The 144,179-nt window shown below is 41.6% G+C and overlaps 1 protein-coding gene across 6 annotated transcripts; it reads right to left on the reverse strand.

The window, feature by feature from the left end:
* Positions 1 to 16,428: 16,428 nt before the first annotated feature.
* On the reverse strand, positions 16,429 to 99,652 carry Tnc (tenascin C). 6 transcript variants are annotated; one of them, XM_090330495.1, is made up of 28 exons: positions 99,447 to 99,652; positions 77,084 to 77,668; positions 72,734 to 74,143; positions 71,873 to 72,136; positions 70,535 to 70,650; positions 69,691 to 69,847; positions 66,451 to 66,720; positions 65,339 to 65,524; positions 64,988 to 65,077; positions 63,593 to 63,856; positions 56,845 to 57,117; positions 56,025 to 56,297; positions 55,165 to 55,437; positions 52,138 to 52,410; positions 49,716 to 49,988; positions 41,852 to 42,124; positions 40,106 to 40,378; positions 35,200 to 35,322; positions 33,935 to 34,078; positions 31,394 to 31,513; positions 29,805 to 29,948; positions 28,864 to 28,994; positions 25,401 to 25,533; positions 23,210 to 23,361; positions 22,483 to 22,579; positions 21,499 to 21,660; positions 18,880 to 19,043; positions 16,429 to 17,174 (listed from the first exon to the last, which is right to left on the reverse strand). In XM_090330495.1, the coding sequence occupies exons 2-28, from the start codon at positions 77,538 to 77,540 to the stop codon at positions 17,064 to 17,066; spliced, it is 6,606 nt and encodes a 2,201-aa protein (XP_090186621.1). In that variant the 5' UTR covers positions 77,541 to 77,668; positions 99,447 to 99,652; the 3' UTR covers positions 16,429 to 17,063. The 6 variants fall into 6 exon arrangements, with proteins under 6 accessions (XP_090186621.1, XP_090186622.1, XP_090186623.1 ...); XM_090330496.1 differs by lacking the exon at positions 55,165 to 55,437 and having other exon boundaries at positions 99,447 to 99,651; XM_090330497.1 differs by lacking the exon at positions 41,852 to 42,124 and having other exon boundaries at positions 99,447 to 99,651.
* Positions 99,653 to 144,179: the final 44,527 nt, after the last annotated feature.

Here is a 144,179-nt window from a genome sequence, read left to right on the forward strand (position 1 = left end):
TCAATTACTACCTCTTCTAACTTCTCACCTGTCACCACCAGGTGACACCTAGATGATATGTAGCAAGAGTCACCCTGGTAGTATGGTTGGTAGAAGATGGCATTTGAAGTACGTTTCTAATGCTTACTGGCCTCATTTTCTCCATCTACAAAAATGGGAAGAATAACGTATAAGATTGTTTTGAGGTCTAAATGAGCTCATTGTGAAAGCTGCTTAGCAGACTTGATGATCTAACAGGTAGCATGCAGGAAAGCTGTGGTCGTTTTCATGCCATATCCAATGAGCTAGAGATGAGTTTGGGGCTCCTACATAATGGTTTAGTCAGACCTTCATTCTGTGGCTTCCCTGTTGGCCTTATTTCTCAGAGCAGTGTGCCCTTTTCCTGCTTGTCTCAGTTTTTGTCCTGATCTTTCATTAGCTTAACTGAGGCCTGAAGGCTCCATCTCTCCTTGGTCCAGAGGGATCCTACGCCCCCTTCTCCACATCCCTTACTACCACCACATCTGGAGTCCCCAGGCACCAAGGGGAAAGTCTGAAATCTACAACTCTTTCCCAGGCTCGGGGAATCTACAACTGCTTCATTAGCATTACTGATAGGATCTTGAGTCTCATATTCTTCAACCACAATGAGCTTTCTCTTTAGCTTGCCAGGGTAAAGCAGTGTCTAGAATCCAGGCGTGGGGAGTGGTCCCAAAACACAGGGTTGAGAGAGAGAAGGCATGATGAGACAGCGGAGGAAGAAATGCTGACAGGTGCCACTGCACTGGGTTGATTCTTCCTCTGGGCAGCCATGGCTCAGTCCTGGGGCTGGAGGCATGTGGACCTTGAATTTTCCTGATACAGGGCAAGAGTGTGGGACATTTATCTTTTGCTGCCTTTACCCACTGTTGATGGGCCTCAGCTCTGTTACACATGGAAAAATTACCCAGGTTCAGATCAGATCTGAGTGAGTTCCCAGGCCCTCAAGAAAGCCCTGAGACAGGGAAGTAGGAGGAATGTAAAGACAAATGCTTGAAGGAGAATGTGCCCATGTATGATATGATGTGGACACAAAATATGCCTTTAGAAGTATATTAACAAGCTGATCCCCCTCACCCCCCAGAAGGCTTTGGTGAACTGTGCTCTGGGTAACACTGCAGGTATGGATTCAGAGACAGTTTTCTTGACTATTCTAAAGCACCTGACTATGACTCCTTCAAACCACGCTAATTTTCTTCCTATGACCCTTTTGTGGCATCCTAATTAGAATGATTTGAAATCTGACAGACAGCTCCAGACTATCCTGGGTGTGCAACAGGTTCAAACAAGGCTCATGCTAGGTTTGGCCTGGTCATTATGGAAGGGCCCCGTTGCCAATGCCAGGTTGTGAAGCAAGCACAAAGGGAATTTGAGGGCTTCAATTGACTGTCATAGGTTAGAGTAAAAGAAAAGGCATCAGGAGATGAGGAGAAAAACATTCTATGGTCAGTCAGAACAGATAGCAAGAGAGGAGCCACTAAAAATAACTCACTGAGCAGCTGACTTGGCCCTTCAGGCAGAGACCAGAGTCAGGTAGTGACAGGCTGACAGGAGGATGTTTTTCACTGGGGCTTGAAATCTGGGCCTGGGCTTCTTTTGCTCAAGGCCAGTGTTCCACCACTTGAGCTGCAGCAGTACTTCTTGCTTTTTCTGAGTAGCTTATTGGAGATAAGACTCTCATGGGCTTTTCTGACCCAGCTGGCTTTGAACGGCGACTCTCAGATCTCAGCCGCCCAAGTGGCTAGGATTATAGATGTGAGCCAGTGGCGCCTGGCTAAAGATCTTTGTGATGGACAAGATACTTCTTGTGGTCCTTCTTTAGGCTGATAATCCAACACTTCTCTGTGCCTGGGTCCCATTCCGTGGGTGTGACCACACGGATGAGGCTATCACATGGGTGGAAACATGACCACTTCCTTTTCCCCCTTGCTGACTATGAGTATGGACTGCTGTCTGATTGCATTCCATCCTCAGACACTAAAGGCTATGGGAACCTGGGAGCTGGAAAGATGTTTGATTTATTGTTGTTTAGTCTTGGCCTGAAGTAAACTGATTCTGGAGATGCTTTCTAAGGGGCCTGCAGTACCTGACCCCCAGGGCCTCTGGCATCTTCCATTAACCCATTAACCCTGGCTTTCTGAGCAATGTGGGTAGAGAGGTGCCATGGCACCAGTTTCTCTCTGAACACAAGGTAAGAGGCTGTGGGCAACCCCTGACAACGACCTCACCTTCCCTGTTAAGTTCTCTGTGCTATAGGGAACCAGATATCTCCATTCTGCAGGGGCATCTATACAATGGCTCACCTGCCTCGCAGGCAGAGAAATCATTAGAGGGCCTCATATTTTGCCTTATGGGATATTTTGCTTCTCCGGATAGAGTTACAGCAATAAATCCTCTTTGTTGGTGCTGCACTGAGCTGCCGCAGTAGAAGAGAATTTGGACTGGACTCTATGGTAATCAGTGTCTACATTGTCTACCCACAGTGTCATCAGCCATGTATTAATTATGCTTCTAGTCATCTTCCCAGTTCCCAGGTGAGAAGATGTGACCTTAAAGTCTCCCGTTTTAATCCTAATGCCATGCAGGGGAGGACTTCCTCAGTGGTCTTGTTCTGGAGTTACCTAATTTCCCTGCTCTGACAGTGATGCTCTCCTATGATAGTATTCACCTCACAGGATCTTTAGCAAGGATTAAATAAGTTTTCATGTATCAATGATTAGTAGATTAGATTGGGTATAGTTATGTGTTTGAGGGTGGTACTGGGGTTTGAAATCAGGGCTTTAAACTTGCTAGGGCAGGCACTCTATGCCATTTGAGATATCCCTCCATCCCCTTTTTGCTTCAGTTATTTATGAAATAGAGTCTCACCTTATACCTGACCAGCCAGGACTTTGATCCTCTTATTTATGCTTGTCTGTGTTGCTAGGCTGGCAAGGGCACGCCAGTGTATCCAGCCATTGTGTTTTTCCTACGGCATAGGGTGACAGGTGCGTGTAAAATGCCCAGCCATTGATTGTGATGGATTCTCATGAACTTCTTTTTGCCTAGGCTGGCCTTGAACATCCATTTCCTCTTCTCCTCCTCCTAAGACACTTAGGATTACAGGCTTGAGCCGCTGCTCCCTCCTTTAATGTTCTCTTTTACCCTTATCACTTCATAAGGGTGAATCTGAGGAAGAGGGGTTTGATCCTTATTTCTTGTATACAGTGTTATGATTTATTATTTTTAAAATTTTTACTTCTTGGCAAGTCCTGGGGACTGAACTCGGAGCCTGAGCACTGTCCTTGAGCTTTCCTCAAGGCTAGTGCTCTACCACTTGAGCCATAGCACCACTTCTGGCTTTGCTATGTATGTGGTACTGAGGAATCGAACCGGGGTCTTTGTGCATGCTACTGTACCACCGGGCCAAAGTCCTGTCCCCAACAGGGTCATGATTTTAATATTCTTCTTCCTCCCTAACATTTTTGCAGGAAGATTTACCTTTTTTCTATATAAATGGAAAGCAAAACTGATTTATTGTGAATAAAAGGAGAGCAGAGACCACAGTGAAGGAATTAGACTGAAGAGATTATACCAAAAACTGAGCCATGATGATTGAGAGTTGCTCTTACTGGCCTTTGTGGCTAGGGATAGTGGGAAACATTGGATGGCATATATTTCACTTCCTTCTCACAGCATCAAATGTACTCTCATTTTCAGAAATCATCTGTTTGGAGGCAGGGTAGGAAGGAGCAGATGAAGTAGGGATCTATTGTGCAACTCCCTTAAGCACATATGACATTGAGGACAGTTTATTGTGTCTGTATATTCAGCTTTATTATGACAGGCCAATAAAGGTGTGAACTTTATGTGCTGTCTGTAAGATCCGGCATGCTTCATGAAACTCAAGGATCAAAATAAAAGGCATAATGTAAGTGAAAGACAAATACAATTGTTGGTTGTATCTCCCACTCAACTTACATTGGCCTCTCTCTGTCTCTCTCTTCTCTTCTCTTCTCTTCTCTCGCTCTCTCTCTCCCCTTCATAAAGCAGCCTTATGACCTAAAACATTTGACCTGACTTGTCTGTGCTTCCTCCTAAAATAACTAATAATGTGCATATTTGTGACCAGCCAGTCAAATGGCTAGTGACCCAGTCAGCTAGATACTTTGTATGAAAGATGGTTGTAGAGAATAAGAAGCTGTACAGTTTATGGAGTTCAGACAATATGGCAGACACTGTCTGTTACACTATAAATTATTGCAAATCATAGGAAGGAGTTATTACTATTTCTGATTTTTAGATGGAAAAATTATAACTCAGAGAAGTTGTGAAGCTCAGTCAAGCTCATGGCTATTCTATAATGGAACCAGGGCTAGAAACAACCACATGCTTAGCTTGTTGCCATTTCTCTTGCCAGGGTTGCTGGAAACTGGTTCCTGACTACAATCCATTCACTGTTTGATGGGGGAGGCAATTTCCTGATTCCTTGTCCAGGGATCTTGTTAAATGCAAATTCCAGCCACAGAACTCAAAACATGTGTTATGAGCTATACACCAGGCTATTGAAATTCCCCTGCAGTGCCCTTGACAATTTACTGGAGAAGGAAAAGTGCTAAGGAATGAGTGAAATTAGAGCTGGCTGGTAGCATTTTATGCTAAAGATCTTTATGGAGAGGGAGGCTGTCTTTGAGCAAAATTCTTGGCACTGCTTAGCTTCTAGGCAGTTATGCTAAGTAGATTTCTAGTTTTCTCTTCTCCTCCTCCTACTCCTCTGCCTCTTCCCTCTTTCTTCTTCCTTTTCATTTTTTCTCTTCTTTTTCTTTTTCTTTTTTTTTTTACTTATTTTCCTTCTCTTTCTCTTAAGTTTTTAAAATAACTTTTTAGTTGAGTTTCAATTCAATAAATCTGTTTAGAGATACAGTGCCTCTTGATGGATGCCACTCTTCTCACGGTTATTATCCTTCTTCCTCCTCCTTTCTTTTCTTCTCTTCCCCACCCCTCTCCCTCTTGTAGAATGAACCCAGGACTGTGAGTTTGCCCCTTGAGCTATATATCCCTGTTTACCTCCTTACATCTTAATAATGATGTATTAATGTGTGAATCCTAGGTGGAGCACTCTGTAGCCACAGACAGTTGCATTTTTCCGGGGAATGCAGTGCCAAACACAACAGAGCAATCTACATCCTCATGAATGTACAGCCTGCTCTGGTGCTGTTCAAAGAGTAGTAGTGAGTAGAAGGTGCATGTATTCCCAAGACCTGGGCCTTAGGGTGAGATCCTTGTTCAAACCTGACTGATGCACACTCCAGGGTGTCTGGGTGATCATGGGTTCTCAGTCTATGTTGTATTGGGTCTACTGTGAATCTTTTTCCATCTTAAGCTTTGTTTTTCACGTTCCCGAGGCTTGCTCGTCTTCTCCTCTGCTAGTTCCTTAGAAAGCCTTGATGGTGTGTGAAATACTGTGAAAATGCCTATGGGGACAATTAGACTGGGATTTGACTTTGGGGAACAGAAGTTCTCACTGGGCATTGGTGAGCTGGGGTTTGGTTTGGCTTGCTCCTCCCATGCCAAGCAGACCCCCTTCCCCATGTAACTTTCCTAATATAGATGAAAGGCTTGAAAGGTCAGTGAGTTTTGCCTACTTCTCTATTGGTTCTTGGGAACTGGTGGTTCTCAGTGTGCCTGGATAGTAGGGCGTCTGAGGAGATTTTGTGCAGGGCAAGTTCTTGGATATGCTTCTCCAGTTAGATGAGAACATGCTGTTTTTGAGAAGCCTAATATTCATGTCATTTCTTTCTCCAAGTATCCTGCTGGTTCTGTCCACTGGAGGTCAATCTGATTCTCGGTGGGTGAGGCTGTCTCTTGGAGGTTTTGATAGAGCAATTACTCTACTGTTTCTTCAAACCACATTCTTTGGTTCCTCCTGTTAGGTAATGGTGTGGGTGAGTGGGAGTGAATTCCAATCTATCTTGGTCTCTGTTTAGCAAAATGAGGATCTAGTATAATCAAAATAGAGTTAGCACTCAACAAATGGAGAAGATACTAAGTGAGACCAATAGGGCTTTTACATCCCATTCCCCATCCTGCTTGTGTTCATGAATTTAGTTCACAGGGGAATGGCAGGGAAGAGACAGAATGGAATCTGTTCTACGTTATGGAGATAGAGCAGAGGAAAATGGAAGGATGTCTTTGTGGTTGTGGGCTTGGTTTCCAGAAAGCACAGCCATCATATGCACTGTGGAGAAAATAAAGAAGGGTGCTTGGGATGGAAGGGGGTGGATGTGTGTGCTGAGATGATGAGAGACCATCTCACAGAGATGACACTGGCAGATGCTTGAAGGATGTGAGTGAATGCATTTGGGGAAGGGACTGCTAAGCCAGGCAGGCTGTGGCTGTACTTGTTGGGTTGGAGGGCAGAGTGGAGTAGACAGGGAGCAGTGTGCCAAATCATCATGAGTTCAGGTTGAATTAAGTTTCCAGAGGCAACTTAGAGGGTGTGAGCAGCAGAGTGGATTGAAGCAGAGTTGACCCTGTCTGGCACTTATTGATGTCAGCTGGCTCTGAGAGGCAGGCACTGAGAATTCCGAGCACTTGACTTCATTTCTCCGTGCGGCTCAAAATGCTCAAAGTAATCCACAGGGATTGACATAGAAACCAGGCTTTCCAGATGCAGAGAAAGTAAACAGCCAAAGGAAGAGTGAGGGTATAGGAATCAGTCCACATTTCCCTCTGTGTCTCATTCCACTGCAAGCTAAGGGCAGGGGAAGGGGGAAGTCCTATGGCTGAGGGCTAAGAGGCAAATGCCAAAGGAAAAAGCACAGGATAATAGAAATAGGTAAGCTTCACTGAACTTCACCACCAAGAAGGGATTAGCAGACCAAAGTAAACTGCAGTGAAACCTGGCTATAGAAAGAGCCTTCGACAGGTTGAAGGATGGAGCTTTGCTGAACTGGAATCAAGATTGGATATTGGACCAAAAACACTTCTTCTCCTTGTTTCATTCTTGTCCCCTGTCACAGATTACATGTGCACGAAGTGGCAGCAGGGGCTGGGAGTTTGGCCTAGTGGTAGAATGTTTGCCTAGCATGCACAAAGATCCAAGTTCAATTCCTTAGTGCCACATATATAGAAAAAGCTGGAAGTGGTGCTGTGGCTCACAGGGTAGAGTGCTAACCTTGAGGAAAGCCCAAGGGTCAGTGCTCAGACCCTGAGTTCAAGCCCCAGGACTGGCAAAAAAAAAATGGTAAAATAAATAAAAAATTTAAAAAGTGATAGCAGGAGGGTTTAGGGTTGTTTACAGGAGGTTTGGCACAGCAGAAAAGGAAACAAGAGCAGAGTAGTGGCCTGCCATATTGCTAATTTCCAAGGTGGAGAAGACAAGTGTGAATGTGAAGAACATGTCTGCGAGTCCTGAGCTAGATGGGTAAGAATAGGTTCCTCAACACAGGAACATCCTGCAGCCAGTGGCCTTCTATGATGGGGGCAGGCTGCCACCTACTGGCGATAAGTCATTTACCTAGGCCATTAACTGAGGTGCTCAGCTTGTCTTCAAATACTTGTGGATCCATCCATACAAGTATTTGGGAAGCCACTATTTGGAAAGCTATTTCGGGGAAAACTATTGGGGAAGCATTTTCTCCAGACCAAATACTGTCCATTTGCTGCTTTCAGTCACCACAGACTCTCATGAAGGTAAACAGATTTCATTCTCACTTTTAGGGATACTCAGAAAAATGAAAGGACCAGTAAAAATGACTGAATAATAGATAAAAATTGAGGTGTATGCTGGACTCAGAAGAGAGATAAAAAGGAGGCTATGATGCTAGCTTGCACTTGCTTTACAAACTATGAAGTACTGTGAGGGAACCTGTAAATGGCAAGGGGATGAGAGGATCCACAATGGAAGAGTAAACTAGGGGAACCCTATGCCATGGACGCTTCTCAAGGGACCTATGCCTAAGGTGCAGAGCTCTGGCATTTTCAGGCTAGGTAAGCTTCAGGGAGGTTGTTTCACTGTTCAGAAACCCAGTTTCTTAATCTGTAGTTGGGAATGTTTTGGGAAAATACAGAGGCTACTTATTTTTGGGGTGTGTGTGTGTGTGTGTGTGTGTGTGTGTGTGTGTGTGTGTGTGTGTGTGTGTGTGTGTGGTGTTTACTGTAAAATATTGATCTCTGTTTCTCTGACCTGTTGGGATTGAATTGCATCTCAACAGTGCCTCTCTCAGCTTCCAGAGAGTTTATCCTCCCTTGGAGGTTATTTGGAGGAGCAGGAAGTGCAGGAGAGAGAGCCCCCTGCTGGCCACTAATAGAAAACACCCGTTCAAACTTGCTGTGTTTCCCAGGAGCAGAAGGCAGGTGGGTGGCCCCCACCCTTGACTTTCTACTAACCAATGCTGATTGTGCTAGATAATCTCAGACTCTCCTGAAATTCTCAGTTGCTTTTAGCAAACACAGAGCCTTTAAGGCCAAGTCCTCTCTCTCCATCCTCCATCATCCTTTTCCTGCTCCCAGAGTCACTGCAGCTCCTCTGGGGTTCCCACATCCCTAATTAAGGCAGACTTAATGAAAATAAGGACCTATTTCTGGAGTCGGGGGATGAGCCCTGGTAGGAATTGAGAGAAGCCAAGAAACGGGATAGCCACTGAGAAGCAGTCTGGGTTCCCAGTTCTGTGAGATTTGCCTTCTCCATATCTCTCAGAACCATATGGCCCATTATCATATTGCATTTAGCCAAACTCCATCACCTTTTACCTGGACCCCATGCAATCTTCTCTTGAGTCTCCCTACATTGTGTTAGCCCAAATCCAAACTGCAGTCAAAAAGTGGTTTCGAATCAGTTGCAATCATAATGTTTCCCTCCTTAAAATTCCTTAGCAGCTTTCCAGTGCATTTAGGAAGAGACGGATTCTAGCCATTCACACAGTGAAGGAGGATATTCTTAGAAGAGGGTCATAAAGAGGCAATAGCTATCTATGTACAAATGATCATATAAAATAATATTTTTCAAAATGAACTCCAAAAATGGAAATAAGATGTTTTCATTTTCCTTTGTTGCTGTTTTTGTTTTCTTTACCTTTTGTTTTGGTTGTTAGTGTATCTGTCTTTTGGAGGGAGGGGAGGGCACAGAAAGAGGGGAACAAAGGGTGAATAAATTCAGCAGAGGTACTCACTAGACACTGTCTTTTTCTCTGGTTGGTTATGGAGCTTGAACTTGGCCTGGGTGCTGTCCCTAAGCTCTTTAGCTTAAGGCTAGCACTCTACCACTTGAGCCACAGCACCACTTCCAGTTTTCTGGTGGTTAATTGGAGATAAGAGTCTCATGGACTTTCGAACCTGGGCTGGCATTGCATTGTGATTCTCAGATCTCAGCCTCTGAGTAGCTAGGGTTACAGGCGTGAACCACTGTTGCCTGGTTAGACACTATCTTGAAAATGATCTATACAACTTGTGGATGGGGATGGGAGGAAAATATTGGGAGAGAGCAAGGGATGGGGTACCATTGTCCTAAAAGAAATGTACTCTTTACCCGACTTATGTAAGTGTAGCCCCGCTGTACATCACATTTACAATTATATAATATATACTATATAGTATATAGTATATATAGTATATATTATATATAGTATACATATAATTATATAATTATAATATATACTATATATAATATGCACATTTAGAAGATACCAACATCCTTATTTTGGGCCAGATAGCCCTGTGTGAGCTGGGCTTCCTGCTGCTATGATAATCCCCTTTTTCCCTAGTGGAGGGTACTTTCTTACACCCATACTTTCGGCTTTCTGTCTACTCACCCTGGGCATCCTTGGACAGAGCTGCTCTGCCCATGACTGTCATCATCCCCTCTATTATCTTCTACTGTTAGATCTCAGTGCAAATGCCTTTCTTCAGGGAGCCTTTTGGATTAGGTCCCTGTTAGCATTTTGCATTTTCTCCCAAGGCATCTTACAGTCTTAAGCTGTAGTGATGTATTTGCGGGCCTCATCCTGTAGCCATTCCCAGCCTCTCCCTGCGTGGATGCTTCATGAAGTACTACGGCCATCTTGACTTACCACTGGTCCTTATGAGAGGGTTGCCCAACATTGAGTTTTAAATAAAAAAAGAAATGAGAATCTTAGGCAATGAGGACCACCTATTCCAAGAAACCCCTGAAGATTCTTTGTGTTGGTGTGAGTCAGGGGAGGGGGAAGCATTGCCTTAAAGGACTTGATCCTTTAGGGAGATGCTTTATAGCATCCAGGCCACAGGAGGAAGGGAGCTGGAACCTGCAAAGTTCCACTTCTCTGGGAGGAAAGACAGCTGTACCACTCAAGATGGGGAGCAGAGCAACTGAGGTTCTTATGTGACTCAGTTGGCAACTTGCTATCCCCATTCCTCTCTGTCTCCTCATCTTTAAAATGAGAGGAATGATTATTCAGCTTAGTGCATTGAACATATACATTTTCCCCTCAAGTTTTTGTCCATAACATGTATCCTTTCTGACTACCCCATCTTAATACTGCAATCTATCTCCTGCCCTGTGTTCCTGCCCTTATCCTAGGCTCCTTGCTCCCTTTCTTGTGGCATTCCTAAGTGCCTTTCAATATAATATTCCATATGCGCCTGTTTTATTTCTCTTTTATAACTCAAGGATTCCATCCTTAGAGGAGGTGCTTAGCAAATATTTGTTACACAAATCAAGCAAATTTCTCCATTTAGTAAGGTTATTAATGGTGAAATGAATAATATAGCCTCATTGCAGTAGACTTAGAATTTAGCTGCAGGCAACTTGGCTGTAAATCTTGGTCTGATATCACCTATGCTATGTCACCTGATTCCTTTGAACCTCATTTTCTCCTGGGAATGGAATTATCTTTCCTGTCTTTGGGTAATTATGATAATCAAATGAGTTCAAGTATTCAAAATTCCAGGCACAGTGCAAGTTTGGGAGAGTCAGTAAGAGGGAAGGTTTTTACATATGTAGAAAATTAAAATTCGATCCTTATATATCACCCAGCACCAGAATCAACTCCAAATGGATCAAAGACCTCAATGTAAAATCAGATACCCTGAAAATATTACAGGAAGGAATAGGGAAAACACTAGGACTCCTTGACACAAGTCAAAACTTTCTCAATAAAGAGCCAGCAGCTCAACAAAGAAAGGCTAGATAAACGGGATTGCATTAAACTGCAGAACGTCTACATGGTGAATAGCATACCTAGCAAGATAAACAGAAAGCCCACAGATTGGGAGGTGATCTAGTTATACAACAGACAATGGCCTCAAATCTAAAATATACTTAGAGCTCAAAAATTAAACCCCCCTAAAACAACTCCTAAAAGAAACAACCACCACATTAATAAGTGGAATAAAGACTAAAAGAGAGACTTCTTTGAAGAAATAAGACAGTTCAATAGACATATATCCCGTAGTTCAGTATCTCTGGCCATAAATTCAAGTCAAAATAACATTGAGATTTCACAAAACAAAACAACCATACTGGAGCCAGGAACCAATGACTCATGCCTATAATCCTAGCTACTCAGGAGGCTGAGAACTGAGGATTAAAGTCTGAAGCCAGCTAGGGCAGGAAAGTCTGTGAAACTCTTATCTCCAGTGAACTATCAAGAGCTGGAAGTGATGCTGTGGCTTATGTGGTAGAGCACTTGAGCAAAAAGGCTCAGGGACAATGCCAAGGCCCTGAGTTTAAATCCAATGACTGGCATATCAAACCAACAACACTGGGCACCTCATCTTTTCCCCCCTCCCCTTGCTCCCATTATCCTAGAAAAAGAATTTTCTCTCAGAACGCTCATAAAATTGACTGGAATGTTGGAGTAGGAGGCTTGAAAACTTTCAGGAAGCAAAAGAGGCCAAGCGGCAGGAGCCATCTTCTAGTATGTCTTCATACCTGGTGAGCGGGGCCATCTCTCACAGTGGATGTCTGTGGTTTGTAGCTGCTTTTGAGATCTCAAAGTCACTTTGGATTTCACCTTCATCTCAGCAAAGTGGATTGAGTCCTTCCAGTGGAATGCCCTGCCATAGATGGGGTCACCGAACTCTCTAGTAGGTAAGGTAATCTCATTGCTAGACACTGTTGGGAAGCCAGTCTAAGAAACTCTTGTCTTGCATTCCTTTTTGTAAGTCCCTCCATGGCTGTCCAATTGGAAAAGCCCAAGTTACAGGCCCTACCCTGGCCACTGTGGGAAAGAGGAAAGAGTATTTTCCCCCATTGCTTCCATGGTGGAAGGTAGTATTTTCATCTACTGGGAAAGGAGATTCTGGGAAGGCATTGAAAATAGACCAATGGACGGCCACTAGATGGAGAGAGACAGGAGTGTGGAGAACGGAAGGGCGCACAAAGGACAAGTAAGAAAGAAGCGACATACCCTGGAGATTTTTTGACTGTTTGATGGAGCATGGTGGAGCCTGCACTTGAACAGATGTTTTTTTCAGATAAAGGCATTGACCTAAAAAAAAATCCAGAGTCAAAGACTGACGAATGTTTTGAGAAGACCTCAGCATTAAGTACTGAGGTCTCAAGCCCTTCTCAGATCCTCATTCAAGGACATCCATGACTACCCCAAGGTCATAGCTGGTTAAAGATTCTTGTCTGATTGGCTTCCTTACTAATGAGAATTTGATTCTTGTGTGGCTTCTCAGGAATGCATGAAGGTTAGATAAATCCATAGCTTTGGAGAGAAAGGGGGTTTGTGCCTAGACATCATCTGCCAGTAGAGTGTTAAGCCTCCGACTTAAAGCTTGGTTGTTAGGGAAAGCCAGTTTGTTTGGTTTTGCACAGCCAGGAGAGCGTTGCTATGCCTGAATCACAGGCATCAGGCCTTGTGATCTGGAACAGCAAATTGTGTATATAACATGACAGCATTTATTAAAGCAAGATAAACTTAGTGGGGAAGGATCTGGCTGGAGCCATAAATTCCTTTGATCCTAGCTTCTGAGCCATCACATTCCATTTGAATGAGACGGATCTGCTCCCATGTTTCTTTTAAATAAGTCAATTTGCTGAAAATCTCTTAGGACAATGAATAGGGAATTCCCCTTCTCCCTTGCTTTAAGAGGAATGCTGTATACTCCTGGACTTAGAGTCACCCTATTGCTGAATACCCACAGACCTGCTGGGCTGAGCAGAATTGTCCAAACTGAGGCTCCCTTGAATTTAGAGGACTTTGGTTAAGGGGAGGAACAGATATTCTAAACTGTTTCTAGAATCTAAGAATTTAGGACTATAGGAACCTGACATGGATTAATAATGATCTAATTGAGAGTTCCTTTCTCACCTCCACTATGAAAATTCCATCCTCTTGCTATGAGCCCCGGAAGTTTTTCATTGAGTACCTAGAACAGAGCAGGATCAATGGTACCAGAAGATGTAGATTGAAATCTGAGTTCTATTATTGCTTTGGTCAATAGCCACAGTCCATCCCATATCAAGTAATTTTAGAGAATGCTGAAGCTTATTAGCCCTTTGCATATGTAAAGCCTCATTCTGGGGGTCTTTTAAGAATGACTAAATATAGAGCTGGGCATAGTGGCTTAGTGTGTAATCCTAGCTACTCAGGGGGCTGAGATCTGAGGACTGAGGTTCAAAGCCAGCCCCAGCACTAAAATTTGTGAGAGTCTTATCTCCAATTAATCACTAGAAAAGGGGAAGTGGGGCTGTGGCTCAAGTGGTAGGGCTGTAACCTTGAGCTGAAGCACTCAGGGACAGGGCGCAGGCCCAGAGTTCAAACCCCATTACCCACAAAAAAAAGGACATAATATATCTTCACAGAATATATTTCGGGAAATACGTATAGAATAAATACTGGGTAATAAAATGTTTGTATGTTCTTAATTTACAGAAGAGTAAACAGAACTAATGGAAGAGTAGCTCTCACAGACTTTCTGCCTCTGGTGATTTTAATTTTGGTCTGACAACCACCTCCATTTCATCTTTGTCACATAATTTTCAGATTTCACTAGGAAATGAATGTCACGGCACATTTTAAATCCTCAGGTATTAATCTTAGAGTGCTGAGCAAAAGGCTGATTTTGTTGGTTTATTCATTTATTTATTTTAGAGACAAGGTTTTGAGATTGGTGTTGCTGGGTGGAATATTGAGTAGATGTCTGTTAGGTCTAGTTGGTCTATGCAGTTGTTCAGTTCATATAAAAGGAGGTTCTGGAATTATTAGGTATATGCCACCAGTCTCAGATAAGAAGCTGAATTTTGAGTTGTAAAATTTCCCAACTTGTATTTTTCCTCTTTCTCTGCCCTTTTTCCTTCTGTAATCAATAATTTAGTAACATTTTGCTGAAAAGCACCAATTCTTCTCTGAGAACCCCAAATTTAAGTAAGAGCAAGGGAAAGCCTGGCATCTTTGCATCCCTTTGTATCTGTCTTAACTCCGAGCCTTTTTCTTTGCGATCACTTTGTAATAACCTTGGAATCCTGGATATACAAGACTGATGATAATAGGGACCCTTATGACAAGGGACCAAAACTACCCCTAAGAAACTGCGAAATCTCTGCAGTATTGACCACTCACATGGCAGCAATGCTGGTTCCAAAATTATTCCCCTCAAGTGATGACAGTGATAACTTCTCAGGGACCCCTCCATAGCGACCATACTTTCGGGACTCTTTCTCTTCCCCTGCTCAGTTCTTTGTCTATTTAAACCTAATGCTCATGACTACGTTCCAAAGAGGATGGAAGTATTTATTTTACCTCTTCCCATGGGAGTCTAATAAATCTTTCTGCCCTTTGCCATTGTCTGTCTTTTTAGTTGGCCTATTTGGGCAAGTAGCTGAGGACTTTCCAGAACTGGTCCTCTTTCAGCTTTGAAAAGCTGTGCCAGGAGAACACACACCTTTTTGGTATTAACCACTTATAGATGTTCAATTTGGAATGGATTAGGAAGGCTGAACTGGACCAGCATATGCTGGATTGTCTTGTCTTTTCAGCCAGCAGCAAATGTTGAGGTAGAGAAACAAACCTTTACACTCAAGAGACTCTGAGATCTGACCTTGATTTCCCCTTGATCGGTGCATCTCAGGTCTTCCCTTCACTTTTTCCCTTCTGGTACTTCATATGATCTCTTTGGACTTTTGTCATTTCTCTGACAAGGAAATTTAAATAGCTGGGTTTGAGGATCTTCTGAGGATCTTCTGAGTTTTGGGGTTCATTTGAAGCAATTGGGGGTTTTGCCCTTTGTGACTGGGAAGTTTAATCTCTGTGTTGGCAATTAGCAGGGAAAGGCTGTAAAATGCACACACAAAAATATGAGATGTTTATGTTGGAGATTTCCTGTTGTGACTTGTGTAAGAATGATAAGTGCTGTCTATTTTTGTTGCCTGCAAAGAATCCTAGCTGACTAGTCTACTTAAAAAGAAAAGGAAAGAAGAAAAAGGGCAAAGGGATGGCTTAAAAGTGCACTCTGAATTAATGCCATTGTTTTTGTGTGTCCCTATTAGTCTGTGTCTGTGGGTGAGCATTCTGATGGCTGTTGCCATATTCCTATTGGACACTGACCAAAAACACTTCTCAGTGACTCTTGCTTTGGCTAAGAAGATGGGCTTCTAACCAAGTGAGTCCTGAAAGAATAGCACAAGTCAATTTGTGTCTAAAATTCCTAGAAGTAACTGATGGATGTAATTATAGCCACTGACTTAGATTTTTGCATTTTCTTGAACTCATTTGTGTGTGTGTGTGTGTGTGTGTGTGTATGTGTGTGTGTTTCAGCTTAGGCAAGCCTAATTTAAAACTTCTGCATATTTGTGTGTGTATAGAATGATTCTTACTTTGAAAAAAACCTTTCATTAGCATTAATTGTAGAAAGAGGTTTAACTGTGATATTTACAACTTTAATATGATATACACTGATAAATGTACCCCCTCTATATTATTTTTTGTTAATAGACTTCCCTTCTCTGTACATTTTAAAAGTTTTTGGTACACTTTAATATATTATTGTTATTATTATTATTATTGTAATTATTTGTGTGTGTGTTGATACTGGGCTTGATTCAATGCTTCCTGCCTGCTCTTACTCAATGTTTTTTTTTCCCTTACATCTGGCACTCTACCACTTGAGCCAAGCCTCTAATTTATTTGTTAATTGGAGTTGAGAATGTTATGGATTTGTCTGACTGGGATGGGGCTGAAAGGTGATTCTCAGATCCCAACCTCCTGAGTAGCTAGAATTATATGTGTGGGCCACTAGTGTTAGGCTCAATGCATTTTTAAAATGCATACATATGACATATTATAGAGTGAATGTAGAGGAGTTTTTTCCTCTTGTTAGTTTAATGCTCCAGCTATACATCCCTTGTACCTCCTTTCCTATCGTTGCCAAGGTTCCTCTTTTTGTTCTACTACATTGACTTTGGTGGAATTCAGACGCACGATGAAAAGCAAAATACTACTAAACTCAAAAGTACTTGTGCTTTTATTAAAAAAAATACAATCAGGTACTGTTCAGATGCGGTTGGGGGAAGAAACATTTCTTTAAAAAATCCTTAGTTTTGATCATTATCATAATCATTATTATTATAATTATTATATTAATAACATTAATCATCTCCTTGCAATGGAAACAGTATTGCTTTTCTGAATTTGACTGTATGAACTGTAAAAAAATGGGGATGGGAGAATAACTTCCGATGACACGTTTTATCTTTACTACCCAAAATAATGATAATTAATTATACAGCTTTGTGTAAAATATGGCTGCTTCTAAAACAAACTACCACTGTAACCTACCCCTTCCCCATTCCCAGAGCCACCCAAGAGAAGTAGAAAACATTATGTTGGAATCACTGGAAGATTTTCTTTTTCTGTAATCGAACAACAAAATAGAAACCTATTGCGGACTGTAGTCTTTGGTGTGAAGGAATTTAACCGCAGAGTGGCTGATGCCAGTGTCTTGATGATCCGAGGCCAGTTTTTGACTCTTGCCAATGCCCAGGTGTAGCTTGGTGATTGGACTGGCTGTGTGGATGCTTTGGTAAAATCCTTTTCATTTCTCTGGGCCCCACTCCTCTCTCACTCAGTTGTCCCTGGAATTTAGGCCCGTTTACGCCTGCCTTCAAGATTTCGGAAGTTGCTAGGTCTCAGCTTCATCTCAGCAAACTGGATTGAGTATTCATGTCCCTTCCAGTGGAACCAGTTAACACCCTGAAAAATAGAGAAGGCCTTTCATCGATCCTTGTCACTCAGTTCAAACAAACAAACAAAAAAAGAGTTTTGTTTCATTGTGACTGTTGTGACATCATGTGGCATATGACAATAAACTACTTCTTGTCAGTTTCTCTATTTGGTCTGTTGTGAGGACTTCTAAAATGTCTGGCTCCATCTATTTTTAATTCATATTTTGTTTAATTGTAACCAATAATCAGAACCACTTGTTTCACTGAACCTTCACCTGCCATCCTGAAACAAAATAGCTGCTGATAAAAATGGCCATTTTCCCCTAAGGAACCTCATGATTGGAGACTAAGGAACTGAAAAACTAGGTACACTGTGTGTGTGTGTGTGTGTGTGTGTGTGTGTGTGTGTGTGTGTGTGTGTGTGTGTGTGTGTTGTGATTATAAGTCCATAGGATTCATACTGGGTATTTCAGTAGCAGTTGGAATAGAATAGCAGAAAGAACAACTCTGAAAGGTACCATGAAGATTGAGTTTTAAACGTGTTATCACAGTGTTGTTTAATTGGTAGTAGACTTGGCAAATCTCAAGGAGAAAGAAATATGTTTAATGTTTTGAGCAAACCTTTTATGTAGGAAAAGACTACATTTGTGTCTGGGTTTCCTGGTTCTAGGTGACTCTTCACTGGAGTTCACAGACGTGGAAGTCTGCCCTCCAGTACCCGAGGCCCCTCATCTTGCTCTGATAGCAGGGAGGGTCAGGACGGAGTAACCTAAGCTTCAGGCAGTGCTCCTTAGGCAACCAGCCTCTTCCCCAAATTCTTAGGCATAGAAATATGAATAAGCACAAACCCTTGGAATACTGAATCCATACTCTTGGGTTTGGGATAGGTAACTGTGGCTGCTGAATTGTTTTTACAAATCCCCTGGGATCCTGAGGAGCAGACCTAGAGAGAACCCTGTGTATTCTAGAAATAGGGAGGAACATGTGGTTTGTGAGCACATCCATCCCTCCTTCCCCAGCTGCCCCAAGAGTCCAGAGCAGGGTTGGTTGTGACTAAGTAGCTGGTTCCACGTGATCCCATTCACCTTTCACCCATGCACTGCAGGAAGGTCTCAATGCAAGTTAGATTCTGGAGTTGGGTTTGTTTACTTGTTTCTCAGGGAGATCTCAAAAAAATGTTTCAATGACTACAGGTTCTAGTTGGCTATGGTACAGGAGGAAAAAAATCAAGAGATCAGAAGTGGGGAGATTTGAGTCTGTCTACAAACGTGACTCTTCAACTTCAGGCAAGTCACCTATCTTTGGGCCTCCATCCTTCTATCAAGTGAGAGGATTTAATGTCTGTGGACTTCATTTAGGCATTCTTGGGGCTCTGACTGTATTTTGGCTAGGGGTCTGCTCGGGTCTGCATTGCTCCTGCTTCCTTTGAATATCTTCTACTTTTATCGGCTGTACTTTGGGAAGTTTGGAATTCATTTGACCACTGGTTCTCTTAGGGATTTGCAAGGGTTAATGTGTAGTATTTTACTGTTAGCGGACATTGAATGTCATGAATGTCGCTAAATGTCATTCCATTCAGATTTCTTGTTGAAGAAATCTCAACAAGATGATGGTAGATTGTCTAACAGGAAGATGGTAAATTGTCTATCTCTGAGCTAACTGTCTTATTCTGTAGTCCAGGAACCCTTCACTCCACCATGCTCTGCCTGTTCTGAGCATCACAGTCCACTCACCTGACTATGGTTGTTGTCTCCATATCTTCCCATCAGGTTGACACGGTGACAGTTCTTATACCAGAAAGCTCCTTTGTAGGACAGGGCACAGTTGGTGATGGCAGAGTCAGTATCCTTGTCGAAGGTGGAGAAGGATCTGCCATTGTGGTATGCCATGGAGTCCCCTGAGAGAGAAAAGAAGGCAGGGTCAGGAGGAAAATAAGGACCTGAGGAGCTCCAGCTTCTGCCTGGGCTGGGAAAGGCAGAAGAACCCAGAGAGGAAAGCTGAAAACTCCATTTTAGGGTAGGCTGGTCTTGGATTTCAGACAGGGTCAAGATAGAAGGTGAGCATGGGTGGGACAATCTCACAGCAGGATTCATGGCATCATAACAAGGTAGAAAAAAGGCTGGAGGTCCAGCTTTGTGTCCTATCTCCTTTCTCCAGCTGTAACCTCACCCAATTCTAGCCTCTTGCTGACCCCCAGTTTCTCCTCTGTGAAACAGAGCCAGCATACTAAGTCTGTGTACCTCACAGGCTGTTGTGAGAGTGGGTACAAAGGTGTATCCTAAACAGGTAGAAGTATATGTAAATAGTTAATTATTGTTATCCCTTTCTACATTAGAAAGGAGATTTCTTTTGAAGTTCATCAGAGCATAAGCTAAAGAATTTGTCTTTTAGAATGATTTACAAGTTGGGGATTGTGTTGCACACCTGCAATCCCAGTAATTAGGAGGCTAAGGTACAAAGAACTTGAGTTCCAGATCAGCCGGAGCACATAAGGCCTCATATAAAAACCAACAAATGAAATAAAAACATTATAGACCATATGTGCCTCCTTCACGAGTAGTTAGTGACTTTCTTATAATCAAGTCCTTTCAGATATTAGGTGTCATCAAATAGTGTAATTATTTGTAAATATCACAATTATTTTATAGTATCACAAAGTTCTTATAAAAATGCTTACTAGAAAAGTATTTGCTGATTCATGGACAAGACTGTCATTTGCAGATAATGCTGTATTTGGAAAGATAGTATGCAATTTCATATGATGGATATTGGAAGCCTTTTAATGTCATTTCTTTTTGAATTCCTATAGTCTCAACCCTGGCCAGGTACTGTGCGCAAGTAGTCAAAGAATCTCAAGTATCCCCTACTGATATTTTGGAGCCAAGTTCTTGGAGAGACTCAGATGTCTTTTTAGACCAATAGAGCTCCCTGGTATATGAGATGGCAGAAGATACTGAGGAGACAGAATTCTCTCCGAGGGGTTGGCAGTGGCTGGTTGCCATTAATGCACACAGCACTATGCCAACTAACCACAGTTATCTTAGTACCAGTGCATTATCTCCCTGGAAATACGGAGAGTGGATAGGGGCCACATTCCTGTTGCTTGGCAGATTTGTGTGCCATGAAACAGTATCCTCCTTCCTGGAAGCCGCCTCCACCAAACAGGTATTTATTATTAAGTAATAAAATATCAGAGTGCATTGAAGCATGCAGGAACAAATTTCCACTCCTAGCTCTTTCTCTTCTGTTATCACCAAAACTACTCTGCCTCCCTAGATGGTACCTTGATATGGACACCCATAGCTGGAGAATTTTTCTTTTCTAGAAGTTTCCTTTTGCAGCTCTGAAGGGTTTGGGGAATCCGTCTTCTGTGTTCATAAGCACAAAAGGATTCTTAAGGAGGGCATATGGCTTTCACGAGTTTATACACTCAGATCTCACCTTTCCTTGTTGCCAGGACAACCATGATCATGCATCATCTATAAGCTGGTTCTCTTTGTGCAAAGCATTGAGATTTCCTGTCCTACCCTTGATACCAACATCTCACTGAAAGATTTCAGTGAGTATTACATGGGAGTAACACAAAAAGAATGCTTTCTTGTAGGCCTTATGTTCTCCCTTGCTTCTCCTATGATGTGGAGCCAGAAAATGGCACAAAGGCCATTTCAAGTCAGAGAAATCTTCAGCACTAGAATTAGAGTTCTGAACCAGGTAAGGAATAAAAGAGCTGGCTGAAAAGCAGTCTCCAGACTAGCAACACAAGCAACATTTGAACCTCTAGGGAACTTCAAAGAAGGGCTACATCTCTCTCAGGTTCACCCAGACACCTGGAATCAGCAGCATCTCTACACAGCAGGAACTCCAGAGAGCAGAAGCCCAGAGTAGGAAAGCAGGCACTGTGTTACATGCAGTTAAGGGTATGGGAGACTATTTTTTTATACGTATGTAACATTTTTTAAAGGGGGAATAAAAATAGGTTTTTTTTTTGAGTGAGAATAGTTACAATTCAGTCCTGTTAGCTGTTTCCCAAAGTAGGTGACCAAAGTAGTCACCTAATTTCTATTTAAAATGTATTGAAAGACTTGCGGGTTGCTAACTGGATGGATGGATTACTATGAATGAAGGGAAGAAGGAAAGGAAGAGGGGCATGAAAGAAGAAAGGAAGGAAAGAAGGAAGAAAAGGAAAGGAACAGAAAGAAGGAAGGAAGGAAAGAAAGGAAAAGAAGAAGGAAAAGAGGGAAAGAAAGAAGAAGAGGAAGGAAGGAAAGAATGGAGAAAGTAAGGAAAAGAATGGAGAAGAGAAGGAAAGAAAGAAGGAATCCCATGGCTTAGAGGTGTGGGTGCCCCCTCACCTGCTGTCCCGCTGTAGCCTTCTACCCTCAGCTTGTAACGTGTCTTGGCATCTCCCACGCTGAACTTGTCATAGACGGCATAGGCTGCATCTCCATGGTCTTTCAGGTCCACACGCAGTTCATACTGTCCTTGGGCTGTAATTTTACTCAGGTTATCCAGCCCTGTGGATGACAGGCAAAGGGTTGCTTAAGGGGCACAAATGACTGATACCATTATTTCTATTTTCTCCTGTAGAGATGCAGCTGGAACACTGAACAGAGTGTCACAAAGACTTGTCCTTGAGATGTGTCCTGTTCTCTCATAGCACACCAGGAAAAACTCACGATGCTTCTTAAGACTCAGATAAAATTGGCTTGAAATCTTTGCTCTTTGTATATCCTAATATATTGCTAAGACCAAAGGCAGTAAGACAGAGAATTATCTTTCTCCTTCTAAAGCCCCTTATAAAGAGAAGGCATGGGTGATCTTAGGATATACTTTTTTAGCAGTGCATAGACTATAGTTCTGTGCAGCGAGATTGCTGAAAAACAAGAGTGGTGCAGGTAGATGGATTGATGGATGGACTGATGGAGGATGGATAAATGGACAGCATTGTAGTGCTGACTCAGAAGATTTTAAACTGCTTATTGGCTAAATTACCAAGAACAAGGCATGCCAGCTATCTGAGGAACAGTTTCCTCATGGACAAGAGGGAATTCTGCACTTTGTAAGGGTGTTCTAGATAAGAAGTTATGGGCATAAAGGACACAGTCAAGTGCTTGACACATAGGAGGAAAGCAGACAAGTTACCAGTGAGGACAAGCTTATGAATGGTTAAGCCTCATTCATAAAGTTCCTTCTTGATTAAAGCTTAGTTAAAGCCCTTGGTCTTGGGAATGGGAGGTTCTGTGCTGTGTCACAGACTTCCTTTCTTTCATTATAATCTTTTTCTCTCCCCTCTTGCTAGGGCAAATAAAATGGAGGGCTGAAATGGGCTACATTACCAAGCCAGAATTCTTCTCTGCGGTCCCCGAATCCAGCAGCATATGCCTTCCAGTTGCGATAGAAGTCTTCCCGTCCATTTTTGCGTCTCAGGAACACCTACAAACAAAGTCGGTGAATCTGAGCATACTTAGGGTACTGAAGTAAATAGAGGGGATTGTGTTTCTCCCTGAGTGCATAGTATTGGGCTGTGACTTCGAGCAGGTCACTTGCCCTCTCTGAGCACATATCCTCTCCTGAAAATGCAGCTCAGCTTTAGGGACTCACGATGTGTAAGATCCTGATAATGATGGAGACCCTGTGTTGTAGCAGGAAGTAGATGGAGACTGGATTTCCTGATCAATTTTGCAGTGAACCTCTAAATTGCCCTTAAAGTTTACTGAATAAAAAATATGCAACTCAGCGCCTATGATAAGGGAGTTGAAAGAATTCCAGTAAAACTCTTAGCACAGTTGATAGTAAGTGCTTGGTTACTGCTAGTTAATACATTTCTAGTGGATTTCATGATTACTGTCATTTACTTATCAGAGTTTGAGGAGGCTCAGATGAGGTAATTCTTCTTTAATCCTAAGCCTCTTTGCATTCCTTTGTTTAAATTGAATATTTCCAAGTATGAGCCATTGTTTTTGTAAACACTTTTGCTGGAGGAGTATATACCCTAACCCTCCTCCGTTTGTCCCTCCTCTCCCTCCCATGGCTGAGGGCTCTGGAATCCACTTTAATACTCACAATCCATCCACCTCCATCAGAAGTCATGTCACAGTAGACTTCCAGTGCCTGGGCCTTGTCACCATTCAGATAAATGGTGTAGAGACCAGAGGTTGTGTCTCCATTCAGCATGGCTTGGGAGCAGTCTCTGGGGAATGGGTACAGGAGTCCAACTGCAAGACGAGGGGAAATAATACTCTCAGAGCAGAAGGACTAGGGTAGATCTTTCGGACTGCAGCTTTGAAGTGTGGATAGGCAAGCAACAGAAGCACTCTCTATTCCCTCCTGCACAAGATGAAAGTCTGCCTTGTGGTGTAGGGGTTACAGATAAGGTCTCCCATACTAATGGAAACTGTTGGGTTGCTGTGAGGAATATGGTGCGAAGTTAACCTGGTTCCACCCGGTACATCAACTAGCACCTGATGAATTCCCAGGTACTGGCTACAGTGTCTGGGTTCTAGCAATCCGAGGATGGCTCAGTGTAGACTGGGGCATCCTATTAGGGTGCTGGCTTCTTTGTGAGTCTCATGCAAACTTGGGAGCTTTGAGCTCTTCACACGAATACATCTGGGTTCACACTAGGAATACATCGTCAGCTTCTTCAGAGGATTGTGGGTAAAGAACCCAAATCTTGAACCTACTACTTGCTATTTTTGTATATGTGTGCCAGTCCTGGGGCTTGAACTCAGGGCCTGGACACTGTCCTTTAGCTTTTTTATTCAAGGCTAGTACTCAATCACTTGAGCCACATCTCTACTTCCCCTCCCTCCCTCCCTTCCTCCCCCCTGTCTTCCTCTCCTTCTTTCTCATCTTTCTTTCCCTCCTTTTTGATTCTACTTCTTCTTTTACCTCCTCTTCTTCTTTCCCTCCTCCCCCTCTCTCTTTTTTACTTTGGTAATTAATTGGAGATAAAAGTTTCACAATCTTCCCTGCCTGGGCTGGCTTTGAGCCCAGGATTCTCAGTTTCCAGCCTCCTGCATAGCTAAGATTGTAAGCATGATCTACTGGTGCCTAGCTTGCTACTTGCTTTCTGTATGATACTAGAGCTAGAGAATCTGATTCCAGAAATCCTGGATAAAATAATGATATCTGGGGGATTTTCAAGGAAAATACTCTCTCTCTCTGTGTGTGCCTGTCTCTCTCTGTCTCTGTTTCTCTCTGTCTCTCTGTCTTCCACACACACGCACTCACACAAGATATGATGGATAATCCTGGCACTCTGCTTAGCAGGTGATCAGAAAAGTGATGGTCTTAGGAATTCTTTTTCTCTGACCTCACAGCCTCTCTTTGACATATCCACCTCCACGTGGGATTGTAGCATAAACTGTCTTCTTGTTTATTTCATAGCCCTAGTCTGAGAGCATCCTTAGGGCACACTGATGCCCTTGTGTTCTCAGCCTTGCATCTACGGAAGGGAAGATCCTTCCTCAGCACAACTGTCCAGGGACGAGCAAAGGCAGGGGTGCTTTAGAGGCCAGTTCTTCTCTTCCTTGTGAATAGATTTGCTCACTCCACTCGCTAGTAGACAACTCACCGGCCTGCTATCATCAGATGACCAGTGCTAAGTGCAAGGGGAGCACAGGAACTCTCTGGTTCTGGAACATCGGAACTCAACTTTGACCCTTAGATGGTTGCCCTGATCAGGTCATAAAGTCTTGGGAAGCCTCCATTTCCCAACCAGGAAACTGAGACATAAGGATCTTGACCCATCATGCCAGCTTAGTCATAAGACTGTGATTTTGTGTATGGCATAAGTCTTATAAACATTGAATTCCAAAAGAGAAGGAGGCTTAAATTGGGCTTAGATTGAACTTGGCAATATAAAGACCACGCAGGGAGCTAGAGATTCAAACCCAAGAGCTGATTCACCCTCACAAGGTCCTGGTGCAGGTGTCCTTGTTAATCCATCACATATAGATGAAGGAACTGAGGTCGTTAGAAAAGAAGGAAGCTACCCGGCTGAGACATGCACAGTAAGGGGCAGAGGGTGAGTAAGTCCAGAGGCACTCAGCCTATTCTTCTTCCTTTTCTTGCATGGGAACCTGTAACCATTTGGATGCTCATTTCCTGGGCTTCCAGACAGCACTAGCAGATTGATAGTTTTCAGAAATGCGTCTGAAACATTTAAAGCAGAACCCAAAAGGGAAGTGGAGGGTTGGTTCAATGTCGCAAATGTTGACCTCAAGATCCAGTCACGTCCTGTGCATCTTACTTGTAGTAAAGATGGTCTCAATCAGCTTGCTCCTCAGGGATCCATTCAGTGCCTGGATCCTGGCTGTATAGTGGGTAGATGGGCTCAGGTCTGCCAGGCTATAGGAGGTGGTGTCTGGCCCCACAATGACTTCCTAAGGACAGAGGAACATAGCACTTTGGTCACAGATATTCTCAGAGAATGGACATAACATTCATGCACTACACCATGCACTCAGTAATTTAGTTAACAAGATCCATGCCTAACTCTTTAAGTGCCCAACTGGAATATCAGAGATATGGAAATGGCTGCATAAGCAAAGGCCCTGGGGCAAGAGGGGTCAAGGAAAGTTAAAATAAGACAAAGAGGCAATAATCTATCCCAGTTGTACTTGCTTTGGGGATTATGTGGGAAAGAGAGATGGAAAAGGTAGGGAATAGTAAGATCACAGAGTTTTAAATGCCAAGCTATAGCAAGGTAGGGAAGGTCTCTATGGTTTCTTAGACAAATGAGTGACATAAATTCAATTGTGCTTTAAAAAATTTTTAAAATGATGCCAAAATGAATTGTACTAGAGGCAAGAGGCTTAGAAACCTGTGAGGTTATCTGTCTCTGTGTATGAGCTGTAACAACAGAATAATGTTCCATCCTAGACTTGACTAAATTATCAGAGAGAGAAGGAGGAGGCCTGGTCAGTACATATTTAGCAAGCTTCCCTCTTGAGTGGAAAGATGACCATAATAGCTCCACAGGTGGGCAGGAGGAGGCTTAAGATGATCCAAAGTATCGTCTCTTCCAGAACAAAGATATTCAGGAGAGACATATGTGTGACTCATAGCCACTGTTTTGTGGCGGTCTCTGGGGTACTATCCAGATGGATGATCCTTTCAGTTCAGAAGAGATTTTCTTTATTTTCAAATCCTCTCAGTAATGGCCAATGCTTTTGGCGTCTGAGATTGGAACTGAAGTTACGTTCAGGTAAACCAAATACAACATTGCTCTGTGCAACACTCAGACAAGGCCCGCTGGGTTTAGGCAGGACAGTGATGGATTAGTACAGAGGTGCATGGAAGTTTCTCTGTGACCTGGGAGCTTTCCCAGTGGGGAATTACATTTCCAAGAGCCTAAGGAATTTGCTCCCCCTTAATTGTTTGTGGCAGAGGGTGATCTTGTAACCAGGTTTCCTAACATTCTGGCCAGAATTCTTTATGTATACTAAGTTTATTCATTTATCTAGTTACTTTTGAGCAAGATACATAAAACTGAATATTGAATGTGTTAGGAAACAAGCCAGGTTGCTAGTGGCCTAGAGACTTTTGTGTCGCCCTCAGTGATCAACTATCAGGTATAAAACCAGGGTTATTGAATTACTCAGGGCTAAAATTCCCTGCCATCTCTCTAGGTTGCTGGGCAAAGTTGCCTTCTAAGCAATTAGAGTAGCTTGACATGAGAATCAGAATTCAAGATAAACACAATCCTAAGAATTCCAGCTGGGAGGGGACCTAGACAGCCATGAGTGTGATGTAGTCATGTCACAGATGTGGGCATGGACACGTGGAAGAGATACAGGATTTGTTTCAGCTCACACAGTGAGTTTGTTCTTTATCTCCCAATTCCAGGAAGGTCATAGGAATAATTGGAAATGTGCCGAGCGCTGGTGGATCCCGCCTGTAATCCTAGGTACGCAGGAGGCTGAGATCTGACAATCACGGTTCAAAGCCAGCCCAGGCACTAAACATCAGTGAGACTCTGATCTCCAATTAACCACCAGAAAACCAGAAGTGGCATTGTGGCTCAGGTGGTAGAGCACTAGTCTTGAGCTGAAGAGCTCAGGGATAGCACACAGGCCCAGAGTTCAAGCCCCATGACTGACCAAAAAAGAAAATGTTATTTACTAGCCAGAAATGTATGTCTTCTTGTAGTTACATGTAACAGATTGGAAATGCCTACTTAACTCTATTTTCTTATGATATCCACTAAAGTGAGAGTAAAGAAATATAAGCTGGGTGCAGTGGCTTATACCTGTAATCCTAGCTTACTCAGGAGATTGAGATCTGAGGATCATGGTTCAAAACTAGCCTGGGCACTGAAGTCTGTGAGACTCTTATCTCCAGATAACCACTAGAAAACTGGAAGTGGCTCTGTGGTTCAAGGGGTAGGGCGGTAGCCTTAAGCTGAAGAGCTCAGGGACAGCGCCCAGACCCAGAGTTCAAGCCCCACAACTGAAAAAAAAAAAGTATAGATCCACAGAGATGAGAAGAATGGGAGAGGATACAGCACCAGGCATAGCATGCCAACAGAGTCATGGTGTACAGAAAGTGGTGAGAGGGCAGAATGGCCAGAGCTGGGACTATGAAAAGCGGGCAGTGTGATTTGTACTGAAACAGTTTAGCTCCTCAGATCTCCTCATTCCCTTCTAGTCTAGATGGAAGGCTACAGAGAATGAGCTAACACAGAGGCTCCACACTCAAGTTTGCCAGAATTGGTTGTTGAGGAGGTTGAAATACCAAGTTGAAAGCAGGAGATAAAGTAAAACTTTACACATATGAGAGCCCAAAGTCTGCCCTAGACCAAAATAAAACATATTTCTGGATGATTACCCAAACACTCTAGTAATCCCCCAGAGCTGATAAACCCTGCTGGACAGGTCCTAATTAACTCTTTTCATTCTCTACTCAAGGACAAAATGATACACCATTGCAACAAACACTGCCTAGGAGTGTTCTACATGAAGACAATCCCAATGAAATGAAATGAATGGAAAGCCAGAACAGCAAGAAAAGAAACTTGGAAGAAATGACCTGTAGGTTGCAGAATGAAACACCTATCCCATGTATCGTAGCAAAACAATTGATAACCCAAAACACCAAAAAGCTGATCAAAAAAAAAGTACAGAAGTTAAAGAACTCAAAGTAGGGATAACTGAAATGAAAAAAAATTCAAGAACAAGTTTGAAAGGAAAAGTTCAGAGAATCCCTTTCATTGGTCTGAAGTTCTAAAGTTATTGCAAAGTGAAAAGTAAAAGGAAGAAGTTCATGGGGGCAAGAGTAGACTTGAATTCACAGGGTCTGTGAATGCTATTAACAGTTCTATCACAGGGGCATAGTGAAATATACTTCAATGAGTCTGTGACGATGCCATCTGTGATAAAACACCTAGGACAAAAATGCAGGAGAAACCATCTTCTTCAGAGAAACTATTAGATGGTTAAGAGTCCAGCTCCTAAAATGTCAAGGCTTTGGATCTTGGCTGACTCTCAAAACTAGGGTCTGGTTAAAATGAGAGAGGCTGGAGAGTATGACTCAGAAGGTCTGTAACTGTGTCCTGTCCCTACTAAGTTTTTTTTCTTTTTCTTCTTTTTAGTCCTTAAATGTACTGGAGTGGAGAAACAGCATCAGCTAATTATCCCTCACTTTTAAGAGCCCACACATTCCCACCCCCACCCCACCCCAGCAATGAGGAATGAGTTTACGCTTAAAGCTACCTTGATTGTACCATCTGTGGATTCATAGACTAGGAGGTAACCAGTAACCGATGCTCGGGGAGGTTTCCAGGTAAGGAGGGCAGTTTCCGACTGAATGTCAGTAGCAATCAAGTCTCTTGGAGAATCGAGGTCTGGAGGAGATGAGTAACATTAAGTAAGTCAGCAATTCTAGGACACAGGATATCAAGAGGACCGGATTCTTAGTACAAACCATTGAGATGTTGGGCAAGAAACTTCCCACTTGTAGACGAGAAGGTTGAAGCCCCTGACGACCAAAGACAAATAGTCTAAGCATTAGCTCATTTGAAGAGTCAGGTCTCCTGAGAGCTTAGCAGGGTACTAGTTGGCTTTGGTTTGACTTGGGGAGAAAAATATAGCTGTAAATATCATTACTTAGCCCCTTGTTTCTAAGTAAGAGGACACATGAAGGCTGATATATCTTATCAACCCTTGCCAGGCAAAGAGGCAATCTTCCATTTCCCCGATGGCTGATGTTTGTTTAAAAAAAATAAAAGGCCAGCAACTAGTGGTTCACATTTGTATATCTAGCTACTCAAGAGGCTGAGATCTGAGGATCATGGTTTATGCCAGCCTGGGCTGGAAAGTCTGTGAGACTCTTCTCTCCAATTAACCACCAGAAAACCAGAGGTGGTGCTGTAGTTCAAGTGGTAGAGCTCAGGGACAGTGCCCATGCCCCATGACTGACAAAATATAATAATAATTTCAATGCATATAACCCAGTAGACATCTAGAAAAGCTTGCCTTGAAGATGTATTATTAAATGGCTGGGAGCAAAAGGTCATTTCTGTTTGAAAGGAAATGGTATCTCAGGTCTCTGCATAGTATGACCCTCTGTTTACTTCATCACATTACATGAGGTTGATTTAAGGGGAAAGAGCTGGTGAGGGCTTGGCGTTTAAGATAACTTGGTAACGTGGTACCTGTGGTGAACTTGGTAGTGATGGTGAGGCTCTTCTGGGGCCCTTTCTCCGCAAAGATTCTCAGGGTATATTCAGTGGCTGGCTCAAGATCAGCCAGAGCATACTCCACTGTGTTCCCGGATACCGTGCGTGTGATTTCTGGCACTGAACATGAAATACACATAACCAGGTAGTTACTTCTCGCTCTGTGAACCACAACCAACAGTGTACACTCCTTCTTCTACCCCAGAATTTTTCCATGACTTGCCAAGAGTCTGGTTTGAGTTCTGACATGATTCATCCTACCTCTCTTCTCATAGGAGAAGTGGGTAGATCAGATGGAGACTGGATTTTTATAGGTACCAAATCAGAAGGAAGGGAGCTGTGGTTCAGGGGCTATCTGTCTACATGGTATATTGGTTGTAGCACTGTGCTGTTGACACATAGGACTGAGCTATAGGGGAATCAGGTCCATTCTGAAGCTCTGGGTTATCCAAGATGAATGTGTCCCATGGCTTTCTCTCTTTTCTGGTCCCCCCACTCACATATCTTTTTGTGCTACCAAATACTGTCAAATCAAGAATCACAAAACTCTGAAGGTTGAGAAGTCCCTGACCTCTCAGACCCCTGAGTCACTTTTGTCCAATAGTGAAAACCAATGGGTGACTGTGACTATCTCAAAATCATAGGAGACCTTATTTCTTGGTCCTCTTCTAGGAGTTCCCAAGGGTGAAATTTTTAGTCCTACAACTTGATCGTTTCCCCTCATCATCCATGAACCCCACTCCCCATTCGCCTCCTCTTTTGTTAACCCTGAATCCATAATTTCCATGTTCACACCAATAGCACCCTGATTTATTTTACATGAAGCAAAATCATCTCCCCTTTCTCAGAAAAATCTGCTCACAGGGAATCAGAATTAAAGAATAAAGTGAGTAAACCCAAATTCCTCTCCCCACCTTTGTTCTGTGCTCACAAGGGACTTGCTGCAGAGGTTGTTGCCAGGGTGGAATTAAACTTTTTGGAGTCCCCAGGGATAGATTATGATTCCATCTCTTATTGTCACTGAAAGCAAAGCAATACTGAACCCATATGGGTTTATTGAAAAGGAGACTCTCTTTTCCCTCTGTCTTATTTGAATTTGGCTTTTACTTTCAGGTGGCCATGCTGGGTGGTATTGTAACCAATTCTTTAATGTAAATTAACACATATGCTTATGAAAATATATTCAATCAACTAGTCTCTTCTGTCTTTTGTAAAGCTCAGGAATCCCAGGATTCTGGACCTCTTCTTTGTAAAAGATGAGAGATGCTTCCTGGGATCTTGCATGGATTGGTAGGAGAGCTAGCGGGAGAGGAGGAGTGGGCTAGGAAATTATGAGAAGGCTGAGATGTACTATTTCTTTCTTAAGCTTTAAATGACCTACCATACTGTCTTGAGAAGGTTGCAGCTGAGAGCTACACAGACAATATTGGCTTTTCCCACCTATTTATGCATTCTTTTTTTTTTTAGTCACCATATAACAAATGTAGTACAGAATGCGAAAATGGGAAGAGTCTGCAAGAAGACAGACATGCGTCAGGAGAGGAGAGTCTTGAAGAAGACCTTACCTCTTTCCCCTGTGTAGGAGATGACATAGCTGTCTACTGTGGCAATGGCTGGCTGCCACATGGCTAAGGCTTCCGAGTCAGTGATGTTGGCTGTTACCAGGCCAGATGGACCATCCAGAGCTGCAAACAGAGATGATGGGAAGGAGCTGGTCAGGATGGTGGAAGATCTCAGGCCATCGATGACCTGACCTCTACACTGCTATGAGTCTTGCTGTTAGTTCAGTCCCAGGAACATGGAGCCTGAGCCTGGTGCCAGGCTGACCTGGCTTTGAGTCATGATTCTTTTCCTTATTAGCTGAGTATTTTCTCACTTGTTCACTGGGGATAAAATAATTCTGGCTGGCATGGTTTCCACGTGATATTATGGATGGGAAGGTACTGAGCACTTCTAGCACGTGACAAGGGTTATCATTAGAGATTATATCCCTTTACCTAGGGAAGAAACTAACACAGACAGGAGAACCTGCTCCAAGCTGCTGAAGGTTTTCTGGGCATTGGCTAATGTCTCTAGTTATCAGAATGACAGGCAATATGGAACCAGGATTTGGAGGCTACTAGTCTTGCATTCATATTTGTTGTTGTTTCTAGTCTAGGGGCTTGAATTTAGGACTTGGGCATTGTCTTTGAGCGTTCTCAAGGGCTAGCACTGTATCCCTTGAGCTACAGCCCCACTTCCAGCTTTTTCTGTGTATGTGTTACCAAAGAATCAAAGCCAGGGCTTCATGCATCCTAGGCAAGCACTCTATCTTTAGGACACACTCCTGGCCTAGTCTTACATTCTATTGAGGCAATTTGGATTCTGTCTCTGAGCACATGGGATGGTCATTTTCCTTCCCCACTCCACCCTTCCTTCCACACAATGTAAGGCCTGAGTAGATGAGGCATGTAAAACATGCTAGACAAATTGCAGTCATTATCAGTATTTCTGTTCACATTCCTTAGCTTCTAATCCCAGTGCTTTCAAAACTGAGGTGGGCCTGGACCACTTAGAGGGACCCCATCTTAAATAGAAATCTTACATATGATGTTCAAGTGACTTGTCCTGAGAAAGGATATTCAGAAGACATTCATATCTAGCTCTTTTTAAAACTATTTTTAAAGTGGTACTAGAGTTTGAACTCAGGCCCTCATACTTACTAGGCAAGAACTCTATCATTCAAGCCACCCTCTCATCTTTAGCTATATTTTATTGAGCATTTTTTTTCTCCCCAGTATCCTTTCCTTGGAAACCAACCTGAAGGTGATCATTTCCTTCTCACTCTCTCCCTTGCTAGTCCACTCCTCATGACAGCCAGGATGATGTGGGCTATTGTTATCTACTCATTTAACAAATGGCCTCAGCAGTGGCCACAGAGTTAGTGAGGAGCAGAGCATTTTTGGTATCCCACGTGGTCCCTTCTTAGTCCCATCCCATTTCATTGTGCATGCACAGAATTTTCTTTAACTAGCAATGACAGCGGGACCTCAGGAAGAAACACACCCAGCTTCTGTGATCCACTGTGGAGAGTGATTTCTTTGGGAAAACAGAGGCCCGTAGAGTAGAGTGAATGGGACTCTGGTTTCAGATGGGATGTTGCAATTGTATATTCACAACCATTTTTCAGCAATTAGGATATTTTTGAAATTTCCTATGAGGTCCATTCTTTAGATTTCTTAGTGGGCTGGCCTGGAAAATTGTTCAGAGCTCAAAGGATAAATTGTTTATAGAGACAGAGCTGTCTGAAGGAAATTTTCCACCTCATTCTTCCTCAATATAATTCATTATTCGTCCACTCATTTAGAGCAAACTGTACAAATCAGCCCTTTACTAGGAAAAGGATCTTTTGATTTTAAAAGAATACAGGGCTTTCAGTCAGACTGACCTAGGTTCAAGCTTGGTCCCAACATTTTACGGATTCTATGGTCCTATCATTTCCTGGTGTCTCAGGTGTCTTGTCTGTGAGCTGGGGATAGAAGCCTAGCTGGGAATTTCTATAGTGTTCAGCATTAATGCTTGGAATGCAGTGGCTGCCAAGCAGACAGTAGCTACTTTGAGATTACTTATTTATACATTTCCATCACATTTCTCCATGAAGCACTTGTTATAAGAATCCTGACAACTACTGGTAAGTAGGAAGGAGGAGATAGGAGAACTTGCACAGTTACACTTAGAGAGCCTTATCCTACTCCATGAGGGAAGCAGGATTCTGCCCAGTTTCCAGAGAATGGATTTGGAGCCCAGAGATGTTAACTGACAGGTACACCAAGACAGCCAATAGTGTCATTAGGATTTCAACTCAGTATGATTCCCAAACATGGGCTATTTCTTCCAGAATATTCCAGGAAGTGGGGGCCTGAGATAGTTAAGGAGGTTCCAAAGGTTATACAGCTCAAAAGAGACCAGAGGGGAGCCACAAATTAACTTCTTGGCACTGGGACTCTAGGATTTCACAAATAACCTCTTTCCTCACAAGCTGGTGAGTCATCAGACAACACTGGAGGTGAGGAATAAGGAGCCTATAAAAGTGAATTTGGTAAAACCAGAAGCAAAGGCCAACACACCTGTGGTGAGTGATCCCGAGACGGGGTCACTTTCCTCGAAGCCCTTCATGGCAATGACACTAACATGATACTCCATTCCTGGTATGAGCTTCACCAGCTGTGCCTCAGTCTTGCTTCCATCCACCGTCACCATGGAGGGGGAACCTGGAGAGAGCAGGAGCAGGACTGAGGAGATGGCCAACTCACTGACGTATATGCACTGCAGCTCCAAGAGTGGGCAGACACGATTTGGAAATGGATTTATATCTTTGTGCACTGCCATTTTCTTGACTTCCTCTCACTTTCTCCCACCCTTTGGCTTCAGGGGAAAAGATCTTACTTTGTGCATAATGCTTTTTCCGTTGGCACAGATGCCAAAAATCAAGCCAGAAAAAGGAAAAGGCATGAAGTCACAACCGCCAAAAATGGCAAGTTTCCATTCAGTAGAGAGCTGGCATGTTGTAAAAACTTTTTTTTCTTTTTTCCTTCCCCCCCATAAAGTGTATGTGTATATATATATATATATATATATATATATATATATATAGTAAGTAGTATATATTGAAACGATTAACAGTGACTTGGATAAGGATGATACAGATTCCCTTGTTAGCAGGAATCCTATTTATGACAAAAAGGATGGTAATAGTCAAGTGTGAGCTCTTATATTTATTAGGATATTTGGAAGTTGTATTTCTGGGAATGTTAGAACCACTGAACAGCTTGAAAACGAGCTTATCACACTCCTCATGGGGCTATTACAACATTCTTGTAACCAGCTATTCTCTCTCCTCACTGTAAGCTTGTTACATGACAGGAGGACTCTGACAGATTTTTCATTCTGCTTCACCCATTGTAGCCCCTATGGTCTGAATTAGAATTTACAACTCTCTGCAGTGTAGCTAGATTTTTGGCACCATGGGCAAAATCTCACTTGTACCCAAGACCGGTTTTTCAGATGAATGTGCTCAGGAATAAAAAAAAATCCAGTGTATATAAAAACATGTCATTGTTGTGTTGTACAATATCAGGGATCTATTTCTCATAGAATTTTAGAGTTTCAAGGTAAGAAAGGATCTTAATAAAATGATCCTTCTCAACACAGTTCTTCATATTCTTATCCCAAAGAATCTTATCGTCTCTATGGATTGTAGTTTTTAATTTTGTAGCAAGTAGTTTTCAATGTCTATGCATTTAGGGGAATGGGAGGTTAATAGGATATCTTTTATTATGCCACTCAACCCCTCCAAATCCCTCCTGCCTCAGTCCTTTTCTGAATCCCCTACCTCCTGTCATGGGCACATAGGTAATCCGGAAGCTTTCCACCTGGGCAGTGGGTGCCATCCAGCTGACAGTGGCTGAATTTTCAGTGATGTCTGAGAACGTGATTTCCTTTGGAGAACCCATGGCTGTCAAGGAGAAAGCAGAAGAGAAATCCAGAAATGTTATCTATCTTTTCCATCAATAGTTTCTCCTGGATTTTTTGTTTGTTAGTTTTTGTTTACCCAGGAAAACATAATGCCTAGAGCTGACGTGGGAGCAAAGCGTTTATAGGGTAGAGAATCTGTGATCTGTGGTCATGCTGTGATATTATTAACCATCTTTCACTGAGGGTGAGAGGAGGAGAGGGTGTAGGACTGACTATGCCACTGTCGTCCATCCTTTCACTTCACTGAAGAAAAGGGTAACACCGGAGCAGACTCCCTGCAAGGTGAGGGAGAGTGGCTTTGTAGAATAGAATATGTTCCCCCCTCTTCTATTTTTGGCACTTTTCAAATCTTTGCTTCTTCATTCCTTTTATTAATGAATGCTAGCACATCAGGAGTATAGAGTTCTTTGTAATTTATAAGGCGTAATCGTCACCTAGAAACCTGAGAATAAAGTTATAGATGCCATACAAAGGACTAAAGTAAGCCTTCATCCTCCAGCTACCATTCCAGCTACCAGGCCAGGATTCTGGAAATAATATTCACTTGGTTATTGACCTTGACATGTCCACGCCTAGAACTGGAAAGAGATCGGGAGCCAAGAGAACAACATTGGGCCAAATACCCAGTGGATATGGGGTCTGTCTGCTGGGAAACTGAACTCCACAGAGAGTTTCTGCCCCTAAATCCCTCCGCCATTAAGACACTTTCTGTTGGCTCTTGTGATTTTTGGCTTAGGTTTCTGCCCAGTCCAGATGACCATGAAATACTTTTCAGGCTTAAGGGACTTTACTTCCTTGTCCTTTCCCCTCTTCAGCCCACGTTGATCATTAAGTTTGAAAACCCACAGAAATTTAGGGAGAGGTTATTTTTCCTACTTATTTCTGATTTTTTTCTTTTAGATCTCATCCAAAAAAAAAGTCATTTTTATTTCTTGCTTCCTATAACGTTTTTTTTCTGTGACCTGGGAACCACTCCTAGATTCCGTGGCTGCTTCGTTTTTGTCCTGTCTGTAGAACATTTCAGAAACCACAAGGTCTAGAGAACTGGTAAATTCTCGATTGTCCAAATACCACCAGGAGGCTGGGCTACCTGGGGCAAGTCTCTTCAGTGCTGTGAACTTCAGTTGCTCCATCTGTCTGTCCAGTGGGGAAAGAGCCACTTACCCACAGGAATGTACCAAGGATTAGCAGTCACAATGGGTAGAGAATCCTAACACCAGCATCTCTCTGGTATTCGATGAGCATTCAATCACAAGAAAAAAAAAATGTGACTATCTCTGTTTTCTTACCCATGTGGCCTTTTTCTCCATGGGCCACTTGGCTTTTTAAGATTATCTACTTGGGAAAGATCTAGATTAATCCAGTTGAAAGCAAACCTATGTGAGACTCGGGTCTGGAGAACCTCCTCCCCTCTGCTCGCCTGGTTCACTCCATCCTTTGTGCTGGCTGAAAATATCACTGGTTGGCGTGGGTTATTTTGGGAAGCTGTGTCTCAGAACCAAAATTTTCTTCCCTCAACGCCAGTGTTCTCACTACAGAATAGTAGTGATACATGCTTTGTCTTAATAATGATCTCATCTGTTACAAGTCGCACAGAATAGGTATGGTAGAGGTAGGAGGATAGCCATGCATAACTTGAAAGAGCAGCAGGACAGTGGTGGCACTCTGGGACAGTGGTCATGGTAATTTTCTAGGTGTTGAGACCCTTGTTAATCCATCTCCTTCATGAATAAAGCTACCAGCTCTCCACCCCGGCAACAGAGGGCTATCTGTAGGACTCCTGAATGATGGCTACCAGTTGGGGAGACACTGGAAATGGTAGTACTCAATTTACTCTTTAAGGGAAAAAATCCAATTAAAGAAATAGTTCAGTTTTTAAAAAAACTCCAAGGAAGCTGGCGGGGGGGCTTATGTTTGCTCTCTGCATAAAAATTTGCCTCCCTCAGGACTGGGAGTTTGGCCTAGTGGTAGAGTGCTTGTCTAGCGTGCACAAAGACCAGGGTTCGATTCCTTGGTACCAAATACATACAAAAGAGCTGGAAGTGGTGCTGAGGCTCAAGTGGTAGAGCTCTAGCGGTGACAAAGTCCAAGGACAATGCTCAGGTCCTGAGCTCAAGCCCACGACTGGCAAAAAAAAAATTGCCTCCCTCAAAGGTGCAACAAATATCTTTCACTGTGTGACAATTGACATAACTTAACATTCCATACGAATGCATTAGTTCCTAAGGTTTCCGTTTGTTAGTGTTTTGTTTTTGGTAAGTTGAGGGGTTTGAATTCTAGGCCTGAGTGCTGTCTCTGAACTCTTTTGCTCAAGGCTAGCACTCTACCACTTTCAGCTATAGTACCACTTCTGGTTGTCTGGTGGTTAATTGGAGATAAGATTCTCATGGTTTTTCCTGCTCTGGCTGGCTTTGAAACTGTGATCTTCAGATCTCAGTTTCTTGATGAGCTAGGATTACAGGTATGAGCTGCCCGTGCCCAGCTAAGGTCTCAGTTTTCATAGTTGTGGAATGGGCTGAGGGTTTTCTGAATGTGGCTATACCTTGGTCTGCTTTTGTCTTGGAGAGTCCATGAGGCATTTGCCTGGGAGGACAAGAAAGTGGTGATATTGGAATATCAGTTGCTTCTCAATAGAGCCACCAGTTAGAAGAACACAGTCGAATAGACTCTAATGTGTATCTTTTCTAACTATTAATTGGCCCATTAAAATACTATTTAATGGGGTAAGTGTGGTGGTACACATCTGTAATCTCAGAAATAGATTGTGGTCTGAGGCCAGCCTGGGAGAAGAGTAAGAGATCCTATCTAAAAAGCTGAACATGTGGCTCAAGTGGTGGAGCACCTGCCTAGCACAATGGAAAGTTTTGACTTCTATCCTGAATCCTGCCCAAAAAAAAAACATTAGATCACTGAGCATAATAATACTTAGTATTGTCACTATGTTAATGCAACTACAGCTGTGTTTACACTCAGCATTCATTATCTTAATTAAACTTTATATTGATCCTGAGATAAATTCTACTGTCCAAGGTGAGGCAGGAAACCTGCCCTAGGTTACACCATGGGAAACCATGATTAGATTCTAAGAAAGTGCCTGGAGATCACTGGTTAAACTCTGGGCTGTGTTGCTTTTTCTGCAACTCCAGGAACTCAAGATGAGCAGCTGATGCCCCAGGGAGAGAGGTCTGATGTCTGCAGGCAGAGAAGTCACAACAGCTCCTTATCAGGAGGAAAGAGGGACAGCACCTCACAGAAGGGGGTTCACAGTGGTGGAGGGGGGGTCAGAGCCAGAGGTGAGGGGGTGAACAAGCCAAATGGAAGTTTATAAAGCTGGTAATGCCAGGCTTTAGCTCTGTTGGGCATACTCAGAGCCACAGCCCTTCCCTTTTCCCCTTTCTCTTCCTATTTTACTATGAACTCCAAGACCTCCAGGCAGAGAGATCTTAGGGAGATTCTTCCCCAAGAATATGCTCCTCTTTTCTTTTGGCCTTAATAAAAATAAAAGGCAGTCTATCGTTATTCATTCTCTTTTTTGCTTTAAAACTGCAAGACTCCCCCATCCCTCACCTCTACTCCCCACAAAAAAAAAGAGCAGCAGAGAAAAACAAAATCAGAAGTAAACTTGGATGAGCCTTGTTTATAAAGCAAGGGTCAAAATCAGGCTCATGCTCTCATCCAAGTGCGAGGAGTAGAGAGCTCCCTCCTGCTGAGTTGCTGCCTGAGCTCTAGCATTTTCTCTCTGTCTACAAATCCTGGTTATGGTTTTTATGGGTAGATTCCTGGAGTTTGTTAGGTCTGAAACTTGACATTAATAATAAAACTGGCTTTATATGAAAAGGAGCCAGTTCTAGTGAATGCAAGTCTCTGTGCCTGTTGGAGACGGGTGAGAATGTATGTTCCTTGGTTATCTGTCATCCCATCTGCTTGGAATAAGCTAGTTGTTTGGCTCTATTCCAGATCTTGCTGTGTGACCTCTCCTTTCTCAGCTCAGATTCTTTATTATACAACCTGAAGAGGCAGAGCCAGGTTTATCCTGGGACTTGGTGATTCTTTCATCTGCTTTCTTTGAAATAGTTCTCTAGACTTGAACTCTGGGCCTGAGCTCTTCACCTCAAGACTACCACTCTACCACAGCACCACGTCTTGCTTTTCTTCCTCCAGATGTCTTTCAGAGTTGTTTAAAAAAGTAACTCTACAAGTTAGTGAGCCTTGTGAAGATCTGTTAGTCTTGTCAGCTCCTTCCATCTTCCTTGATGATTAGTTTCTACTATTCCCATGCAATGTTTTTTGAATAAACTTAGAAGAGGAAGTGTGATTTCTCCCTTGTTTCTACCTAGTACAATTAGAGCAAGGAATAGCAGATGATATTGCTGGAGAAAATCTGATAGGCAGGAGGAATAGTTCTCTGTGGCATTTCAACATGTGCTAATTGCCAAGAAAAGAATGCTACAAAAGACAATGAGACTGGTTCTCCTTGGGCTGAGTTCTTGCTACAAGCCAGACTCTGCAGAGGATTTTACATGAATTACCTCACGGAATCCTTGCAACCCTATTAGGTAAATGGCACCGTACTCTCTTTGCTAGAGACTTAGCACATTGTCTGGGGAGGGGTTGGAGGAGGATAACACAGCCTGTAATTGAAGGAGCCGGTTTGAATGCCAGCTTGTCTGCCTGCCTCTAAAGCTCTTATAATTACCCAACCCTGTAGAAAAAGCACCTAGAGTCATGACTTTGCTCTGCTCTCTCCTGTTTGTTTACAGTACCTGTTGTTGCTATGGCACTGACTGGCTGCGATTGCTTTCCTTTGCTTATTCCATAGAGTTCAATCTCGTATTCAGTGGCCTCTCTGAGCCCTGTCACATCCCTGGTACGTTCAGGGGAAGGGATGGTTATTTCCAGTGGTTCAGACTGCTTTTTTGTATCTCTGATTTTTAGTACAAAACTGTCGAATATTCCTTCATCAGCTGTCCAGGATAGGCGGAAACCATCTGGGGTGGCATCTGAAACTAGAAGGTTGTCAACTTCTGGTTCAGCTTCTAGAGGGACAGAAAATGATGGAAGAAAGGAGGAAAAAGATCATCATTGTAGCAACCTATGCACTCTTCTTTCTGGTGGGGCATCTGTTTGCAGCGATACCCTGGCTTGCAAAGGCAGAGGTGACCTGAGATGGTGAAAACAAAAAATCATGTGACATTAATGAGACTGGTAGGGTCAGGACAGGAGAAGGACGGAGTGAACATACTCGACACAAACCAACCATACGCTTGCGACTGTGAGTTTTGTCTAAATGCAATCTATAAATCCACATCTGGACTCAGCCTTGACCCCTCCCACATATTATTAAACAAGTTCAAAGCCAGTAACTTGTTTACATTTGCTCTCTGTCTTCCAGTGGCTGAGTGCCCATCTACTACAAGGCTTATTTCTTCCTTTTTTTGAAAAGACAAATAAACCAGCGTTAATGATCTGTAGAGCTGCCTGTGATGGTTCTGCTGATTATATTTTCCTGGAGTCCAAGCAAAACGGCTTTGCAAATGTTATGGTCTTTTTGCTTTGTTCTCCAAGCTGATTTATGAAAGACGGTTCTTATTCTTGCCTTTCTTACTTAGTTTTCTTTTCTTGTTATTCTAACCACTAGTATTTAGATAGTAGTACTGAAGCTTGAAACTGCTAAGTGATAAATACTTTGGAACCAGAGATTCATCTTTTTGACCTTCACCAGACAAAAACTCAAGGTCAAGGTAGATTTGAAATGGAATTTCCCAGAGTGTACTCAAGGTAATTCTGCTTGTTGGATGTTCTTCCTTAAAAGGGGTTCCTTGTCAGAGAAGTTTGGAAAATACTGCTCTGGGAGGAGAATGTTCTGAATAGTTGTGTAGTCAAGGATCAGGTTCCCAAACTTGTTTGAACATGGAACTTCTTTACCAAGACCTTTGAATCATCTATGGAGCTAGGAGTCTTTTGGAAGACTCAGGGAAACTCAGGCTCACATTGCCTTTCTCCAGGAACTTGAGAAAATGATGAATTTAGTCTGTCTCAGATACCAGTGTTTGACGATTAGTTATAGTTTAGTTTTCTAGTCACAAGACCACTGAGTAAGTTTGTTAAGGTTGTGGGATAGACTTCAAGATGGAGACACTTACAAAATATACTCACTGGTATATTTCTTTTGAGAAGGTTGAAATGTCGCTGGAGGACCAGCAAGGATGAAGATGAAGACAAAGGGAAGGTGAAGGGAACAGGCATACAAGGTCTATGGCTAAGACGTAGGCTACGGAATTTGGGAAACCAACAGAAAACATTTCACCTTCTCGATTATGGGATGGGTAGTGGGGAGTTCGCTCATTAGACACACAAGTATGGAGAGCACAGGGATGAATGCATCAGATCCACAGAGTAAGTGGGAGAAGATGGACAATGATATTAAAATCACGATGCTACCATAGACAAGACCACACAGAAGGGGAGGGACTAGAGGAGGAAAGAATGGTTCACTTGAATTGAAATACCTGTAACAATCTCAGCCCTCAATGGCTTGGTTTGGTGCCCCTGGGTGAAGCCAGAGACCATAACCTCATAGCCAATGCCAGTTATAAGGCCTCTAAGCTCCAGCTTCCTCTGAGTTCCTGAAAGTATGAACTCCTGGGGGTCCAGCAGCTGCCCAGAATCCACCATGGTTACTACAAAGCTGTCAAAGGCATTCTCCGATGCCATCCAGGAAACTGTGAACCCGTAGGGATTAATGTCGGAAATGGTTAGGTTTTCCAGAAGGGGCAAGGCCTCTGAAAGAAGGGAAGGGTGAAAAGAACTCAGGTTACCAGCAATGATTCTGCTAGAACAGTGTACATCACAAGAATACCCATAGGTACCCAATCAATCACCCCGTTGTGTGACATGTTTAGAAAAAATGAATCTTTAGGACAAACTTTTCTGGTGACAGATAGTGTCACCTAGAATAATTCTCTTTTAAGATGATGATGAAGTAGATATTATTTCCACTTCTGGGTGACCAAACAATTTCAGAAAAGTCACAAGGATAGTATGAAAGAGAGCCAAATCTGATTCTAAAGACTTTTATTTAGAAATAGGATGTCTTGTGTGTTGGGTTTGGACCTCTTGCCTATTCTGTTCTTGAAGGAGATCTGTTTTGTTTTGTTTTTGTATACTTTACATGTTTCTATTCTACTTCTAGTTCACATTCTGAATTGGGTCAATTAGGCCAATTAGTGACGCATCCTCCTAAGCTAAGATAAAGACAGTACAGTTATTTTTATCTAGACAGATTAACAATTTATGTTTACAGCCCAGGAAGCCACTATAAGATCTTCCAGTTCTTTGGCTGCTTATTTTTCTGGATAAATTTAGAAAATAAAGATATATCTGGACCTTCAGTAAATTGTTATCATTTCTTTGTTCACTCATTCACCAAATAGCTGGGTATCAGTCATTCTTATTCCTCAGATGCCAATGGCTTTTGTCACATAATGGGATTCCCAAAGCAGGAGCTTGTATCAGCTGTATATCTCTCAGTACTTAGTTGTGGAGGAGGCATCACATTTGTTTTCTTATTTAATTATCACAATGATGTTGAAAGGTCTGTATTGTTACCAGGCCCCAACCTCTATGTCATCTAAGGAGATGGAAAAAAACCATGAGCTGTCCAAAATGATTTATCTGTTTGTATGGCTAAGCTGGTGTCCAAAAGTGTCTTCCAATTCTCAAGTTTTATGTTCTTTCCACATCCTAAGCCAATGTCTAATTAGTAAGTGGTGCTGAGTCCTGAGACACAAGGCAGGATGAGTGGAGAAGGCTCAGTAAGTCCCACCTCTCCACCAAAACAACACTTACTTACTAGTGATGAATGTGTTTATGTTTTATTAGAGAGGAAAAAGGTGGGAATTCCATGGCCAAGTTCCTTAGCAGCCTCTAGTTCAGAACCTTCTTTTCCATTGCAGCTAAGTAGGAATTTTCAAAGAGATAAATGACCTTGCACTAATGCTCAGGGTCATGTCCATGGGATATAAAGAAAAATGTTTAAGAGGAAGCTTTTGGTGATGGAATGAATAACAGACTGAATGCCCTCAACTCTAAGCAAAGGCGTAAATGTTGCAATAGCTTGGGTTTCCTGTATTTATTTGGAAACAGTTGAAGTTTATTTTGAGGCATTTTTTCATGTAAAGATTTCCAATGAAGTATAAACTCTATCAATGGTAAAGATAAAATCCCATATACTGTGCAAACAGTCCTGTTGGTCTGTGAAATAAAGATCTTCAATTCTGTGGGTGGTTTGGTTTAGATAAGTGTCTTTTAGTCCTTCAAAAGTATCAATTTCCAATGAAAACAAATGCTTTCAGGCTAATTAGTAATCCAGGGCTTTTTTTCTCCCTCCTATAGTCCTTCCTGTTCATACATTCTTTTTCTTTTTAAATATGCTACTTTCAGGATTTAGTCTTTTCACAACAAGAAGTAGTAGAGATAATACTGTAACTAGATTTAGAATTCCCCTCTCTCTCTCTCTCTCTCTCCCTCCCTCCCTCCCTCCCTCCCTCCCTCCCTCCCTCCCTCCCTCCCTCCCTCCCTCCCTCTCTCTCTCTCTCTCTCTCTCTCTCTCTCTCTCTCTCTCTCTCTCTCTCTCTCTCTCTTTTGTGGCCCTTTTCTCTTCTATATTCAGTGGGAGGTCCTGCAGGAGGCTACAAGCAAGGGTCTAAAGGGATCAGATTAATAGGCTTTTCCTCCCCTTCCCCCACCCCTTATTTCTGTCCTACCTAAGTGAATCCACATTTAATAATTTGTCAGATAAAAGAGCCACATTTTAATATTAGATTGTGTGTGTGTGTGTGTGTGTGTGTGTGTGTGTGTGTGTATGTGTGTGTGTATGATTGACTCTTACAAATGCTAGGGGTTTGTGATTGTAGAACTCTAATTTTGTGTGTGTATGTCGGGGGCGGGGGTCACGGGGCTTGAACTTGGCCTGGGCGCTGTCCCTGAGCTCTTCAGCTCAAGGCTACTGCCCTACGCCTGGGTTTGGGCATTGTCCCTGAACTCCTTAGCTTAAGGCTACTGCTTTACCCTTGAGCCAAGCCCCACTTCCACTTTTCTAATTGGAGATGAGTCTTAGGCCCTTTTGGGCCCAGGCTGGCTTTGAACCTTGATCCTTAGATCTTAACCCCCTGAATAGCTAGGATACAGGTGTGAGGCACCATGTCCGGAAGAGCTCTACTATTTTTATTTGGGTTTATTGGTTATTATTATTATTTTTTGCAATGCTGGGGATCTAACCCTAGGATTCTTGCATGCTATGTATATATTCTGCTACCTAGCCTTACTGTGTTAAGTCTCTATTTTCCTTTCCTGTCTGTCTTCCTTTCTTTCCTTTTACTGGGGTTTGAACTCAGGGCCTTGACCTTGCTAGACAAATACTCTACCACTTGAGCCACATCTCCAATCCTTTAGGAGACTCTGTTTACAGAGTCTGGATTCTCTTCTTCTTGAGGCATTTGTGAGCTTTTGTTGTTGTTATTGTTAGGGATTGAACCTAGGGCCTTACACATGGTAGGTAAGTATTCTGCGGGCAAGCTATGTGCCTAGCTATTTGGCTATTTTAGAGAAAATGATTTTTCACATACTATTAGGATGCAACATTGGTCACTAGATACTACCCAGTCACATTTCTACATCTACTTAAGAACTGGAAGGCCAAGTTCTTTTCCTTGAAGCTAATCAGGTAGAGATTTGGATTGCTGACCCTAACTTGCAGGCTTTGTCACTGAATTAGGACAGACAATAGAAATAGAAAATACAAAATTATTTCTTCAAGCAATTCAAGGAAAAGTTTAGAAGTTAGCTTAGTAAGTAGTTATGCTTTAATTAACTTTTGGATTTATATCCTTCATCTCAGGTTGAAAGGTCATTGTTGAAAGGTCTATTGTACTTGGAAAATTTCAGAATAAATATTTTTAAGGAAAAATGATAGATTATTATATTCCCAAAACAACTGATTTATCAACTATCCCATCCATCAGTATTTACAGACGAATCCTCAACTTTTTGAACTTAAAATTTATTCTTTAGTCAGAATCTCCAGGTCTGAATAAGACCACCTATAAAACTGGCACAAAGATTCCCTGAGAGTATTAGGCACTGGAGGTCCACTCTTGTAATTCTAGCTACTCAGGTGGTTGAGGGCTGAGGACTCAGATTTGAAGCCAGCTTGGGCCAGAGTAGTTTGAGACTCTTATCTCTAGATAACCAGAAAAAAGCTGATCTAATAGTATGGCTCAAATGGTAGAGTACCAGCCTTGAATGGAAAATCTAAGGGACAGCACCGGGCTCTGAGTTCAAGCCTCAGTACTGACACAGAAACATTCACAAATACAAATAAACCCACTGAATGTTTTAAACAACTATGGAGAATTCTGTGTCTGTTTTCCATGAGGGGCCGTGAAGAACTTCACCTGTCCCAGAAATCAGTGCTCCTTTAAGTTTACCTTCAGTATTTGGGCAATTGTGATTAAAACCTACATGTCTATCAGTGGAAAGGAAATACAGTAACTATATGTAGATGAATACTATACAGCTTCAAAATAGAAGGTAAGTCTGTTATTTGTAAATTCCACACATGAACTTGGAAGACATTACAGTAATTGAAAAACACATTAATTGTTAAGCACAGAGCTTAACTTTTATGAGGAATCTATAAGAAGTGGAATTCCTAGAACTGGAGGAGAATGGCAGTTATCAAAAGCTGAGGCTGGGGCAGGGAGTTTGGCCTAGTGGTAGAGTGCTTGACTAGCATGCATGAAGACCCAGTTTGATTCCTCAGTACCACATACATGGAAAAAAACCAGAAGTGGTGCTAAGGCTCAAGTGGTAGAGCTCTAGCCTTGAGAAAGTCCAAAGACAGTGCTCAGGCACTGAGCTCAAGCTCAGGACTGGCCAAAAAAAAAAAAAAGGAAAAAAGAAAAGCTGAGGCTGTGGGCCTGGGAAAAGAGAGAAGTTTGTCAAATAATACAAAGTTCAGTGAGTTGAGAGGAGTAAGTTTTAGTGAGCTATTACAGTTTGTTCACAACTGTTAATTATGATATGTATATTTCAAAATTATTGGAAGTCAATTTTAAATATTCTCATCACAAAAATGGTGAGGTGGTTGATATGACAACTAACCTAACTCTTCTATGACATACATATATTAATATATCACTTTGTACCTGTCACAAATACCTATCAGTTAAAAAGAAAAAAAAATAAAGCCTTTGCATTTAGAGGGAAGATTGTGTTTTGGATTGACTTACTCACACCTGTAATCCTAGCTACCTCAGGAGGCTGAGAGCTGAGAATCCTAGCTTGAAGCCAGCCTAGTCAGGAAAGTTCCTGAGACTCATGTTTCTGGTTAACAAAAACCCAGAAGTGGAGCTGAGGCTCAAGTAGTAGAATGCTATCTTTGAACAAAAAGACTGAGTCAGCATCCAGGCTCAGAGTTCAACCAGTTCCAGTACCAGTACCAGTATCAGTAAAATACTGATACTAAAGTGAGTTCAACCCAGATAGTATTTTAGACAGAGGCTATTCTTCTGAATGACTAAGGTATTAGTAATAGAATTTGGGTCAAGAAGAGAAAGTTTCCCGAAGGGTTTTTGAAATGGTTTGTTTCAGCTCTACTAACTAGAGAAAAGAAGGGACTCATTTGGGCAAACCTTAACCACACAACTGCATAACTTGATGCCCTAAGATCTTTCAGACTAAAGACTCTGGTTCAAAAGCAGTATAGAACTAAAAGCAGTGACATGAAATTGCTTATCAATTAGTTTGAGAAGCTAATGTTGTAATGTTCGGTTACAGCATTTGCAAATTCCTTCAACCAAACCAAACATAATGTCCTCCAAGTGACCTTGATCCTTTCCCTATATTTAACTGTGAAATCAGTCTGTTGATTAAGCACATATGCTGAGATTCTTTTCTCTCATGCCACCAAAGAATGGCATTGTTGACACATTTACTCTGCAGAACAAGACTTAGATTCTTAGTTTTACCTTTCCTTCAACTCCCTTCCACCAATTCACAGAACATACAAACAAGCTGGAATGATAAGATGCAGGGGAAAGATTCAGAAAGAGGATGCTAGTTAGGTTAGGCTGAGAGGTTCTGTGCAAGCAAGGGGCATTTTTTTCTTTCCTCACTTCTAATTCTTTGAAATAATTTCTTAATAGGCTTTCAACTTCCAGGAAAGACAGACATATTCAAAAGTTTAATGTTCTAAATATTGACCACATGCACCAAGATTTTCACAAAATAATGGATAAAAGACACATGCTGACCTTTTAGAACAGAGATCAGTGGGTGACAACACATACTTGATAGAGTCAAGTCAATGTCAAAAAGGAATTATCTGTTGGTCTGTCTATTGGAAATCTAGCCAAATGAAAAAAAAATTAAAAGAACACCATATGACCATGAGGAATTCTGTGGTTCTTGGGCAGTGATTTGAGGCCTGTTCTCAGCATGCTGGGGTCACTATTATTTAAAATTCAAGTAGAAAGGAGACTGAAAACCATTTGGCATGCACACATCTCTTTGAATGTGACCCAGGCAAACTTTGATTAGAAGGACCACAGAGAGATGATAATGGTGGGTACTGGAAAAGATTATTCCAGATCAGATGAAAGGATAGTTTAGAAATTCAAACAAAGCACATCATGTTAACTCCAAACAAACAGAGCAAATCCAGATGGAAGTGGATATTTAGGAGGAAAAAAAGAGGTCAGACACCGAAGTTCCTTAATTTGGGATGAGAGAATGCTTTAAGACTCTGATGTTGTTGGCTCTATCAAATTTAAGAATTAGAAGGATGGAAAGTAGGTAGTGGTGGTTTTTAGCTAGTTATTCAGAGAAGACAATGGAGAATGGAGTCCATTATAGTGTGGTTGCTTAGACCATAAGGGTCTGAGCATACTACCTGCCAATCAACGCATGAAGGTGGGCAATAAAACTGGAAGAGGCTTTGGTGATGATGGAACTTTGGCTTGCCTCAGGCATAGAATGTACCACCATCACCTGGGGTTGATCAGAAAGACTAAGTTCTAAAAGAAAGCTATCAAAGGCAGACTCCTAACCTTTCTATGAGATGGACATACTTCTCGAGGTCACATTGGAGACATTGAATTGACTAAGGGGGGGTTCTGTTACTAAAGCAAGAAGAAAATGTATGAAAGCATTTCAAGTTACATCACCATTGCAGTTCCAACATCAAAACATGTAAGACTAAATCCATAATGGTTCCTGGAAAGGAACTTGTCCTTTGTTGAAAACTAACGTGGCTAATTTTCTCCCCTCAGTTTTTGTTAGACTTTGGCTAGGCTGGGAATCAGATATTGCTGACTCTCGTCCTTCTAGAAACCACTTGAATACAACTTGTGGTCTCAACTTGTAGAATGAAGATAGATTCTTCCTCTGCCTTGGTGATTTAACTGATAATGTTGATGCTGGAGTGTTGATCTTTTTATTAGATTCCTAAGAAGGTAGGAAATTCTAAGGAAAACTTCATTTTCTTCTACTGATATGTGTATTATTCAATTTGTGATGTTAGTTTATCTGTTAGGAGAAGACACTGTGTGTAAGTGCTATTTTGACTAGTCTACTCTCTCTAAGTTCATCTGGGGATTTCTTCAGAGAGCATGTGTACATACCACATACAATACACATTTCAAGTGAGAGTACTTTGTAACTGTGTAAACTGAAATCCTTGCTTAAACTGGACTATTCACTTTTAGCCATGTAGCGTTCATTGTTCCCAGAACAGATGCCAGCTAGAGATGATGTTAAAGTCCAGGTTGGCTACCTCATGCCCTCATCTGGTGACTGACCCTTGTTCTTTCTCTTCATCTTTTCCATTTGAAACAGAAATCAATGCTATCAATGATTTTCTTAAGGCATTAGAATATCCTGGAATGAGGATACTCAATACTTCAGGAAGATAAAGATACAGGGATTACACAAAAATAGAACCTTCCAGATCTCTTTGATTAGTGACAAAATTGTTCCAAGCTAAGAGCAACGGTCACAATGGCTTTTCAGTGGCCCCAAAGGGAGAATTCTTTTCTCCAGACTCTATACGGAAAGCTAGACCAAAATACATTTTATGAAGCAAATGTTCTGCTCAGTGACAAGCCAGGCAGGATGCTTCATTCAAATGCACCATGTGGGCTGCTGTTGGAAGAGAGTTACTGTTAAATAGTCCTGCAGCCTCTTGTCATGAAAGACTTAAGAACATGGTTGTCTCTGTGTCTTATATTTTGATGGACGAGGAGAAGTAGTAGCTTCAGCCTGCAAAGAATCCTGTGGAGAGAGAGTGTCAGAGAGGAAAGCATGCTCATGTACCTGTAGTTGCTGTGGCGGTGATGGTTTTGGTCCGGAGGCTGTGAGCAAGCCCAGAAAGGTAGATAATGAAATCAGTACTAGGGGAGAGCCCTGAGATATGAGCACTTCGTTCAGCACCAGATATATTATATTCTACCATCTGCAGCAACCTATTAGAATCAATAATTTCAATGATAAAAATCTGGAAGATTTCATCAGTAGCTGTCCAGGAAAGATTGAAGCTCTCAGGAGTTACGTCGGAAACATTTAAGTTTCCAATTTCAGGTTCTTTGGCTGAAAAAGAAGGGGGGAGGGTAGGAGAGAAGAAACAATTTGCATTATTGATTTGTTGGCGTCTTATGAATGAAGCAGTTAATAGGACCATTTCTGGGGAGAAAGATGGGATAGTTCGAAGTGAGGATGAAATGAAGTAATGCTATCATTCAGTGCCAATGAGAGAGAAAAGGGGTTTTGTTAAGGGAAACATTCAGAAAGGAAGCTATAACAATTAGATTTCCAGGCTTTGCACTTGCCACATATGATCAGACTTTGCTAGATGCATTGAGAGAGAAGACATGGTGGATGGCTTGAGTCAGAGCTGCTTTGTCCTAGTAGTCCCTGGCTCTGAGAGCCCTGCCTCAGGTTCACTGGATGTGGGTCAAAAGACATGAGAGCTGGCAGCATCCAGTCTGGAGGAGGTGGACCTCGTTTGCTTTGAATGGGCACCCATCGATTTAAATGATGGCTAAATCATTCTGGCCCATTGTTCTCCCAAAGTGGTACCTTTGGGCTTCTGATTTGGCCAATTTCTCAATGTCATTGTTTTTATTTGTTTTCTGCCATTCAATCAGAGCTACTCAACCATTCTCATATTTCACTAAAATAGCTTGTCCGTCTGTGTCTCTGTGGGCCAAGAAGGCTTAGCACTATATTGCCAACCAAAGGAGGTAAGCCAAGACAAGGCAGTTCAGACAAACCTTTCCCAGCCAAGAAATCGTATTTTGTCTTTGAGATATTCTGCCAATGCTTTTCTGAGCAACAGGAATGAAACATGCATAAGCCAAGTTTGGAAAAGAACTTAAAAGTCTAGTCCTATTTCTTAAGAAAAGAAGACCTTGCAGCTCTGAAACCATCCCAACTAACATGTTGAGGCACAGATCAGATGAATTATGGACCTTCCTTCCTGTCAATCAACTCATCAGAAGCAAGGTTGCTATCATAATAAAAGAAACACACACACACACACACACACACACACGCACACGCACACACGCATGAACAAATAATATTGATGACATCCAAGCCACAAGATCTGCAGGAAAGATCAGAAGTAGGTGATCATTCTGCCTTTTGGGGAAAAGATGGTTTATAGATATCAGATTTAAAAAATACAAATCCCAGGGCACATTCAAGGAAGCCTCAGCTGCAATTTCTAGGCATTTTGAGCTTTCTCTTACTGCAGTAGTTGCCTGTATAATGGACCATCTCAGTGAGCTTATACTGAAATGACAGAAGCTAACTCATTCAACTGTACTTCTGAGCCAAAAAGGATGTACAGGTTTACTGTTGAGATATTTGGTGAAATAATTCTATATTATCATGCAAACCAAAGTAGCACTGTTTCTACTGAGCTTCAAGCCAACTGAGGTCCATCATAATGATAAGCAATGGAACACAGCAATGGGAAAGGAGAAGACTCTTACTTTAGCAGCTCTAGAGGAAGCATAGAATACCTTGCCACCAGAATTCAGTGATAAATAAAATACAATGCTTCCTCCCTGGGCCGGGATTGGGGGTTTGCCAGACAGTAGCCAACACCCCAGAGGACAACTCTTGATTCACACAGTTAAATAAGTATAAGTGCTTTCATATTTATAGCCTTGCTCAAAAGGCTGTTGTGTGTGTGTGTGTGTGTGTGTGTGTGTGTTTACTTTTTGTCTAAAACTATTTCTTTTGCTCAGTGCATTAAAAGAAACATGTCTTAAATGCAAAAATCACAGGACTCATACCCCTAAGGGATGGGGAGACTGTAAATCATCGTAAGTGAATAAACTGTGCTCCACTAGAATTAACATGTCAGAAAGGTATGCTTTAGTTATATGTCAACAGTGGAGAAGGGAATTTCAACCTTCAGGCTGATGTTTGAAACAAAAGAAAAACTATCATTCCAAGGAGATGCCATTTGGCTAGGTAAACTATGAGGGGGGAGGGTGGTAGAGGTAGGAAAGGATAAGGTCTACATAGTTCATCTTTGTCATGGTCAAAGCATTTGGAAGAAGACACAGTCTGCATGGAGGGCTGTGAGCATGCATGGCCAGCAGCCACAGGGCACATGAAAAGGGTTCAGCCATGGAGAGAAGCAGAGTTCCCCACCATTCCTTGGAAAGGGAGCAGGAACAAGGGACCTTGGGAGAAGAGCATGAGCAAGTGAATAAGGAGATACCTGTGGAGGCCTCAGTAGAGAGCATTGATGTCCTATGGCCCCGAATCACCCCATAGATGGACAGTCTATAAGGAGTGGACGCCTTGAGGCCTGGAATGTCCACAGCCCGGAGGCTGCCGTCCACTGTGAGGTTCTGAGTGGCCTCCACCTTGTTGGCCTCCTGCACCTGAATGACAAAATGCTCATAGGCCTGGTCAGCTGCAGTCCAGTTGAGGGTGAGGCCATCCCAGCCAACCTCAGTCACAGCTAAGTCTCCCAACTGGGGGAGATCCTCTAAAGAAGGACAGAGAGGTGTTTGTCAGTGGTGCAAACCAAAAGCAAGGAACCAAATACCCCACAGCCCAGCGAGAAAGATCTTTCCTTCCTTCCTTCCTTCCTTCCTTCCTTCCTTCCTTCCTTCCTTCCTTCCTTCCTTCCTTCCTTCCTCCCTTCTTCCCTCTCTCTCCCTTCTTCCTTCCTTCCTTCCTTCCATATGTGGTAATTACTGGTCTTTGGGCACTAGTGAGAGATCAAGGAAACTTTCAGAATGAATTTAAATTTGTTATTCTGGCCTCAGTTTTCTTTAGGAACTGAGAATAGTCACAGCCCAGTGGGAAGTCTCCGAGTATGTGTCGCAAAGGCCATAGGATGACAATAGGATTGTGGGGCCGTTAAGGAAAGTGGTTTAAAAGTGCACACTCTGGCTGGTAGCTCATGCCTGTAATCCTAGCTCTTCAGGAAGGTGAGATCTGGGGATCTCAGTTTGAAGGCAGCCTCAGCTGAATAGTCTATGAAACTCTTATTTCCAATTAAATACCAAAAAAGCTGGAAATGGAGCTGTGACTCAAGTGGTAGAGCCTTAGCCTGGAATAAAAAATTCTCAGGGGCAGCATAGACGCGCACACACACACACACACACACACACACACACACACACACACACACACACACAGAGTTGTTGGACATAGTTCCAACACTGCTATTTGCCAGCTGTGTATTTGCTGACTCTGCCTGTCTTTTTCTCCACCTTTTAGTTGAGTTGACAGTACCATTTCATTGGATTACGCGATGCAGACTTTACTTATCAGCTTCTTCATATTATTTTATCTGATACATAGTGTGTGCTTGAAACGTGGTAGCTTAAGAAAATTCCCTCTGTAGGTGTTTCCCCTTGGAATTTAGTCATATGGAAGGAATTGATCTTGTCTCACTGTTGACCATGTATAACCGCCTGGTTTTCTAAAACATATGCTGTTTCAAGTTTGGACAAGCATGATAGTTTATCGCCGGGCTTTTCTTGGCTTTCAGGGATCCAGGGTTATGTACTTGATTCTTGGCATGCTTTTTGCCCTCCCACTGTCATCAGCTAGGACTTTAAGTGAACACTGATCATGAACAGGAAGGCTGTGTGTGTGTGTGTGTGTGTGTGTGTGTGTGTGTGTGTGTGTGTGTGTCTATGTGTGTGTATGTTTCATTTTGCTCAGAAAATGGTACAGAGCAGGGGCCACTTATTGTTTTCTACAATTCTGGGAGGAAACCTACTGTAGCTATTATAGTTGTTATCGCTGATCAAGATGGTTTGAATTTAGACTATGGAAAAACTCACGGTATTGAGAAATGCTTCTCAAGATTAAGTGCAACCTCTCAAGTCCCTCTTCTTCAAGCTGCAGTGGTTATGGATGAGAAGTCAGAGAAGTATTTTTTAGCAATTTCAACCTTCACAAAAGGTAGGGGGACTTTTTTTTTCCCATTCCTGAGGCTTGAACTCAGGGCCTTGGTACTATCCCTAAGCTCCTTTTGCTCTAGGCTAGGGCTCTAACACTTGAGCCACAGCACCACTTCCAGTGTTTTCTGTGTGTATGGTACTGAGGAATGGAACCTGGGGTTTCAGGCATGCTAGGCAAGTACTCTACCACTAAGCCACATGCCCAGTCCTAGGTGGAGAGTTTTATTCTGTTAGCCCAGAACTTAGTGAGCTAAGAAACCTTGAGTAACTTCTCCATTTTAGAGGTCTGTTTTCAAACTCTGTTCCACATAGACGTGGCATTTTTCTGGAAGAAGCATGATAGACACATCAGTCGAGATATCCCTCATTTCTTCCCCAGATCACTAAGAACTGCAGTTTATCTGTCATGAGACAATAATAATTTGGCCACATAGTACATGATAACATCATGTTCCTTAATTATGGAATTATATATGGTATCAAAGAATGGCCACATTTATTTGGTACATAGGAGCAAGAATTAGATATTTTTGTTGCCTTTTCAAAATCTAAAACTATATGGAAAAGGGCATGAGCTTAGGGACAAGCATAAAAAACAAAACAACTTCTCACAAGAAATCTGGCCCAGAGTCCCTTTGGAAGCTGTTTCTAGACAACTCACGGCTAGCACAGTTTTCCATGATAGATGGAATACCATATTTTCAGGAGACAAATTGAGATCAATTGTTTTGTCTCCCTAAATCAAGTGCACAACACTGTACTCATTTATGCTGTCCTTTCTTGCAAATGTCCTAGCCTTGAATACCTGTTAACGTGAAGGACTAAAACAATTTCAGCAGAAGACTGACCAGATCATTTCCCAGAATTACTTTGTAGAGACCTGACTAGGAATTTTGTGCATGTTAGTGACTTCAAGACTAGTAATGATATGGTTTCTCTAGAAGGCTCTGATCTTTCCTACTCTTTTGTGCTATTTTCTGAAACTAGGACTCTACCTTCAGCTATTTACTATTCATGGTTACTCCTTCCACAGTGGGCACTGTGCAAAACGTTTGCGTTCATTATTAGTTCAGGAATTGTTCATATCAGTGAACCATAGGGATAGCATCTCTGATTTGAACATGAGAAGGGCCTGAGATATAAAGTGATAGACCCAACATTATTTAGTCACTTAGTTGGAATTTCCACCCAGGGCTTTCTGAGCTAGAGAACTCTGTTATCTGCCAACTACATCTGAGGCAGGATCTCCTGATACGTGGGGATTTTTTTTCCCCATTCCAGAGACAGGCTGGCTCAAATCACATGTCTGGTGTGGAAGGTACCTGTGATGATCTCCATGGAAAGAGGTTGAGTGGTGTGGCCCCTGATCACTCCATGTAGAGTGATTATGTAGGAACTGCCAGCCTTGAGGCCTGGGATTTCCACTGAGCGCAGGCTGCCAGGAATGGTGAGATTATGAGCCTCCTCCACCTGCTCAGACTCCCGGACCTGAATGATAAACTGATCATAGGTCTCATCTGGTGTGGTCCAATTGAGTCTGAGGGCATTCCAGCCCAGTCCGGTCACTGTGAGGTTTCCCAGACCTGGAACCTCCTCTGCATAAGGACATAGAATGGCTGAGTTAATAATAAAAAAAAAGCCCATTGCATTCTGGGGTTCAGGTGAGATAGTGTTTTGGCTTAGACTAAGATGGACTGTCTGGTTAGTGTTGACAACAGATGAATGATTGAGGGTGATGTTGAAACACAGTCTGATAGTTGGCACTAAAGCTGGGTTTTTTCTGCTCATCCTGTGGGAGTGAACAGTGGTTTTAGGGATTGTTCACAACTTCCATTCTTGACACACAAATAGGGCTTTGGGGAATCCTTTAGTATTTTTAAAATGAGCTCAGAACTATTTTTCTTTTTCACTTGCAGATTGGTCTTTCCAGCTCCTTAGTTATTAGGGCTGGAATTCACTTTGCAAGAAAAATCACCTCTCACTTTTGTTTAAAAAAAAAAAAAAGGAGAGGTGGAATTTCCATAGAACTAGCCAAATAAGGTTAGGCCATCTGGGAAGAAGAGGCAAAGATGATTCATCAGCATTGCCCTGATATAGCAGGTACTAAAACCCAGCTTAGAGCTTTGATCCCACTCGTAGAGACAAGGAAGATGGTGTAAAGGTGTGCACTAGTCTGGAATACCTGTCAAGACCTCAACAGAGAGAGGGGCTGTGCTGAAGTCCTGAGTGACACCACGGATGGTGGCTCTATAGCGAGTGGCAGCTTTGAGCCCAGGCAGGTCTGTGGACCTCAGTCCTCCGGGAACTGTGAGGTTCTGGGCTGCCTCTAACATATCAGCCTCTTGCACCTGAATGAAAAAGTGCTCATAGATCCCTTCAGGAGCTGTCCAGTTGAGTGTTAGGGCATCGTAGCCCACCTTGGCCACCATGACCTCTCCCAACGTGGGAATTTCCCCTGGAGAAGGAGAGAGAGCTCATTGAAATCACATACAAGATCTAGGGAATCTTAAATACACGAATGTCACTTAACAAATGTGGCTTCCTTTAGATAAGCATGCAGCATGCAACCTTCCATTTTAGAACGGAGGAGGGGAAGTCTATGTTTTCTTAGCTTACAAAGGAATTGCTGTAAACCATAACAGATGAGCAGAGTTATTGTGTTGTGAGCTTTTTTCCCCTTCTTTTTTCTACTCTTGAAATGTAGTGTTCACAAATAGTTGCCTGTTTTTTTTTTTTTATAGTTAACAGTCCTCCCCGCTGAGGCGCTATGGCTCTGTGGATCTTTCCACAGGAGGGACTCTTTACCCATGCAAAGACCGTTGCTTATATGTGGTGAAGTGTTAAGTTGCCTTGGCATTGGCCTGGCTGTGGATCATCAGATCCCGTAGCACTATGGCTCATGGTAGAACCAGGCCCATTCCAAAGCCCTTATATCTGATATTATTCTTGGGAAGTGTCCTGTTGGAAGAAACAGAAGCTTTAGGTAGAAAGGAAGAAGGTACCTGTGGAAGCCTCAACAGAGAGCACGGGTGTCCTATGGCCCCGGATCACCCCATAGATGGACAGTCTATAAGGAGTGGACGCCTTGAGGCCTGGAATGTCCACAGCCCGGAGGCTGCCGTCCACTGTGAAGTTCTGAGTGGCCTCCACCTTGTTGGCCTCCTGCAGCTGAATGACAAAATGCTCATAGGCCTGGTCAGCTGCAGTCCAGTTGAGGGTGAGGCCATCCCAGCCAACCTCAGTCACAGTGAGATTTTCCAGGTCAGGGATTTGTTCTGAATAATAAAGAGATGGCGTCAATGATGAAACTATTCCTCCAGACACTTTCCTTCCTCGAGTCAGCAAGGACAACCCCACTGCCAGGGCTAGAAGGACCCAGGAATCTGTCTTCTCAACGCAACTCCCCACTCCACCCCCCCAGGAGTTAAGCTTCCCCATTCAAGCACCAATGGAAAAATCAAAACCATGCTCATTTTTACATGAGTTTGTCTTTGGAAAATTCATTTTCCTATTGACCAGTGTCATGTAGGTTTGGAATTACCTACACATGTAAGCTGGTGGTGCCCTATGGTCCAGCTTCTATTTTGAAAAGTATCCCTCATCACGGTGGCTGGGGTAGGGTTCCATTCAACTCTTCCCCAGGCCTGAGCAGTGTCCTTAGATTCCCTTTCTTTATTGTGTTATCTCTGTCTTTCCTACATGGGCTGTCATAGTAGATATGGAGAGTTTTGTCAGTTTGGGGGGTTCACATCAGTTTATGCCAACCACTTCAATAAAGATCAGAGCTAACACTAACATAATATAAGAACATGGACAATCTTCTGAAAAACTGTCCCCTTTTGGATAGGAAAAAAAAACAAAGACCCCCAAAGTCCTGGGAGAAACAGAGCTTACTAATAAACTCAATTTGAAAATGGTCCAACTACTTTAGATGCACATGTGAAAATGGAATAATAATGCTTGCTGAAATTCGTTTGGGCAGTGGTGTAGGAGAGAAGACAGAGAGGGATGGATCAGTTGGATCTAGTAGGCATATATGGACATGTCACAAGGAAATGAATGATGCTAATAAAATAAAATGTGAAAAACAAAACACAACCGAATGCATCATCATTTTCCACCTCTTGAACACAGGCAAGCAGCACAACCCCACTTGTCTGAATCTGATTTAAAGAGTTCATGGGTCCAGGGCTCAGTCAAATGGACTTTGTGTGACCTAAGAACAAAGGATTTCTCTGGAAATGGATCCGATAAACAAGAGAGTAGGAACTGCCTTTGTTTATTTGAAAGACAAGTCTTCTTTCTATTTATGCCTTGTCTTTGTTACTAATTTCCAGGGAGCCCTATATGTCCCTGAATGCAGCCTTTGAACTTAAAAAATGTTAGCTTGCAATTTGATTGAAGCCTTCTATCGTCAGGGAAAAGTTTCTCTGTTGGAGCCTATTTAATTCAGACTTTCTGGGTTCTGGAGAATATTCTTTTTCTTGTCTGACTTCCCATTGGAATAGCTTATAGTCCTTTAAACTCCTTTTAAATTTACTTTGATGCAGAATGGATACATAAACTATAACCTAAGGCCTGTATCTGACCTTAGCTAGTAGCCTGACATCAGCTTTTACATTTTTAGATCGTTGGCTTAAAAAAATCCAAAGAATGATAATTTATGATACATGAAAATCAAGTGAAATTTGAATTTCGGGTGTCATAAACTTAAGTTTTATTGGAATAGAGCCACATCTGCTCACTTGGACATCATGGATGGATATTTCTGTGAGACAGTGGTGCAGCTCTATAGAGTTGTGAGAGGACCAACCTGTAAAATCTTAAAATATTTACCATCTTGCCCTGCAAAGGAAAAGGTTGTGGTGCCTGAGCTTGAACTACACTCTATAGATGCTTCATTTAATCCCATTTCATCCCTTATACTCAAGTTTTTATAACAATTCTTAACCATCTACATGTGGCCCCTATGAGAAGGAGAGGGCCCTGAATTCAAGGTGATATATCTAGATTTGAGGAAAAGAAATGAGGGCCAGGTGCTCTGAAACCAATGGAACTATGTAAATCTAGGGAAGAGGATCTCCATATACAACAGTTATGTTCTTGATCTCGGGGCTTAAGCATAAATAAACTCAAGGGCAGGTCTTCACATATTCTGGAAGCCCCCAGTCATAAAGAGATATAAGGCAAAACCAAAACTAAGCGAAAAAAAATTATTTTATCTTTAGGGTTCTCAAACTCTTTTTTCCTCTTAACTGTGTTCTAGGTATCTTTATTTTCACCTTATTAAATATGACATTCTGTCTATCTGTCTCTGTCTGTGTCTATCCATCTATCAGCTTGCACATGATATGGGAGAGTTACACAACTGCTGTTATACAATGGGTAGGAATAAGACAATAATTCCATCTCTGTGAACCAGACTTTGACTATGTCCTTGATGCTTTTAAACAATGACCCTCCCAGACTGCTTCATTTGTTCATGTTGTACCAGTTCAGTCACTAAGCAGTAAGAATTATGTCACCAGTTTTTGTTGTTTCTCCACTTTCTTGTCTTCTGGTAAGTCAATCAGAAAAGGACATTGCAGTCAGCATATTTTCAGCCCTTCCACTAAACATATGCTGCTAAGAGTAGTAAAAGATACAATTTCCTTACTAAATAAAATCAGTACATAACAAAGAGGAATTAGAATTGTGAGAGGAAAACGATCAATAAAAACCACAGCAGACAGGAATAGAGCTGGGGACTAAGACACTTCTTATAAGTGCTAGCTCTACATTTCCATAGCAAATGACACACTGTGGCCTTCCTGCCCCAGAAGCCAAGAGTTCTCATTGTACACTTCCACATTGACTCTCTTGGCATTTCTTGATGAAAAGGCTGTTGTCTTTTTCTTACAGCTGTGCATTGGAATCTACTCTCTGAACAATGTCAGTGGGCCTGGGAAATCAGAATTTTGAAGTCTGATGTCTGTGCTTACAGTGGGTTGAGCAGCTGGCCAGGCAGAATTTCTGGCAGTACCAATGTCCAGGCTTTAGATTCCCATCCTGTGGTCAGTAATGACCAAATGTGGGCACAATGAAAAACCCCTCTCTCATGAGAGAAAGTTGGATTGTCCCTCAACTGTGGGTGAGCAAAGCCAAGCCTGAAGAGAGCAAAAGGTAGATGAAATGGAGCTAAACTCTCTTTGTAGAGATAAAATAATAGAAACTAAAATCCCAGCTGCCTTAAAACATTCTGGTGCTTCTTTGTAAAGATCATCAATGAAAACCAGGGCCCTAAACGTAATATTCCAGGTCATTTGCAAATGTTTCTAGCCTCTAGCCACACTCTGACAGGCAAACAAGAATGCATGGTTGTCTTGCACAAATATGAACTTCCTGTCTTAGAGCCTTTGTGGTCCATTTTCTTTCACACCAAGCACCACCTCTTCTACCACTTTTCTGAGATCTTCCTTCCCTTTGCCAAATATGTGATGGGAACATGCTTGTAGTCTCCTGCTTTCTACTTGCCCCTCTAAGACATTGCTGTAGTTCTTATTTTAATTCTTTCTTCCTCATTGTAGTCTCCACTATTTCTTCTGTTCTGGTCCCTACACCTCCGAGCATTTCCTGACTCAAATAAATATTTGTTGGAAGGATATGTATTTGAATAAGTTTCAACTTGCTCCATGAGACAAATTAGCACATCAGAGAACAGTGTCTTCTGATATCTATTGCTGTTACTAAAATGTGATTTCACCTTTCTGCCTTCAAACTTCATGCCAATTACTGGAATGTCACTCGAGTCAAACAGTGCTGCGGAAAAGGTGCTCTGCTGCCCTTGCATTCTAGCTACGGTCTCTGATTTATGACTCCGTGGCTCCTAGAGGCCTGGTCCTTAAGTAGAGATGAAGTTGGTTTTCAGAATTTAAATGCAGAGAGAAGGAAAAGAGGATAAAAGGAAGGGAAGAAAAGAGGTGGGAACGTGAGGCAGGAAAAGACAGAGGAAAAGGTGAGAAAAAGAGAAAGAGGCAGAAATGGGGAGGGTTGAGGAGCCTGGCACACAACTGATACCCTTCATCTAACAAGGAAAGTATCTTTCTCCCATTCCTCCCTTGCATTCTCCTTTCTATTTTCCTCTTTTCCACTTTTGTCATATCAATCTAAATTAGAGACTTTTCAATGAATTTTTTTCTTCCCTTTCCTGTACCTCTTGAGGAAGATAATAAACTGTTGATGAAGAGGTAGAAACAAAGAACCAGAGGGCTCCATGGAAATGCTGGGGCTGAAATACTGCATCCTGAAAGATTCTTCCTACCTTAAGCCTTTCCTGGCTCTCTGTGGGTAGATTCCCTGACTCTTCTCCCCCAGCCACACCATGACCATTGGGGGAACAAGTCTTGTGGACTAGACCCTGAGCTCTTAGGATTATGTGTCTGTCTTTGCTCCTAGAAGCTCCAGAATGCAACACTAAGTTTGGTTATAGTGTAGTATCGACTTGGCAACACAGGAGACATGGGTTTTTGAGAAAGAACTCAAGAGATGGAAGGAAATATCCACTCTACATTTAATAAAATGAAACTGTTGTGTAAAGGAAGCTAAAGGGCATATTCTGGTGATAATGAGAAAGAACCCATACAACAATGACTTGCCCATTTTTGTTTCCTGTAATGCGTAGTCATTGAATATAGGATATGATTTCTTTGAAATAACGTTGAGATGGTATGATGTGGGAGATGCTGGTACCTATCCTGATGCCCAGACAGGGACTGGAACTCTAGCTGATGAGAAACCTCTCATTTGCTGAGCTACTGAGGTCTTGCCTGCCTCATTGGAAAAAAGAGGGAGGATGCCTACTGCCTGAAGTCCTGATTGCTGAGAGTGTCTCTCTCATGTAGCATTTATTAAACTCAGGAGAAAGCAGCGATAGGACAGAAGAAAGGATGTCAGGAGAGGACAAGACAAGAAAGGAGAGGGATTTCTTCTTTATTTTCTTCCTCTCATGCATTGTTCAATTGTTATTATAAAGGTGATGTACAGTTATATGTCATATGAAGTGTATATTTCTTTTTGAACAGTGTCATCCCTTCCCTGACTTTATTACACACTGATGTTTGTAGCCCTGAAAGAGTCAAATCTTTGCTATAGAATTCTTGATTCTCTTTGGTCCCTACCCACCTTTGAGTAAATGTTCCCCTCTCCTGAGCAACCTTAACAATCATTTCACGGCTAAGTGGGAAGCTTTCCTGGCTCAGTCAGCAGAGTGGGTCATTTAGGTTCACTTCAAACACTGGCAGAGACTGATCTTTGCCCACTGACTTTCTGTCTTCCTTAAGAGCAATTAAGATAGTACGTGTTTAACAGCATGTTCAGACAGAAGATTACTTCACTTAGTCTCCCTTTAAGCTAAAGAAGGCCAGTGGCGCAAGAAGAGACATGATTATTGGTTTTCAAGAAGGCTCATCTAGCAGGTAGCCCTATTTTAGAGCTTTCATTTTCCCTCTGCCTACAACACAGAGGGAATGACAGTTTTATAGCAGCTATATTGTGACACTGAGGTGAGCTTGGGAATGGAAGCCAAATGTTTAAGAATGGTAAAATATAAAGCCCAAAGTGGCCTAGGTCTCTGCCTTTTCTAGAATGCCTGGATTCTTTTAATAACAGAGAAAATAACTTCAGTTTACCTTGATTATTAATGACTGGAGAACTCTATATGGATGAAGATGTTTGTGAATGGCATTTCTAAATAGTCCTCTTTTGCAATCTCTTTTCTAAGTATCAAGGCTCAGCTGAGGTGATGGCTCTGTCAGGCAGGATACCTGTGCCAGCTTGCTCCTGAATTTGGATCTCTTAATCCTTCTCTGTGATTTGGCTTTTCCTCACATTGTAGGTATCTGGTCTACCTGAGGGACCATGAATAGGAGTATTCTACTCTACCTAACCGTACAATCTGCATGAGCATGAAATCCTTCTCTCAAATATCAGCCTGCTGGTGGGCATTCAGTACATGAAAGCTAATTAAATTGCCAAACCTTGAAGAAGTACTATTTCACATCCATACATTTTCAGTACTTTGTGGTTAACATTGAATGTGTTGCTTTACAAAATAGCAACAACAGCATCAATCCTTTTTTTTTCCTGATTCTCTTCCCTTAGACCCTGAGGAAGCATGGCAGTAAGTCCAGTGAGGAGGGTAACAGGCTACAAGAGACACAGAAAGCAGGGTGAACCAGGGTAGACCAGGTGAATCTCTTTAGGACTTAGGGGAAGAGGGACATGGGCAGGAGGCTCAAGGGACCATGTGGGAGGCATAAGGTTCACCTTCTAAGAAAGCAAGGTCACCTGAAATAAAAACCTTTCCTGGAAAAAAAATGACCAGAAAATGATTACCAGCATCCCAGTCACCTCTAAAAGTAATATAATAGTTATTCATTGTTAGGCTAAAGAAAGGAAAGAAAAAATGTAAAAGTAACTGTGAAACAAGAATTAACAGCACCCAAAAAGACAAAAGGAGCCTAATGTGATAAACTGTCCTAGGAGGAAATAGTTAAAAACCACTTGGTCCTGCTAGGGAACTTGTCTCCCTTGGTTGCTAAGAGGACAAGTTAATCTCTAGGAAAGACAAGGAAGCAGCTGTTTCAAATTGGCATTTAAGGGCTTTCTGGATAGAGAAAGTAGCACATTTGCCATCTGGGTCTCTCAGTGTGCCTGCAGGACTCTGCAACTCAGAGTCACCAAAGGGTAAGAAGGTGGCTTAGGGCAACTCACCAGTAGACGCCTTCACATGTGCTGGCTTGCTCTTGTGCCTGCCTTTCTCAGCTGTGAGGAGGATGGTGTATTCTTGTCCTGGCTCCAGCCCTGTCAGGACATAGGATGTGCTGTCCCTCGGTAGCTGGGTCTCTCCTGATTGGCCTGTAGATAGGCTGTAGTTGAGGCGGTAATGGTCAAACTTGGCCAATGGTGTCCTCCAGAGCAGAGTCAGGCTGTTCTCTGTTGTTTCAGAAACCTGGAGGTCCTTGGGTGCATCCATGTCTGGGAGAGAAAGACTCATAAGACTCTGAGGTATGGATGCTTCTAGGGCTGCAAAGTCCCCTGACTCTGAGCTGGAATTCTGAACTGCTACAGAAGGGCGATGTGCCTTTACTTCTCTAAGCCTCAGTTTCTACCTCAGCCTACCTCATTCTATACTGCTCTCACCACTGGTTGGATTTTGGAAGCTTAAAATAATGTAGTAGCATCTCCATACTTCAAAATGTTACCTGATTAAAAACATTTAAAGCTAAGTGCTAGTAGCTTATAGATAGTAATCCTATCTACTCAGGAGGATTAGATTTGAGGATCATGGTTCAGAGGTAACCCAGGCAGACAAATCTGTGAGATGCTTATATTTCTAATGACAAAACAAAAAAAAACAGAAGAGGTGGTGTGGCTCACATGCTAGAGCATAAAGCAAAGCAAGTAATGTGAGTCATGGAGTTCAAGTCCCAGTACCAGCACTAAAACAAACAACAAATCCACAAACAAAACACATTTAAAAGGGCCAGACTGCTTATATAAGAAGTGACTGATACAAATCTCAAAAGATTTATGACAGAAGAAAAAAGGTACTTTCAGAAGATAGACTACCTTGTATGGGCAACATATTTGTGTCTCCCTACAATCTGTAGTTTGAAAATTAATCCCCAAAGTGACTTGGATGTGGGGATCTTTGAGTAGCCTCATGAATAGAAATAGTGGCTTCAGAAGGAAAGAGCCCTGAGATCCTTGTCCGTTCCTGGCATCAAAGGACATGGCGTAAAGACAGATATTTCCACGGACCTGCAGCAGACTGAATTTGTTAGCCACTTGACCTTGTGCTTTCTAGCCTTTATCCCATGAGAAACATATTGCCTCCATTTATAAGGCACTTAATGTAGGATACTTTTGTTGTAGTACAGAATGGGCCGATATCTACAGTATTTCATTTATGCAACATTCATGAAATAGAAAAAATGGATGAGCAGGATTAGACAGAGATGGAGGGAAGTGGCTGTGACTATAAAGGATAGCTTGTGGGAATATCAGTGTGGATGAGTTTGCATCTCCATTGTAGTGGTTGCTTCACAAACCTACAGTTGTGATAAAACCAGTGTGGTGATCATGAGAATTCCAGGTGTGCCTCACCTGTAGCCGCATTGATGGTTGCTGGATTGCTCTCCTTGTCCTCCTTCACAGCAGAAACTCCAATCCCATATTCAGTTCCTGGCCTCAGACCTATGACAGAATGCACAGGGTGAGAGGAGGCTAGAGCTAGAAATGCTTTCTGATGATTCCTAAGAATGGCTCTGGACTGGTCTCTGGACACTGTGCTTTCTCAGTGTCCAGAATGTGTTACATTGCTTGTGGTCCAAGTGAGAGGAACTCCTTAGGAACTAGACTTATTTCCCTCTGGATCTTTATAAAATAGGGGCATGAAGGAGCAGGTGCCCGTCCTCTGAGGGTCCCGAGGACCACCAGATTGCATAGAGAGCTCACCTGTGAGTGTTGTTTTGGTTGTGGCTTGTTGACTCTTCGGGATATCCACTTCAGCATGGTCCCCTCCAGAGATGGGTGCATACTTAATTCTGTAATTGTCAATGGTTGCCTTGACATTCCTCCATTCCAAGGTGATACTGTTATCTGTCTGGGAGACACGTCGAAGATTCTTGGGAGCATCCAGGCCTGTGGATAAGAAGGAATATTTGAACTGGATACAGCAGGTACCAGGAGAACAGGAACCTTTGATATAGAAGCTGAGATATGAAAGGCACCTGCCATTGGAAAGGAATGACAAGACCACTGTCAACGTCTCTGTCTCTGTGACGGATCACCACTTTCAATGAAGGGTATAGATTGGGCAGTTTTCCAATTACTGATGCGTGTGACATTTAATCACTTGTATTGTTCTCAGTTTTATTTAAGAGACATCTCAAAACCTTGTAGACACAGTCAGGAGTGCAAGACCTAGTTTCTGTGCTTCATCACTGCATTTCTAATAATTTACACAGTACTTATTGAGCTGTGGCAAAGTATTTAGTGGATAAACAGTTGATATTTTCATACTTTAAAAATAATGTCATGAGCTAAGAGGCTTGGATCTTTGTCACTATATGTATATTATATTATTTAGTGGTACTGAGATTTGATCTCGGGGTCTTGAGCTTGCATGGCTGGTACTCTACCATCTTAGCCTCCAAGCCAAGCATTTTGCTGTTTATTTTGAGGAGTCTCCTAGAATTTTCTGCCTATGGTAGTTTTGAATCACATTCTCTGGATCTCAGCCTCCTGTGTAGCCAAGATAACGATCAGGAGCCACAAAGAACCTGGATTGAAACACATTTACTAAATGTTAAATTGAGTTGAATTTGAACCAGAACTTTGATCTGAGATGATCTAGTGCCAGTATCTTCCATACATACAAAAACTAAGACAGTATTTTGGAAGGTAATAAGTGATTATTTTCTTTTCTTTGAAAGGACAAATTGGGATAGTATTGAAACAGAAATGGAAATCTTTTTTTTACTTTTTCAGGAGACACCTGACTAGGGGTGGGATAGAGATCTTGCCATTTTCTTTCCCACCCCGGCTGGCAGGGAAAGGATGGCTACCTGTTGTGAAGGTCTCTTTGGCCGGGTTGCTGGACATGTCCACCCTGCGGGAGATGAGGGACACCTCATACTCTGTGTCAGGCTTCAGGTTTCCGATGGAGTACTGGTTCTCGTCATGGGTGAGGTCGATGGTAGTGCGGTCACCTGGCACATCTTTGGCGCCATAGGAGAGCTCAATGCTGTCGATCTCTGCCAGGGGCTTGAACCAGGTGATGAGAGCTGTGGTGTCTGTGATATCTCTCACCTCAACCTGGCTGGGAGCATCCAAGCCTGTGATGGACAGAGAACAGAGCACATTCAGAGAGCAAGGCTATGAATGAGTGATTAATGCATGCATGCTGACTTAGTTTATCCCGTGAAACCTCAATTTCCTATTTGATAAGTAGGGATCATGATATGGCATGAGTTTATATATATATATATATATATATATATATATATATTCCAATTAGGGAAGGAGATAATGCTTGCAAAGAAACCATCTAGCATACAGGCTAGGCCTGCCAATTACATAATAAAAGATTTTATTATTTTTGTCACTGTTAATGCTCTCATTAATCAAGGGAACATACATAGAGGACACTTCCTTTAAACAAAATTCATCTAGTTGCTTCCTTCCTTTTAAAGATTAGGCCAAACTTTCCTGGGTGTTAACTTTCCTATTAGAACAATGGAGGAGAGATCTGAGGTAGTGGTCTGTCAGTCTGGGGTATGGAAGTTCTTGATGAAAAGAATTCATTGTTCTCTCAGTCCTTTCTCATCTTCATATCTACATCTTGGCTTGTCCTGCTGTCCTGTTAAACTCAATTCTTGTTGTATCTACTCTTATTTAGTGCTCTGACAGCAGGCTGATAGAGATAGGAATGTATGTAACATGTCACTACTTGGCACTTGGCAGGTGTTTCTTCTTCTTTTTTTTAAATAAAGCTTTTTGGTCATAATAAAATGTTGTAAACGTGGTACAGGTAATGAGAGGAGAACTCATGCATTGTGACAGTGTCTAATTTTTGAAGTCTAGGTATTGGTACATTAGTCTCAGCTTGCAGGTGAAATTAGCTACAAAGGGGTCATGAATCTGCCTGTTCCATGTGTAAGAAGTCAGACCATTCTTCCTCCTTTCTGTGTTGTCTTTTGATTACAGAGGTTGGAGTTCACTGATATCCTTGTTTGGAGTCCCTTGAGTGGTAGGTTCTAACAAGGGCAGTGTGTGTGTGTGTGTGTGTGTGTGTGTGTGTGTGTGTGTGTGTGTGTGTGTGATGTATGTCTCCATTTGTAAGACCACTTCACAAGGAGTGTACTGTAAACCCATTTTCCAAGTGCTGGATCTGAGGCTTAAATGATCAGATTTTTCCATCTATGTTGGTGAATGGTGAAAATGGAACTTAAACTGAGGAATGATGAGATCTAGGCCTTTGTTGTTTCTCTTTGCTATGGCAATGCCTTTCATCCATTTCCACATATCAATGTAAGACGGTCTTAGGCAGGTATCAGAAAGAACAAACATGTTCTGTTGAAATTTTAAGGTCCTTCAGAACTGGACAAGCTTCTGGTATATCACTAAAAAAATAGGTTAGTATATAGGTCTTTCAAGTTGATATTTACATAGCTCTGCAACTTCAAACATTGGAGGTGTTTGTTCTTCTATAAGAAGAAAACAGCCAATTCTCACATTTAGATTAAAAAGAAAAAGGCAGGAGAAGAAAAGTCCTTTGTGTTTTTGGTATGTTTTCTGTTTGGTGAATAAGCATTTGCTTGATCCTTTCTATGCTTTTCTGGTGACCTAATGATTTTTTTTCCTGCCTGTACCTGCTTTCCACCTACCACAGAGAGATTTTTGTCAGGATGACGGAAAACACTTAGTATAAAAGAGCCAGTCTTATGCGTTGGCCCTGAGCTAGGCAAAAATGTGCAAATGTCTTAGTGCAAGCTGTTCTTTCTTGTCATTAGTCAACAGATTTAACTTTCCAACAACCTCCTGCCAAGAAGATTCAATTCCTTAGAGAACTAGCACATATGTAATCTTGAAAAATAAAAAAAAATGAAAAGAGGTTTTCCTAAATAGAAATACAAAATTATTTTCTTTCCGTTTTTGACAAATATTTCTTTCCTGGAAAACCAACTCCAAATTCAGGCTTTTTTTTTTTAAATCAAATGAACTTTAAAACTTGAGGGAGGGAAGAAGAGTGAGAAGGTATAGCCAGAGAAAATGAGGGAGAGAGTAACAATGTACAACAAGAATTATACTCATTTCCTTATGCGTGTAACTGTAACCCCGCTGTATATCATCACCATTACCATACAAATAAAATAAATAAAAGATACAATATTCTAGTTGTACTAAAATTTATTCTACCCTAAGAAGTTTTGCTGACATTAGTATTGAGTAAAATTTTGTACAGATTTCTGTTGATATAAGAAATCAATTTTCTGGAAAAAAATGAAACTAACAACCATACATACAGCCTGTTCAGTGCTAGAGCTAATAGAGGTAAGGTTCTAATACTTGTCCTGGCTTAAAGTTGTAGCACCAGTTATATAAACTATGGAGTAATGAGATGATTTTGCTTCTTAATGATCAAAGAGGCAGTAGAAACTAAGAGGCAGTATACTCATAAACTGACATGTTAAACTGAAAACTCTTTGTACAGTTACTTAAAGATAGTGAATAAAATAAAAATAAAATGATTCTGCTTTTCCTAGGCTTACTTTCTACTTTTCAAATATGATAACAAGAATTTTTTCCCTATCTCATCATGGGACTGGGTATTAAATGAGATAATGTGGCAGATATTTTACATCATAGGGGTCTAAATCACATCTTCCCTCTTGGAACGTATCTTTTGAAGTTCCTATCATTGAAGATGGACCTGTTCCCCTGACCCTTAGGCTTGGGCTTGCCTTGGTGTTTGTGACAGCAGTAAGGGACTGCCAGTTTTGAGCCTGCTCAACGCTCAGTGGATAGAACTTAGACCAGTGAAGATGAGAGCACATGGAACAGAAGCCTATCATCTAACTGAGGCAGTACTAGACCCATGAGCCCTCCTTCCCTCTCCCTGTCTACCTTGGAACACACAGATACATGATATAGGAGTGAGTCCATCAATCCAAAATCATGAACCTGTAGAAACACATTGCATGAGCTATAACATGAAGACTTCTTGGTATAAACAGCAGCTCACGGATACAGATGCACCAGAAGATGCACGGAGGCACAATTCATTCCATCATGGTAATACTCACGGGTTGTTGTCACCCTCTTCAGTCCAGGACCCCTGGTGTTGTTTTTCACAATGTGCAAAGATATCTCATACTCTTGTCCAGGGGCAAGACCAGTTTGCCGGTAAGAAGTCTCTGGTCTTCTTAGGCTTTTGGTGATCTCTCCCTCATCTTCTTTATTCTTCAAGATGGAAAGAAACACTAGGGTTAGACTTAGAGAGGTGGCATCATCATTTGTGGGCTTAATTCTTTTTTTGTTTTTTCATCAGTTTGTTAATTCCTTCACTAGGTGATTCAGTGTGAATTGGATTGGCATTTGGGGTACTAAGGACACAAAGTTGATAAAGACATCTCTCTACCTACCCTCATATCTAAGTACAATGACTGAAACTGAGAGCCAAAGGAATTATGACCTATAAATTGAGCCTTTCTTTAGATAGACCAGGCAGGAGGCAGGCATCTGAGAAGTTGAATGGATTTTCCTATAATCACACAACCAGTTGGTAGCAGAACTTGGATTTATACCCAGAAATAAGGTTGCCAGCCTCCTCCATGGTTTTAGGCTTGGAGGAAGAGCTGCTCATATCCAACATATGTCTAGAAACATTTTGATGGAGAGTCTGGTTCTTGTTGTCTTTGCCTCCAAGCAGAGATTTACAAATGGGACCTGGAGATGACCTTGTTTGCAGCCTTAAACCTTGCACTTTCTAACCTACTGAAATCAGAGAAACACTCAACATCACTTAAAATTCACATGCACAGCTACAAGGTGCCAGAGGACAAAGTCAAAACAGAGGACAGAGTGACATGAGCCTGTAGAATCATTTCAGATCCTTGAGGTCCAGTACACAGGCTGTCCGTATCTCACCATATTCCGGAAGATGATCTCCCATGTTTCAAAAGCAATGTCTAGAGGATCCCACTCGACTTCCACAGATGTTTCCTTGATGGACTTGAACTTTAGGCCCTCCGGTGCAGGCAAGTCTGAAAGGAACAGCAGAGATAGTACCGTGAGGAGGGGCCGGATCTGTGGTGGGAGCCACACAGCTACGAGGTCACTTATTGTCAGTCCATGAAGGATACCTGTCACGCAGGAGCTGATCATCAGAGCTGGCCTTTCTTTAGGAGTTTTTCTGAGGTTCTGTCTACTGTGTTGCTCCTTAGAAACTAATAAATATTAAGACCAACTATGTATTTGGATCCTGGCAATTTTACAAGGTTAAATAATTAAGTCCAGACTTTGGAACCAGGCAGATTTGGGCTGAAAATCGTGTGTGTGTGTGTGTGTGTGTGTGTGTGTGTGTGTGTGTGTGTATCACTCTGTCTGTTGATCCTGGGGCTTGAACTTGAGACTTGGGTGCTGTTCTTATGCTTCATTTTGCTCAAGGCTAGTGCTCTATTACTTGAGCCACAGAGCCACTTCCAGCTGTTTTGGTGGACAGTTAGAGATCAAAGTCTTTTTATAGACTTTCCTACCCAGAGTAGCTTTGAACTGTGATCTAGATTTCAGCCTCCTGAGCAGCAAGGATTACAAGCATAAGCTACCAGTACCCAGCAAGCTTCACCATTCTTAATGTTATGATCTTGCGAAGTCACATAATGCCATGAGCTTGAGAGAAGGAGATGACTATTCGTGTGCCTGGGAATGCAGAGAGGATAGAGGAATGTATTTCATCATAGACTGAGAGACCCGCTTCTGTCACGCAGCACAGATTTGGGAAATGGCAGCCACTGTTATTATTGCTAAGCAACTAAGGGCCATTTTCTAGGCACAACTTGCTCGTCAGGTATGAAGGTAATTAGATTGATGTTGACCCTCAAAGAAACAATCTGAATCCGAAGCACTGTCGACTTAAAAAATGCAGCCGGATAGTGAATGCTCTAGAATGTCAGCATTGTGGCTAGGGACATTCCCTTGGACTGCTGCTCAAGTCCTCAAGTCTCATCGCTACTGCTGATGAGCTGTGGAATTTTGGTTGAGATGGTATACAGAGGAGTCTCAGTTTCCCATCAGTTCATGCAGTTAGCGACTGATTGCTTCTGTCATGTAGGGTTAAATTAGTATTTGCAGAGTACTGAAAATGAAGTCTGGTGCATGGCAGACACTTGGCTAAGTGTTACCTGCCAACGGTGGAAGGGCAAAAGGAAAGTAAACAAGAGGGAGACTGAGTAGATGAGCATGCCCAGAAGGACCCTGCTCACTCACAAGTGGCCACCCTGGCGCTGACAGGGATGCTTCTCTTGTTTTCCAGGATGGCAAAGACACGGATGAAGTATTCTACACCAGGCTCCAGCTCCCGGATGGTGGTAGATGTCTGGTCCCCAGGCACACGGAATTGCATTTCCAGCCCGTCAGCATGGGTGGGCGTGTACATGATGAGGTATTCTGTGACCCGCATCTCATTGTCCCAGGCCAGGTTTACAGTTTCTTCCGTCACTTCTGTCACTATAAGGTCTTTCGGAGGGGACACTGGCAGAAATAAGGACATCTGAGGTCAGCAATGTGTTGTGTAGAAACTAGGTTTGTTTCCCTTGACCTGTCTCTTCACTGTTTGCAGAGAGGTGTAAGACTCTCTGCCCTGGAATGGGGTACCACTTCCTCTAAAATGCAGGCCTCTCCCAAGAACATGCTGTGATCATTCATTCATTCATTCATTCATTCGTTTAGTTTTGTGAGGGAACTGGGGCTTAGATCCAAGATTTTACACTCCTACATGGCTTTTAGTGTTCTACTACAGGAACAATACCTCCCCTTCTGGCTTTTTGATGGTTAATGGGAGATTAGAATCTCGGACATTTTTTTTTTTTTGCCCTAACTGGTTCAGAGCCTGATCCTCAGCTCGCAGCCTCCTGAGTAGCTAGGATGACAGGATCGAACTCATCTCCCAGACCAATGGGTGGGCTGCTTTCAGGCTGAAGTTCTGCAATGTGACATGCATCCCTCTTGGTGGCCTGGCTCCTTCTGTGTCTCCACTCCGGGAGTTGTCACTTAAGAGTCAGGCCACCAACCCCGGCAAGCCTCAGTCTTAGTTCCCCCCAGGGTGGCTGGCATGCAGATGCCACTCACCCTCGGAGCAGTCTTCCCCGGTGTAGCCCTGGTTGCAGATGCAGCGGCCGGACACACATTGTCCCAAATGGCTGCAGTCATTGGGGCAGGAGCGCTGCCCACAGTCTTCCCCGGTGAAACCCTGGTGGCAGACGCACCGCCCGTCCACGCAGCGGCCCTGGCCGTGGCAGTCCCCGGGACACCTTCGCTCCTTGCAGTCTTGGCCCACGAAGCCCTCGTGGCAGACGCACTGGCCGTTCACGCAGAGGCCCTGGCCGTGGCAGTCGCTGGGGCAGGAGAGCTGTGCGCAGTCGGGCCCGGCGAAGCCGCGCTCGCACACGCAGCGGCCCTGCACGCAGCGGCCTCGCCGGCTGCAGTCCCCGGGACACCGGCGGTCACGGCAGTCCTCCCCAGTAAAACCATCGTCGCAAACGCACATGCCGTTGACGCAGCGGCCTTGCTGGTGACAATCATTAGGACAGCTCATGTCACCGCAGTCCGAGCCCTTGTAGCCCGGCTCGCACACGCAGCGGCCCTGCACGCAGCGTCCACGGTGGTGACAGTCGTGGGGACACCGGCGCTGACCACAGTCCTCGCCCGTGTAGCCCTCGTCGCACACGCACTGGCCGTTGACACAGCGGCCGTGTCCACTGCAGCCGTGGGGACACTGCAGGTCCCCGCAGTCGGGCCCCGTGAACCCCGTGTCACACTCACAGCGCCCTTGCAGGCAGCGACCCCGGTGGTGACAGTCGGCCGGGCACCGCACCTCGCCACAGTCAGGGCCAGCGAAGCCCTCATCGCACACGCACTGGCCATCCTGGCACCGGCCCCGGCCCCGACAGTCGTGGGGACAGGCGAGCTGGCCGCAGTCCTCACCCGTGAAGCCCTGCTCGCAATCGCAGGTGCCATTGAGGCAGCGGCCGCGGTCGTAGCAGTCGTGGGGACAAACGAGCTCGCCACAGTCCTCGCCCGTGAAGCCCTCGTCGCACACGCACTCGTTCTCCACGCACCGCCCGCGGCCGTGGCAGTTGTGCAGGCACAGGGGCTCGTTGCAGTCGTCCCCAGCGAAGCCATCCTGGCACACGCACTGGCCATTCAGGCAGGTGCCGTGCTCAGCGCTGCAGGGGACCGGGCAGACCTCCTGGCTGCAGTCCGGACCTGTGTAGCCCTCGAAGCAGACACAGGCACCATGCAGGCAGCGGCCTTGGTCATTACAGTCGGCGGGACAGGCCAGCTGGCCGCAGTCCTCACCGGTGAAGCCCTCGTCACAGACGCACTGTCCGTCCAGGCACTGGCCTCGGAGGTGACAGTTGCCGGGACATTCCGGTTCAGAGCAATTAGGGCCTTTCCAGCCTGGCTCACAGACACAGCCGCAGCCTTCGGTGCTGAAATTGCCTCGGCCACTGCAAAGAGGCCTGGAGTCCAGGCGGCCTGCAGGGAAGACGGAGAGGCATGTCTCCAGATCTGCCCACAGAACCCCAGCTCCACATTTAGCCAGTGCATGCAAGGGTGGCCCCTCAAGTTCCATCTAGTCGGAACACCACTTGTGTTCCTGTCCAACTGGTACCCAGTGAGGAAATCAAAACCCAAGTTCCCTCCAGATTTACTGACCTGAATGTGAGGAGAGGGAGGGTGTGTGTGTGTGTGTGTGTGTGTGTGTGTGTGTGTGTGTTTCTACCCCTTTATAGGGAGATCATAATGTTCATTCTACTTTCAAGGGCTCCCAAGATTTCAGGGACTGAGTCTCTTTAAGGAATTCTGTGGAGACTGTGTATTGCTTTCCTGGTACCCAGTCAAGGTTGAGCTCTTAATTGCAAAGAAAGAGCTGTTGAGCTGTATTTGATTCTCTGTGTGTTCTTAATGACATATTTTTTTTGGTGTGGGGGGGGAATATGAGACTCTCCCAGTTGTTTATCCTAACTCAAGTAGAACTGGCCTTTAGCCCTCTTCTGGGGGTGGGGAGGCATACTGGAGTTAAATAAGGACATCAGAAGCTTACTTCTGAGTTCCTTGTCATTTTATTGGCTTTTCTAAAGTGTTGTTGTTGTTGTTTTAAGGGGGGTGGACGTATATGAACTTGGAAGATAACAAACTTCTAATTTCCTGTAGCTAGAATGAGGCAGCTAAGGAATGGCTTTCTAATTCAATCAGAACACCTCCAGTTCTCACTCTGCTTCCAGAAAGCTTATAAGTTTTTGTCTTTTCTGCCTTTCTCATTTTCTAGAATGTAGTCATAGTGGGTGAGTTTGCCTCCGGAGGGCAAGTCAGGCCTGCTTTTTGAATATGAATAGGGACTTAGTTCAAACTTTCAATTATCTATTTAGGAGATAAAAGTCTTGTGGAATTTTCTGCCCCTGCTGGCTCTGAACTGCGATTATCTAGCTTTTACCCTTCTGAGTAGCTGACAGGCCTGAGCCAAGGATGCCCACCAGCTTGACTGAAGTTTTTTTTTCTAGTCCTGGGCTTAAGCTCAGGGCCTGAGCACGGTTGGCCTTCCTCAAGGCTAGAGCTCTACCACCTGAGCCTCAGCACCACTTCTGGCTTTTTTCTATTATATGGTACTGAGGAATTAAATCTGGGTCTTCGTGCACGCTAGGCAAGCACTCTACCATTAAGCCAAACTCCCAGCCCTGACTGAATTTTTTTTAAGAGACACTGCTCTGATCTTCATGAAACTAAAGGAGAAGGTGCACAATTACTTGCATATCTCTGCACCTACAGCTCATTTGTAGTGTATGTTAGCTCCTTCATGACAGAGGGAAGTGATAGCTTTTGTTGTTTTAAAGTTACTTTGAATAGTGAGAACCCTAAGAGGTACTTTCCATTATGGTGGCAGCTCGACACTCATGAATGTTAAACATGGGAAATAGTGACTCATCTGAGCTGAGATATTATGTAAGGTATATAGGTAGATATATAGATAGAGCAAAGATTTTGAACAAAAAGCACAAAACATCTTTTAAGGTTTTTTATATTGATTCTAGGATTCTAGTCTGCAAAAGAATGGATATTTTGGTTCTCCTGGGTTAAATAAAGTAGATGATTGAAATTATTTTTACTCATTCCTTTTTACTTTTAAATGAGATTACTGGCAAATTTAGGATTACCTTTGATGTGTGCTCACATTACTTTTTTATCAAATAGGGCTTCTCTAAATATTTCTGCCAACTCGACATTAAATCCCCTATTCTTCATTTTGCCAAGGAATTGGCAGAAAGTGAACTAATTTATGCTTAAAGAAAACTTTAAATTTTTTTTCTTAGAAGTCCAGAACATGTCTAATCCTACTTCCCAGGTGTGAGGGTTAGGTCTACTTTGAAGTCTTTATCAGTGTACTTTCTGGTAGTTTTGTTTTGTTTTGTCCTGTGTGGCAAAACTAGAGATTTGAATTTGTTGAAACAACTTCAGTTGTTTTGCTATTTGAAGTTGTTGAAATTCCTATAGGTCTGTGGCCTTCTGCAATGGAAGATGAAGATATAATCTTAGAGTAACCACATTCTCTAATCTGGAGCACAACTGGAAGGAGAGAGAAGATCTGAAGGCATGCAGGAGCAATCAATATCTCCATCTAAACTTGTTTCAGTGTTGTGTTGTGCAAGTTGGTTAGCTCAATTCTTAGTGCTAGAGCAGGGTATCAAATTTACGTTAAAGGGTTGTTGGAAAAATGTAACAAGGCAGTCTTTGTAGTACCTAGTATAAAGAAGGACTTAAGCCACGACAGTGATTACTACCACCACCACCACCACCACCACGGCTACTTCCACATTCAGTGTTGCACTGGTTATACGGGAGCATTTTTCAGCTCCCAGAGACTCAATACTGCTACCGCAGGTAGCATTGTACATCTGTAAGAAGTGAGACCTGAAACACTGTATATTAAGACCTAAGTCAGCTGCTCACCGTAGAACTCTGAATGCCACTCCCTCCTTACCCGGCCACCATTTCCCCGTTTGTACATTGAGATGATGAGGCAATCACAGTACCTTTTCCCATCTAGGGTAGGAATTGTGTGATATATTCATAGATATTAGGGTGGGGAACTTAGTAGATCTTGTAGTATGTTTTAGCAGCATATAATTTGAGTGAACTAGGGTTTTAGAAAGCAGATTTCTTAGAGGCCTAAAAATTCTTTCAAGAAACACTTGCCGCCATGGCTCCTCTAAGAGTAAGAAAGAGATGGCTGCATTGTTTTCTTTGTTTGATTTCCAGTGATGACCTTGCTGGGGTGGGGGAGGGTGGTTTTCCAAGAAACCACATGGGAAATAAATGGGTTGATTGTGTGGTAGTCCATCATTCCTAATCCCATCCCACCAATCCCATGAGGTTGGGTGAGATAAATTAAAATCTAAGCATGCTATCCTCGGGTCCTACCTTCAGCAGGTTGGAGACAGCAGCCTGCTCCCAGTGTGCACTGCTCTCTCAGAGAGGATACCAGGGCTTCCAGCTCCTCCAGTCTGCTTAGCAGGTCCTTGACATCTGGAGCTGCAGCACAGCCGCAGGCTCGGCGGGGAATATTGATGCGGTGTGTGAACACGATTTGATTCTCTCCATCCATGGTATGTTCTTGGAAACTTCCGCTGGACTCTGAAGGTGCTATCAGGTCTTTTTCCCCATTGGCTGATTCCAGATCGACAGAGCACTGTGACCCCACGGGTAACTTGATGTTGTAGACATGATTAAACACAATTGGCTGATTCTCTTCTGGCAAGGTGACATTCACCCCACTCTGTCGCTTATGTCGGATGATTTTCTTGAGGACCCCACCTTCACAAGGGAGGGCAAGCAGTGCTAGCAAAATGCCGGGCAGTAGCCGAGTCAGGATTCCCATGGTGACAATGGGAATGGCTAGATGTCTCTGTGGTTCTAGGGTGGCTTACTCTCAGCAGATTTTGGTATTTCTAAGGCCTGAGTGGAATAGAAGCAAGTGGTCCTCAATCTTCTTGAGAGAACAAGTTGCTACAAGGAAACAAAGGAAAACAATGGACTTATTAGTATCTACTACTATTTGAAATTGAGTATTTACAATTCCAAAGGGAATTTGGCACTGTACTTGAAACTTTCTTGATGTTCCTTTATATATCATGCAGTGAGGATACAAAATAGGTCACCGAAAAAATTTTGCAAACTTAAAGGGATGATTTCATTCACTGTGTGATTTCTACAGATACAGAGAGAAAGTGGGATAGAGAAAGGTATAAAATATTGGAGTAAGGTAAACCTGCCTTTAAAAAAAATGGTTATTGTAAAGGTGATGTACAGAGGGGTTACAGTTACGTGAATCAGGAAATGAGTACATTTTCTTTTTGATAAGTGTCACTCTTTTTCTCGCTTTCTCTTAGTTTTTCTTCCCAATCCCTCTATAAGCTATATAGTTCATTTTCCACGTAGTATCTAGTGCGTGTCACTGCTTCATCTATTCACCCTTTGTCCCCCCCATTTCTGTGCTCACCCTTTACCCTTCCCCAAACAAATAAACTTATATATAAGAAAAACAGTACAAAAAGCAAAAATAGTAACAAAGGAGAGGGAAAAAAAGCAAAAACATGACAAAAAGACATCTTGATTCTATTTGTTGGAGTTTATTTCAACATTGCTATTGACTGTTCTTTCATTTCCTTTTTCCTTGATTCAGATCCAGAACCTTCAAATGTCCAGGTTTAGAAGAGCCTGGCAAAACGCTCCTGAATCCACTGTTTAAAACACGATTCACAGTGATAGATGGCTTAGAGAGGGTGCCTATGGATCTCCAGATAAACAATACTTCTAGAATTCCTACCAAGTTTTCCATAACTATCAGAGTTCTGTGGGAACTAGAAGTAAATATAAGGTTTACCCTTAGGGACTGAACAATGAATTCAAAATACAGTGGAATCATCTATTGAATATTTAGGGAACAGAAAAAGAGAAACAATGGAAAGGATCCGCAATATATATATATATATATATATATATATATATTAATGCTTAAGGGGTTTGAAAAACAAAGGAATTGTCAGAAGAATGTGGTTTATTGGAAAGGATAGAATTTCTGCTGAGCCCACTAATCCCATAATGTTGGTGAGGTAAATTAAATGGAAACAGTGCAGAAAACACATGTGGGTACTATGAAGCAGTTCTGACTTTACCATACTATCTTATTCACCTGTCTTGTGGCAATTCACCTGTATCAGTAGAGGACAGGTAGATGGTAAAGGGATTTTATTGAGTGAAGATAGAAAGACATGGCTAAACTTGGTATAGTATTAATACTGAATAAAATTATGCCTTAGATGCATGAGTGAGTGATCAATACACACTGTGACCAACTGTGATCCTCAGATCACAGCCTCCTGAGTAGCTAAGAGGTCTGAGCCACCAGTAGCCTACTTGCAAAGATCTTAAGCCATTCACTTGGTCCCAAAGGATCACCTCCTTGCAACACTTGAAGAGGGAATTGGCATGGAAAGCCATGCTCTGGAGACCTTAAAAAAATCTAGCTATGTATTTAACTAAGGAAGTCAAATCTATATACATATCCCTACTGTACCTACACTGACAGAGAGCTAACCAGCTATCTAAGCATCTAAATATGTCATCTGCTCTGTGGTTTAGGGAAAACAAAACAAAACAACAGCAAAAACAAAACCTCTTTTTTAGAATACTTTCTTATTAACATTTTTATTTCCTTAAGAGCTACTCATCCATCTATGATAGCTACTGGGTGAAAATTATTATGAAGGAGAGGTTTGCATATTTTCTTCTTGGAACCCAATGTCCTCCATCTTATTTATTTACTGGACAAATCGATTGCATGCTCTATTAGAATGTTTGCTTTAACTCCCTTTGCCTTCCCAAAGTGCTTACTTCCCCCTACCCACTTTTCATTAATTATTAGCTCTTCTTCTTTAAAAAAAAATCTTTTCTAGGAAAGGGCCATTGGCTGGGTTTGGAAAGAATGCTCTTGAATGGGCTTTGACCCAACACCCAACGTGTGTGTGTGTGTGTGTGTGTGTGTGTGTGTGTGTGTGTGTGTTGCTAAATGACTAGATTTCCCTCTAAAAAGTCACTGGAGTTGGTTTTTTGAGACTCCAGGGTAATACACATACTGTAATAATGAGAAGGTTGTGGTAGAGTGGGAAGTATATTTAAGAAATGTGTGCAGACACAGCCAAATATCCTATTGCTTAAGGGAAGAGAGAGCAGTTCTTGAAAGCTGTGTATTCCCCATTGGCTCATACTGCTATGAGGGCAGGTGTGTGTGTGTGTGTGTGTGTACTGTGAGACTTGTCAGACCTTCAGTATTGTGGAAAATTCCTAAACTTTACAACTGGATACATCAAATGCCACTTGGGTGTGTACCTTTGGCAAAAGACTTATCCTCTCTAGATCCTGATGACATTTATAAAACCATTCCAGATAGAAAGAGTACAAAGCCTGCATCAAACCCAGAGTAGTGGTAGATACTATTGTTGAACACCCGAGCACCGACCCTATCAAGAGTCTATGCCTGGTCTCCTTGTCCTTGAGCTGGAACTTGACCTCCTTAGGATTCCAGTCCACTATTCAGCAGCATCTTAGACCTTGATCAGAAGAGCTGTGGCAGTTGCTGATGGATAAGGACGTAGACCTTGTGATGATCCATTTACTTGAAGTAAAAATATTTATTCCAGAGAGGGGGAGAATCTAGGGAGCAAAAGGTCTAGGGACCTTTAAAAATACAAAATATTCTGCTTTAGACAACTGGCTAGTTTCTGTTTCCTGTGAGGTCTGACTGAAGGAGAAGTACTTGAGATTTTGGAGGAAACTTTAAGTTAGAGATGAAGAATCAGACACCCTTAAGTATGAGATAAGCCAGGCACTGGGGGCTCACACTTGCAATCCTAGCTACTCAGGGGGCTGAGATCTGGGGGTCATGGTTAGAATCCAGCCCAGGTAGAAAAGTCCTGTGTGACTCTTCTCAAAAACTGAAAGTGGTACTATGCCTCAAGAGGCAGAGTGCTACCATTGAACAAAAGAGGATGAGACTGTGCCCAGGCCCTGAGTTCTTATCTTTCTAGGAAGTAGTCAGCAATGAAGGGTTTGGAATAATATGTTGTAGGAGGGAAGCTTGCAGATCCGTGCTTGTGACTGTCATAGCTGAGAAAGCCAGCATGGAGAATAGCAAGGTTATTGGGTAGAATTCTTAGGGAAGTAGGCTTTTGCTTGTCTTTGGAGCTTCCAAGTAAAAACAAGGGAGGGTGGGTGAGTATAATGGGGAGATTTGTCACAAGGAGGCAATTTTCAGCACCCCAGGAATAAGATCTTCCTACATGAGCTTTTTGGTAGCTAACCTTTTGAAATCAGCATGGAACAAATTCATGGTTATTTTTAGACAACTCTCCACAGGACAAAGACCATCACTGGAAGAAGGAATCAACAATCTTGAATTTTTCCCTGGTCACAGCTGGAGAATAAACAATAAACTTGTCATTTTTTAATTTAGATTAAAAAAAAACCCTCCTAACTGGCCAGAGAGGCACATTTCAGACTTAGTAATGACTTCATATTTAATAGCTCACAGCATATATTTATCTTGTTGACTTAGGGATGTACGTGAAATATCCCAGGTTTGCAGAGGCAAGTATGACTCCTTCAGCATAAAATATGCAGATGAATTTGTTTCCACTTCATTTTGGCCATGTGTGAAACAGTTTACACCAAACTTTTCTGGCTTAATAGAAAAAGAGAATTTTATTGTGCCCCGTCAGTCATGGGTGTTCTTAAATGTTCTAGAAATTCTTCACCCCGTGTCCTTCCCAACAGCCATAAATTCCTACTTGGAATGTGTCAGGATGAGCCAGAAGCCTGGAAACAGCCTTGAGTATGGATTTTTTTCCTGAGGACATCTGATCCTTACACTTGAATGAGTCCAGTACAACCTGGATCTTAAGAGAATGGAGAAAATTCAAACCAAAGATCCTCTGAGCCCCAGAGGTTTGAATGCCAGCACCGGAAAAACAATTACCCTTTTAGTTAGCAAGATGCCAAAATGGTACCCAGTTATCAAGCTTAGTGGATCCAGCAATTGTCCCAGCGTATTAAACTAACTTTTCCTTCCTTGGCTTCCTTTCTCTTTTTCTTTCTTTTTTCTTCCCTACTTCCCTCCCTCCCTCTCTCTCCTTCACCCCCTTCCTTTTCTTTTTATTAAATGTGAGACGTAAACTTCACTGTGTAGTCCAGGGCTATATAGTGATCTTTTTGTCTCTAACTTCTAAGTTCTGGGATTATAGGCAGGCACCACAACACCTGGCATTAACTCAGTTTTAAAATGATTTATTCTTGTATTTCACAGAGATGAACTGAATGAGTATAACAGTCTATGGGATAGCCCAAGCTGGGGGATGAGTAAGGGTGTTTCAGAGACCCGTAATGGACAGGTCTGTTTTGTTCTAAATGAGTTCATTGTGCAGTCAGTGTAGCAGATACATAAACAGATACTAATTGGAAAGAATGATAAATACTAATTTTGGATAATATCCAAGAAGAGTCTGCATGATGTCTGAGAATATTTACTCTAGAATAAGCCAAATACTATTAGATGTTGGCTCTGCATCTTGCTTGTAGTTCAGAGTATGCAAACTCGCAATTTTATTTTATATTGTTTTTTGGCATTTGTGTTTCTTAAACTTTTTATTGTTATTATAAAGTTGATGTGCAGAGGGATTATAATTACGTATGCCAGGTAAAGAGTACATTTTTTTGGACAGCATCATCTCTTCCCTCTCTACCAATGGCATTTGTGTTTCCTTACATTTGTTTTTGATATATGTCTTTCTCGTATTTATTTTTATATTAACTTTTTGTATCTTTAAGTAGTTGTAGAAAGGGGTTTTAATTCAACATGCCAGTTTACCAGTACAATGTCTCTTGATCAAAACATTAAATAGAGAACTATGATCTAGCAATACCATACTTGGACATTTATGCAAAAAGTTACATGCCAGGATACATAAAGATACTTGTACACTCATATTCATCACTGCACTATTTACCATAGCTAAGTTATGGAACTAGTAAAGATGCCCTACATTGGTTGAGTGGATCAAGAAAATGATATATCTGTATCTATATCTATATATTTGTACCTGTCTATATCTTTCTGTGTAATTTTATAGTTTTAGGGATTCAGTATGATGTCATCTCATAGTTAAGGTGTTGGGTGTGTAGCATTGCTTAAATCTCTCAACTTTCTTATCTATAAAATGACAATAGCAATATCAGCTCCACAATAAATATCTTTCAACTACAAATGAGATTGAATGAGATACTTCATGTTGGGCGGGGAGTTTGGCCTGGTGGTTGAGTGCTTGCCAACATGCATGGAGACCCAGGTTCAATTCCTCAGTACCACATACGTAGAAAAAAGCTGGAAGTGGTGCTGAGGCTCAAGTGGTAGAGCTCTAGCCTTGAGAAAGTCCAAGGACAGTGCTCAGGCCCTGAGTTCAAGCCCAGGACTGGCAAACAACAACAACAAAATAAAACACTTGGTGTTAACACTGGTCTTAGTACTAGTAGCGTGCAGGATCTGATTGTACCTTTGTCTGGGGAAGGTAACAGAGGACTAGTCTTTGATATATATATATATATATGATTAATAAGAGAAGTTTTGAGGAACCTCCTTTTCACTACAAGTCCACTCATAAAAAAGGAATGTGTCAGTGAGTTCAGGAGGAGGAATACTCTGGAATTCTTAGGAGAGTGGAGGGCTGGAACTCTAGCCCTGAGTTTACTGTTACCCTATCTCGTTTAAGGCAGTAGCTAGCTGAGCCACTGAATATGGTGGGGCGAGGTTCTTTTCTGGGAGGCCAGGACCCTGGCTGAGGTTTCTCTTAAGTCTGTGCTGCTGTTGGGATGGCTATCCATGTGGCTGAGCCAGGGCTTCCTGTACAACAGACTGCCTGTGGTTTAGTCTTTCAAGATTGTGTTTCTAACGGGAAACATTTGGCTGTGGTTCTTTGCACTTTCCACACACATGGACAGAAATCAGATTATAGAATCAAACTTATTCTTGAGCAGGGATCAGAGGCAACAGTAGATGATCTCCAAGTCTAGTCATGATAAATCAGTGCTATATATATATATGCACGTGTGTGTGTGTGTGTGTGTGTGTGTGTGTGTGTGTGTGTGTATGTGTGTGATTCTGGTGCAGGTGGCAGGCATTGCTAATCAATGCCAACAGGTTTCTGTGGAATGATCCTGCTGTGACCATTTTGGGCAGCCACCTCCAATTAGGCAGATGTAGCATATGAAAATATTCTAGCATAAAAATCATTTCCTGTGGCCTTTACTTATTGGAGAATAATTGAACTGAAATACCGTAAGAGGCCACGAAGTAAATGAATCCTAAAGCTGATATTAAAGCCCAGAGTTACTGCTTCCTAGTCAAGAAAATTGACTGAACTTCATCTCTTTTCCTAGACGGAGTGCTCTTTAAACAGAAATACTTGTGTTGAACATGGTAACTATAGTCAATAGCATTCTATTGTATGTTTGCCATTCACTAAGTAATATAAAATAGAATGAATGATGTTGTAAATTACGCACATGTATAAAAGTAACTATGAGCTGATGGATGTTAATTAAATCAATTTTATATTTTGCAATGTATAAATAATCATGTCCTATACCTTTCTTCTTCACTTGTACCTCAGGGAAACAAAAAAAATTAAAAAAACAACTAAGTACTTGTGACCTTTCCACTAATCTTATTTGGAGGTCATTTTAATGATCTTTTGAGGAAATATCAGCAGGGAGAATCTGAGGAGTGCCTGTATTAAGGATTTCTGGACTTCATGGTTCTGTAGGCTTTTTACCTAATCATTTCTACATCCCAGCATCCATCTCCCACTCATCCATCCATCCAACTTCCCATCTTTTCAGTACATATATATATATATGTACACACACATATATATATATCATATGCTTACTATGTGCTGTGCCATGAGTTAAGCATGAAAGCAAAACAATAAAGATGAACACATAATAAACCCCACTTTTAGGGTATCTTGGGCTCTTGTGATTTAGCAATACTTCTCTCAAATTAATTTTGCATTTCATTTGAGACCCAAGCCAATTAGTCAACATTAAGCATAAAACTTCCCAAATAGGTAATATATGTTTTGTAAGTTGTTTAGTTCAAACATTGCTGATGCATTGTGTGTTCCCTCCGCTCTTTAGACAGAAGTTTCATTATCACCCAAATTAGATCCACACATCTTAATCCATAAATTATTTTCATTTAGACACAATAATGAGATTCATATTTGTGGTTTAGTATACCTAAGGAAAACTCCTATGAAATATGACTGGGTCTATTGATACATTCAGACCACAAACTACTCTGGTATGGTCTGGTTTCAATTTTTGAAATGAAACTTCAACAGAGGACTTGCTTTCTCTTTTCTATTCCTTTTTTTCCCATATATTTTTAGTGTAATTAAAAGAAGGGTTACATTATATTCACCAGGTAGAAGGTGTATTACTTCACAAACATTGTTACCCTTTCTCATGTCTTGGTCCCCCTTTCTCTCCCCCTACCCCCACCTCTCATCTTGTTTTCCCCTCTTCCCTATTCAATTTCAAATAACCAATAAGCATATATACAATGTACCTAGACAGAAAAGAAAACAAAAATGTGGCTCTGAACAACAGGTAACACTATAGATTTCTGTAAACTTCTGGAAAATTATTTCAAAAAATAGATTTTAATCCATTCCCCAATGGAACAATGGGCTCCTCTCTTTTGTCCTTCATCCAAACTTTTAAGAAATCTACTTGGCTATTTTACAGGTATTGGAAACTCGAGTGTTGGAGTCAATATTAAGAAATTAAAAAGATTTATCTAAGAAGGACAGGTTATAGACATAAGTTAGCAGATGAACGGGGAGTGTGACTCTGGGCAGAAATACTTGGCATAGCACAACTGGAAAGGTTTGGAATTTTTTTTCTGACCCAATGTGCTGATATTTAAATGAATGGAATTATGCTTGACTAAGGGAGCCAGATGGAACATTTGACCATCCCCAAAGTCTGTAAAAAATAAGATCAATCAAGTTCTATATGCTTTGATAGACAGTGACTCTTAAATGAAAATGGTTCTTGAAGACTCTTTGTAGGAAACAGGATTCTCAAGGAAATCTAAGGCCACACTGGCAATGAATTTGTGTGGCCCAAGGCAAGGCAAATGTTTTCTCGTCTACTTTCCCTTCTTCTAAATGGAACCATTTTAAGGCTACAAGAAGAACATAACATTGACTGAACCAATCTGTGCTTTGTGTATCTCATGTGAATTACTTTTTAAAAGTATTATCTTTAAATAATTGTACAAAGGAGTTTCAGTATCAATTCCTCCTCAACACACCTTTAGTTTTTTTCAGCTTACAAACAAGGAAACAGGCTCACATATTCTGGTCACACAGCCATACAGGGGAAAATGGGAATTCAATTTTGACTCAGGGAGTCAGAGGCAGTGTTTTTAGCTTCCAGCTCGAGTCACACCAAGGGTTGGTGTGACTGTGTTCAAAGGGATAACTTCAAAAGAACCCAGTGTTTGGGGAACCCCAATAATTGAGGGCAGTGGAAAATCCTCAAGAAACTTGAATGAGTGCCTGAAAATAGAGCTATGTCTAACTCTTGATTTGTGCTCAAGTAACTGTAAGCAGTTTTTCCGCAAGTGTAATTTATAACATGTTGAGAGGTATTAGCATGGAGCAACAGAGATTTCCTAATTAAACATGTTTGGAAAATACTATTTTTAAACCAAATGTTATTTTAAGCCAAACTATCCGGCTTACTGTTGTTATTATTTTTTTTAACTTCAGGATTTTCCAGAGTCTTTTATGTGTTCATGGGATTCTTCAAGAATGAGAAAATTTATAGAGTGTTTCCCAAACTCTCTTGATTCTTCTGTTTGAAGTATGACACAGGATGAGGTTCCATGGCACACAATGGATCAAGTCAGTGGACAGAGCAATCCTAGACCCTTTTCTCCTTTCCTCTGCCACATACTGATGGAAATAATGATAATCCTCTGATCTGCCTATGAAAATATGAAAAGCTCCAGGATGGAAGACCAACTTCAAGTACTTTAAATCAAGAAGGAGACAAACATGTTAATATTGATTCTGTATTTGTTTTTTTTTTTTTCCAGTCCTGGCTACTACTTTTTTAAGAATGATTCACTGTCTAATTTAACATAGATAATAAGTCTAAGAAGGACATTCTAATTCATTAATACAGTTTGATGGATTCCTAAGGCAAGAAAATATGGAAAATGTGACTGGGGAACTGGGGTGCATGTGAAGACTTTTCTTAATTAGCATATACTAATGGCTTAATGGGAAGATATATGTATAATACATTATATATTACATAATATATAGTTATATATATTATGCATTATTGTATAATGACTCAAAGGAAGATATATATTATATTATATTTATAATATTATGTACTATACTTACTAAAATTATATATTATATATTGTATATTATTCTATAAAGAGGTACAAATACTTTGAATGTATTCCCTTCTCAGTTTTGAACTGAAGAGTTGGGCACAAACCAGTTGAACTATAGAACCTGAGTTCAGTCTATTTTTTAAAAGCCTGTGCAGAAAATCTTGTACTCTTTCAGTCTGGCCTGGAGAGACCATTAAGTGAGAGGGAGAAAAAGTGAGGAGTAGCAGACAGGAGAGTGTAAAAACCTATCATTGCTGGAAAATTGGACCCAACACTATATATTAACTAGAAGAAAAAGTAAGGCTCCCCCAAAATTACTCAAGGCATGAGAGTATTTCAGAAAGAAGAAAATAATGACTTTCATTTCTGAAAGTGTGAATTTACAGGTAAAAGCAACTAAATTACTCCTTCAAGACAGGCTTACTTAATCTGGCCTATGGAAGGGAATTAAGAAGTTTAGTAAGAGAGAGATAAAAATCAATGAAACATGAAGCAAATAGAAAATGAGTCAGACAACTGACTCATTATTAGCATACTTCCAAGCCGCCTGCAGGTATCAAATTTGGCATGTGTTTGGAGGAAGAAGAGCCTTTCATTTATCTCTGTCTCCATCTCTTGTTGTATCTATGGATAATAATACACATGTTGCAAAGTTATGACGACTGGAAACTTTGTATAAAAATGTAACATGTTAATCAGCAAGGGTCAGTCAACATTTACCCAGCTATGGTAAATATTAAGTTATAAACAAGTAACTGTGTTAAGCTTGGTAGTCAGATACCTCCTCTCATTTATTCAGGTCTACTATTGTGGAGAAAGCAGCTTAGATAATATGAAAAGGAATGAGCATAGCTGTATTTGGACAAAACTTTATTTGCAAAAATTTTCAGACTCTTGCTGGGGTAGAGTAATAACTCAATACATGATGGTTATGATGATAAAAAAAAAGAAAAAAAACAGATTGAACAGGACAAGAATGAATCTATCATTTTGTTGAGTGCCAACTATACATTTGTGTTGTACTAGAGTGTGTGCCAAATGCTTGTAATACCGGTTGTCATGAGAACTTAGGGAGATCAGTATTTCTGTTTGGAAATTAAACTGAGACTCACACTGCCTGCGGAGATGCAGTCAGCTTTTGAACCCTGACTTGTGGCTCTCAGAGTTGAGGTTTCAACTGCATTGAGCTACACTGGGCTGACTCCTCAACTTGTTTGAGTTCATAAAAGGTGCAAACTTCAAGTTTGCACTGCCTAATAAAGTCAGAGTTCAAAATCCAAGAGCATTCCTTTACCTTCCACGTCTCAGACCTTTGAAAGGCAGCTCTTTGATGGCTGTCCACGTCTAAGCATCAAACTATTTGACCTCTGTCTTTCTCCTAGAGTGTCTGGCTAGATCTGCTGGATCTTAAGCTTTCTCCATTTCCTCTTGGGAGAACACTTAAGCCAAGGTGTACTGTTTTGCAAATGCTTATTAGCTGCTAAGCACATTTGCCAAGTTCCCTTTGGCCTAGAAGAGGTTCCAGAATCTGCTGTGGTCTGGCTGTGCTCATAGGTTATGTTAGCCCAAAAGGGTTGCTAATTAGGATGACACTCTACGTGTCTCTACCTCTCGAGTTAAGTTTCCTGCCCTGGGCATGTCTGTTTTAGCCCAAGTGGTTTGTTTGACTTTCTACTGTAGATTTAGATGAATGAGTACAAATTTACAGTTCTTGTAAATGCGTGAAGCCTCGTATTCTAGGCAGAGTTTCTCAAAATATGGCCCAAAATGTTTGGGGGGTAGATCTTGTCCAGGAATGTGCATATATGATAAAAATTAGTTTGAAACTACTGGGTTCACTAAAGTTGGAATTTTAATTGTCATGGGAGTTCTCCTGCCTTCTGCTGCTAGACCTTCCTTCCTCCATGCCCCGCCCCTCTCTTTCTTTCCCTGTAGGTACCGGGGCTTCAACTCAGAGTCTTGAGCCATCTCTGATGTTTTTCACTCAAGGCTAGTGCTCTACCATTTGATCTATGCCTTAATTTCTGGCATTTTGCTGGTTAATTGGAGATAAAATTCCATAATTTTTTTTTTGCTTGTGATGGCTTTGAACCTGGATCTTGGGATCTCAGCCTTCTAAATAATTCGGATTACCAGTGTGTGGCACAGATGCCTGGTTCCCATCAGCTTTTAACCATACACAAGTAATATTCAAACTCCTAGTCAATGCCTACAGAGCTTATTATCCTCTGTGCAGTTGATTCAGTTGTTTGCTCAGAATACCCCTCCCCATTCCACCCTGTTTGTAAAGCACCAGCAACAGTCGTTGCCTGTTTTCTTGTTGTATTTCTTTTTAGCCAGTATCCCCATATGACACTCTTATAGATTTGGTCTATTTTCTTGTTTATTTTCCCTTATACTATGGCCTCAATATTTGTGTACATATCCAAGTGAAGATGGAGTTCAGTGAACAAAGAAGTAGAGTTTCTCCAGATGCCAAATAGGCTCGTACTTTATGGCTATGCTTTCCAGAACTCAGACTGTGAGATATTGTTATAGCAGCATATATTAACCAGTAGCTTTCAATGTAATATAAACTCATCATTAAAGAATCTTGCTGGGCCGGGAGTGTGTCCTAGTGGTAGAATGCTTGCTTAGCATACATGAAGCCCCGTGTTTGATTCCTCAATATACAACATACACAGAAAAAGCTCGAAGTGGTGCTGTGACTCAAGTGGTAGAACATGAGCCTTGAGAAAACTCAGGACAGTGCGCAGGTCCTAAGCTCAAGCCCCAGGACTGGAAAAAAAAGAGAATCTTGCATAATTTTTGTTCTTCTGTATTATTAGCTATCCGTTGAATAAACATTTGAGCTGTGACTTTGTAAAAACAATAGTTTTTCCCCAAACTCATAAAGAGGTACAGTAGAACACTGAGTTGCATTTCCTGACAACATTGTTTCTTTGGGAAATGGCTTCTTCCCATTTCCATGCCTGCTGACAACAATGGAAATAGAACACCAAACCTGAATGTCAGAATCTATGCTAAGCAATGTACTTGGTAGTAGATCATTTGATCATCATCATGACCTTCGGAAGTAGGTGCTATTGTGTTTTGAGATGGATGAGGAAAATGAAATTTAGACAAAGTAACTAGTCTGACCGAGATGGCTTAAGCAAACACATATCTTTAGAACCCAAAACTTTCTGATGTCAAAGCCATATATCATAACTATTATTCATTCCTTCCCCTGGGCTGTAAATTTCTCCATGTGTAAAGATACAGAGTTCTTGGTTTCTATCCCTTTCTTTGTATGTATCCATTACTACCACTAGGTGTTGATTAATCCTTTGTTATAACCTCTAGATTTCCAAACCATTTCTTGTGACAGCCTCACATCCCCAGACAAGCCTTCTCTGTCATTGGTACTAGTTTGTTTGTTTTTAATTCCAAGAAAAATGTGCTATGATTTTGGGGCTACCTCTGAAAGCAAGCACATTCTGTAGTCTGTATCCTGATATAGTTTTTTGTCCTCACAACTTTGTATTACTTTCCACATCTAGAAGCTGATATATAAAAACATTGTCCAGCTCTGAACTTTATAAACAAACTCTGGTGAGAAAATAGTTTGTATGTCATAGATACATAGAGATACATATAATATATTAATATGTCTATAGAATACATATCCTATCATAGAGTTATAAGTCTATATAGTTATATTTATATCTCCAAGATCATGTCCTTGACCTTGAGTACCTGAGTATTCAGTCATTGCTTTTGTACTGTTTGGATCTAATATCACATATCAAGGAGACCATGTGCCTTTTGTTCCTTTGGTCTTGGCTTATCTCATTTAACATGATTTTCTCTAGTTCCATCCACTTCCCAGCAAATACCATTATCTTGTCTTGTCTGGTGGCTTAGAATTCCATTGTATATATGTATCACATTTTTTGTATCCATTCATCTGTAGTAGGGTATCTGGGTTGTGTCCATCGCTTGACTATTGTGAATAGTGCAGAGATGACCATGGCTGTGCAGGTGTCCTTACCATATCCTGCATTATGATGTTCAGGGTAGATGCCCAGAAGTGGTATGACAGGATCATATGGAAGGTCTATTTCTAGTTTTTTGAGGAGCCTCCAAACTGCCTTCCTGAGTGGTTATACTAGTTTACATTTCCACCAGCAGTGAAGTAGGGTTCCTCTTTCCCCACATCCCTGCCAGCGTTTGTTGTTGTCTGAGTTCAGGATATTGACCACTCTGATTGAGGTAAGGTGGTATATTATGGTTGTTTTTATTTGCATTTCCTTTATGACCATGGATGATGAGTCTTTTCTCATATGTGTTTTTGGCATTTTTACCTCTTCCTCTGATAAGTCTCTTGCCCATTTAACGATTGACAGGGAATTAGTTTCTTGAATTCCCTATAGATATTAGATATTAAGCATTTGTCTGATGTATAATTGGTAAATATCCTTTCCCAGTTGGTTGGCTGTCTTTCTACTTTAGTAGCTATGTCTTTGTCTGTGCAGAAACTTTTTATTTCAGCTAATCCCATTTGTCAAGTCTCTCTCCAATCTGTTGTGACCCTGGGACTCTGTTCAAGAAAGTTTTGTCTGTGCCTATGAGTTCCAGTGTCTCTCCTACTCTCTCATGTAGCAGTGTGAGAGTTTCACTTCTGATATTGAGGTCTTTGGTCCATTTTGACTACGTGTTCATGCATGGTCACAGGCTGTATCTTAAGTCACTTTTATGATAATTGGTTATACACAAAAATATACTTGTCTTAAACATGACTTGTTCTTATTTTAGAGTATAAGAATCCCCATTCTTTTCCTTTTGCTTCCCCTCTTTTTTCTCTCCTCATATCCCTTGCCTCACCTGGGCTTGAATTCAGGGGCTTGTCACTCATTTAGTTTTCTAGCTAAAGGCTAGTACTCTAGCATCTAAGTCATACATTCAGCCTGGCTTTTTGCTGGTTGTTTTTTGGAGATGGAGTCTTGAGGACTTTTCTGCCTGGGTTGTCTTTGAATCAAGATTCCTCAAGTCTCTGCCTCTTGAACAGCTAGGATTATAGGCATGAGCCACCAGTACCTAGCCTTTTGTTTTTATTTTTAAGAGAATATATTGATTCTTCAGTTTTTATATTATCCCTGGCTTCCCAGAGCAAGAGTCTAGAATTCCACCCTGACCCTGCTGCCAACTGGCTTGAGATCTTAGGAAAAATCTGTCCCTTCTCCACATCTCAGTTTCACCATCTTTAAAATGAGGATGTTAAACTAGGACAGCAATTTGTACGTTTTCTTGAAACCACAAAATCTGTTTATCAAATCAAATGAAGTCTCATGTGGAAGCTCCATGTAGAAAACACAGTGGTAGATGGGCGTTAGTTGTAATAACTTGAATGGAGCCCTCAGCTTAATCTCTCCATTTCTCCATGGGTAGCCTTCAACTCACCTCTGTGGTCTTCTGCAAAACTAGACTAAAACATTCTGGCTTGGAGGCTGTTCATGAACCCTTGTAGCTTCAAACTTCTAGAAGTTGTAGGGAATGCCTGTCTTTCTTCCTTCTTTCCTTCTTTACTTCCTTCCTTCCTACCTTCCTTCCTTCCTTCCTTCCTTCCTTCCTTCCTTCCTTCCTTCCCTCCCTCCCTCCCTCCCTCCCTCCCTCTCTCCCTCCCTCCCTCCCTCCCTCCCTCCCTCCCTCCTTCCTTCCTTCCTTCCTTCCTTCCTTCCTTCCTTCCTTCCTTCCTTCCCTCTTTCCTTCCCTCTTTCCTTCTCAATTTCTCTATTTTTTATTTTTCTTTCTCCTTCTCACTCTCCCTCCCTCTCTCCTTCCTTCCTTCCTTCCTTCCTTCCATCTGTCCCTTCCTCCCTCTCTCTTCCTTCTCTCCCCCCTATCTCTAGCTCTCAGTAAACAGGAGTACTTTCCTGTCATGTCTCTCCATCAAGCTGCCAGTGCATGACCAACCACAGGGCAGAATATCTCAGAGACTTAACCATCTCTTCTGGGGATCAAACCGGTATAGCTGCCCTCTGCTAGTCATAGTTTTAGTTGCCCAAGCTCTTCAGCAGAGGGGCTTCCTCTATTTCTACAAACTCCTTAGACATTTGCCTCGAATATCTGGTTTATACTATTTTCATCTTATTGGAAAGTCATGGCCTCATTCTCTGAATGTGCTCATCTCCAGTTAAATTTTTTTTGCTATTATTTTTCATCTTAATGCCCACACTGAGCACCATGTTTCCATCTTTGGCTGGCAGGGGATTCAAGGGAGCTTTGGGCTATCTTATTTGGCAGTGGTGTATCTGCTTCTACAGGTGAAGCCATAGGTATTTCATTTCATATCTGACAAATCTCCTAAGCATTGTATTAAGTTAGTGTATTTGCATTGTAAGCAGTGTTGGAAATCAGTATTTCCTTGCGTTGTATCTCTAGGATGAAGAGTTTTGAGTAAAGCTATTCAATATCTTTCACTCCATGTTCTGTGTCAGCCATCTTTCGAATTTCCTAGGTATGATTTACCCTTTTATACAACTGCTGGGTGACGACATTTGAACTCTTCTGCTCCTCCAAAGTATCTCATTGTCTCAAGTTCCTCATTGGTAATTAATTTACTTATTGATTTAAACCTTGCCCTTTCTCTGTACATATTATCCTTTTAAACTACAGATTTTTTTTAGCAAATTGCCTATGGTCTCTCACCAGTTTTGTTAGAAAAATAATTTAAAAAATTGATCATTGAAAATGGTAATACTTCCTTAGTATTCATATGCAGTTCTGGGTGCCAAGCCTGGGGAAGAACCCCAGTGCCCCTTTCTACATTGTACAAGTAACAACTGTGTAGGCATCAGTTTCCTTACCTATAAACTATCTATCCACACTTGCTGGGAACCCTTGAGAGTGATGCTCAGCAAAGTTGCTGTTTGAGTTTATAAATCTATGAGTTTCTTACATGTTAAAAATACATCCTGCATGAGAAGATCTGTGTAGATCCTCAAATGGAGTCACAAAGAGGTGCAAACAGTAATTTTAGAAGCAAAGCTGTCTTGTGTTGCTGTTCAATTTCCTTAGGGACAGCAGAGGCTTTCATATACAGTACATTCTAAGCATCTGATACCCAGGTTGCTAGGCTTTGGGGAGAGCCAGTTCCACAGACAGGAGAAAAAGAACTCCATCAGTCTAGGTTTTGCATATTTCATTAGGGAGTAGCATTGATACTGGAAATAGTGTGTGGCATACTCAGGAAATATTGGCTTTACCATCATCTTCTAAGTTGTTCTTATAAAAATACATTGAACCTGGCCATACTCAAACTAACAGACCACTTTACCTCTTTTAGAGTAAGAGGTGCTTGGTGATTAATTGTGAAGCAAAGATGCCTACTTGCTGAGCTTATGAAACACTTTTGGCTCTTGGCATACAGTGTCTGAAGAGGATCAACCAAAACTATTTGAGTTACAAATGCTACAAAATAAGAACTGTGAATGTGAGGAAATTTCATAATCCTTCAAAGACTTGACATGAAATGTGTGTATATATATATTTATGTATGTGTGTATGCATACATATATATACATATAAATATTTCCACTCACTGGTAAAACAAAAATACATAAGGAAAGGAATTTGGATTCATAACCTGCATTCAGTGTGAACATGATGTTTATTTTTTTTTCTGTGATGGAGGGTCAAAGAGAACAATAGTGTTGAACAGTATGTTGTGATTTAAGAAACATGAAGTGAAGGGGAAGAAATGAACAAAGCCTTTGTAGGTGAAGGCAGACTGAACACATGAGATCATCAGAAGTAGATTTGGATATGTATATAGAATTTTCTCCTCTAAAAATAAGTCACAAGCTTTGTGGTCTGTGAGAAGCCAGTAAGGACTTGTGTTTTTTGCTGAAGAGAACTGGCGAGGGAATTTGCTAGTGGCTGGTCTTGCTACACTTTGAGGGACTTTTCTTTCTTGGATAAAATCCTTCATCTAACATTCCCTACATGTTGAAGGTGTCTAGACTGGTCCACATTTCAATTCAAGGGAATTTCCAATAATCTCCGCAGAGTGAGAGATGTTTGAATCACATCCTTGCTCTCTGATTCTTTGAATAAGTCTGCAGTTGTAGCCTATAGCAACTAATTTCCTGACTGTCATGACATTTCCCTATACCCACTTCTCTTTAGGGCCCAATAATCCCTTTGAAAACAAGATGCTTAGCTTACCCTGACCTAGAGAGGTACAGGTATCCTTCTGCTTTACCAGTCAGAGCTCCTACCGGTGGAGCATACAGGGGTCTGTGTCTACTTTTCTAAGATTTTAGAATCGGCAGGATTGACCTGATTGCTAACCTAGTTTTACTCAGGGTTGAAATTTGAGAGCTGAATGGCCATGAGCTGACCTTTTATGTGTACCTTTTATGTAATTCTGTGAAATCATTAAGACATCAATGCCAACTGAGGGGGGGGGAGAGGTAGCATTCTCTACCATCTTGGCTATTCACAGAATGGCCAGCATTTCAAGTTCTGTGTTTGATTAGCCCAACCTGACTTTCAGAAGCAATGTATAACAATAGAAGGAGCAGTAGTGTTTCCATTAAGAAAGCTTAGGATCACAGCCAACCCTCCCTCTCACTTAGGCAAAGGCCACAGCCAAATCACTTAACTTTGAGCCATGATTTCTCTATTCAGAAAGTAGAGATATTAATTCCTAATTAGAAAGAATTAGAACATGAGATGAGACACCAAAGGCAATCTTCCAGTACATGTGACACATCACCAGCCATGACTGCTCACTATTTTTGCGAGTCTTAGGTTTTATTACCACCAAGGGATTGTATTTTTAGACCCAACTAAATATCTGTAACGTAAGTTATACTTTTCTTTTCGGCTTTAATAGCATCCATACAATGGGGCTTCTGCTCTGTGCCAGCTGGGGATTTCTTTTTCCCTATAAGAAAGCATGGCTGTAATGTCCATAGAAATTCAGGGAGAAGAAACAGAGAGGTTCTTAATTCTTTCAGGCATTAGAAAGGGTAGGATTAAGAGGATATGTTTTTCATTCTGTCAGTTTGAATTCCCTTTCCAAATTCCATTCTGGTTATACGATCAGGCTACTGCTGTATTTATGTGTGGCCACAGTCTGCTTGGAGGGAAATATATAGTCCAAAGGAAGTTGTTCCCCCCCACACACAGGTGCCCCTTTTCTTTTCCTTGAAGGCTGTGTATGATGCACAAGGATTCAAAATGAGACATGTGCCCCCTAGCTGATGACTGTGGCAACTTTTCTGAAACTGCATCTGTATCATTCCAAATTTTAAGGTCTTAGAAGAAAGACTTGACTTCCCTGCTTTCCAAGCAAGCACTCTGTCCTAGAAGGAGCTACCAGTTGTGTACTGTAGAAATAGGCTGTGAACTTCTAATTTTTTTGTGTGTGTGTGAGACTCTGCCTGTGGTGAGGAAGGTTGAGCCATGCTAGAGTGTAGAGAGCCGACTCACTGATACATGTTGATGATGACAGGTATTACAACGAATGCAAACCACCTTTCTAACATTCTAAAAGCCTTCCACACATACTCAAGTCTAGTGTTCCATTTGGGGAATTGGTCCTACTCCCCTTATGGCAGGTGACTTGTTGGGATAAAACCCCTCTTAAAGTGCAGAATATAACCTTTAGGGACCTTGCCTGCTGAGGGTTTCATACTTAATGTTTCCCATTTTGTAGGAACTGCTACAAATATCGCAGGAAACTGAGGCAATGGAATGAGGTTTAGGAACCTTTAACATTCCAGCTAAAGCAGACTCACCTTGATCTGCCAACACACTGGATTTGTTTTTGGTTTGTTTTCATTTTTGTTTTGGTCAGCCCATTTAATTCGTGAACTCATTTAACTCATTCATTTAATAAATGTTTTCCACTGCTATAAAAGAACTCAAAAGCGCATCATTGTAGAACTTGAATCATGAACACATTTATGTAATCAGGTAAAACAAGGAAGCCTCCACTCATTGAACCCTTCTGTTGTGCCAGGTATTGGACCAAGAGTTTTTCCCATGTGTAATTCTAGGTGACTGAGGCAGAACCAAGGAGATGGATTATAAAACCCTAGGACTGAAAGTGAGTTACCTTTTGAGTGGAGGTAGGAATGGATTAGCATAGAGAGTAGACATGAGATAGGCAAGCTAGGCTTTTATACAAAGGTCTCTGGAAAGGAATGATTAGGGGTCTGGGAAGGATCCCTTTTAACCTTCATCCAATGCAATGCACACCATCTGATGAAGCCAGAGACTCTTCATACCACCATACACCCCTAACTTTCCCCGAAATCTGGTCACTTTCCTGGAATGCATGGGGCCAAGCCACACCATGTCCATGTCCTATGTCTTACAAAGGGCTCAGATGACTCTGATGCCAGTAAATTTTCCACTGGCTTATTTAGCTTCAACAGACCTCTCCCCAGCCCTGAACTTGCCAAAGTATGGAAAGTCAGCTGGGTGAGGCAGCAATTTTCATTTCTCAAGCACATATGGAAAACCTCTATAAAACGCGGGGGGTAGGGGAGAGAACATCTACAAAAACATGTAAAAGGGCATCATTCTTTAAGAGGGCTTTCTGTTCAGCTCTCCCTTGTGTGCAGAAAGCATTCACAGAGGTCCCTCCCACCACATGGTCCTTTAAAGCCCCCTAGCTTTAGAATCCACAAGATGCCAAAATCCAAAACCTCATGACACTCTGAAACCAGAACTTGACATTTACATCCAGCCGTTGGCTGCTACCTTTTCTCCTCATCCTGTGCCAACCTCAGCTCCTGCTTGTGAAACTCAGCCAGGTCTGAGACCTGACCTGCCAGCCTGGTAAGGCACCCTCAGATGGGGTAGATGAGAAGGTGGAGAGGGAGGGATACACAAGAAACCATCCAAGATGGGCTGAGAGCCTCTTTTAACTTCTATAGGGGATGGCAGCTTTGGGCAATGGTAGTGATTATCATTCCAACTGCCAGTTACTGAGCACTCCATGCCATTCTCTTGAAACCTCATCCTCTCCTCATTGACATGGCAAATGAATTACACACCCACCCTCATTTCATAGAAGAGGAACTAAGACACACGGAGGTTATATCGTTTTCTAGGACAAATATGTGCTTACCTCTGGGGTCAAAACATGAGCTCTTACTTCCCTGTTACACCGATGGCTCCAAGCTCAGCAAAACCCCCTCCCCACGATTTCTCCTAAGTCCACAGGGAGAGGTGGCTGGGTATGGAGACCCATGAGAATTCAGCGCTGACCTATGGAGCCCACAGATAGATTTCCTATTCTCACCTGGCCCAGCCTTCTCCTCCTGTCTCCTGTGAGACACAAAGAAAGGAATGGTTCAACTCTCTCTGTAAGTTTGTTTGAAAACTTTCTTTGGATGTAAGAATTTCTCTTTTTTCTCTTTCTTTCCTTCTTTCTTTTCTTTCTTTCCTTTCTTTCTTTTCTTTCTTTCTTTCTTTCTTTCTTTCTTTCTTTCTTTCTTTCTTTCTTTCTTTCTTTCTTTCTTTCTTTCTTTCTTTCTTTCTTTCTTTCTTTCTTTCTTTCTTTCTTTCTTTCTTTCTTTCTTTTTTTGTGCCAGTACTGGGGCTTGAACTCTGGGCCTCATGTCCCCCCTTAGTTCAGCTTGCTCCAGGCAGGAACTCTGCCTGCCACTTGAGCCCCAGTTCCACTTTGGGATTTTTGTGCTGATTGATTGGAGGTAAGGGTCTCAAGGATTTGTCTGCCTGGGGTAACTTATGAACTTTGGTCCTTAGATCTCAGCCTCCTGAGCGGCTACAGTTACAGGTATGAGCCGCTGGTGCCCAGCTTAGATGCAAAATTTCCTTCTCTCCTCAGTCTTCTCTTAAGCTCCCCTAATCCATCTGGGTGTCTGCCACAAAAAACTTAACTTTGGACTTCGTTTCCCTCCGCCCTCAAGGAAAATAAATATATTCACAGGTGAATCAGCCAGGTGAGGGGTTAAGAAAAAAAAATCCATACTATTCCTCTGATAGAAAGCAGAGACCAAAGGAAAAAAAAGTCCAAAAAGTTTTTCAGAGTGCAATTCTTTATATACCTCCATCAGACAGAAATATTAGTCTGGAAGAAGCCAGCAGAGCCCAGTCAAGGTACATCAGATCATAACCAACAAATACACAGACAACAAAGCAGAAGTTTAAGAAAACCACAACTCATTTGGTACCCAGAATGCCCCATACTACATCTTAATTGTGGTGCTGCAGACAGGCCAGGCTTACCTGGGTTGGAGAAGCTCTAGTTCCGTGGGTGCACCGGCTCCATGGAACACGTACCTGGACTGGAGCAGCAGCAGGGTCCCTCGTGCCCCACCCTCCTCCGGCTGTCCCCACTGGAGCAGCAGCAGTCTGTGCAGAAGGGAGCTGGTGTCTGCGCTGGGAGAGGCCGGTGACAGCCTGCAGGTCTGTGGCCCGCGCAGCCAGCTTGGGCTGGCTTATATACTGAGCTCCTTCCTCTGTAATGGGACGCCTCGCCTCCAGACATCCTTTCCCACTTTTTCAGTTGGTGAATTAAAGGAACAGCCCTCCCAACGGAACGGAACAGGGGTTAGCTCATGAAAGACGCACTGCTCAGGCTCTGAGCCAGCCCGGGGAATCTATTTGCATACAATTTATGGCGAAAGTCGGAATTCCCGCTTCCTCCACCCCCACAGACTAGCAGTTGGGGAAGTGTGATTCTTGAATTGCTCCCCCAAAGGAGTTTCCTAATTGTGAAACAGAAGCAAGCGTACACACACACACACACACACACACACACACACACACACACACACACACACACACACACACACACACACACCGCCTCAGGGAGCCAGAGGGAGAGAGATCCTGGCTCTCTGTTCCTCTCTGCTCCACGCAGTCTGGAAGCCGGGACCTTGGCTCTCCAGAGCTCTGGGCAGCAGCTGCCTAGTTGCAACTTAGGGACTGAGTTCCTGGAAAGAGGAGATAGAGCCCTTCACCATTTGCGAGGAAGAGATTCAGGTTTCTCTGGGTCAGCCTGCAGAGAACCTAGGATTAGTTCTCAGCAGGTGGGGACCATGCTGGGAGCTCAGAGGAGTCTCCGGGGTGAGCCAGCCAGGCCCAGTTGCCGGGATGGCTTTTTGCCAGTGTCCCCTGGGGGAAAGTTCCTTCTCAACTGGATCTCTCCAGAGAAGGGTCCTTAGGCCTTCCTCTCTCTCTGTGTTAAACCGTGTCCACTGCTGCCTTTTCTGGAAGGAAAAACTGTTTCAAAAGGTAGTAAGTTAATCTTTGAGCCCAGCCAGCATCTTCTCTCCACTCTGAGTCATACTGGTTAGGCAGTGAGCATGCACAAGTATCCCCAGGACTCAAGGGGTTCTGCATGCCACCCCATGCTGGAGGGACTTCGTCAGGGCTTGCTGGGGAAAGGATGTGGCAGGTAGTAGGTAGCCTGTGGTTTCCACTGAGCAAGCACTCTGCTAGGTGCTGTGCAGAGTACTTCATGAACACGATTTCTTTACATCTGGGTAACCATTAAGTACAGTATGTGCAAGTGTCCTTTTTTTTTTTCTTCAGATTATGAGCCCCAAGCTTAGAGAAGCAATATAGTTTCACCAAGGAATATGTTCGGAAAATATTCAAATTATAACATTGCTTATGAAAGATTTTTGGGTTTTTTTTTTTTTGAGCTTGAATTCAGGGCCTGAGCACTGTCCTTGGACACCTTTTGTTCAAGGCTAGAGCTCTGCCACTTGAGCCACAGCACTACTTCCAGCTACTTCTATATACGTGGTACCAAGAAATGGAACCTGGGGGCTTTGAGCATGTGAGGTGAGCACTCAACCACTAGGCTTCACTCCCCGCCCCCCAAAGTTTGTTCTTTTGCGTGTGTGTGTGTGTGTGTGTGTGTGTGTGTGTGTGTGTGTGTGACATTTCTATCCAGGAATAGTGACTGGTGATGTTTATGTGATATGCCCTATTAGGTTGTTGTCACATCTATATAGATGTTATTTCCATGTTTCAATGTTGTGTAGACTTAAATTGGAGAAATCTCTGATTTTTTTAAAATTAGCCACTACTAATAGCTAATTCGCCTGTTTTCAAAATGAAATCATTCTCTAGCGGACCTCAGTTTCTACATCTGAAAAAGCAAGAAAGGCTTAAATCATCTCTGTTGGCTCTGGCATTCTAGAATTCTCTGATCACAGGACCTTCTCAGATAACAAGAAAGCCCATAAATAGTCATGTCCGAAACCAGCTCGTTTTGAAGTAAGGAGGAGAAGTAATGTCTTATAGCCATCCTGGTGCCTCTTGCTGAGTGGAGGGAATTCTATACATTGTGCTGTGAAGCCTAGAGATGAGAGTCTCCAGGTAGATCTCTAGATTAAGATGAGGTAGGAGGGCTCTGCTTCAGAGAAATGCACATGCCATAGCCTTAGGAACTCCCTAAATGGCTTGAATCACCAGCCACTGAGAAGCCTCTAAGTACACCCTGTATGGAAGGTTGAGGCCTATCTTCCCTAAATGTCCATATAAGGTCTGGCATCTTGTCTTCAAGGTGGGGGAAGATGAACACCCCCCCCCCACCCCGCCAGCTTCCCAGGTGATGAATACCTGAGTAACTGGAGATGGGGTAGGTATTTGGCTGATAGGTTATTAAACCTGTCAGTCCAGTGCCTGAGACTAGGAATTTCCTGTGACCCTGTCCCCTGACCTGACCTGACCTGACCTGACCCTATTTTGGCCTGAACCAGCTCAAGGGTCAGGACTACATGCCATGTGTCTTCATGTTCCTGTCTTGTCTCCTGTCTCCTGGCTCTTCTCAGGTCACCATGGTGTGCCAATCCAGCTCTCCTTTGGCATTGAATTGGTTTGATGGTATTGGTTTTGTTCTTCCTTTCCTCTCAGGCCTCCATGGCACAGTTTCTTAGCAGTGTTAAGTATAAGTTGCTGGCTGCTGGTCTTGGAGACAGGAGTCAACCATGTAGTGGCCAGTCTTTAAATAGAGACCCCAAGATTCGACCTCTCAAAATTTGGCTTCTCTGTTCTCTCCTCTTAAAACAACCTGAATTTTTAAACCATTTTTGCTGGATTTCCATGTTGGCTGATTTGGACATTTTTAATTTTGTGTTTTAGCCAAAGCATAGTTTAGGAGCATGAGATTGTGTCTTTCAGCGTCCGTGCCTCCTGGCTTTCCTAAGTCTACCAAGCTTATCTGCTGGGTTAGCAAATAAAATATTACAAAATTATACATGTCATATGGCCAACAAACTATATTTGCATTACAAGAGTATATATTTTGTTTTGGTCAGCAAATTATATTTACATATATTTTCAGTGTACTGGGACAATTTATTTGTGGTTTTAGAAGTTTTATAGGCAAAATAATTTAAATTCCTTCTCATGCCAGATGGCTTAATCTATACAGAGCAGTTCTCAGTCTTGTTCAAGTTATCATCAGTTGTGTTGGAATCCCTGACTTTCATTTTGTGAAATCCCACTTCTCTCAAAGCAAATGGTGCCCACAGAAACAGGTAAATGTTAATGTGCTTAATCTGAGTGTGAAATTGAAATATTGACATTTGTTGAAAAATAGAAGCTAACATGGGAAAAAATGAATTTCTATCATAGTACTGAACCCTCTGCAGCTGGAACATTTATTGTTTTTCCTCCATAATGGTCTCCTTACGACCATGTACCTGCAGCTCCCAAGAATCTAGTCTATATATTTGAAATTGTAGGTATACATTTGATAAAACAAAGGATGATGTTGGGGAACTTGGTATTAATTATGATTTCTTCTAGGAAGGTCCTAAGCCTCAGTGCCCTATTCCACATACTTCTTAGTATCTCAGTATTCTACATTGAGGTGTGTATACTGCGACAGAATGAACCAGTCATGGGAAAACACAGCCAAATGTGATCGGGCTACTGGTTCTAGTAAACAAGAATAAATTATGTGTCAAGGTCTCTCATACCTCAGAGAAGGGATGGTTAGCTTTCTTTAGGTATTTTCAGAAAAGGATGTCTTCTAAAAAGCTATGCGGTATTTTAACTCCACATTAACAAGTGAATGAGGGCCCAGACCAGAACTTCTTTCCTATCCCTTGGTGTTTCCTAGGCTCTGTATCAGGATAATGGGTCTGTATTTGCCACGTGGTCATTTGTACCTGAGACTTTGCTTATGTGGTGTTTTTTTTTTTTTTAAGTCTTGTTTCCAGCACTTCTCTTCTGCTTTTCATCCAGCTCTCTTATGGAGTATCTTAGATTTATCCCTCCCCCAAGAAATGCTTCCATGCATATTTTCAAAACCTGTAGAACACTTACTGTTCCAGTCTGATATAATTATACATGAGTGTGTCTTGTTATGCTTCCTAGACTATTGTCTTCCTGTGGTCAGAAATCCTAGCTGAGTTTTTTTTTTTAATTTTTTATTTGTCTAAAACACAGGATATTGTAGAAACTCAGGAAATCTTTGTTGAATGAATGAGGCAATGGAGGAACAAATGAATCTCCAACATCCCATGTTTTATACTTCTTCCTTCTCACTACAGAACCTGAGGGGGAAACAGGACCACTGTGTCCACTTCATTCATTGTGCAGATGAGGAAAGGGGCTCCAGAGAGGAGAGATGAGTAATCAGGAACCACTAAGGCTGCTGTCCATGGAAATAGTCATCACAGTCAGAATCCAGTAGCCAGAACCTCCACCAGCATTACAGTAGAGGATGTCTGTGGGAGTTCATAACCATTCATCCTCCTGTTTGGCAGAGGGCTCCATGCCTCTTGGCTTCTGGTCTCACCCAGTCATATCCTTAAACACTATATGCACTTTTTTTTTCTATGTGAAGGAGTAGATTGAATGCCTGTAAACACCACTTCTGCACAGAGCTCTCACCAAAGACTGATTTGGTTGTTCCTTGCTGAAAGTTCTTGTTCAAGAGTTACTGATGGAGGTTGTAGTTTGGAGGCCAAAAGGAATGTTGAGGTTTGCCTCAGATGAGATCATTCTCATTTTGTTAAAGATTCTTTAAACGTAATATCCCCCACCCCACCCCCACACCAGACAGACCAGACGGTGTGATTGGAATATTGGCTAGGACTAGCTTATCTGAGGAAGTCAAATGTCTGCTTTTCTGTGAGATCACTGGCTGGCTTTCCACTGTCATGGTGTGTTCCTTTTTCAGCCCCCGACCTCCTCCTTTTCTTTCTGAAATTCATCTACTGTGCTAATACCCATTCAAAAGTCTCATGTAATTCTATAACAGTTAACAGTCTCTCTCCAAGTAATGAAGGAACTCTTATCCAATTTAGTGATTCAGTCATTCAGTTCAATGACTAGCTTTTCCTTCTATTTTGGACTTTGTTTTCCAAGTTGTCTGTGTGTCTTTGTTGAGGTCTTTTCTTTTTCTTCATTAAGAACAAGATAACTCAGAATCTTCATTGAAGGAGAGGTGAGACATTCAGGAATTTCCCTGCATGACAGATGTGGGCACATCAACTACACAATCAGCCACTTTGGCAGTGGGTTTAAGTCCTGGTACTGCATCAAATTATTTTGTGACTGAGCAGATCTCTCAGATCTCTGGCCCTCACTGGCTTAGTTATAAAATGGACAGTGTGTATGTGTGTGTGTGTGTGTATATATGTGTGTGTGTATTCTCATTTGTGCATGCTCATACACGCACGCACATGATCCTGGCCCTGGGACTTGATACTCAGGGCTTGGGTACTGTTCTTGAGGTTTTTGTGTTCAAGGCTAGTGCCTATTTCATTTGAGTCATAGCTCTACTTCTGGTATTTTGGTGTTTAATTGGATAGTGATAAGAGTCTCATAGATTTTCCTGTCCAGGCTGGCTTTCAAATGTGATCCTCGAAGTTTGGCCTCTGGAGTAGTTAGGATTACAGAGATGAGCTACCATCAGTGCCCAGCTGAAATGGACACTATTTTTGTTGTTGGTGGTGGTGGTAGTAAAGCTTGAACTCTGGGCCTGGGCACTGTCCCCAAGCTCTTCAGCTCAAGGCTAGCACTCTATTTCTTGAGACACAGCACCACTTTCATCTTTTTCTGTATGTAGTACCAACGAATGCATGCAGTCTACCACTAGGCCAAACTCCCAGCCCTGAAATGGATACTTTTTTATTTTTTGGCCAGTCCTGGGGCTTGTACTCAGGGCCTGAGTACTGTCCTTGGGCTTTCTCAAGACTAGCGCTCTGCCACTTGAGCCACAGCACCACTTCTGGCTTTTTCTATATGTATATGGTACCAAGGAATTGAACCCGGGTCCTTGTGCATGCTAGACAAGCACTCTACCACTAGGCCAAACTCCTGGCTGTGAAATGGACGCTTTTGAAGGGTCTTGGAAAACCAAAAAAAAAAAATGTATGTTATAATTCAAAGAAATAATTTAGAAACTTGTGAGCCTTCACACATGCTCCTTTCTAGAATATTCCATGCCTTATACACATTATATATAATTATTTTTTTGAAGATTTATTTTGCAGTACTTTTAACGCAGCTGGAGTTTGAACTTTGTACCTTGTGCTTACTAGGTAAGCACGCTACCATTTGAGCCATGCTCCCTATACTTATTCTGATTTGGTTTTCCTCTTATTTCCACCGTAGCCATGTGCCTGGCTCACCACATAGTACTTATAGGAAAGTTTCCATGACACTCATGTCCAGAGAGAAGACCCCCCTCCTCTGAACTCACATTAATGCATTTCATTGTTAGCATATTACATGCTGTGTGTTCTTTGGCTTCTTTGTCCTATCGTGGACTTCTGAGGGTAGACATCGTGCCTTGTTATCTATCAGCTTATTGTCAGATGTGTTTATGTAGCTGGCATCTGTTTTATGTTTGTTGCCAATGCTATATTATTTAAGGAATTTGTATACAATAACTTGTAGAATAGAGTATGACGTATTATGAAATTTGGAGATAAACGTGAAAAGCATTCATGAAACGATTTGTCAGATGATTAGAGGTTTTAGTTTTCCTCATTGATTTCCTCATCCAGGTCCTAAGCAGTCTGAAAGAGATGGTCAAGGGCACAGACTGTACTTCTCCTATGTACATGTTCAAAGCACAGGAAGTTAGTTAAGGCTCCCGGGAAGTGACTAGCCGACCAACTGTATTGGAAAAAATGGGAGAAGTATAAAGTTGGCATGGGGAGTCTTGGATTCCATTCATCTCTACCACTAACATGCTGAATTATTTTGAGGAAAAAAGGAGTCCTTTTTATGAGAGTCTGTCTCATCTTTTGGGAGATTGGGATAAGAATCCATATCTTAAGAACCTTCAAGAGGTAGTATAGTGATTTAATGAAAGAGTGAAACAGATGATTCACCACAAACAAATGTCCTATATAGTGTTTCTTAACGCCGAATGTGGTACCTCCTTTGCCATGTGAACTCATAGAGCATGCTGTAGTGGGCTTAGGAAAGCATGAGCTCCATCTTCTACTGGAAACATGTCTGGATTCTGCTGGCATTTGCAGGAGAGAGCAGGGAGTTGAAACAACCGGGTACTGTCTTCTTAACACTTTAAGGTACCTTTTAGCTGAAAACTGAAGAGGCAAAAGAGAGCTTAAAAGACCAGCATAGGCCAACATCAGAGAAGGTGTAGATTTATGTGTTCCCTACAGTGGGTGATTTTGATCATGTTCATTGCTCCAAGATCAGGCTGTGATTATGGCTACAATGGAGTCAAACCATCTTGAGCTTAATACAAACCACGGAGGGAATATACAACTTTGAATTCAGTACAGATTGAATTTCTTTGTGTGATTTTCCCTAGCTGGGTTAGATACATCTGAGGAAGTATAATTTGTCATTTTTTCCATTGTTTTGCTCCTGCATTTTTCTTAGATTTCTTTTGTGAGAAACAAAGGATAATACTAGCTAACACTTATAGAGCAGTTTCTGTGATCCAAACACTATTTAGATCATGTGCACATATTAAATTCTGTAATCAAGTTTAATGAATTTGTAATGAGTGTTTGTATCAGCTCTGGATAGAACAGAGAAAACAATGATTTATTTTCTGTGTTGCAAATGAGGGCTATGAAATAGAGAGAGGTATAAAAAAATGTACATGGAAATCTGGGTACTAAATAGCAGTTGAGAGGCTCCCAAACCACAAACAGTAGCTTTCTAACTGTCTGGAGAAGGGCATTTTCTTATGCACTCAGATGGGACAAGTTGAGTGATTATGGATTTTGGACATAGATACACAATGAGTCAAGGAAGTGTTTGGTTCTGTTGGTTTGACTCTGGAGCAGCACGGGGCAGTGAAAAGCTTGTGGCTATCTGGGTTAATTCTAGGACTGTGGTTCTTTAAGAAGTGTATTACCTTGATTTTAATCTTACTGACCACTACCTGAGTAAAGTCTGGGTAAGTCACATTACTTATTTATTGTGGATTCATCTAGTATGACAAATACTTCTTGATGGCATTCACAATATCAAAGGGACAATAAAGGTTGTTTTGCTATTTCTTGATTCATTCTAAGTAAACTCAAGATGGTGGCCCTTGACTGCTATAAACAAGATACTTATTCTCTGGGCTTTTATTTGCTTATCTGAAACAGATAATAGAAAAGATAATCTCTTCTATATGTTCACTAAAGTAAGAAGGGTAAATAAAAAGGTATATGCAAATAAAGACTACATATCTCATTTTGGTGATAGACTGTTAAGTTTGTCTGAGGTTGGCCAAAATGTAGGTATCAGCCTGTTTGCTTGCATGTTCTTCATACATTTTCCCTCCTTCCTACCATACACATGTACTATGCAACATACACATACACACACACACACACACACACACACACACACACACACACACACACATTATAGGAGCTCATTGAAATTAATGCATTATTCCTTGAGGGCACATTTAGTATTGTTCTGAGAGATTATTTGTCTTGGAGAAGTAGTATTAACTTTCTTTGAAGAGAGGATCTGTATTTGCCTATCCATTTAGTAACAGATTTTGAAGAACACTCCAGTTTTTGATTGTGCCCACATATTTGCACATTCTTTTTCTTTTGTTGTTGTTTTTATGGCAGTCCTGGGATTGAACTCAGGACATGAGTACTATCTTTGGACACATTTTGTTCAAGGCTAGCACCCTGCCACTTGTACCACAGCACCACCTCTGGCTTTTTCTGTGTATATGGTCCTGAGGAATCGAACCCAGGGCTTCATGCATGCTAGGCAAGCACTCTACCACTAGGCTCAGCTCACGGCCCTCTGCACATTCTGTTTTTTAGGTAGGAAGATTTCTACTTTTCAGAATCAGCTGGGAAGTGTCACTTGCTTCAGAGGTAGCTTAGGGGACTCGCAACTTGAATTGCTTCCCCTTTTGGGAGCACTCAGGACTGCCCTTTGTCCTGAGTAGACATCCATAACTTTATAACATCTCCACTTTCTATGACTTATCCCCTCCCAACTCTTGTTTGCTCAGAGTGAATCAGCACTGGAGGTGATGCCTAAAGAGGGAGGTGTTTGGATTCTTTGTGGGGGTGAATGCAATGAGGTCTCTCTTGTAGTGCTAGTTGCTATTGGGAGGGATCCGCTGCCCCTCCCCCCACTTCTATGTGTACCTCATCCCGTTGAGTTTCTGCAAAACTAGAATCAACTTAAGGCTCTTACCAGATGCTGAGAAAATACCATATCTCTTAGGCATCTTAGACCCCAAAATCACAGGCCGAAACAAACCTCTCTTTTCCCAGAATTTCATATGCTTTTATGGCAGCAGGAAATGAAAAATGGGTCGAGATACCACCCCACAGCCTGTCAATAGCAGGAGTTGTGGCAAATATAGCCACTTCTAGTTGTAGTATAGAATTTCTGTGCCTCAGACCTCACAACAGGATACCTCCATATCACAACTGAAGATTGGGATGTGGGGAGTGGTGAAGAGACATGCTTAAAGCTGCATGACCAAGATCTCCACACACAAGTGCCAGGGATCTGGGATTTCCATGGCAGGAACCTTCTGTCGTGTGTTGTTTCGTAAACAGTTTTATTGGGGGCAGTGGTATAAAAGCAGAAGCTGATAATCTGAAATGAGATGGACTTGAGTTCATTCTTAGCTCTGTCACTTGTTGCTGTGTGGCCCTTTTCAAATTCCTTCATGTATGTGAGCCTTAGTTCATATCTGTGTAGATAAAACTGGACTGAGATATCTCCTTCATAGTATTTGAAGAGGACTGAACAGTTCCTGTGGTAAATATATATTATTCTATATCTTGTATAGCAAGATCTTGAGATTGGGAAATTATTTTGGATGTAGCTATACGTTTCTTTATTAGAGGAATACAGATGGAGATTTGACTACAGAAGAAAAGACAGCATGACACGAGAACAGAGAGTAGAGTAATGGTGGCCATAATTCAAAGAATGCTAGTGGTCAGAGAAAGCTGAAAAACAATAAGGCACCCGTTCTCCCTTGGAGCCTCTAGAAAGACTAGCCCTGTTGATACTGTGATTTTTCACACACTCAACCTCATTTCATATGTCTGGATTCCAGAACTATGTGAGAATCAATTTCTGTTCTTTTAAGCCACTAACTTTGGGGATGCTTAGTCAAGCAGCAGTAGGAGGAACCAAATCTAAGGCTATTATCTTGGGGGTAATATTTCTGTCTTCTGAATAGCAAGGCTTTGAAAATGGTTATTGAAAAGTTCCCAAAAGGAGACTACCATGTAGTTCAGGCAGAAAACAGTTTATTGATGGGGGTGGGGAAGAGCAAACTGCTGGCCCCATGAGATAGAGGTATCTGGAAGAAAGAAGAGAAGAGAAAAAGAGGGAGGGGCTTACAGGTGAGTATGATTATTTAGGGAAGGTGAGAGATGTGACCACAGCCCATTCAGAAGTGATCACGGAGCCTAGATAACTTCTCACTATCTGAGAGACACCTGACCAGGGCAGTTCAGGAGGGGATCTCAGAGGATGAAGAAATGACTTCAGAGTTGGGGTTGAGGGGGGATCCTCTGATGATTCATAGTCAGGTGATTGACAGTCAGGTACTAGATTGAGGCTGGTGAAGAGGAAGGGAGGTGGGATTCTTCTCCCAGACAGATCTAACAGTTATGCTTTGTGCTGTTTGAGGGGATCATTTGTCTGGAAGAAATGTTATTTATTTCCTTTGAAAATTGGAACCACGTTTTCATCAGCAGATACTTGCATGGTATAAATCTGTATCTTGGGACTTCCAACCACCTTTTTGCTGCAGCTTCTTTAAGATGATTGTTGGAGATAATCTTCACCATTATTCTGGTCCTTTAGAAATGGGGCCAGGAGTTTGGCCTAGTGGTATAGTGCTAGCCTAACATGCATGAAGACCTGGGTTCCATTCCCTGGTACCACATATATAGAAAAAAAACCAGAAGTGGTGCTGAGGCTCAAGTGGTAGAGCTCTAGCCTTGAGAAAGTCCAAGGACAGTGCTCAGGCTCTGAGCTCAAGTCCAGGACTGGAGAAAAAAAAAGAGAAATGGCCTGTTGATATGGAAATTGCAGTGTTGAATGAGGAAAATTGAAACATACACATTTCATTCTTGTCATCCCAAGGTCAGCTTGACCCCAGCAAGTGTCAAGATTATGTGGGTAGCTGCTCATTTATAACTCTGAGGATTCACCCATTTTGTCAGGCTAAAAAGAGCTAAGAGATGATTATGTTCACACTAGAGATAAGACAGTGAAGCTCTGCGTATTGCTTGCTTTTCCCACACATTGGTGACACTGAAGTTGACGACTGGGCCTGCTGACCCATGATGCAAGGCCGTGCGTGGGAGAGGGCACATGGTATCTGGATCACTGCATAACCGACACAACTAGGTGAATTCATTATTTAAAAAAAATCCTGTACACCGAATGGACTGCTTCTGTTTCCACAGAGAAGACATAGAAAGGAATCTGAAAGAATAAGTGGATACACTCCAGATTCTTCAATTCCTCAGTGTTTCAGTGAACATCAGTGGAAACCTGGAAATGTTGAGCCATGTGGTTTCAAAAGAGAATTGAAATGCAATTCTCAGACTCTCAAAAAGCTGGGAGTAGCCAGAGAAAGATCAATCGCTGTTATCATTTCAGAGACCTAAGATTCTGCCCTAAATGTAAGTTAATCAGAATCCAAACTTTCTTGGACCTTGGAGTTAGGCAAAGGCCTATACAAATTGTGGTTGTTTGCTGCCCTCTCCTCCACTTTTGAAGATAAGGAAGATACTCATCCTGAGATTGTCTCACTTGCTGGTGTTGTACCTTCAAAGGGACTGATACCTTACTTTCTGCACGTACTCCTTTGCCTGTTAATTAATACAGACCCTGTTAATGGGACCTTGGGCATCTGTTGCTGGTGAGAGACACAGACCCCTTGGTGCCTCCCCAAACCAGTTCCACAGTCTGGTTTCCATCTGGGTATTGGCGGGATAAGGGGCTCATGGCAGTTTGCAACAACATCCCACAGGGTCTTGTCTAGTCTCTTAGGAAAATGGACGAGAACAGAAAAAGGAATAGACCAGACTTGATCATTAACAGACTCAGATTGTTTATTGCCAGTGAGGGACCCAGACCTTCCCATAGGTTTGGAGGTTGTACAAGAGACTGGATTTGGGGTCCCACTTATATGGATCTTAACAAGGAAATTAAGGAGTAAAAATCAGGCTGTAATCACTCATGGGCTAGGTATGAACACGTTTGATTATATCCAGAGTGGAATGTCCCCCTGGGGTGATAGTGACTTTCGACCAGGCCTAGGTTTGAATAACCTGCCTGAGAACAGACATGTGGTCAAGCCTGTTCATGCACACCTGCTGTCCTGCTTGACCAGGGGGTCCATCAAGGAGGCAATCAATCCTTCAATCCCTCCCCTCAATCTCTCTAGTTTCTGTGGTTTTCAGTGGTCTTAGATGTGGTTGTGGTATGTGGAGAGTGCAAGAACCCCTTTGTGAGACATCACCCTAGTTTTCTTTTTCTTTTTTCCCCCTGGGATACTATCATGGAGAGCAGGCTATACAGGGGGAAGTTCAAAGGCTTTCTGAAGTCTTCAGAACACCTGCCCAGGCTACGATTGAACTCAACTTGTGGACAATGAATGGTCCACAAGGAATGCTCTCAAGTGAGCATAGATAGATGACTCATCACTAGAGGCAGACCTTAGAGGATTCCACCCGTGGAACTGCTTTATAAGGAAATGATAAAGCCTTGATAATCCCCACGGGCAGGCAGAAATGGGGGCCAGGATGAATCAGTGAGACAGCTGTGTAGTAGGAAACCAACTGAAAGGGGCTGGCTTTGAAGTAGACTTCAGCAGGGGCTCAGCCAAGCAATATAGCACTGTGAGGGGAGTCCTTCTGAGAGCCTGGCTTAAAGAGATGAAATCAGTAGTTAATGGTTGCTTTTGAAGGAACCATTGGTTCTTAAATGACTTGCAGTCTTCTTTGATACTTAATATAGTAAGAAACTCATAAAACTCTCCTTGTTTAAGCATATTTGACCTCCTTTTATAAGGCTAAACTTAATGCATTCCAAGCTTTATCACCAAATCTGTGTCAAAGACAAATTGCAAGTTTAGAATTTGCCTGAAGACTTTGCCACTTATTGCTCTTAGCAATGGAAAGTGAAGTCGGTGTAGGAGAGGGTCTGTTAGGAAGGCGGTGAGGTTAGCCCAGTTCTTATGGTTCTGTATCTGTATGTCTTCTGTGGATACCAAAGCTATGCATATAATCAGGTAGAGGAGAGAGACACCTATTCCAGTTTGGATCAGAATCTCTCTAAGGCTTGATTCTGATAGTGGCAGGTTCTATGGACCTTTATGGAGAGCATTTTCATCATTGAGGCTTGTGTCCCCCAGAAGGGACTATGGGACCCTGGCCCATCAGTTTTCTGTGTGTTCTGGCTGCATAGGTGAATATTCACCCTGTGGGGACACCTTCACCATGACATGCCACCCTTGCCAGAGGCCCAAACCAATGAAACTGCCTTGTCTTAGATGTGAACCATCAGAATAATGAAGCAAAATCAATTTTTGTTTACTTTGTAAATTGCCTGTGTTAGGTATTTTGTGCCAACTAATAACATATCTGATCAAGGAGTCATCACAGGCTGGTGTCGAGTTTGAGAACGCAGACTCGAGCCCCTCAAGCATGATGGAGGCAAGTAGAGGGCATGGGTAAATGGCATGGTGTTTGGGAGCTCACACTTTTAGAAGCATGTGGATGAATGGTGGTTTGCTAGAAGTCCTCTGACAAGGGTTGGACATTCATTCTATCACTTCCTTGAGAGCTCCTAAAATTGTGATTGCTATTTTTAATAAGTACTTACTAGGTGTGGGATTCCATTTTGGAGTTTACATAACAACTCTATGAAGATACCTGAAATGGAGTCATGAAGAAGAGAAGTGACTTGGTCAAAGCAAACTGTCTGGTGTCAGAGGTAGGATTCAGACCTAAAACTCTTTCCATCATGTGGAATCCTCTTCACCAAAATATTTCACAGCTTTGCCTGCTCTGTTGAAAAAAAAAAAAGAAAAACAGGAGAGATTGGGGCACAGTAATGCTTTCCTTAGCTAAATCTTCCACGCAGACCTTTCTTCAGTATCAATGGGATATAAAGAAGCACTAAGATAGCAGACAGTAGAACATGGTTGTAACCAGCCCATATATATATATATATATATATATATATATATATATATATATATATATCCCCTCTCCAATATACTTTCAAGGGTGAGGTGTCCCAGCCAAGGGTGGAATTTTGGTATAGTTTTGTATCATTGTATCCATTGATACTTGTGGATATCTGGAGAGGTTCCAGTGTCACAGTTTGGAGTTGCTTCTGGAATCAAGTGGGCAGAGCTTAGGGATTTTGCTAAAAATCTATGAGATGGCATTCACAAAAACAAAAAAAAACAAAACAACTATTTTGACCTAAGCTGTCAGTAGAGCTCAATGTGAGTAATGGAGTAATGTTAATCTAGTACCTATGTAAGAATGGGAAAATCAAGACAAACATATAACATGGGACATTAGAAATACCTGAATTTAACCTTAAATATCACATTGTAATGTGCATGATCATGAGCAAAACTAACCCAACAGACTCCTAATGGCATAGTGTGTGCATATGAATGTGTGTGTATATTGGTGGTATTGTGAAAACTGGGACAAATGTGGATTTTTTTTTTTCCAAATGAGGGCTCTGGTTCAGGGGTCAAGACACCTTGCCTGGGGGGCAAGGGTTACATCTTACAAGTAGGCCCTAACCCTTGCCAAAATCCCAGCATTATGGTTGTGTCTGGTAGAATCAAAGCAACTTAATTTCAGGGGGTTAGGCCCGGATGCTGAGAAGACCTGTCTTGGCCAAATATGCAAATGGTTTCTAAATGTCCTAGATTTTATAAGACTACTTCAGTTCCTGAATAAACCTGCATACAAAGGGTGCCAATCACAGCCCAGTTGAGATTGAACCTTCTACTCATCACTTAGGGGAGAAATGAGGAGGACATGTCATGCTTGAGAGAAATAAAGAAACCAGTGATACCTTATTCTTCCATACTCTAATGTACCCATTACAGGGCTACATAGATAAAGTTGCTAGTTTATGGCCAGCTGGGAAAAATGATCATTTCCTTCTTCCTTCCCGCAGAGAACAATTACAGATGAAATAAAACTGTTTCCTGTTTTCAGGATGTTTCATGGTGTTTGTGGAGACAACACCTGCAGGTATATTACACTTTCCAGTGCCCCAGCCTTGTGTTTTGAATGCTAATCTCTTACTAGGAAGTATGTGTGGCTGAGTTTACTGACTGTTTCTTTCTGCATTACAGGATTAAGAGATTGTCTTTAAGGCTCTTGAGCCCTTTACAGCTATTGTCTCTTTTACTGAAAATAATGCCCAATGCCAAAAGCATTCTTTAGGTCTTGAAAAATACAAGATTTAACTAGTACCTTGGGTAGTATCTATCTATCTATCTATCTATTTATCTATCTCATAGATATGAGAAGGATAGGCTTATCTGAATATTTTTTCCCTAATCCTGGAGTTTGAACTCTGGGTGTGGGCTCTGTTCATGAGTGTTTGTGCTTTGCATAGCTCCAATTCCAGCTTTTTGAAGTGAACTGGAGATAAGAGTCTGAAGATTTTCCTGCCTGGGTGGGCTTCAAACTTCAATCTTTAAACCTCAGTCTCCTGAGCAGCTATGATAATAAGCATGTTCTACCCAGGTGCCTGGATCTTTGTCTGAATATAATTTGGTGGACAAACCCTGCCAATGTCATCAATGTCTTTTTGTTTACAAATACTCTTGGACTCAGCCTCATAGCATACCTTGAATATAGACAACAGGGCTATATTATAGAAGTTGAATGGTGATTTGTCTAGCCTTGAAAGAGTTTATATGGATAGAAAGAGTGCTGGATAAACAGATGTGTGTTGTAGTGCAAACCATCATAAGAAGCTATGATAGATCACGAGTAAAGAATATTATTTTCATTTTGCTTGGCTATATTCAATGTCTAGAACTTGTCATGATACATGAAAAATACAGGGAGTTTTTATTATTTGGGCAGTGGTGATTGTGTGTGTGTGTGTGTGTGTGTGTGTGTGTGTGTGTGTGTGTGTGTGTGTGTTTGTGTGCTGGGAATGGAACTCAGGGCCTTGCATAGGGAAGACAAGTGAATAGTAAGTATCAAGCATATGAGGTATGGGAGTCACTGTTCATATTCATAGGTGTGACAGTCTTGGAATGCATAAATAGGCAAACAACCATATAAATATAAAGACCATGGAGCCCATTGACAGAAAAGCCTGATACTAAGAGGCAGTCTAGATTAGTTTTTCCTATCTAACTTTATTTATTTTTTAGTAAGTGTTTTCATCTCTATTTTGCTGAAGAATTAACTCTAAGCTTTCTCCAGAGTCAAATAACTGCTGTGTGTTAGACCTGGGTTTAGATCCCAGAACCATAAAATGGTCTATACTCTCAATATCAAGTCTTTAGTAATGATACTTCCACATAGGAACAATGTTTCTTAGTAGAAATATATTCATTAAAGCATATTCTTTCTATGCAGTCTATTATTTACTTTTACTCTAGACATATATGTTGCCCACTCTCATTTTATCTCACACTGACTATAAATATATGCTAGTCTTGTTTAACCCACCCACTTCAGTTTAGAGGTAGTAGCTTAAATGTAGATGTTCTTATCAAATATCCATTGGTTTAAATTGTGGACCTTGGGTATTTTTATATCCTTGGTGACAGACTCCAGAGTAATGAACAAAGGACTAAATAGTTGTGACATGAAATCATGGAGATCAGAGTTCAAAGCCAAGCTCAAATACTTCCCAGCCACATGTTCCTGTGCAAGCCTGACACCACCTGTCCTCATTCATCATCTATGATAGAGAGATCAGATGACCCACTTTCAGGGTACACTAAAAACCAAGCAGGTAACTTGACTTGATGGTTCAAATGACAGCGGTTAAATTAATAGGAAAATGTAGAAGAAATAATAACTGCCAACTCTTTAGCTCTTTCCGTGCCATGAGCACTATGGTGTTTTAACTACTCATTTCACTGCCCCAAATGCCTGAGACAAATGTACACATGTGTGTATACTACACACATACACACAATGTATAGCTGTACACTAAATGAAGTCACATATACATGTGGACATGCATGCACAATGCACCCTCCTCTGCCTCAAGGCAGGAACAGTATATAAAAAGTATAGCAGTGAGAGTGAGAGCCAGGATGATGTCATGTTTTGGGGAAACCCATGCCGTGGCTGTGGTGAGACATGCTTAGTGTGGGGAGCTCACCATTTCCGTACAGACCCCTCGCCTCTCTACTGCCTCAGACACTTCATATCCTGCTCAGGTCCCTCAGGGAGCCCCAGGAAACCTCCCGGCATATGGGGTTTCACTTAGGCACATTCTCTGCAGCCAGATCCAATTACATGGACAACAGTTCTGGCTCTGAGAGTCTGTCACCTGGTTCTCTGCAGTTTAGCCCTTCACCTTCCAGGATCAAAACTTACCCCCAAAGTGGCAAGGGGTGAGGGCTGTTTAATCTATCAGAAAGAAGGCTGAGAAATACGGAAAGCCAAAAGGATGTGGATGATCACTATTGAGAGTGGGGATTGATACTTCTGTCTGTGTATTACTTGTTACTACCCCGAGATGTGATAATTCTTCTTCTTCTTTTTTTTTTTTTGCCAGTCCTGGGCCATGAACTCAGGGCCTGAGCACTGTCCTTGGACTTTCTCAAGGTTAGAGTTCTACCACTTGAGCCTCAGCACCACTTCTGGCTTTTTTTTCTATGTATGTGGTACCAAGGAATTGAACCCGGGTCCTTGTGCATGCTAGGCATGCACTCTACCACTAAGCTAAACTCCAAGCCCCATTTTTAAAAGAGTCCTAATACTGTTTATGAGAGAGCCACCTGAATGACTCATCAGCTCTTGAATGCCCAGCCTCTGAGTACCTTATCAGTGAGCTTTCAACATAAGGACTTTGAAGGACACGAACTTTCTTTTTGTTTCAGTCTTGGGGCTTGAACTTAGGGCCCAGGCACTATCCCTGAGCTTTTCTTGCTCAAAGCCAGTAATCAACCACTTGAGCTACAAATCCATTGCTGGATTTTTTGAGAGTCAATTTGGTAGTTCAGTCTCATGGGATTTCCCTCCTGGGTTGGCTTTGAAGTCAAATCCTCACACCTCAGCCTCCTGCATAGCTGTAATTACAGATGAGGGCCATCAGCACCCCAAGACACAAACATTTAATCTATAATAATTTGTGAAGTCTAAGAGTGGTTCCTAATCACGGCAGCATTTGAATTGGCCCTGTATTGTCATGTGTGTCCAGTATTGTCTCATGTAATCCTAGCAGTGCATTATAAAAGTTGGCTTTCCCAGCTCCCCAGTGGAAAGGCTAAGATTCGAACCCATGTCTTATTCGTGTTCAGGGCTAGGTCCTAACTACTAAGTTAGATGGTTTTTACTATGTGGTTTAGTTTGATTCTAGTTAGAAAAGCACTGCTCTTTTCCAGGAAGCAGAATGAACTAACCAAGGAATCCCCAGCTGCCTCTTCGATCTTTAGCAAACTGTCAAAACAAGTGAATTTAGTTTTGACTATCTGCTATCTGTCACCTCAAGTTTAATCGCATGCCTTCTCTTGAACATACCCTTTGTGATCACTTTCTGGCCCAATTCCAGGTGTGTTTTGTGTATTGTATACAGCATTAAGCACCATAGATTTAAGCTTTCAATACTTGCTCATAAGGAGTTTATAATCAAGCGAGAAAATAATAATAATAATAATAATAATAATAATAAAGAGACAGGGAACCTGACCACAACAGCCCAGTGGGGTGAGGCCTATTAACTTAATTTATAGGGAAGAGTAGCTAATTCCTGAACCAATTTTTCAAACATAACCAGAGCACAGTCATTTGGGAAGGGATTTCAAAGGGAAGACAGAGAATGTGCAGAGGGTGGGGAAGCATGGGGAAAATGCTTTGCGTGGCTTTAGAGAGATAGATGTAGCATCCACAGGGAAGAGAAAGGTACTACTGGAATAGCTCATAATGAGTATGGGGTAGTAAGGGACCCATCCCCACCTTAAAATTCACTTAAAATGACTGACCACAATGGAACTGATTACATCTGACCCTCAACTTGCTGCTTTCCCACAATGATTTGGGCACCACTAGTGACCCCTGTACTTGTTTCTAGGATCTGTTGCCCATACACAATTTCTGCTCTCCATTACTAGCCTCCTGCAGCTATCATTCTTGCCACAGTGGGCACAGATGATCTGTTTAGTAACCATTCTTTGTTTTGCCAAAGACTTTTCAGTAAATGCTGTCCTTCTTCCCCAGGGGACCGGATGGCTCTTCCCATTTTCCAGACAAGTGAATCATGGTATGGTCATTGCCCTAAGGCTTACTGTCCTCAGTATTGGGGAAGAGGCAACGAGTGAAGATGCACTGGGAGCTAATATCTCACTTGTTCCTCTGCAATCTATTTTTGGATGGGAAGCAGAGCCACATGGCAAAGATTTGATAATGTTAACAAATGACACAATAACAATGTAGCTGAGCCAGGAAGTGTTTCTTTTCATGATCAAATGATGTGTTGTAGTTACACACACTTTTGAGAAGGAAACATTCTCATTCGATCAAAATGGCCATTTGATTTTCCAGTGCCTGACCCAAATGCCACCTGTGTTGTAAATCATTCCTCAGCCTTTAATGCAGAACATCTCTCAGTATCCTAGTAATATCTCTGTTCTTTAATTATCCCACCTTGCTTGGATCTTCTGTAATCGTTCCCATATGTGTCTGTTTCATGAAAGTTTAAAATAAGGAGAGTAATGTTTATTATGAGCTTTTATGTGTCAGGTACTGAGATAATTGTTTAATGAATCATATTTCATGGAATCTGCTCAAATTGACTATAGGCAAATGTTAATGGCACCATATTAAAAGTGAATCAACAGAAGTGCCAAGGTTTTCAGCATCTGGTGTGATGAAGCACTTATACTTGTATCATATCTGCACACTCTACTAGCATGGCTTTAAGATCTCTCTGTTTATGGCAGAATACGTTTTATTAAAATCCTTGGCAGTCCTTCTTTTCCCAGCTTGAGTAATATAATATTCATCAAAGGCTCATTTTTATGTTTAAAGATGCTAGGAAAACTCAGTAATGATGCATTCAAATAGTCAGGAGATTAAATTCATTGGTCTATTGTCATAAGCATTTACCACAAGGTGAAGGGCATGCATTGTTTTGGGCTTCCTCATGATAGAATGTTCAGTGATGTCATGATGTATTTCTGGACCTGCTTTCCAGAACTTGGGATTCCAAGCAGCTGTGTGTCATAGAAGAATTGCTTGGGTATCTGGGGTCACCTCATGTTTTCCTCTTCTCCTCTTCTTTCTTAACATTTAGGCAACCAACATCTCTGCCCCTCAATAAAACAGGCTACGAGATGCAGTCCCTCCATAGGTACTGCCAGTGAAAGCACTATAGAAGCTCTTCTTATGTACAATTTGAAGAAAGGTTCTTTTCTATTTTGGAGAAGAGGGCATGAAGAATTCATGTTTTCATCAACAATCAAAAGCTCTGCCCAGATCTTTCAAAACACAGGAGTATTTGTTAGTGACAATGAACTAGAGGCACTGGAATTTCTCTTGAAAGGAGTACAGACCCTTGGGGATTATAAAGCCTCCTTTGCCATTCTTGAGAGAGGGTGGTTGGCTGGTCATCTTTCTCTCACTGAGTTAACTACAATGCTCAAGTTCACTTAACTTTGTATTTGCCTTTTTTTTTTTTTTGCGACCACAGAAGATCTGTTAGAAAAGCATATAGCATTCATTCTGAAATGACGATGAGAATTAGAGCAGTGACTCATTTATCTAATACGTATTCCCCTACCACCTGCTGTGTGTTAAGCATAACGCTGAGGTGGAAGGAAATTGATGGACCCTGGGTTTGCTTATAGGAATCTAGGAATAGTGGCAAAAGATATAACACAAACCAACTATAAAAATAGATATTTAAAAACAAACCTTTTGTCATTCTCTTAGATTTTGTGGAATCTAAATTCTATAGAGATTTGATACAGTATACAATCATTGACTAACAGAAGATCTTTACAGATGAAAACTTAGATTCTTATTTCCTTAAATATGCATTTCTATTCTATTTCCTCCACAGAAGCACATCCAAATATAATATATTTTAATAGATCTTTTCCTCATCATGTTGTTATGTTCCTGTGGAACAAAACATGCATAAAATTGATATTAAAAACTCTCAATGTTCCATAAGCATTACGTTATAACAGAAAATAGACTGAACTAGAACATTTTTTGTTGTATCCAGTTGATGGATCTTCCAAACTATCATTAACATTTTGGTAAATATGTCATAAACATAAACTTTTATGGGATCACTTCTCTAAATAATGAGGTGAATTGCTAAGAATTTAGATTATCTGCTCAGAAATGTTCATTATCATACTGAGAGATAATATTGGGTAAGTCTTATGTGTAACTTCATTTTTTGGTTCTAAGCACAGGAAATTATCATGGAAAAAAAGTTGAAAGAATTGTTAAGATCTTCCTGCCAGGTTGTATGCCAAAAATCATATGGACCGAATTATTAAAAAGTATTTTTCTATTTATTTTTCTGTATTTAAATGCAATATTAACTTTTATCTAATGATTTCCAAGAGAAAACTGCTTGTCCCTTATGAGTTTTCATGAAAAAATAATTTGGCCTATAGTAGTGGGATAGAACACACAAATGCTGTATTATTGTAGGATAATTTGTATCAAGGTAATTTGCACTGTTATCCTTTCAAATATTTGTCATTTCTATATATTTTTTACCTCCTGACTCATAAGAGATACTGAAATACAATTCGACCTGAGCAATTCGTTATACCACTTTAGAATCTACAATTCATTATATTTAGAAAATCATTTTGTTGCCTTCTCTACTGTTATTTCCATTAACGTTCCCTAGTTTTGTTATAATCAAATCATCAAAAATTATCTGACCTGAAAAATAGCCTGTTATCAGGTCATTGGAATATATTCCCTTTTTTGATGCTTATAACAGAAGCTTGAATTATATCTTTGTTTGATTTTTTTATCTTAGGACAGCTGAAGATAAATGAGAAGCATAACTTTCTTCTGAAAAGGGAAAGCCATATATAGATAGAGGTTGTAGTCTTAGATTCCCAAGAAAGAGTACATATGGAAGATGAGTGTCTGAAATTTTTCTTAAAACTCTGCCAAATGCATCCTTTGAAAAAGTCTTTATCTTTTAGGGCACAAGAATGCCACAATATGTAAATTGCTGCATGAAGTAGCTTTTCTGTAATTAATTTACCCCAGAAAAGGAGTCAAGTTTTGTAGGTCACAATACAAAGCTGCTAAAGTCTAGTTCAAATGGACTTATGGACTTACAGGGACCAGTCTCCAAAACTCAGAAAGCAAGAAAACCTTACTTACATGTTAGCTAAGTTGTTTTTATTAACAGGCTAAGATTCAAATGAATTTGTCAATTATGAAAACAGAATACTAAATCAGGGATGAACTACAGATACTACTTAGTCCAGAGAAGGCAATTAAATGTTGTTTGCATATCCATATGGATTGTTAATGACTGCTTAGAGTTCTGTTCCAGAAGGGGTTTGGAGAAATCATTTCAGATCTGTAGAAAATACTGATTGATTAGTTATGCCTATTGGGAGAAGCAGGGGAGTTAGGAGTCCGGATGGTTTGATTTGTGATTCCTGAATTGGTCTGAGGACATAGATGTACTCCATATCATTTGGATTAGGGGATAAGCAGACCCAGTGAGAACAAGGCGCTTGACCAAAATCCTACAATTAATTTGAAATGAGTATAATTAGGTATTTTTTTGACATTTGATACTTTCTGTGAACTTGTTGGTAACATTTGCAAATGGAGCGTTTGGAGATATTTTAGGGATGAAAAAGACCAAGTTCTTTTTGTGCAAATATGAACTGCTCCTTCCTTTAAGGGTCTTTATAGCTTCCTTCCCATTTGTCCTCTGTATTACTGATGAAAGAGGAAATGGGTCATCTATTGTGAAAAGAGCAAAATATGGATAAGACAGGACAGCCATAGTTGCCCATTCAGATGGAGCTCAAGAGAAGTCCTATAAGCAACTCGCTGTGCATCTGGCTGTCACTGTTGTACCAGAACTCAATTGGTGATATACAGAGAAGCCACATCTTGAAAGGTTGAATTGGGAGTCTTGATTCAGTAGCCAGCAACTACAGGTGGACTCTTCCTTGTGTCAAAGATCTGCCACCCCTTAAATACACTTAACACTGTTAGAAAACTGAGCCATAACCTTCATAGATCTTTGAGACAAAGCACCTGAGATAAGATGGCGCCAGTTAAACCCAATCCCCTATCATCCAACCAGGTGGCCAAGCTGGGGCTGGTTAGATCCAGTATCTTTATTTCATTATATTTACCAAATTGTGGTTCAAGAGCACATGTCTACAGAGAAGAATTAATAGAGGCATGTAGGTTTCATCTATTCATGTCTACCTATGAAAAATTTCCATTCCTAGTATCTTAGATATTCATAAAGCCCCTACATGGTCCTCTGGCTATGTGAATATATTACCAAATCTTGGAATTACGATGGGGCAGAAGTAGGAACAGTACTTTAACAGGGCGTATACATGGATGGAAGTGTAATTTTACATACAAAATTCAATTTATTGTTCTTTTAGTCTCATTTCTATGTGTATATGTTCTTTATTTTGTTTTATTAATTTTTTTTTGCTACCTAAAATGCTTAGTAGATTCTAGGCTTTGTGTTTCATCAACAATACTGCAATACATATCCTTCATGTGCATTTTTCTCTGAGCTCTTCTAAGAATTTATCAGAAGGATAAATTCCTAGAAGTGAATTGGCTGAAGAAAGGATCTATGTGCTCTCAATTCCATAGATACTGCCAAGTGCATGTGTTCAGAGGGCATACCAATTCACACTCCCTACTGGGATAATGTTGGGTGTGTCTACTTTCCCACATCTGGCCCACACTAGTTATTATCAACTGTGAATAACTGAGGGTTTTGAATTGAAATTGGACTAGAAGAACCTCTTTCATCTCTCCAAACCTATGTCTCCCCAAAACACTACAGCTGGAGGGATGGTGTGTGTCATAGACTCCACTCAGAAGGCTGAATGCTCCTGCTTCAGTGGGAACAGGGGGTGTTTCTTTAGTCTCTGCCCTACTTGGCATCCCTCCCTGACAGACCCAGTCAGTGTGAGGAGCCAGCCTCTCTCACCCTAAAAAAAAGTAGATTAGAAACAAATTGATCTTTTCACAGCTGGCCATTCTTTTCTTTCCCCTCAGCTTGGGCCCTGCTCAGAACAAGGCCACTGAAGTTCTGTTGCAACAAAAGTGGCATTATTGAGGCCTGCCTGCTTTGGGGGAAAGCCTCACTCCCTGAGAACTGCCTCTGTAATTCAGCTATGACAAGGCTGGAGACAGAGCATAGCTGTGTGTCTCCAAGGGTCTCCAGAGAGACCCAACTACGTCTGTCCTGTTGATGACCATGTACGATTCTGTTGGTGTCCACAGCTTTATTTAAAGCGTGTGAGATCACTCAGTTCAATAGAGTAGAACCTTTTATTCATCATTCCTGGAGATCTGTCTTCAAGGACTGGGAGATCTGGATGAGGACAGAGGGAAAGATCCTGTGCTTCATTCTATCCTCACCACTCTTACCATCCTATGACTCTGAGTTAATTTTCTTTGTAGCACTCATAGAAATCTCCATTTACTGCGTGTCTCCCACTAAAGGCTTCACAAAGGCAGGGCTATTGGTTGGTTCATGGTATGTCATTAGATCCTAGAATATCTCCTGGATACATTGGTGGTGGTCCCTCCCTATCTGTTGAATGAATGAATGAAGGAATGAATGAATTTAATGAATATATATCTCAAGTATTGGGCAACTTCATGCATGTGATGCCACTGAATATATAAACTACGACATAGATATTTTTTCATTCATAGCTAATTGAGATTGGGTGTTACCCCTTCTGGAATTTCACAACTGGTAATTGGTAAAACTGAGATTTGCATGTGGGCCTGACTGGTCCTAAATCTAACTTCTAGACCAGCAGGATTCTGACTTTTCAGAGTGTAAAATGGCAAATGCTTTAGTAAGTAGTGAATTACATCCTTATTTGGCTCAGATAGTAGAGCTAGTTGTTTTTTTTTTTTTTTTTTTTTTTTGCCAGTCCTGGGCTTGAGCTCAGGGCCTGAGCACTGTCCTTGGACTTTCTCAAGGCTAGAGCTCTACCACTTGAGCCTCAGCACTACTTCCAGCTTTTTTCTACGTATGTGGTACTGAGGAATTGAACCTGGGTCTTCGTGCATGCTAGGCAAGCACTCTACCACTAGGCCAAACTCCCTGTACAGCTAGTTTTTATGTGTTTATACAAGTTTCTGGATCATTTAAAAGACTCTTATGTTGATAATGTATGACGGTAGGCACAGGCACTAAAACTTAACGAGGTTATATTATGGGCCAAGAACTGTTTTTAAATGTATAATTTTAGATCATCCACAATACTTTGTTTTTCATTTCTTCTCTTTTATAATTTCAAGCAATACTTTTGAAATTTAGTGTGGTTAAGCTTAAGTTAGTTTGATATGCATAATGGTAGGATTGGCATTTGAATCTACATTGACAGGGCCAGAGAGCTACCTCTCTTTCTACCCTCCCTGTCATTTTGTGTTGGGTGGTGGGAAGAGAGGAATAGAAATATCGAGAAGGGTAAACTTGCTCATAGTAGTCTGTATGTGAGTTTGGTACTTTCTTAATGAGATCCCCATGTACCACTAATATATACTAATTCAGAAAAAAAACAAAAAGACTGGTCTTGACCACATGTTGTCCTAGGCTGAAAGGGTGTTGCATCATGACTGATGAGCAGACCCCAACAGACTGCTTCTTAACTATGTCCCTAAGGTCTACGTGGGGTTTGGCACCCTGCCTGGCATGACTCTATCCTTTAGCTGCTTCTTCCTTTTGTCAGCCAGCCCCGGAGGGAGCTCTGTCTGTAACTCAACTGGAATGAGAGATGTCCACAAGGCTTCTGGAAGCCCACACTCGAGGCTGTGTGTGGTTTTTTTTTCTGTCTGAGAGATGGCTGCAAGGTAGTGCTCTGACATCAGTCCTTCCAGATCCCAACACTGAGAGCCTCACACAGCAGGATTCCATGCATCCTGAGCTATTAGTTATGGAGAAATATTAGTAGAGAAGGAAACAATTTCTATTTTGAACTTCTAATCAGGATAGCATGGTTAGAGGATGATTTATGTACTTTGACTATTTTCAAAAAGTTTCTCTCAATGCAGTTCTTCATCTAGGCATTTATTTCTCTTATCACTTCAGCTCAGCCTGATGCTACTCTGGAATCTGATTTTTTTTTTTGTTTTAACTCTTATCTCTGAAATACCAAACATATCTTCTGTCCCGATTCATGAAGCCAAACATCTACAGGCTATTTCTTTATAACAGCACCCTCTTAGGTTGTTTTTTTTTCTGGCATAGACATCCATAGGGAGTTGGTGTCTGTAGTATCTGGGGATGAAATTATTCTTTCGAAAGAGCTGACTCTTCCCTCCTGCTCTGCATGAAAGCAGGCAAACAAGGGAGCTTCTCCAAAGCAGTTTGTTCTTTATTTTTGGTTCGTTTATGCAATCATTTGCTAAGTGTTCACTCTGCATTGGGCATGGTGTTGGGTATGAAGAGAGTAATCAGATCAAACCCCAATCCTTAAGGAGCTTAAAGGAGATTACGCTAGCCAGTTGAGTCACAGGGCCTACAGAGCACTGTCTGCTGACTCTACTTCTCTCTGTTGGAACCCATCTCTGGTTGCTCCTCTGTTCTGGCACTTTTGTTCTCCTTTTCACACCTGTGTTTTTTTTCTACCTTGGATCCAGCACTTCTCTCCAGCCTAGAGTATTTTTCTTCTCCTCCTTCAGCCAACTCATGCTTCCAGTCCCAATGGAATGTCACATCTCCAGGGAACTTTTCTGTGATTCCTTGTCCCTATGTCCCATGTTGGGTATGCACCCCTTCCCTGTGCTCCCGTGATCTCCCTGCCAAGACATTCTGGCATATAAATCAATGGCTTTCTTGTCTGCTTCCCTCACTGGATTGTAAGCTTATCAAGGGCCAGGCAAAGCTGTCTGTTTGAAGATGTGTGCTTAATGCACGGCACACAATGGATGCTCAGTAATTATTCTTGGGGGAAAATGGTTGCAAGAATAGACCATCTGATTTTAAGAATCAACCCAATTGATTTTAAGAATTTCACAGGTGTTCACAGAAGGCTTAAATGAACTGATGTTTGTAAAGAGGCTAAAAGCAATGTCTGCAACTAAAAAAATAGATGAACTTTTAAATTTTTTAAAAATTTTTTACAAGATGCTAGGATAAATCTTACTGCAGAGAATTATGAAAAAGAAAAGGAGAGGGCTACCTTAAGACTTGCTTGGGAAGGCATTTTCAAAAAAGCGAAGGAATTTATTTCAAAAGATTGAAATGAATCCTTCATATTTTATACATATTCAAGATGGACAAAAGTAATTAGAATATGTATAAAACTATGAAGGTGAGAAAGAGTTGAACAGGTTTGGGGGATTTACAATGGTAGATGAAGAACAAAGCTAGGTAAATATGGTGGGGAAATGGCAAGAGGCATTTTGTAGCTGTTTGCAAATGGCACATTATTTCAATGGAAAGAGCACAGTGGAAGAGTAAGAGGATTAGAACTTGAGGCCAAACTCAAGGTATGACCCTTGAGGTAATGTTTGGTAGGTCAATTCCCTTTTAATGACTTTAGTTCTACCGTATGGGTCAGAAATTAGATGATTTCCAAAATCACTTTCTACTTTAGGCAGCCAGGAATCTGGGAGAGCTTGGAAGCTCCTTGAGAACAAAGAGAGGGACTGGGGTCTGGCAGATATTTCTGCTATTACTACTATTACTTTTTTTCTGACTCAGACGATTTCATGTGTGATACTAGCATGATATTTATTACTATTATTACTAATGTATAGACATGGAATTCCCACTGCTATTAGCACTGTTACATTATTATCTGTTACACCACAGCTGCCCATCTGATACAACCTGTTATTGCTAGCACCATTTCTGTATGTCGCTAGTGTATTTACTGACACATTAGTATTAGTAACCTAGTAAGTAATGCTAGTGCTCTGCTACTATCACATACACTACCCTCTGAATCCTACCAACAACCAAGAAATAGTTTTGTCCTAGCTTTTTACTTCTCCCAGGGTCTCTTCACAGTTCTGTTGAATAACTAAATCCCAGGTTGATAGATTAAATGAAATGGAGAGCCTCTGGTGCTGCTTCTGACATGTTATTTTATTTTATTTTATTTTTTTTAGTAAGAAAGCATGAGGAAACCAGGCACAGTGGCTCATGCCTATAATCCTAGCTACTCATGAGGCTGAGATCTGAGGATCAAGGTTCAAAGTCAACCTGGGCACAAAAGGACCTGAGATTCTTATCTCCAATTAACCTCTAGAAAATGGGAAGTGGGACTTGGCTCAAGGGTAGGGTGTTAGCCTTAAGCTGAAGAGCACTGGGACACTGCCAAGATCCAGGGGTACAGCGGTAGCCTTGAGCTGAAGAGCTCAGGGACAGTGCCCAGGCTGAGTTCAAGCCCCATGTTCCCCCCCAAGAAAAGAAAGCATAAGGAAATAATAATAATAGTAATAATACTTGAGATGGTAAGAGGAACCATTTTCTATGTCAGGGGTGGCTAAGAGTCTTTTGTTCACTGTATAAATTCTTTTTTTCCACTGCCATCACAGGTTAGGTAAAGCTCTGGGAGATGAAAGATTGAGTGTTCTAGCAAGTTTATTCATAGTTTGGCATTATGAGACCAGGAGGTTCAGTAGATGCCTGTGTGTGCCCATTCTGAGATCTATGATCCTGCTGAAAATAGTATGAAGTGTTCCCATATGGCTGGGGAGGAGTTACCAGCAACACTCCATTAGATCTCTGTGCCTGTTCATTAAGAGCCCATACATTTGGGGAGCATGGTGAGAAGAAACATCATTCTGTCATCTTGGAAGTTTATCAAATAGTAATCACCTTTGTTTCGTACCAATGCCCATACCTTTAGAAACAGATCTGAAGGTTTTTTTTCATTAAATTCACTCTAGGAGTACTACCAACTTCGGATCTCCCCCACTGGCCCAAGACTGGATTTGGAGTCTGCGCTTTGTGTTGAGGACCCCCTGGGTTCTGTCTTAGACTGCTGGAATACTTTGCTCTCACAGCTGTTGGAAGTGATCCATTGACGTAACTAGAAGCAGTTGCTCAGCATCTGAACAGCAAGACCAAAAGGGGTGAAAAAAAAATGGAAGTCATGGTTTATAAGCAAATGACCTCATTCTGCAGGAATTCTTTCTGGAAAGAGCAACAGAAAGTTGTGGCAGGCAGTAAGTCATCTTTTGGAATGTTTACCATGAAAGTCTAGAAAAAGAAATGGCCCAAGAGACTTCCTGGGTAACACAAAGTCTATACAGAATGGTGGAAAACTTTATGGAGAAGCTGTCCACATCTAAGGTGGGGTTTTCGCTGAAGTTGATAACCCTAATGCTTGAGATATCCAAACTGCTATGATGAGGCTTGTTCTGCAGTCAGCTTGGCTGAAAAGGCCGACTGTGGGGTAGATAAAGAAGAAGTGCAGAGTAAAGAGTCATTTTCTGAGCATGTAGGTAGAGAGATTACTGCTTCCATTTTATGTAAGCTTAGATAGACTAAGGAATTTTCCTATGTTCCTAGTGTTGGTAAAGCATGGAGTATGCGTGAAAACTCCAGGTCTCGTATGGTTGCTTCTCTTGGGAGGTAGACTATAACTTTTCCTCTTCCACTTCACCTGTCTAGTATCCTAGGTCCCTAGGATCAGGGAAGCTAAGGATTAATAGACTTTTCATCATTCCACAGTCCAGTTTTCCCCCTGTACTGTTGAGAATGGACCAAGGGAAGGAAAAACCTTGATGCGACTCACACTGAGGCCAGGTCCAGCACTGCCAAACAGTTTGGCTCATCCTTCGTTCAGAATGCTCCCTCTGCATGAATGCTAGTTGATTAAAAATGAAGCAGTGCATCAGAGAACCACTTCTTTCTCTTGTTGCTAAATCCAAGACTCTGCCTTTGGGTTTCATGGCTATTTTTTTTTTCTGGATGGTGGTTATATCAAGCTTTTGTCTGCCAAGCCTTTTCCCTTCATTTCGGTGGACAATGGCATGTGAGTTATTGACACTCAGTTTTATGAGCTTCAAGAAGTTGGAGAGTCAGAAATTAGAATAGCTTGTTGTAGTACATTATAAAATTCTATTTGCATATACTTGGGAGGTGTAGATTCACTCCTAAGTCAGGTAAAACCATAAGTGCCTTTCTGGAGGAGTAATTTGGTAATGCATGATTTTTTTTTCTTTCTAATGTGATAGATTTAAGTAAGAGGAAAAGCCAGTGTGAGTGGAGAAGAGTTAGCAAGAGTTGTTGTGGGAAGAGATAAAGATGTACAGGGAGGAACTAGATCACATAATACACTATAAGTCAAAGGTAAGTGGGTGATTGAATGGAGAAGGGCTTTCTGTTTGCTTCCTACTTGGTCAGTGTTATCAATAACACCATGGCATCGATGCATAGGGGATGATGAAGCTAGAAACAAATAACTCATTCTAATTGCACATCTTGAGATGTTGCTATGGGTTTCCATAAATGCATTCCTGCTTGTAAACAGGATTCCAGTTGTGCATCTCTGGAAAATGCAGTTCCTAGAACCTCTGGTCCCAATTCTCTTACCAAACCTCTTATGTTCATGTTCTTTATTCCTCCCTCCCTCCCTCCCTCTCTGTCTCTGTATCTCTCTCTTGCTCTTCATGTTATTGCTAACATCCTTTCTCTTTGTTATAGAGAGAGTGTGACTTCAAGTAAAGCTGTCTCAATAAATATTTAGACTGAATTGAAAATGTGCCAAAGATGCAAAGAATCTCTCCAGAGGGAGAAGAGACTTTCGTCTTTCTTGTTGCCTTAGGCTTGTAATTTAATTCATGGATACATGGATACACGTCTTTGAATAATACATAACTTTATTTACCTAAAAGAGCCCCCTGGAAACTTGAGTCTCTTCATCTTCTGCTGCGCCCACATGACATTTTATTCTCACCTTTAATTTTCCTTTACCCCATTCTTTTCTTTTCTTTTCCTTTAGACTTGGGATCACATATTTTGTGATCCAAAGAGCCTTGTTAACTTGTCTCTGCATTGTCAGTATTCACTGCCTGTTCTCACCCCAGTCATTTGTCAACTCATTTTAGTCATCCTTTTCCTCTCTACTTCTTCCCTGAATATGTTCCCAGACCCATTTATTGAAATGCATATGAGTAATTGGTACTGGTTCAAATTTAAGTCTCCTTGATACTTATTTGTTCCATTCTCCTACTTGTACAATTTTGACTGTTCCTCCATGGTGAGCTTCTGGTTTGTTGCTCTATGTGAAACTCCTGTCTGTCTAGAGGCCCATCTGCCTCTGCTTCTAAGAAACTCCTGTTCATGCCTGCACTTGGACAATAGATTCTGACTCTCTAGTCCTGTCTGGACTCAGTAGCTAGTTCCCAACTGTGGGCCCTGAAAGCTAAGTCTCAGCCAACTTCCCCTCCTAAATGATTTTGAACCTTGATGCCTTTTATTTCACCATTTGTTTCCTATCTGATCTTTCTATGACATTCTTCCTGAAGAAAGCAGAGAAACTATACCCTGCTAATAATTACATCCTGGAAATTGTGGTTCTTCAATATTTGATAGTGATATGCATTGACTCAATTTGGCCTTGTCAGACTTGAGAGAAATTTTAACACAGAGGAAAGTTTAAACTTCTTCTACTTGATTTTTTGGCAAAAAGAGGTTTTCTCTAGACCTGCAGGCAAGAAAGACTTTCATCTTTTCCTTTAATCAAATCAGTTGGGATTGAAAAGCAGGGCAAGTTGACAGTTTGCATCTCACTTGCATAACTCCTAAGTATTGATGATTAGTTACTCTATTTCATGAGATGCCTTGCTTGATTTTAAGGATCCTTCATCAGTAGGTACCAAGTGATTTTACAGCCTGCAAAAAATAGAAAGTGCTCAAGGCTGTTGAAAGATAAGAGGATACAGATTTTTCTGTTGCCTATTGATATTATCATTAATGAGTTTTTCTCTTTTCATATATATATACATATGGAAAGAAAAAAATCATATATATGGCTGCCTCCAAGATGGACTACAATTCTGACCTCTTTATCCATAGCATATAGTTTTTTGAGCACTCAATACATCATTGATTCTTTTTTTTTTTTTGCCAGTCATGGGGTTTGAATTCAGGGCCTGGTTACTCTCTTTGGACACTTTTTGCAAAAGGCTAGCACTTTGCTGCTTGAGTAACAGTGCCACTTCCAGTATTTTCTGTGTATGTGGTAGCCAGGAATTGAACCTAGGGCTTTGTGCATGCTAGGTGAGCACTCTACCACTAGGTTACACACCTGGCCCCAAGTCAATGATTCTTTAATGAAGATGGAAAAGGAGTTGAGTGTAAGTTCCATGGAAATCTAATTCAACATGGCTAAAATTACAAAGATAATTCTCCATTCTATCTATTCTGCTGTCTCATTATAGTATAACACATTGAAAATCATACTAGTTTTCAAATAAATGATTAATTCCTGCAGTTGAGATAATTCACAATCATAAGGGCACTTTTAAGATTTTTTTTAATCGATTGTGGGGCTTGAACTCTGGGCCTGGGCACTGTCCCTGAGCTCTTAAGCTCAAGGCTACTACGGGTACTGCCTTACCCCCTGGGCCTAGGCGCCACTTCTGGTTTTCTAGTGGTTAATTGGAGATAAGAGTCTCATGAACTTTAGTGGCCTGGCTGGCTTTCAACTGTGATTCTCAGATCTCAGCCTCCTGAGTAGCTAGGATTACAGGTGTAGATTTTCTTTTCAATAGGCCAATAAGCATTATATGAACAAGTCCTGAAAAACCTTAGTGGTTGGTAGTGTGGGAGGTGTCCATCTCTCCCTTCAATGACTATAGACTCTGGAGTTGCTGAGTTTCTTTACTTCTCTCCTCTGTACTCCAAACTCCTCCAGGGAAGAAGTGACTTACTGAAATAGAGGGGTTCAGAAGAAGTTGCTGACCAGTTTCCATAGTTCAGAGTTTCTCCCTCTAGTTCCAACATTAGGAATATCAATATCACTAGGAAATGTATTAAAAATTCAGATTCCCAGACTCTAAGTTAGTTTACTGAATAAGACACTCTAGGTATCATAACAGTAAGAAACCTAACAGATGATTCTGACTCTGGTTCCAGTTGGGAAAATACTGACAGTTGGTTTTCTTCACTCTCCCTGGCTCATCCGTGAGAAGGCCTGTGTTCCAGTGTGCTTCCTAGAAGAGAGAGGACTTGGTGACCAGGTGTTTTTATATGCTAATATCAAGTTCAGGGTTGGGAAGGAAACCCATGTTTCACAAATTTAAACCATATTCTTAGACTAAATCTAATGAAGTGAACATGCTTTTTCCTTCATTACTCTTAATTTTGAATTTTGTGGTTGGTTTTGAATGTAGGGATGGGAAGAAAACAGAGAGTCATTTGTGGAAAGTGCTTAAAGAAACACAAATGGTCAATAGGGTCAATTATATTCTTTTTTTTCTTTTGATTGGTCATGGGGCTTGAACTCTGGGCCTGGGGACTGTCCCTGAGCGCTTCAGCTCAAGGCTAGTGCTCTGCCACTTGAGCCACAGAACCACTTTTGTTTTTCTGGCCATTCAATTGGAGATAAGAGTTTCCTGGACTCTCCTGCCTAACCTGGCTTTGAACCAAGATTCTTAGCTCTCAGCCTCCTGAGTAGCTAGGATTACAGAAGGGAGCCACCAGCATCAGATTTTCAATTATATTTTTTATGGCAATGTATCATATATATCTCAAGTTGTTGGGAACCAGTCCATGGCCTAACCCATTCACATTAGAGTTGGTGGCAATGGAAACCCAGAGAAAGCAAGGCACTCATCAACTTAGTTGGAGATAGCAGGCTCGCAACCCTGGCTCAGAGATCTACACATCCAAACTGCACTTGGGCCATGATATATCTTGACTACTTCCATGTTGACGCAGAGGAAATGCACATTTGGAGCAATTTTTTTCCCCACACGGTGGATTTCCTAATTTACATTTCAGCCTGGGAATCATGAATGAATGCCTCTGAATCTACCTCATTTCCGTGTTCTCCCACACTTCCCCCACCCCAAGTGAACATGAATATGGCCTCTCTCAATGTCACATCCTTGCATTCCTGCCTAACTTCTCTCATCCAACTTCCCTGACAGGAATGGAAAATGAATAGCAGCTGTTCAGCTTCTCAGCGGAGGCGACCAAATTTTTAATCTGAGATCATCCCAGGAAACACTAACTGCAGCGAGGAAGTGCTCTTAACACTAACAGTGAGTTATCCCTGATTTCCTTTGAGTCATTTTTGCTTCCAGTCTGCAGTCTATTTCTCCAAATCAAATGATGTTATACCTTCCAGAGACACTGCCTATAAGTTTGCAAATCCAACTTCCCAAATTGTATTTTGACTGAATGCAATTTTCAATGAAATTATGCTTTTATGTTCCCTGTCCTCTTCTAGGCTGCCCAATTGTGTGCATTTTTCACTTTCAGAAGCTTATAGATATTCCTGCTACAGATCATTCAGCTTACCTCTGTTTTTTCATGATTTACTAGCATTAGTGAATCTTTATTCAGCAAACAATGTGCAAATCATTTTATATGTGTTGGCTTAGCTGGTCCTCACTGCAAGCTATGAAGTATGTGTTCTTTCAATCATCACTTTTTAGGTGAGGGGCATGATGAGATTATATAACATTTCTAAGATCACACAGCCAATAAATTCTGAGCTAATACTTCAGCTTTAGTTTCCTGAGTCCAATGACAAGCCTTTAGCCTTAGGTTATATACCATTATCTCATGAACAGGGTTTTGGAAGACTCCTTCATACTCACCTTCCTGGAGAATCACTCCTTTCCTTGTTCAGTATATACTATTATTGGGGTTGTGCTCAGGAATGGAGTCCCCAAGATCCTTTTACTCAATGAGACATGAAGATATTTTCTGGGTGCCCTAGTTATTGTAGAGAAGGGAGGTTGTTTGGTGCCAGTGTAAGACTGTCAAATCTTCCAGATACTATACGACTAAAATTCATGTCTAGAGAATACTCTTGGGCTTGAAGATAGCTATCGATATGGAGTATATATATATCATATATATATATATATATGTATATATATATATATATATATATATATATATATATATATATACTCCAGGCCCTATATGCTCCCAGTGTCCCAAGGTGGACACATTATACATTCAGGCCCATGGTGGTATACAGAAGGGATTCTCAACTTCTGTTGTACATGTGGGAATTTAGAATACGTATGATTCAGAAAGGATAGGTTAGGTTGAGTCCACCTACAGAAATTAAATATCTAGACAGACTGACCTTGCCCTTAGGAGTTAGGAAACATATGGATAACATAACCAGCTCTATTTAAAGATAATTAAGACTTTTTTGATGGATCTAGGCAGAATGGTTCTAAGATTTGTGCAATGACATACAAAATAGGCTTTATGGGAGACCAAGTTGTATCTGGAAAGGTCAATAGGAGTAAGATAATAAAGGACCATGGTGAAAGTATTACAAACTTAAACAGCTCATCCCGGTATTGGTGAGGGCATGTTTGGTTGTCAGTGACAGAAAATATGACTAACAATGAGAAGCATTACTATGTTTTTCACCTATCAAGAGGTCTGGTCTCAATAATGTCAAGGTCCATGTCTTTATTTACCTCTGTTTTCCCTCATATTCATTTCCCATTGGCGGTCACAGTTCATGTTCAGGAAGAAAGGGTTGGGTGACCTTATGTATGCACATTCAATCTTTTTTTTTAATTAGAAAGGCAGATTGACTGGAATGGTTCATAAATTTACAGGATTTCCTCGTCCAGAACCAAATGGTGTAATCATCTTTGATTCCTGTTCCAACTCCTATAGGTGAGAGAGAATCCTGATAACATTTTCCATACCCATCAGAGTCTTCTGGGAATCATGTAGGGCAGTATTACTAATTGCTTCATTTCTTGCACATATAGTGTACAGAGTCATGCCCACTAAGGGATAATACAAAACATGCACTGCAAAAAAACCCCAACCTAATTCTGTCCATTCCACTGATTCATTGTAGGAGCAGATCATGGAATATATAGGCAGATACTCTATAAATAAATAATCAAAAGTACAGAAGCACAATAATACACATGATATAATAACACAGAGGGTCTATCTGAGGGATACAATGAAAGAGCATATGGTCTACTTTATGGGGTGGAGAAAGGGGATAGAGAGAATCAGTCAGAATAGTTTAGATTATGCTTGGTAACAAATGATCCCCTAAATTCCAATGAGCTACCACAAGATCTGTTTCTCTGATATGTTGTGTGGCTTAGCTGTGGCTCTGTTCCAACTTCTACCTAGCCTGGTACCAAGATGAGTGAATAGCCTTGAATTCAGATATAGCACAGAGACTGTGCCCTTGCTATTGGAACTTTTTTCCCAGTAGTGGCATGCATTTCTTATGATACTGCTTCTATGGCCACAACACATCATCTGACACCTAGAATGAGCAGCGCTCACCTCCATAGGCTAGATAAATAATAAAGATGTCTTCCATAGGAGTGAGAGCAGGACATAACTATCTTCTCCGCTACTTCTAGTCCTCTTCTTCCTCTTTTTCTTTCCTATAGCTTCCAGTCATTTACCTCATTTGATGTGGGAGAGCTGTAGACTGAGCTGAGTGTCCAGGGATGAGTTGGAAGAATCAAGAGGCTGACTTCATCACCACCTGACCCAAGAAGGGAGTCTGAGGGAAGGGTCCTGGATCCAGAGCCAACATCATCCTGGCAGGAGGTGGTTTTTCAGGCTGTAGAAAGACATATTTCACCATCTGTGTCTTTCCCAAAGCTGTTTGTAAGGGAGTGTTCAGAGAATAGAGAGACTGGTAGCTCAGAGTCCTTAGAAATCCTTAGTGTCTGCCAGCTTTCTCAGCATATTCCAGCCGCCAGGACTCCCTCCAGGCAGATGTAAGGCATATACAAGGTCATGGGAGAATGGGCTGAGGACAAGGACAATGAGCAGACACTTCACCTGTCAGTAGAAATAAACATGTACAGATGTCGACTTAGCACTCTAGACCCATTGAGGCCTGAATGTTCAGAGCTTTGAGAGAAAGACCACCTTTGATTTTTTTCCCCTTTGGGCCCCTTAAGGCATTTTAAACTCCATCTCCTTCCTCCTCCCTCCTGGCTGTGTTTATATACTTCATAGTCAAATCCTCACTTAAAAGACTCTTTGGAAAAGAAATGTTAAGATCAACTGCTTTTAAAAATACTCATCAATACCTATATCTGACTATAGGTGCCAAGAATCGTGTCCTGTTCTTCCAGTGTGTTGGTAAAGACAAATGACATTTTAGTTTCATTCCTGGCTCTAGGATTTTCTTAGACGCTTGGATCTTCAACTTCTTTGGTCCTCAATTTCCCCATCTGAGAGTAATTAGCTTAAAGAACAATAGATATATGTGGGAAATACCACCAGGAAATTGCTTCGAACAATTAATATATACTTCAAAAAAATGTATGAGGACAATGTAAAACAAGTCCCACGTGGGGGAGGAGGTCAGTGGGAGGGGCTAGGGGTGGACGGGAGTGAACAGGGTAGAAGTACATTGAGGTGTAGAAGCAGAACAGTGAAGTCTGCTGAGATTTTTCCAATTTCAGGAGGACAGAGGGAAAGAGATGGGAGGACTGGTCTATTGTAGACATATGTGGAAATGTCACAATGAAACAGCCCTATGCAACCGACATAGCTAATCAAAATAGTTTAAAATGTTTTACCCTCTGGAAAATGGTGATGCTGACTATAGCTCTCTTGCCTGTCCTAGTGGACTATTGAAAACCCCACGTGAGGATTTTTTTTTTTTTACTGAATGCCTATTGGGTTAAAAAAATGTGACACTGTCAGTGAAGGAAACGTTAAAGTTGGGCCTACAAAAGTACACAATATGGCAGATATTGTGGTGAATTGTGGTGTCCATGTTTCGGCTTAATTCACACTCTTCTTGCCAATCTCCATGTCAGGTGAGTGGTACCCGCCAGTAATCCTAGCTCATTGAGATTGGGGAAGGCTGTAGTTTTGTCACTGGCCCATGCATAAAAGTTTGCAAGACCTCATTGTAACCAAAAAACAAAACAAAACAAAACAAAAGCTGGTTACAGCAGCATGGCATGAATTTGTTACCCTACCTACTCAGGATGAGTAAATAAAGCCATCAGTGATCATGCTAGTCAGGCAAAAAAGTGAGACTCTGTTCCAAAAATTACAGAAATATAAAAGGCTGAAGTAAAAACTTAGCAAAAACAAAAGTGGCTGGAAACTTGGTGTAAATGGTAGACTGCCTGTCTGGCAAAGTGTAAGAGTATAAGTCCAGATTTCCAGTACTACCATGAAGCAAAGCAAAACTAACAAAGCCCTCCAACTGTCCGATTTGGACTATGACTCTTCTGACAGGGATTAAATGTCATTCATCTGTTTTCTCTGTTCTTCATTTGCTTTCTTCCACAATTTAATTCTCAAGTTTCTACTTTGGGGGTAGATAGTTAAGTTCGTGTCTTTGGGCCAATTTTGTTTTTCATCTAAACCAATTTGGAAGTTCAGGAAGATCAGAGCCTTTTTAAAACCCAAGTATATGTACATATGCATATTCAAAAGTATCTATCTCTATATGTGTGTAATACACATATACTTTTTTAAACCATATTTATTAGGTTTATTTTTTTACCTTCTGAGAGAAGAGAGAGAGAGAGAGAGAGAGAGAGAGAGAGAGAGAGAGACAGAGACAGAGAGAGAGAGAGAGAGAGAGAGAGAGAGAGAGAGAGAGAGAGAGAGAGAGAGAGAGACAGAGACAGAGAGAGAGAGCGAGCGTACCTTAGTGGAAACAGACTGACACATATTTGTAGGATATATTATCCAATTGGTGAGTCATCCAGACAGACTTAATTCAGCTTATTGTTTGACATTTTTCCTTATCTGCTTGTTAACTTGATCTAAGTGGTGGAAAAATCCTGGTCATGAAATTTAATACTTTAGGCAGTCACATTTACAATTTATATTCTCTGAGTAAACTAGTTAAACTAATGAAATAAACTAGTTGCCTTTGCTTGCTCTTGCTGTGCCTATCTGCACAAAGAAGATGGAAATATCTAGTCTTAAGGGGAATCATTTAGAAGATGTGAACTAAGTCCCTGACAGAGTTCTTAGTAAAGAATGGATTACTTAAAAATGGATCTTCCTGTTTCTTTTTGGTTTCCCTATCCTTGCATGGTAAGATTCTGAAAACAAAGGAGAAAAATGGTTAAACAAAAAGAAAATGGATCTTATCTAATAAGGGGGTGGGGAGAGGGAGAGTGTTAGAATTCTGAGTAAAGGAAAGTTTTCAAGAGCTGGGATATAGCTTGGTGGTAGAGTATATATACAAGGCCTCAGTGTTCAGTTGTCATCACTGCAAGAAAAGGATAGCTTTCATATTATCCTTAGAATTACTGGGAATATTATTAGACTCACCATCTTTATATGTGAAATTGATACAAGTAATATGCTCTTAATAGCTTCTCTTTTCCCGGGAATGTTGTGCTTACTGAACGAGAGAATGCCACATAGGGAAGCTTTAGCACATTTTAATGCTAATGATACTTGGTCATCCATCTTTATTCCCCCATTTTTTAGCTAAACTTCACTCTGATTCTGACAGCTGGTTTAGACTGGCATAGATCTTATGTGTGTGGGGGGTGGGTGGGGGTAGCGACAAAATGACAAAGTCCAGATGCCCTCATGGACATAGTCTGCAACTCTTGGGTTGGGGAGAGTGATGACAGAGTCCAGATACCCTTGTGGGCGGGACTATGAACTATGTCCTTTGACAGAGTATGGTGAGGAAAGGAACCAGACTATGTGGTACTTTATTCTTCCTCCAACTAAAGAGGCCAAGTATGTTTTCTGCCACCTGCAAACTGTGTGTGGGTGAGTGCTCTTCCCTGGTGGTTGGTGGTGGGATAGGCTGTGATTTGTTGCTCTCCTTTCCTTGTGAGTCTAAATGGAAAAGCTTAGTCATTGGGAGCTGAGAAATAGTGATACTGAGCACTGAGTAGTATTGAAACATTGCTTATATTCCTATCCATCACTTACTTCCAGGAGATGTCAAGGGTTCTGTTGCTTAACTGTGGTGAGGAAAACCTTTTACCAAAATTCAGAGCGAGGAGATCAGCAATCAGTGGTACAATCTTGGGGAAATCACATAAACTTTTCCTGGACCTCATATCTCTCACTTAGTGCAAAGCTGGATACCATATGTGAGAAAGCAAGGTCATGATTAGAGCTCAGGCTCCAGTGTGGGCGGGATCTGGTCTTAGAGCACGGCTCAGCTTCAGATCAATGCGAAGCATTATAGACATGTTGCTTGAACTCCTGGAGCTTCTGTGTTCCTTCCTAGTAAGTGTGATAGCTGGTCCAGACTGTGGATGGTTGATAAAGCCTGTGTGAAGATTAAAGGAGAAACAAAAAAACAATGTAAAGTTCTTTAGCCAATTGCCTCACATACTCTAAGGGATTAACTCATTTCACTACCATTACCATCAGGAGCTAATAATTCTTGAGAACTTACCATATTCACTACCATCTGAACATGGTAAGTTCAATATAATTTGATCCTCATTGTAGTCCTGAGTGCAATGCCCATGTGAGGAAAACACAGCTAAGTAACATTCCAAAGGTCACATGAAGAGTGAATAGAGCCAAGCATTGAAGCCAAGCATTCTTTACTACTGAATGGAATCTATGGACAGTCTTAGAGTGAAAAGATACTGCCTGTTAGGGTCTGTGATCAAAGGAACGAGTCTGACACAAAAGCAGAAGTTGGAAGTTAAGTTAAACAGAGTTTCATTCCGCGCCTAGCATCAAGAATCGTACTGACCGGTCAAGGCCATCTCTAAGATGTGAGAGAGCGACCCCGCCTAATCTTACAGGCTACCTTTATAGACCCCAGCCATGTGGCTGGGCTGGCCATATACAGGTGGCCAATGGAATTCAACATAGTTGATTGATGGCTGGGGCAACCACTGACACCTTTGCTGTTTGAAGGGGCTTCTGGCATACTGCTCTGATGACAAAGGAAGGGGAAGGAGTTTCCTGGAAGGCCGAGGGGAGTGGTAAGGTGGGGAGGAATTGAGGAAGTCCCTTTCACTGCCCAGATCATACCTGATGTTTCCTGTCAATGTCAGTGATTGATCAATTAGTCCTAGATCCACAGGTACTTACAGGCCCTTGGTATGTGCCTATTGCAATGGGAGATGATGAAAAATAGACCTCTCAGTGTTTGGCTGCTAATGTTGATTGTTCCTTTGAGGATGTAAGACAGAAAAAGCCTTGGGGAATGTTACTTAGTACCTGGCTGCTCTGGACCTCAGAAGACAGGAGGATGACAGTCAATCATTCCAAGCGCCTGTAATTGCAACACCTTCCAAGTAGGGACTGGAGGTGTGGGTAGAGGCAAGAGAGCTGCTGTGGACTGAAGAGTGGCTTCCCACATGTCACTGTCATGGAGGTACTGGAAGGCCCTCCAGCAGTCAGCTGAAAATCAAGCCTGGTACTTCCTATAGCATTCTTCTCTATTCACTGTTCTATCACTGGCAGCATAGTGGACTGTTGTTTTTACTGACTCTGAGCTTCCTTGCAACTTTCCTATAGGCAATAGCTTGGTACCCACCAAATAACAGGATCTGCTTGACAGCCTAACAGGGAGGAATGACTGTCTCCCACTGCATGGCTAAAGGGGTATCTCTCAGTCAGCCTTTTGGTAGATGGGCAACTAGCGCTGGTCCCCATGGAAAGATGTATTCCCAGCACAGGGGTTTGCTGTAGCCTGGTGTTCTGAGTTTCTTTCATCTTGGAGAGACATTGTGAGCACTGTCCCCACCTTTTCAGGCTTCCTGTATCTTAAGATTCCCTCTGTAATCTGTCTACCCCATGGTTCAGTGTTATGGACTGAATGGTTGTGTCCCCTGTCCCAAGCCTACTTTGTTGTTGAAACCTTATGCTCTAATAAAGTGTTATGAGGAAGTGAAGCCTTCCAGAGTTAATCAGGATTGGATGTGAGACTGCAGTTCTCACGGATGGGATTAGTATCCTTACAGAAGTCACAAGAGAGCCTATTTGGATCTTGTGCCATGTGAGGACACAGAGAAAGCAGCTCTGTGTGAACCAGAAAGGAACCATCACCAGGCTCTTCTCAGATGTCCCAGCTGCTGGACTGTGTGAAATAAAATGTTTGCTGTTTCAGTCCCTCAAACATAGCTTGAATGGACTACATGGCCTCTTGGCAGACCACCTGTTTGGGGATATGAATGATCCAGAATTTCATGTGGCTGAAAACTAGTGGGTATAAGATGATAGTGCCCATGTCATTGTTTTCAGGACATGCCTTGTGTTTTCTCTCTCAGAAGGATCCTTTTCCTGACACTTCCACAACCCCAACTGCCACTCGGGGCTCAGTCTGGATCCCCTGCCAACCCAGAGCCTTTGTATTCCCCACTCGTCCTTCCCTGGGCCTCCCTCACTGCAGCTCCCATTGTACTATGATGAATTGTTCCGTTTCTGCAATGTCAGTCATCTTTAATTAGTTTCCCAGAAGAATCTTATCAGCCAGGAATTTAGAAGATTTTAAAGTTTGGAGACTATGGGGAAACTGACCTTAGGACTGGGAATTTTTTTCACAGAAGATAATAAGAAGAAAGAGAGAAATATCTGTGCAATCATTTTGTGCCCCAGTGGGGGTCTCTGAGACTAACTACATTGAGAAACTGTGAATAAGACCCAGGAGGGAGGCTTGAAAGAGCACAATGGTGGAAAACTTGACTCACTTGAAACCTTGCCCATGAACAAGTCTTGGAAGGGAGAAATAAAGTATGACTCCATCAAAGCTTTCCTTCTCAGCCACAGCCATGTGTCTCCTGTACATGTGTTTATACATGTGTGTGCATGCTTCCATGTGTGTGTGTGTGTGTGTGTGTGTGTGTGTATGTGTGTGTCTGTGGTACGTTTCACACACCAACTTTTATCTAGCCCTGTGTGATAAGCCAGAATAGTTCCTCCATTCACAAGTTCATGACTTGTGGAGGTCCTATAGCATAAGCATGTGGCCTGGGTTTCTGACTTTGGTGGCAGTTTCTTTATTCTCTTTTCCTATCGTGAATAGGGAAGGTCTTTAGGTGTTTTGCTTTAAAGCTACATGTCTGTCCTCCTTTCTTCACATGTTTTACTGTGACTTCTGTCATGAATATCATTGTATAGATTGGCAGTCATTGCTCTGGTGGTGTCACATGTATTGACAAAGGAGTAAGGTGGCCAAAGCCTGTGCTGAGACAATGCAACTACAAAAAAATCCACTTGCACAGCCATATTCATCGCTATTCACAATAGTCAAGTGATGGAAACAATCCAGATGCTCCACTACAGATGAAGTGATGCAAAAAATGTGGTACACAATTACAATGGAATTCCACAGAGCCACCAGACATGATAAAATATTGGCTTTCACTGGAAAGTGGATGGAACTAGAAGAAATCATGTTGAGTGGAATAAGACCAAAATAACAAAAGATGCATAGTCTCCTTGATATATGGAGCAATGACCCAATACTCAGGTACTCAAGGTCATTGACATGAAGTTGGAGATAAAAACATATCTATATAGACATGTAAGTCTATGATGGGAAAAATATTCTATAGACATACTGATATATTATATAGATTGATATGTATCTATGACATACAAAGACTCAGCTTAAGTTTAATTATCCTCTTAAATTTATGTGCCAGTGATTACATATAGAGAGTCCCTTCTTGAATATTTGTTAGAGATGACATTTGAAATAAAATGTAAAAAAAATCAGTGTTAATAAAATCTTTTAATAAAAAAAATCAAGACTTGGCCGGGAGTTTGGCCTAGTGGTTAAAGTGCTTGCCTAGCATGCATGAAGACCCGGGTTTGATTCCTCGGTACCACATACATAGAAAAAAGCTGGAAGTGGTGCTGAGGCTCGAGTGGTAGAGCTCTAGCCTTGAGAAAGTCCAAGGACAGTGCTCAGGACCTGAGCTCAAACCCAGGACTGGAAAAAAAAAATCAAGACCAAGGACAGAGAAA

The sequence above is a fragment of the Megascapheus bottae genome, chromosome 3, assembly GCF_031878675.1.
Source record: "Megascapheus bottae isolate mThoBot1 chromosome 3, mThoBot2.hap1, whole genome shotgun sequence".
NCBI classification, from domain to species: Eukaryota; Metazoa; Chordata; class Mammalia; order Rodentia; family Geomyidae; genus Megascapheus; species Megascapheus bottae.

Coding starts and splice junctions, on each gene's coding strand:
- Tnc (XM_090330495.1), bottom strand. CDS start 77,540: ATGGGAATCCTGACTCGGCTACTGCCCGGCATTTTGCTAGCACTGCTT. Junction 66,721..69,690: donor GAAGAGGGTGACAACAACCC/GTGAGTATTACC, acceptor TGTCCATCACAG/GCTTGGATGCTCCCAGCCAG. Junction 56,298..56,844: donor CTCTGTTGAGGCTTCCACAG/GTACCTTCTTCC, acceptor CTCCTTCTCCAG/GGGAAATTCCCACGTTGGGA.